We start from the raw sequence: 144,179 nt of genomic DNA, 5'->3' as shown, positions 1-144,179 counted from the left end.
TCCGGCGCTCAAACTCTCGGCTGATCCGCGCCTTGATCCCACGCAGAGACTCCTACACAGACAGTGCCGAGTTGTTGAGCCACTTGTTAGGTATCGACACAATGTGGTGTCGTACAGGTAATGATTGTCACCATATCTCGATCATGTACATGGGGGTGAGTGACATGTGCATTGGGATCTCGTGAACATATATAGCATAGGGAGAATGAGAATGGGATATAAGGGGAAAATATCCTCGGCAAGGAGATTTCAGAAAATGCGTCTGTCTGTAGCTACAGGTTGCTGAGTGTTTATCTGGTGAAAATGAAAAATATGGATATCATTCGCATCTGTCTGTCTGTCCGTCCCACTCTAGATCTACCAAACGGTGCATGGGAAGAAAATGCGAATTAAACTGAAACAATTCTCTTGCCGAGGACATTCCCAGAAAAATGTGTCAAGTTTCTGCGAATATACAGAACAAATACACGTCACATTGCTCTTGTTTTAAATTAAAATATGCTGAAAGAGTGAAACAATGTTGATTTCGAAGGAAATACTCACGTCCACTCTTCCTTACACTCAGGCTAAGTTGGTCCGATTCAGATTTGGAGGAGCCAGAAAGGAGGAATTGCAATATTCCATAGCAAGCATCGTGGTTGTGATCAATAAAGGAATCGACAGGGCAAGTCGCCAATGCATCGTCCAGCTTGGATCGTTTCTGCTCCCCTAAACCAAAACTGATGTCTTGTTGGAAGTTGCGTCATAAATGAAGTTTTTGTGTCATACCGTGGTGGCCTTCTGTTCACGTAGTAAGCTTGTTTTGCAAATCTGGCCGTCCTAAACTGGTTCTAATGTTTCCCACATTTTTTTTCCTGATGTGTAAAAATACACAAAAGCAATATATTTAATTGAAGATTCAAGTTTCAAAAAGGGTATATGCTGAAAAGATGGGCTTTAAAAAAAGTGTTGACAGACAAACACAGCTACGATCTCTCCGTTACAGTTTGATGTCGTTGATTTTGTAGAATGAAAGTATGCAGCAAGCGAGTTGTCATTGGGATACGATTCGCTTGAAATCCACACCGCTTGCAATTCACCAAAGTTGTATCTCGCGCCTATGCGTGGGGCAGTGCTCGTCAATAATAGGTTACTTCAGCAGTTTTTATTGCTGTGGTTGTCCCACCTGATGACGATTGCTTGTGTTGCGATCGAAACATCGTGATCCATTATTTGTTCTACCTACGTGACTTTACCGAAAGAACCAAAGAGTTTAATAAGAATTAGGTTTAATTAAATACGATTCTTAGGCCAACCAGAAGAGGGAATTGTGCGGCTGCCATCTCTCTCTGTACCTCCACGCGCCGGTAGTCGTCCCTGAGTGTCCGTGTAAGTGACGCCGCCGTGTTCCTCTTCTCTTCTTTCCCCTCCTTCTTGACTCTGAGCTCCTCCTGCGTGTGGTATAGCAATTAATGAATACGCGGTGCTCGCCATTGCCATTGGTGGATCACTGATTGATCATCCCGAATCTCTGATTAGCACCGTTGGCTGTGAAAGAAGTTCAACACACATAAGCACATCTGTTGTCATTATATTTCTGCATACGTTTCTATTTATATTTTTACTTTTCCCACGATTGTATCCAGAATGCACTGTCCGTGTTATGCATTGAGATGAGGAATCCAATCGTAACTTCTGCAGAGCAATGCAATATCCTGTTAGGTAACATTATTGACAAATATCACGTACATTCTAAAATATGTTTTTAACCTCTTCCAGCGATGGGTGTAGTTGGTTCTCACACGCCTTGCTATACATAGCAACGTTTCTCACTCAGTCAAACTAAGATTTTGAATTCTCTCGCAAAATATTATTTAACGTGCTGTCAAATGTTGACTCGGCTGAGACGATCAACTCACTAAACTTGAGAATCCGGTTTAAACCATGGGCAGCCGACTAGATTCCAACTCAGAATAACAGCGTTACCATCTCAGCGTTCTGACATCTGAGCCACCCTGCCACCTCGACCTGGGTCTCCCTGTAAAGGGGCGTTTGGTCTTATCAGGAGCTCACCTGGTCGAGGTGAGGGGTCACGACCTACAGATGTGAATCTCTCACCCTCTTGTAACAATGGGGATTACAACGGAACATGTCACTTCACCTGTCTTGTCTGTTGCGCTTTTTCCACTGTGATGAACCTGTGCCCAGAGTGGTCTCCTTCGACGTGGCAAACTGGGCAGACCGGGCTCTCATCTTGTTCACAGTAAAGAATGAGCTCCTGTCTGTGCTCCCGACACCTTCGCTGTTCCAGGTTCGCAATGGGAGCCACCAGGAGGTGTTTTCTCAACCTGGGATTCTCCAAATGAGGCCTCAAGTGCGTTGCACAGTACGATGTCTCACATCTCACGCAGGTCTTCACTGCAGGAGTCTGGCCATCCCTGCAGTTGTCACACACGACGGCCGTGGCCATCCTGTCTCCAACTCTGAGCTGCTCTGCCAGGTTGCCGAGGGCCACGTTCCTCCTCAGCTGGGGTCGCACAGGGAAGGTCGCTCGGCACTGCGGGCATCTGAAGCTGCTTGCCGTCTCCCAGGCGGCCTCCAGGCACCGGAAGCAGAACGAGTGTCCACAGCTCAGCGTGGAGGGGCAGACGAACGTGCCCAGGCAGATGGAGCAGCACAGCTCACTCTCCATACTCTCACTGGGAGTCGTGCTCGCCATGACCTATGGCTTCGCTCGGATGGCTCAGAGAGACGCTGGACCAGGACCTCTCCCTTATAGCGAAGGTGAAGAAGGAAGTAAAATCCTAAAATATATTTTTATTGTCCTGACTTACATCACGAGACACTTCCTGGAATGTGAACCCGTGCCCCTATGTGTGCAAACAGCAGCCTCACGGTGGCTAGGGGTTACTGTAAACACCTCGACACTTAAAGAAATGAGTGCTGTTGTAAATATAAATTAGAGAGACTCAGCTGCGATGGCTCATTTGTGAAATGAGTAAAGAGAGAGTAACTCATTATTCCACAGCTTAGGATGCGGTGTCTGTACCACTGGCACTGCCCTGCAAACCCATAAGATACCTGAGTTTGATTCCCACTCACGTCCATCGCCACCACTATTGGTAATTGTCTGAATCTGTACTGGGCCTCATCCCCTAGGTCAACTCAGCCACAAATGTTTACTTTGTGCGGTGTGTCATGAACATCGCCACTGAGAACGCAGAGGCGGCCAGGCGTGGTGCTGGCCACCCGCTCCATCGTGAGCTGATCCAACCTTCATAGGTGCTTGTTAACAACACTTGCCCCTACAGTCTGATGAGGCTATATCGAGGATCTTTGTCTTTGTAGTGATGTATATGCATTTGTGTGTCTCTAGCATGTTTGTGAGTCTGTCCGTAGTACTGTTTATTGCTTATGCGTGTGTATAATCTGTGAGTGTGTATGTGAGTAGTCCTGTACAATATATACTTCTGTGTCTCCAGTCAGTGTGTGTTTCTTTGTGTAGTACTGTACATGCTTCTGTGTGTCTATAATATTGTGCCTCCCATGAAATACATCTCGAGGTAGCAGAGTTGATATGTTTGCCGAGTAAGTAAGTGATAAGCTAAGGTATACGATGTTTAACACAATCGTGTATAAAGTGTGCAACAACACAGTAAATTAACAAACAGACAACAACTATTTGAGACGACTGTTTTTATGGCGACATCATTTGAGTTATTCATACGCAATCTGAAAATAATGTCAATTCAGTCTTCAATGTATTATTCGTAGGTGTACTATTGATATGTGGGGTCGTCCATGAATGACGTTACGCACCTGGGGGGGGGGGGGTCAGACATTTGTGACGATGTGTGATGTGGGGGGGGTTGAGAAATGTGACGTCACATCAAAATGCGCAACTTTAAATAAATATAGACAACACGTTTTACTTAATGAAATAGACTTTTTAATAAATGTGTAATAATCCTTCGGGAGACGGCTTCGGAATCAGTCCTTTTATTTCCACTCCACAATACACTTTGCTCACTCACTCTCCGTTGCTGGCAGACAACGGAGAGAGGACAGACTACGCACTAAGTCCCCACCGCGCACGTGGCACCCCGAGCCCCCGTCCGCGCGTGACCCTGCTCTTGTCAGTTTCAGTCTGCTCTCGATCGTTCTCTCTCACTCGCTCTTAATACCTTCGTCACGTGGTTCCCCCAGCCAATCGTTCATGGACAGCTTCGACCATTCTCGATGGTTCCCTGTCAATCCCGGGACCACGCCCCTCATCCGACTCCCCATTAGCTGGGGCCCCGAATGGCTAGGCCAATCACTCCTGATGACCTGTCGTGATCACGCCTGGGCCATAGTCCCTATCTCAACCCTTATTGGCTACAAGCAGGACCGGCAAGCCAATCCCCACGTGAACCCTCTATGGCTGTTATTACATCACCCCCCCCCCCCCCCCGGTGAAAAAATTTAGCCGTCTCGGCTCGGAAAAGGGTGAAGAACCAATTCTGCAACATCTTATTAGGGCACCAAGTTGCGTTTAACAATTCGAGGGTGAACCGGCGTTCCCGCGCCTAACAACATTTAAAACAGTCATCCCTAATAACAAAAAAATCACAACATACATTAGGGCGCCCCTGCAGCGCAGTAACGACAGGGAAATTAGCGAAACGATCAAACGTTAACGAAACGGAAGAGATTTCGACCGCGTACGCGACGCGGGACCCTCTCCGCTCCCAGCGCAAGGTCGCTTTGCTTCCGGATGGACAGGAGGTGGCAGGCTCGATGAAGAAGTCGGTTGTTGGTGCTTGGTCACGTCCAGGGCGGGCCCCGTTGGAGGGGGGGCAGCGGGGGCTTCCACAGCCCTCAGAACCTGTTCATCTGCAGGAGGCACAACACAGTCCCCCCTGGGATCAACGGGCGTGTCAAGCGGCGTAGTCGGCCCAGCAGAACCCGGCAGGTCAGCTATTGGGGATGAAGGACCGACAGGCGCGTCAACATAGGGTTTAAGTCGCGAGGAATGAACATACCACCGACGTTTTCCGTATTGAACGCGGATAATTTGCGAGTTCCGAACATCTACGAGCGTCACAGGCCCCCGCCATGGCCTGTGCAGTTTAGGGGATGTGCCCGCCGGTACCTGGGGGCAGTGGAGCCACGCCAGGTCTCCCACTGACCAAGGCATGCGAGTATGCGATCGACGCGCGTACCGTTCGTTCCTTGCCTGAGCACGGGCCGTCGCACACCGGGCAGCCTCTCGCGCTTCCGTTACTCGTTCAAGCGAGTCACGCACGTGGTCAGGCAGGGAGCGGGACGGTTGTTTACTCGGCGTACCCAGTTGCACATCGATGGGTGGAACATTTTCACGGCCATACATCAAAAAAAACGGTGAATATCCCGTGGACGTGTGCGGAACCATGCGGTATGCAGCCAAGACGCCTGGTATGTGCAGGTCCCGTGTGACAAAGCATAGCGGAAAGGGTACGGTTGAATCGTTCCACCATACCATCTGTTTGTGGATGGTATGGGGAGGTGCGAACTTTCTTTGTACCTAGCGCGTCACAAACTTCCCTAAGCAATTTAGAGGAGAAATTCCGGCCTTGATCTGTGAGCAGCCTTTCAGGTGCCCCCTTGTCCATGACATACCCGTTCAAGAAAGCGTCGGTGATGGACGCTGCCGTTTGGTCGGGCAGAGGCCAAGCCATCGGCCATCGAGAAAAATATTCCACCCCGACCAGAATGTATTTATTGCCCCTAGCCGACGGGGGAAACGGCCCCAGTATGTCGAAAGCCACTAATTCGTTGATACGGGACACTTCAATGGAACGCAATGGTGGTACATAGTGGTTCCCAATCATGGCACGAGCGGACAAAATCATTGATGTCTACCGTCATACCGGCCCAGAAAAAATCCTTTTGCATCGCGGCCACAGTCTTTTGGACGCCGAGGTGCATCAACTTATCAGCGTGTAGAGCACGGAGCAGGTCGTAGCGAAGCGAAGTAGGCACCACCAAGCGTGGTCGGTCAGACACCCCGTCGGTACACATTAGCAATCCCGACTTACCCCGGAACATCTGCCACTTCCAGCCCGCCAATTGCGATTTCTGTTTCCCAATCAATTTAAGTAGTGGAGACAGCGAGGCATCGGCCTCCTGCTCGCTCAACCAGACCGCGTGCGGCAGCCGTAAGGTATCATCGGTGTCCACCAACACCTGCTGGTCCTCCTCCTTCGCTTTCGCCCCTGCGTCGTCCTCATTCGCTATCGCCCCCATAACTGGACAGGGCGACGTGGGCGGTGCGGCGCAGCGGTGCGTGCCCGTCAGGCAAGTGCACGGAGGAACGGGCGGCAGCCTTGAGAGCGCATCAGCGTTCGCATGACGGGCCCCCTTTCGTTATGTTATATCGAAGGAAAATTTCTGTAACGATTCCAACCACCGGGCCAATTGGCCTGACGGCTGATCCAATTTGAGGGAATATTGCAAAGCCGCATGATCAGTGCCGACTAGGAATTTCCGTCCATACAGGTACGGTCGGTACAATCAAACAAAATGGACAATTGCCAAAAGTTCCCGCCTTGTCACGCAATATCGCGTTTCCGCAGGGGACAGAACCCTGCTGCCATACGCCACCACCCTCTCAACCCCGTCCTTACGTTGCGACAAAACGGCCCCAATGCCGATATCACTAGCATCCATATCAAGGATGAATGACTGTGAAAAATCTGGGTAATCTAACGTAGACGCCGTGGCGAGGTGGTCCCGAAGTGCCATAAAGGAACTTTCTTCCTCCGCCCCCCATTTAAACCTTTGATTTTTGCCAGTCAGAACGTGTAATGGTTTTGCCAACGTCGCAAAGTTCTTAACGAAGCGGCGATAATAGGAAGAGAATCCAATAAACCGCTGAACATCACCCACTGAGGTGGGTGTGGGCCACTCACGTACACACTTCGTTTTCAGAGGGTCAGTGGATACACCGTCCGAACTGACAATATGACCCAGGTAATCGACGGAGTGTTGCAGGAGGTGGCATTTCCTCGGTTTAAACTTAAGGTCAGCCGCACGCATTCTTTGAAAAACTGTCTCAAGGCGTTGGAGATGTTCCTCGAACGTGCGGCTAAAGACAATTATATCGTCTAGATATATGAGGCACGTTTCCCACTGCAGTCCCGCCAACACCAATTTCATGAGCCGCTGAAACGTGGCCGGAGCCGCGTTCAGGCCCATCGGCAACCGATTAAATTCAAAGAGGCCTTGCGGCGTGCGGAATGCCGTTTTGGCTTTTGACTCGTCATCGAGGGGAAGCTGCCAGAAGCCCGAGGACAGGTCAAGGGTGGAAAAGAATGTAGCACCCGATAAAGCATCCAATGAGTCATCCATCCTCGGTAAGGGGTACGCGTCCGCTACCGAGATTTTGTTCAACCGGCGGAAATCAACGCAAAACCTCGTACCACCATCTTTTTTCTTAACCAAAACGACGGGCGCGCCCCAAGGGCTGTTGGATGGCGAGATAATATCCGCCTCCAGCAATTCATCAACCGCCCCACGCACTTGTTCCCTTTCCGCCGGGCTCATGCGGTGAGGGTGCATACAGACAGGAGGCGCCGCACCGGTTTCAATATGGTGCGACAAAAGCGATGTGTGGCCGAGGTCCAAATCATTTCTGCTGAACACATCAGCGTACTGCAGCAACAGCGAACGCAAGGCGTTCCTATGTTCATTTGATAAGGAAGAATTCTCTCCGCATAAATCCGCGATCCAGCGTTCTTGTGAACGATCATGCGGATGCCCATCCGCGGGCATCCGAGCGCGCTGTGGTTTTTCACAAGAGGCGAAATCGGTAGTGGCGTGAGCCAGCACCGATCCCTCCAGAACAACAACGCGATCAGGTCCCCCATTCAAGACCTGTATGAAAGGTGCCTGACCTGGGCGCACGATCGTTTGTGCCGCCGCCAAAGAAAAAGATTTCGATACGGAATTCGATGGGGATAATAGCACGCCTTTCGCACCCCTTCCCATTTGAAGTGGTTTTCGGTAACGTAGCGGAATAAGCATTTGCGCTCCCGATGGAACCTCCACCGTAGCCGCAACTACAGCAGTAACTGCGTTACCTGTAGGCGCCTTGGCCAGCAGGGAAGGCAGGAACGCCATCCTACAACCCCCCGGCATTTCCAAACAGTCCTGGTCGACCCGTATTCGCAACAGCATCCGGCGCAGGAAATCCGTACCCAACAAGCATGGAACAGCTAGCGAGCGAGAAATTAACACAGGTCCTGCGGCGGTAATATTTCCGATAGCGATGCTCACATCCACCTGTCCGCAGATACCCATGCTCCCCCCATTGGCGGCAACACACGCATCATTAACCTTGCGTATTCTCGACGCAGGAATGGACAACAAATGAAAAATTACATCCGAAATGATGGTAGCCGATGCGCCCGTGTCCACCAAGATACGGACGTCAACGCCGTCGATGGTACCACGTACCGTCGACGAGCCCGACGCCGCAGCCACAATCCTGCGAGCCAATTTCTTCCACTGTGTAGCAGAGCGTGTCAATGGAGCAGGAGAAGTAAAATTATCCTTAGGAGTGTAAGAATGAGTGCGAGTGGATGAGTGATGTGACACGACCTGCCGGGTGTCCGATTTGTGCCGACTCGCCCGAGGTTGTTGCAGCTCCGCAGCAGGCAGAGGAGATGGAGGTCCCCTTGGCGGAGGAGGCGACAGCAGAGGTCGGCAGCGGCAGTCACGGGCGAAGTGGCCCCATCTGCCGCACTTAAAAAACGTGGCCGACGTCGGCCGGTGGTCGGACGACCCGGCCCTCGCACGCGGTCGGCCCGTGTAGTCGCCCCGCTGGTCGCGCAGTCGCCGTCCCAGAATCCTATGCGGGACAGCAGCAGCCAGCATGTCATCGTCGCCCGAGTCGTCGGAGCAGTGGACAACCAGTCGCGGAGACCACCCCAGAGGCGGCCCGTCGATCTCGGGTTTCCCCGTCCACGCCGCCATCTGGTCCCAACGCTTGATATTAAACTTAGCGTCCAGGCAGCGCGCCACCCACCGCAATGAAAGCGGTTCGTGGCCGCACACTGGTAGAGAGATGTTGAGCTCCTGAGACAACTCCAGCATGCGGGAAAGGATGAGTGGATCCAAATGCTCGGCCGTTGCGTCGGGGTAGGCGGCCATGGCCATCGCCATCAACGCCCCCCGATAGGCCAACGGCGATTCCTCCGGTGCCCGGCGACGCGACATAAATTTTCTGGTGGCCGATGTCGGCGGGTCGTAAAATTCGGCCATTTCTGTGAACGTATCCCGCAGTGTCTTCTTCTTGGACGCCGGGATGGAGCGGAAGACTCCCAGAGACACATCATCAAGCAGCGTAGGTAGCGCTCCCAGCGCTTCTTCCTCCGTCCAGTTGACAGATCTAAAAGCTGACTCGAAGCGCCACGTAAAAGCACTCCAATCGCACCCGGCAATAAATTCTTTTATTTGTGGAAGGCGATGTCCGCGGTGGCAGGCGCATGCCGCGGGCGTCTCCGGCTACCGTTCCCGCTCTCCGCTCAGTGCAGACAAAATGGCGTCCGGCGGCCGCGTGGTGGTAGGCGCGCCCAAAATGGCGGCCGACGACTCCGGCGCAGCCGCCCCACCCAAGACGACGGCGTCCTCCCGCGTGGCAAGAGCAATGGCGGGTCCCGCTTCCATAGCAGGACCCCTTCCCACGGCGTCCAGCTGATCGGCGATCTGGCGACCCACGGCTGGTGAGGACGCCACCGCGGTCACCAGGCTTAGCAGAATTGCGCGCAACGACTCAATCTGCTCCGCCATCAGCCGCCATTCGTCTCTCGGTCCTGCGGTGGTCGCATCCTCCCCCGGTCGACGCTGAGAGGCGTCGAGGCGAGCGCCATCAGCCGGCGGCACCAGGGCTGTAGCTCCCAACAGCTCATCTTCATCCGTCTCGACCTCTTCCTCCGATAGAGGCACGGGCAGGTTCTTTTTTCTGAGGTGCTTAGACATCTTGACGATCGTCCAAACAGTCGCAGAATTACTTCTGACACCAGTGTAACAATCCTTCGGGAGACGGCTTCGGAATCAGTCTTTTTATTTCCACTCCACAATACACTTTGCTCACTCACTCTCCGTTGCTGGCAGACAACGGAGAGAGGACAGACTACGCACTAAGTCCCCACCGCGCACGTGGCACCCCGAGCCCCCGTCCGCGCGTGACCCTGCTCTTGTCAGTTTCAGTCTACTCTCGATCGTTCTCTCTCACTCGCTCTTAATACCTTCGTCACGTGGTTCCCCCAGCCAATCGTTCATGGACAGCTTCGACCATTCTCGATGGTTCCCTGTCAATCCCGGGACTACGCCCCTCATCCGGCTCCCCATTAGCTGGGACCCCGAATGGCTAGGCCAATCACTCCTGATGACCTGTCGTGATCACGCCTGGGCCATAGTCCCTATCTCAACCCTTATTGGCTACAAGCAGGACCGGCAAGCCAATACCCACGTGAACCCTCTATGGCTGTTATTACAAATGTTTTCTTCTTCAACATCAGAGTGCAGCACTTTACATACGCACTACAATGATAATAGTTTAAAGCGATTTGAAGCCTGTGTTATGTTTGTTTTGGGGGAGGCAGAGCTTTTTGACGTCATATTTGAGGGGGGTCTGACTTTTCGGAACGCCGTGTGACGAAGAGGGGGGGGGGGGTCAAAAATCGTCTAAAATCGCGTGATGTCATTTATGGACGGCCACTGTGTAGGTAAGTTATTCCAGAAGTTGGTACCCCTGCAAGTTGTTAACGGTACATAAAGGATCTGGTGGACGTTATACCGGAGTTGGACTCTGAACCTGACCTGCACTGCACTAAACACTTGGCCTGGATGTATTTGGTCAGCTTATTGACCGTCATAAGTGTGGCCACGGTGCGTGAAATCGAAATAAAACCTTCCTCTAAAAGTTCACCAATGCGAGTCAAGAGGATCTCATAACGCCCACGCCTCTTCCAACATCTCCACTACCCGGCAAGATTGCCAAGTTTGCAAAAATTATATTGGCGCGTGGTCAATGAAATAATCAAACATTTGACCAATCATGTTGTTTTCAATATACTTTTTAATATTTTATATTTAATGTTTTTTTGTCTCTTTACTATGATTTAAAAAATATATCTTATTGTTGGTTTTAATGTTCGGTAAATAACATTTAGTGTTTGCTGATCTCCAGTTGCCACGGTGAAAAGTGGGCTAGGTATTGCCCAATCCTGGCCAGCTGGCTCAACGAACTTAAAAAGCTAACGAACATAATAGAGGTACATATAGAGAGAAACATAGATACTTATATAAATACATAGAGACTCTTAGAGGTATATAGAGAGTCATAGAGATACATAGAGAGTAATCGAGATACATAGAGAAAGACACATAGAGACTTATGTAGATACATAGAGACTCTTAGAGGTATATATAGGCTCATGGAGATGCATAGAGATAGAAACACAGAGACTCATAGAAATACATAGAGACTCATAGCGATAAATAGAGACTCATATAGAAGTCCAATTCTGGGCTGCTGGCCAACATATCTAATCAACTAACTCACCGGTGGTGTGATCATTTTAACGACCGAGTTTAACACCAATATATAACGTGCTTCTCTCAGATTATGTAGAGCTTCTGCAGCTACAGTCGCTTGTAAATCGTGTGGTTTGCTTCAGGTGACTGCACTTTAATTACCCCGCTGCGACATCATAAACTGCCAAAGAATGGGCATTTTGGTCTCAATGGGTCATTTCTATGGATTCGCAATTCTGGCCCTGACTAATTTTTATATATTGATTATTTATTTCATTAAAATGGACGCCCGCTGCAAATGGGTCAGTTTGTAGCTTTCTTAATGGTTTTGCTTCTACTAATTATTATACTATATTGCTATTTTATTGTTACTTAGGTTAAATATGTATATACATATCTTAGTTGGGTTGGTTCTGTTGACCTTGAAGCGAGTATGGTTCGTAGTATAGTTTGCATATTTACTTGTTATTGATAGCGTGGCACCATGCAACACTTGATTTATGACTGCCTGCTCTGTTATTGACATGGCTTTTATGTCTTTCTATCTTATCTTAACGTAATTTATATAGCGCCTTAACCAGGGTGCTTGATTGAGAACCAAAAACGGTACATATGAATGTGTATTGACCGTGATTGTCACTGTGTGATGCTGGGCTTATGAAGCCACAGCGGATAATGTGTTGGCATTATGTGTAGCCCGCTTACTGCGCATAAAACCAGCCCTAGCGGGGCTTGGTTGAGCGCTGGTCAGCGCGGAAACACCACGTATAGTGTGCGGTGCGGGCTCCCAGTGAGGGAGCGAGAGGGAGTGTCAGCCAGCCAGGGTTACCTTGGGGCATGATACACTGGTTGACCTGCCGACACGTGACTGGATGATATTGGAGGGGGGCCACCCGTGGACGGGGGCCGCTGGGCAGTCAAGTGGTATAAAATAGCTCTCGGGGAGCCTTCGGGAAAGAGCTCCAGAGATCAAGAAGCTGGGCGGGGCGAGGGGCGGAGCGTGATGGGCTCGGGGTTCTACGTGTTGCTAGTGATAAAGATCCACGTTGGGTAAGATAAGCCTCGAGCCACGCTGTCCGGGACCCAGCTTGTGGTCCGGGCCGGGATAGCGAACCGTGTCTAGTTCTGCCGTAGCGTGGATAGATGAGCATTCAACACCGAGGTGTAGGTTGTGTTATGTTATGTTGATTTATTCAATAAATAGTGTTGCTCCCAAGAAAACGTCTGCGACTGAGTTGGACTCACTACAAATGTAATAGAGGAGATGAGGGGAAGCAATGGGCAAATCTTTAATGCGTAAATTTGGTGAAAACAAAATTTATGACAGTAAATGAATTGATTGAATTAATGGGGGAATGAGTGATGGCCATTTCATGATAATTTTGTCATGAGAATTTGCAGGGACCCATCGCGGCTCTCAGGCCACGCGGTGTTCCCAGCCCACAGCGAGGAGGCGGTGGAGGTTCAGCCGCACACGATTTATCTTTCTCTAGTGTCCAGTACTGTATGTAGAGTATTGTGCAAACTATATTCTTTCTATTTATTTCATTCTATAAATTTGCCATACAATATGTTTTAAACACGAGAAAATATTAATCATAGTTTACATTTAAAATACTTAATGTTTAATGTCTGGGTTTATCCCATGAAAGGAAATGAGAGGGATGTCGTATTATGAACCATGAATCAAACCCGAGTGTTCCCATTGTCGTTGAGTTTGCCTGATTTACCCGATGGAAGATATATTTTTATTGAACGTAACCTCCGCGAAAGGTAACGTTTTGTTGTACGCGATGTGGCGACCAAGCAATAACTCTCGATACAAAGGTCAAAGTTCCTTCCTGATCAAACAAAAATGGAGGAAGTTCGTTGAGTTTATCGGTGTTTTACATCAACAATAAATGACGAACCTTTACAGTCTTGTGTAATATTTTACTGTGCGGTTTTCCCCTTCATTGCCAAATGTATTTTAATTGTTACCATCACGTGCAACTCAGCCTAGTTCAGTCCTAATTGCGAAGCCTTCCATGTATTTCAGTACACTACAAGTGGTAAACACCCATTGTGAACCAGTTAACTATATACAACATTTCAACTGGTTTGCTTGCCATCAATTTATTCATTTTTTCTTGTCCAGTCATCGTCGTGAATAATATAAACAAGCATCAGTTCTGTCGCCACGTATAAATAGAGGGAAGATTGAGGCATCATGCCACGATTGAGGCATTTCATGTCTGTAGACTCTTCATAAATTAAAGATCTGAATGTATGCACTTGTTTTAAATTCATCATTGGACATGCTTAATCTGCTGCTAGATATATACCTATTTAATCTGCGGCCAACTCTCACAACACTTGCATTGTAATAATTCGAGCAGCTCTACACGAACTGATTTCATCACTCCATCTCCTTGGTCTATTTCTCTTGAATGCGATTCATTCAGAGGCTGCACCTTTGTGATCCATCTTTACAATCAGCCGTCAACACGTGGCATCATAAATCCATAAACTTAACTATTTTTTATTACCACGTAAATTCCACCGAGCTATGTAGCTCTTTTCTGAACTGGCCCTGGACCTCCTATTGGTCAACTCAGCCTCAAATGATGACCTGTTGTGGTGTGTAAAAATTACAAATAGGGAGACAAAGGCCGACGGGCATAGTGCTGGCCACCGAATCCCTGGTGTATTGTGCCGGTCATCATAGGTGCTCGCCAATACCACTTGTCCCAACAGTCGCTTAATGCTATGAGGGGACCTTTGTCTTAGTCTTGTCTGACTGTAGTATGGGTTGGTGGGTGGGTGGGTGGCATTGTGCGCAAAGATTAGTGGTGATTATCTCTTAAACGAGGGCATAATGCCATGTGTGAAACATCCACACTGGTGAGATGAACCTGGCCTGGTATTGCGTGACCCTCACATCCCCCATAGCCTTAAAATGTGCTCGCTTACAACAATGGCATCACCTGTCAATGAAGATTACACGTGTTTTTGTATGTCTCTGTGTTTGCAAAAGCACGAATGCACACACCCATTCCATGTTGAGTTCGAAATTTGTAGCTCGCCCCGATCTAAATGGCGATGTTTGTCCAACTCCATTAATGAGTGATTGTACATGCGGGAGGGAACCCGAGTCCGCAGACACATCTCACGCGATGTAGCAGGTGGAGATTAATCCACTTGCTGTACTGCCATCTGCTGGCAAGCCAGGGTATGGTGACCTCAGTGCCCAGGGGGTCGGGAGTGATCCACCTGGATTACAGGGGATCGCTCCCTCCTCAATGGAATCCAGTGCTGGATTTCAGGCACGCATCACCACAGCCCGTGCTATGCAGGTACAGTACAGTAGGTTGTTGGAGGGCAAAAAAGAGCGTGGTTGGAAAATCTGTGAAGTTTATTAATGACAACAAAACAACAGAAGGCTTTAGCTGGTGGAGTAAAAAAGGGTAAGATGTCGAAAGAGATCGGTAAAGTTGGGTATTTCTGCTATGGACGGAGCTATTCATCTACGAGCCACCCATTTCAACTCACGCATTTATTCTGAATAAATAATGTATAGTAATTACAGGCGATGCGGGTCGTGGGGGATGTTTGGCCATACTTCACCATGCTGACCAGTACGGGTTGGTGGTAGACATGGGATCTATAGACAGAGGTACATATTGCAGTACAACAATGGATTGTTCTGCTCTACCGTCTTCAACCCACATCAATGTCCAGCCTAGCAACCGAAAAATAGCTGACTGACAGAGGCAAGGCACTCATAGGGTCACTAGAAGGTTAAACGAACCCGCTTCATGTCCAACATCTGGCTACTTTGAAGCCTCAGCTATTTTTGAGTTTCACAAATAGTCGTGATCCACTACCCCCCCCCCCAACTCCCTCAAAAGGCTTCCACTCAGGTGGGCTCCACCGAGTGATGCTGATCAAGATGGTGGTGAAGCCTCTTCAGTTTGTGCGCGTGTTCTACTGACAATGCGCTGCGCTTTACGAATTCTAATCATCTTCATCGTTTTCCAAAATAACTCAAAACATTCATAAATAACACCACTGTTAAAGAAAATGAATTCATACACATAAAACGCGACGTTTATAGCAATTGCCATTATTCTTATATCCATTTGGTTTATGCTCTCAAGAAGATCCATTGCCTGAAACGTCAGCAGTTGTGCGTTTTTTTATTATCTGGCTATTTTTGAGCAATGTTTTGAGAGTTGGTTATTTTGTGCACAACTGTCAACATAGTATCATCAAATAATAAGAATTCTAAACCTACAAGTTATATAGGTTTGTTTCACGTTGAGGACTGACAGCCAGCTTATAGCTGAATGTACCAGCGATCTTTGGAGACCAACTCGAAGTGGAAGGATTCAGCAAACACTGGCACAAGGCTTAGCAAAGTTGAGCGTCTTATCTCTTGAACATCTACTGTGAAATTAGTTTAAGCACGAGTTATCATTTAATTGAGCACTCTAAACAAAAGCAAACAAATCACTTCTGGGTAGTCCTTGTATCTCTGCAACAGTGGCCAAGCGTCACTGCATTGGTGGAAAGATGTATTTACACTTTTGGCGCCAAAAAAAGAGAAAGCGGCGAATGAGGCAACGTTGAAGATTTAAATCTCCGGAGATTGACTTCAATATTTGTACCTCATATTAGGAATCGCGGGAGCATTTAATTTTTGTTATTTTAAGTAATGAAAATAAATTAATAAAGGTGTCCAGGTTTTATTTTTTCAGGGGGAGGGGGGCGTTGCCCCCCCCCTCCCCACCCAAACTGGGCCCACGCTTAAAGTGAACATCTCGCACCGTCACCGCTGGCCAAGAGACGCCGCATCAGCCCACACGGCCACAGATCACCACCACCACTACCACCACCGTTACTACCAACAACACCACCAACACCACTTCCAACACTACCACCGCCGCTAACACCACCACTAACATCACCAACACCACCACCAACACCACTAGTACGACCACCAACACCACCACTACCACCATCACTACCAACACCACTACCACTACCAACACCACTACCAACACCACTATGAACACCACTACCACCACCAACACCACCAACACTACCACCAACACCAACAATACCACGGCTACCACCAACACCACCACCGCTAACACCACCACCGCTACCACTACCACCAACACCACTACCACCGCTACCGCTACCACTACCACCACCACTACCTCCAACACCACCACCATCCGGCTCCATGCCCACCAACGGAGTGGAGCTGCCGAGTGCTCTGCTCCACTCAGCCCCCTGCCCCAAACCGCCACAGCTGCGCATTGTCAGAGTCGTGATTTAGACTGCAGGGGGAATCCGATGAGCCGTGAAGCTATTAAATGTTTCACAGATGTCCAGTAGGGGCACGGGGTCACGGCAAGTTACAGCAGCAAAATATGTTTACACGCCGGGCCAGGTTCTCATTTGAGGCTGAGTTGACCTAGGGGAGGCTCGGGACCAGTTCAGATAATCGTCACGGTGTTGGCCGTGATCAAGAATCGAACCCGGGTCACACAGCGAGCTGATCGCTACACACAACACACACGGGGGCCTACGGTCTCTCTCTTACTCACCGCTTATGTACAGCCTTGTGTCTTGTCTGTATACCACTGTCCACGATTCTGTGAGTCTCGAGTGTGTGTCTCTGTGTGTGTAGTGCTGTATATGACTCTGTGTGTCCCTGTATCCTGTCTGTACACGGCCACTACCACCACCACCAGCAGTGTTGGCAATGACCTGAACCGGCCTTGGGCCTCCCCTAGGTCGACTAAACACCAAATGCATCCTGCCTGGTGCGGTGTGCAGTGAATATCGCTGCTGAGCAGAGGCGAAGCCAGGCGGCTGTGGTGCTGACAGCCACCAACTCGTGAGCCGTCACGGCCTCCCTAGGCACTGCTGCCACTCGCTAACGGGACTTGTCCACACCATCTACTGAGGCTATACGGGGAATTTGTGTGTAATCTGTTTACATATACGTCTCTCTGTATATGTACAGCCTCTATGTGTAGTCCTGAACATTTTTCTGTGTGTCCCCAGTCTGTGTGTCGGTGTGTGTAGTGTGGTACATGCCTCTTGTATCGTCTTTGTCTTTGTGTGTAGTCCTGTACATGCTTCTGCGTGTCCCCAGTTCTCTGTGTCTCTGTGTAGGATGTGTATCTGTGTCTGTAGTCTATGTGTATCTCGGTGTAGTGTGTGTGTCTCTCTAGTCTGTGTACAGTAATACCTATGTGTATGTATGTGTTTGTATCTGTGTGTAGGGAGTAGACTCTGTGTGTATCGTGTGTATACAGTGTAGAGAGTAGGCTGTGTGTGTGTATATAGAGTGTAGGGAATAGACTATGTGTGTATCGTGTGTATACAGAGTGTAGGGAGTAGGCTGTGTGTGTGTATACAGAGTGTAGGGAGTAGACTCTGTGTATCGCGTGTATACAGGGTAGAGAGTAGGCTGTGTGTAGATATAGACCGAGTGTTCAAGTGTAATATGCGGTGGATTGTGCATTGCACTACAACCCCAGTGAAATTAGTTCAAAGCCCCTTGATGGCTGACATTCAAAGCCACCACCCCACACTCCAATCGTGAGGAAGGAACCATCTGTAGATCCAATGAAAACCATCACCTTACCTTACATAGCAGGGATAACCAAAAATATTTCCAAAATCTTGAACACCATATCCAGATCTGATTTAACACAGTGCACAAAATTTGTGACCCGATACTATCTGTGAAGGACAAGATGCAATATCCTGACGTCTACAAACTAAGCTGTATCTGCGGCAGCAGTTGCATTGGGGAAACCAAACAACAAGTCTCGGACCGTGTTCCTGAACATAAGGCAGATCTGAAACACGGCAGGACCAATATTTCTGCCGTGGCTGACCATGACTTTAATGCGGCTGACTCACATTACATTTATTTCTCGAAGACGGTGGTACTTTGCAAGCCGACTGGTTATCAACAAAGATTCGTTAACGAAGCCATACATATATACAGACACAATTTTAACCGAGACAGCGGTTTTAAAATCAGCAATCATTGGAAAGATGTCATCAACCACTTTGGGTCTTGATTTGAATTTGTGTTTTCTTGTCAACCTCTACCGTCAGCGGTGCAATTCCCCAACCCCCATCTCCAACCGCCCCCCCTATCTCTGCCCCACCTCTCTCTCTCCCCCTGTCTCTGCCCCATTCCTCTCCCCCCATTGCTTGCGCAGCTCCCCCATCCCATATCGCAGCTCCTCCCGCCGCCCGCTCACTTTGGAACCCTTAACATATTCCTGCTGGTAGGAACATTGGGTTGCTCGGTCAATGGCCAGGGTCAACGGTGGCGTGGTGTATTCCGCAAGTATGCCCGACTGTGAGGGCGGTCACAAGCCGGTGTGAGTAGGTTAAACGTTGAGTTTTATAAGGGCACCACGGGGTGACCAGCCCCTCCCCACCCAGCTCCACCCCTCCCACCCCCCACCCAGCCCCTCCCCACCCAGCCCCTCCCGACCCTCCCCACCCAGCCCCTCCCCACCCTCCCCTTCCCACCCAGCCACACCCTCCCCACCCAGCCCTTCCCCACCCTCCCCACCCAGCCCCTCCCTCCCCACCCAGCTCCTCCCTGCACGACGGACGGACGGACGCAATAATCCCCTGTGGGCTGGTGGAACCAGTGGGTTCCTACCAGTATAAGCAGCTACATATTGAGGCTTGCCTCTTTCTCTCTCCACCTGAAGAAGACCGCTTGTGCTGCGATCGTAACGTCGTGGTTTTTTTGGTTATTATTAATATTTTGTTTATTTATTTTACATTTTTGTGATTACATTTTATCTTATTATAATTTTTTCATTAAAAAAATATATTGGATTTTTTTTGTTTTCTATTTACGTAACTTTACCGAAAGAACCAAGCATATGAATATTCAAAGCAAGTAATATTTAGTTTTAAATATTTTACAAAATCTAAACTGGTCCTGAACATCGCCGAGTTCGAATTCACCTTAAAAAGACACCTGCTGTAGTGTGTAAGCATGAGTAATGGGAGGACTCAACGTCTTGCAGTGTCCCTCACCGGCCTTCATAGCACCTCTGCTCGCTTACAGCACTTGCCCCAGCCCCTCGGTGGCTAGGAGATGTTAACTTCCTCGCCTTGTATACAGGAGGTCGTGGGTTTTATCCCGGCCCTGACTTCTATTGTATATTTAGAGTCTGTGTGTTGCATTCTCGTGGTCACGTGGATTTTTCTCCAGGTCATCTGTTTTTCCCACATTTAGAATCAACATCATACATTTTGAGTATTTGACTGCTATGAACGTCCACGTGGAAAGAAACTTCTCAACAATACTCTAATAGCTCAGTGGGCTTTACCTGGTAAGATACAAAATATAGTTTAGTTTCATTTGTATATTTTTTAATTGATTTGTTTACTTTTCCTATACTTTGTACTCCTGTCGTGTTTGTGTTTTGTGTTTATTGTGTAATGTTCTGACCTCCGTGCCGCGACTGGACCATCTGTGACAAAAGAGCTTCATAGCTCATCGGATTCCTCCTACAGTATTGTTGGGGCAAATACATATACAGTATGTAAATATATGAATAGATATTTACATGTAACTAAATATATAAATTATTGCTGCTCGTGACCCGAATTTGTGTGCGGAGTGTTTACTAAATACGGGGACGATTTTTATTTTTAGTTCCCAGTCCCTGTCACTGAGTGAAGTTGTGATGCCGCCGCCGCGAAGCCGCTCGGCGGGCGCCCCATCTACGACCTCGCCACCACCAAGCGTCGGGGCCGACCCCGCTTCCTCCTCACCGCCCCCACAAAAACACACCCTAACACATTTTCCCACATAGAGCTCCGAGGGGAGGTCTTCTGGCCGGCAGGTTTTTACCCGAAAGCCCTCATAGGGATAATCTTCACGGTTTCCTCCGGCCAGGGAATTGGGCGACCTCCCCCGATGCTGGTTCGCACCGCGGCGCTGTGACCCGGGTTGAGATTGTATGGTCACGCGGGGTTGTCCAGCCACCACGGTTGAAACGCACCCCCTACACACATGTATCGACAAGGCCGGCAGGGGTCCACAGCCACGAACGAAGGGGAAGCCAAGGAGGGGGGGGGGACGGCTGATTAGCGGAGCAGGTGTGCGCGGGGACCGCCACCGCGCAGCAGCCGCGGCGAGCCTTTGTTACGGACACCGCGGCTGATTGGCATAACAAAGGCGCCCGTGGATCACCGCCAGCGCCGCAATCGGCGGGGAACCCATTGTTAGAGAAACCGGGAATGCGGCTGAATGGGCGTGGCGACCTGATTGACCGAGAAGGCGCTTGGGTCGGCGTTCTTTGATGTAGGTTGAGGATAAAAAGAGGACGCAGAGAGGTAGAACGCTCTCTTGCTCCAAAAAGTCAGCGCTCAGGACGGCGTCCAGCTCGGCCACTCGAACGTCCGTGCGACGCATCGAGGTGAGCGGCAAGGACGAGACCAACGGAACGCCGTGCGCATCTAACCGTGAGTAAGAGGTAAAGGAGTATTGGGATTAGAGATAGAAAAACCAAATCTGCTTAGAGCCTATCGAATTAGATGAATCGGGTACAGACCCTTGGGCGATAGTGTAGGCCTGCCTTGTCGATCCTTACTGACTTGATAGCGAATCGCAGTCAGCCAGCAATAAATCATTAATAACTAATCGTAGCCACGTGTGGTTTCGACGAGAGTGTGAACGCGCGCGGTGCTGTATGTACGTACGCTCACAGCGTGTGAGTGCTGCGCGGGGCTGTGTGAGGGGAGGTATCGCGTTTGATTGACGGTGCTGTGTGTGCCTATGCTCACAGCATGTGAGTGCTGCGCGGGGCTGTGTGAGGGGAGGTATCGCGTTTTATTGAAGGGGAGGCAACGCATTGTTAACAGGCGTACGGGAGCCGGCGACGAGCCATGTCTCTCTCTCGAACCCGCGGTGGGGGGACGCAGGGAAGGGAACCGTCAGGCGACAGTCCCTGCCCCGTGAGCGATGAGCCCAGCAGCGAGGGGTCGGGAAGCAGCGGGACCCCTTCAGTCAGAACACAGCAGGGAGAGATCTCGGGGGCCAGTGACATTCACAAAGTTCACGTGTGGTGGTGGTGGTTGTGGTGGTGGTTGTGGTGGTGGTGGTACTTGTTGTTGTGCTTGTTGAGGTGTTTGTTGTGGTGGTGGATGTGGTAATGGTTGTTGTTGTTGCTGCTCTTCCGCCATCTCCTGGCGAGCACCTGGGCCACATGGCACCTCGTCAACTCCCAGCAGCGTCAGTGGTGATCCCCCCCCTCCCCCACAGTGCTGGGTCACAGCAGCGTCAGTGGTGATCCCCCCCCCCCACAGTGTTGGGGCGGGCGTGGGGGGAGAGGAGGAAGGGTGACGTGGTGACGTCATCGCGTTGGGGGAGCGTGCGTGGTGACATCACCACATCCATGACGTAGCAGGAGATGACTTGAACAGCTCGGACATTGTTGGAGCCTTTAGTGTTTGGCGCCATCTCTTTATTTGTTTATTAGTTTGTAGATTTAATTTGCTTGGCAGTGGCTGTGTAGAGGATTTGGTCCTCGTGTTTAATTAATTAACAGCGTTGCGGGATGCAGTGAGCACGATTGACGCTGTACACAACTGCATTGTTGTTTGTGTTAATTTTTTTTTTGTAGAAACAACGATACAAGCTTTACAATGCCATTGTCATACGCATACATTTAAACTTTTTTAAAATTAATATTATTATTGTTGTATCTCTCCCACAATCCATGACACCACCGGTGTATAAACACATCCTAGTTCACCATTGCTAATCACTGCACCCCTACACTACAGTCACACTCCTCTGGCAGGGTGACTACATCCACGCTGGCTTCAAACACACAGAGCGGTACTTATTTTATCACCCCCCCCCCCCCTATGAAGGTTGTGAGGATTGTTTACGCTCACCCCCCCGTTGTGATGGAGAGCCACGCAGCCCCTAGCCACCGACAGCCACCAGCCAGCCAAGGGCGTGGCAATGCACGTAACGGTGACGAGGGTGGCGAGCGCCGTGCGTCGTGGCGTCTGCCCTCTGCGCTGTTCACGTTCATCTCTCTCAGGACGCACCACTCAGATCCACAATCGTTACTGACTCATCGTCATCATCCCACCACCCCAGCCACAGCCCAGGGTGTAGGGGCTGAGTGAAGGTTTGGTGAAACGAGTGCAATGGCGCCATGGAGTCGGCGCAGTAAAACGTCAGCAGCCCCGCGTCCCAGTCAAGATGGACCCCGACTCTCCGCGGAGGCTCCGGCACCGACAGTGAGGTCTCTACCCCGCCATGCCGCACTGAGAAGCTGTCGCCTTGTTTCCGTAGACACCATGAGACGTCACTCCCTCCCAGGAGGCACTCACCACCATCCCCTCTCCGTGGGATCGTCCCGTACGCGACTCCAACCCGACACCCCCACGCGCTCCCCACATCCACCTCCCAGTAGTGCTGACCCGACGAGAACCTCTCAGAGCACAGGGCTTGGCACTGGTACTCAAAACGATGTGGGTGATGGGGGCGACGCTGCGGGACATCGCTCCACGTCACCCTCCTAAGGTCCGAGGACATCTTGAGGTGGTCGTTGGCTGAGTTTGTGTCCAAAGTTGGTGAGCGTCCATCTGTGGTGAGGACAGCGACGACGCCCACACAAATATTAGTTAGTATTAGTGGACACATACTAATATTAATTAGTGTTAGTGTACCCATACTTATATTAGTTAGTATAAGTGTACACATACTAATATTAGTTAGTATTAGTGTACACATACCAGAGGTGGGACAAAGTCATTGTTATGCAAGTCACAAGTAAGTCTCAAGTCTTTGCTCTCGAGTCCCGAGTCAAGTCGAGTCAAAGATGAGGCAAGTCCCAAGTCGAGTCGGAAGTCAAAGCCTGCAAGTCTCAAGTCGAGTCCAAAGTCCTACCATTTTAGTTTCGAGTCATTTCAAGTCCTCTTACCACAGAAATAAAATTTATACAAATCATGTATGTCTGTAAGATTTGTATTTATTTAAACCTCTTTTTATACAATGACATTAATCAAACACAGTAAAAAACATAAAATTTAATTTTCACAAAAAATGCTCTTATTTCAACAGCATATTGCACTAGAACAATGCACAGCAGCTTCAGTCCTGTATTGCATTGACCTCATATTGCAAAACAGTTTAACTTTCAAATAGACATGGGTTCTTTTAGCCTAAACTTTTTTAAACATGTCATCAATAAAATCCTCACTCCTCAAAATTATCACTTCTGAAAAACTGGACCAACCTGATAATATAATTGGAATGCCTCCATAGAGACTGGTGTGTATGAGAGAGAGAGAGAGCTGTGTGGACAGGTGATGAGCAGAGAGTGAGTGTGTGTGCGCATGCGTGCTGTGGACAAGTGGAGGGAGGCCCCTACACTGCATTGCATTTGCAAAAGATCAAATTGGCCAAAAGTCTGTCAGTCATTTGTGCACGATGGGGACGCAGAATGATGCCACCATGGCTGAAAACTCGCTCCACTGGAGCACTAGAAGCAGGCACTGCCAAGACTCGGATGGCTACTTGAAAGAGTGAAGGAGGAGTCTTACTGTTCAGTGCCCAGAACAAAAGGGCATTCTGTCCTTCTGCCATGTCAATGTAGTGACTTAGCTGTACTGCTGGTGGGGTCCCAACATCCCTTTTCTGCCTCTTATGGTATGCAGCAAACAGCCCTTCTCCTTCCATGTCCTCTAGTTCTTCTTCAGCAGGCACCGGCACAGGTGTAGTGGTGATACGCGCTGGGGTAGCGATCAGGTGCCAGCGCGTTGTGATTAGATGTGTGGGTGGTGACGCGCGCTGACGGTGAGGGATCAGGGGTCAGCGCGGGATCGTGGGTTGTGTGGTGTTGATTGGCTGGGTGCCGGTGACGTGCTGGTGTGGGAGTGATCGAGTGGCAGCACGGCGTGATTGGTTGGTGAGTGGAAACACGCGTTGGGGAAAAAGGATCGTACAGATAACGCGTTGTGATTGGTTCACTAACAAGCGATGCTCGCATCGAGGTCCGCATCCGCTCCGTCTCCCGGGAGGAACGACTATATAAGGGGATGCGCACAGGCGCACGGGGGGAGTGTAACCAGCGAAGACTGAAGACGGGAAGAAGAGCCAGGGCCCTGCGGTACCTAGTCCCGCTGTCCTGCGAGGACCGGGACTCTGTGTAACCCAGAGGCGGGGGTAGTGTGAGCATGCAGTGTCAGCATGCCGAGTGTGTAGCCGGGGCCTAGAGTCTACACGAGACGAGTGATATGGGTGTAGCCAGAGGCATAGGGTCTACACGAGACGAGTCTACACGAGAAGAGTCTACACGAGACGAGTGATGTGTGTTTAGCCAGAGGCATAGGGTCTACACGAGAAGAGTCTACACGAGACGAGTGATGTGTGTGTAGCCAGAGGCATAGGGTCTACACGAGGCGAGTCTACACGAGACGAGTGAGGTGTGTGTAGCTAGAGGCTTGGAGTCTACACGAGTTCAGTACGGTGTGTTATAAGAAGAGAAGAGGTTACGAGTTGTACCGGTGTCTGGTGACCGTACGCGGAAGAATAGAGACTACACGTTGTATCGAGATAAGGGAAGATTTAATAAAAGAAGTGTGTTACCCGTCAAGGAGTTTCCTGCCGTCATTTCCAATACTTCACAGGCACAGGTTGCTCCGTCTCTGCAGCATCTTTCAGGATCAATTCTAAAAAAACGTGTCACAACAGCAGAAACAAAAGAGCTCTTATTACCATTACTGATGTTGATGATACTGTGCAAGACTGAAAATTGTTATTATTGTTAAAGTCAGATTAATATCACATTAGATCCTAGATCAGATTAAGATCAAATTATTTTACGTTGCATTTAAGTTGCATTGCAAGTCAATAAGATTTACCTTTAACTCGTTGTGCCACCTCTGCCTTGATGTCACGGTTGACCAGCACATGGGGCTCAATCCACAGCAGACAAAAGGCTGGATCCAAGGCAGCTGCTTTCAGGTAGACTGTGTCTGAAAAGGGGGCAGTGATCCCTTCTTGAGACTGGGCCATTTTCACATTAATGAAGATCCCAAGTAATCTTTTTTCCAGGGATGCCTGCAGACCTCTGACCAGGCCACTCAGGAAACGAACTTGAGGCTTCAGCTTCTCAAGATGGTGATTGAGGGACAAGACGGATGGAACAACTGCACTGATTGTAATGACTTTCTCCCCCTGTGTCAAATCAGTTGCTTCTCCGAACGGTTTCAAGATGTCCACCAACTCCTTCAGCAGATTCCACTCTCGTAGTGTGAATGACAGTTCTTTATGCCCGGCCTTCTCAAGAACTGCGCAGAGCTTTTGCTGATCACAATGAAGGACTGCTTTCACCTGCCGCAGTGTAGAATTTCACAGATGCGCTCCGCTGTGTGAGAGCCTTTGAAGCGGTTGCAGGCCAAGAGATTTGTCTTTAGCTGTACCCTCTCTGCATCTCTCTCCATCCAGTGCACAGTGACACCAAGGAATCCCCTCATCTTTCGATCAGACCAAATGTCCACAGTGACTGAAACATGGTCAGTGTTGCTCAATTGAGTTTTTAACTTTGAACGTCTCTCCTCAGCAAGGCTCTCTGTTTTTGTGGTCAGCGTTCGGCGACAGACTGGGGTATACTTGCTGTCCAGCACAGCCAGAAAGTGACGAAAGCTCTTTTTTTCCACAATAGATAGAGGAAAATTGCAATCAATAATCAAGTCAGACAGTATCGCACTGGAGATGGCCTTCTGCTGTGGGTGGCTCATGCTGTAACGCCCTACACGAGTGTCCAGGAATTGTGAGATTGAAGGCTGTTGTGGTTCATCTACGATGCTTTTGTTCATCTGGTATTCTTCATACCTGTAACAGAAAAGAATATGAAACAGACGTCAGAAAATCCCTTATAGCCACACATGTTGTATTTGAAACTACTCTTTACTCATATCAATGTTGTTGTGTTAATATTCATTGTCTATTGTACACTACGGTATACGATAATACATTTCAGTTTCAGTGTATGCAATATTAAGAATATTTTCACTGCTTCAAAATATCCCCATTAGTTAAGAACTGCACTATAATAATCTATTGCATCTCTGAACATTACTACTATAATCGTTATTATTTTATTATATACTGTATATATCACAGACCTAGACTACGGTAGCACGCTATGTCCATGCGCTGCCTGCTGTTTGGGCATGATATGAAAAGGGAAGGCTAATGGTGGATCTTCTGTGACTGTGTCATCATTTTCCTCTTTACAGTGTATATGTCTTACTATGTTTCCTGTTGTACTTGGATGGGTTTAGGGATGCACCAACTCCATCGAGTTGTGAAAGGAGGTGCACAGAAAAAAGAGTGTGGCACGGCCCATGTCAGGGGGGCCTTGGCTGGAATCTACTGGTATATGGGGGGCCTTGTCATGGTAAAGTTTGGGAACCCCTGCTTTATAGTTCACTCTCTCCTGCACACCAGATTCCATGGTGCCTTGCTGCATCACACAGCAATTGCAGGTCTACTGCTGCCTCATTCATTGTTTATTTGTGATAGTTTATGTCTTCAGCGACAGTTCAGCTTAGTTGTGATTAACCAAAATTACATAAACGACCTCAATGAGGCAGCACACCAGCCACTCTGAAACTGAACGATTGAAAGAGTAAAACTGGAAGGCCTGTTTTTGTCTCATGTGTGTTGGAGAGACTGAGATATACATTTGTGTTTATCCGTCTAGCAGCAAGGTAGAAATGATACTTTAAAACGGACGTTGACATGATGTTGAAGAGGTTTTCCATCTGAGTGTGCTACACTCATGTACCTCATATAATCGGGGTTCAAAAATCCCTATTTTTGTAAGCATTAACCAGCAAGGGAGACGTGCGTTTACTGTCTCGTTGATACAGTAAATATGCAGCAGCTAGTAAGTTACGGTACATCCGATAAGGTGCTTAGCATTCGTTCAAAACTTACCTTTCTTTGTGCAACTTCAGGTGTCGAACAAAGTTAGACGTTGTGGCAGCACCGTCTGTAATCTTCGACCCGCATGTTTTGCAAATTGCAACTCGTTTTTTGTCGACTACATCGTAATTTTTATAGCCAAACGAAACTATCTTCGGTATCATTTTGCCAACTGGCGCGTTGTTGCTTGTTGCGCTTCATTGGTTGTCTTGCAATGTGCCTGCTTAGATGCTGTCCAATCAAAACAACGTGGGACTACAGTGATTGGATGTCGTGCAGGCAGCGCGCGTGCTCTCTGCATGCATACAGGTGGTGCACATTTTTTTCACAGATGCAGATAAACTGAGAGCGGCGCGGCCGTGTGAACATTTTTTCCCCCAGTTTTCATGGGAAGTAGCAAGTCTTCTCGAGTCAAAAGGCGCAAGTCCAAGTGAAGTCACGAGTCATTGATGTTAAAGTCCAAGTCGAGTTGCAAGTCTTTGTACATTTTGTCGAGTCGAGTCTGAAGTCATCAAATTCATGACTCGAGTCTGACTCGAGTCCAAGTCGCATGACTCGAGTCCACACCTCTGCTTATAAATGTGTTTATTTAATTGCTATCCTTGTACAAATACAAATAATTGGAAGCTTTCGAGACTGCTGGAATCAATACTCTTTGGTTATTTCGGTAAAGCAACGTAGGTAGAAATGTGCAGCGATTACATTATCAACTTAAACACACAATTCTAGATTTGAAGCTTTCGTGACTGCAAGGATTCATACTCTTAGGTTTTTTCGGTAAAGTGACGTAGGTAAAAATAAATAATAAACATAAAAATAATAGAAATAATATTAATAAAATTATAAATCACGACGTTTCGGAGGCAACACAAGTCTCGGTCATCAGGTGGGACCGTCACAGCTAAATTTACTGTATCAAGTGAGGCAAAATTACAAGAGACAAGCTCTTAAATACAAGTTAAGGGGGAGGGGCTTATCTGAATGTGGTAGCCAATGAATAGAAGGTGGGCGGGGCTAAACATACAGCTGAATAATAAATGTTGATGTATTCGTTACCCTTGTACAAGTAACCAACGAGCGAGTGGCGCGTGTGTGGATGTGAGAGTGGCCACTGAACGGCAGCGCACAGACAAAGATCCCCCGCGTAGCCTCCACAGGCGGCGGGGGCAAGTGCTGTTAGCGAGCGCCTATTAAGGCCGGAGAGGTATACACGGGAGGGCTGTGTGTGAACAGCACCACGCCCGACCGCCTTTGTCTCCCCGGTGTTGGCGATGTTTACACGCCGCGCCAGGGAATCATTTCAGGCTGAGTCGACCTAGGGGAGGCCCGGTTCAGATAATCGTCAGCGGTGTTGGCCGTGAGCAGGAATCGAACCCGGGTGGCACAGCGAGGTGATCGCTACACACAGCACACACGGGGGTCTGCGTCTCTCTCTTTCTTACTCACCGCTTGTGTGAAGCCCTCTGTGTCCTGTCTGTATACCACTGTGCACGATTCTGTGTGTCTCTGTGTAGTACTGTACACACTATATACACTTCTGTGTGTCTCTGTGTAGTACTGTACACTATACTGTATATACTTGTGTCTCTGTGTAGTACTGTACACTATATATACACTTCTGTGTGTCTGTGTAGTACTGTACACTATATATACACTTCTGTGTCTCTGTGTAGTACTGTACACTATACTGTATATACTTGTGTGTCTCTGCGTAGTACTGTACACTATATGTACTTCTGTGTGTCTGTGTAGTACTGTACTTTATATATACTTCTGTGTCTCTGTGTAGTACTGTACACTATATATATGCTTCTGTAGGTCTCTGTATAAAGCCCTCTGTGTCCTGTCTGTACACGGCCACCAGCAGCAGCAGTGTTGGCAATGACCTGAAGCGGCCCTGGGCCTCCCCTAGGTCGACTCAACACCAAATGCATCCTGCCTGGTGCATGGTGCAGTGTGCAGTGAACATCGCTGCTGGGTAGAGGCGAAGCCAGGCGGCTGTGGTGCTGACAGCCACCAACTCGTGAGCCGTCACGGCCCCCCTAGACACTGCTGCCACTCGCTAACGGGGCTTGTTCACACCATATACTCAGGCTGTACGGGGAATTTTTGCGTAATCTGTTTGCATATAAGTCTCTCTGTATATGTACAGCCTATGTGTGTAATCTTGTACATTATTCTGTGTCCCCCAGTCTGTGTCAGTGTGTCTAGTACGGTACATGTGTGGGGGGCTGATGCACTCCCGTGAGCGGGCGGGGCGCGACGTTCACCCCCTCCACCCCCTGCACCCCGGCCCCCTCCTCGGCCGCTTCTCGCTGGGCCCCCGGGCCCCCGCCGATCGGGTGATCGGGCCCCCCCCACCAGCGTCCTCTCTGAGAGACATCGCTGCTTGTGGCTGGCAGACACCGCCTGGTGATTATTACGCGTGCGCCCCACCACTCGCTCGTCTGCACTCGCGGCGTCCCCCCCTCCACGCACGGATTGCGCAATATTCCTGTGGGTGGCTCCGCGCTCTTTGCTGGCGGGGAGCTGAGCCGCTGTCTCATCACGGCGAACGGCCGCGCCCGTGGTTATTGATAAACTGTTCGGAATTAATTAATTAAGCTGCGGAATTAATTTATTAATCTGCTCTCGCGGAACAGCCAGGCACTAATGTATATCACCCACACACGGCAGTGCGCCAATTGCTGTCCCACAACTCTTTACCACTCTTCGCACACACGCACACGCACAACGCGTCAACCAACAATCTTGTACCAAGGTTTTATTCCCGGCGTGAGTAGCGAACCCTTGCTTATGGCCCACCCTGGCGTACACCCTCCGGACAACGCCTAACCTGTTATTTCCCACCCTTTGCAATGTGCGACTATCCTCAAGCTAGGGCTGACGGCGAACTGGGCTGAATCGGCCAACCGAACGTTCACTCACCTTGCATGTGTAATGTAGGAATTTGGGCGGGAGACGACTTGACGGGTAGCACACTTTTATTAACACCAACTTCATATTCTTAGGTTTTTTCGGTAAAGTCACGTAGGTAAAAACATTAAAAGTAAAATAAAAAGATCACGACGCTTCGGAGGCAACACAAGCTTCCGTCTTCAGGTGGTACCGTCACAGCCACGACAGCTGTATCAAGTAAATGAGAGATTGCATTTACTTGATACAGCTGTCGTGGCTGTGACGGTACCACCTGAAGACGGAAGCTTGTGTTGCCTCCGAAACGTCGTGATTTTTATTTTTATTTTACTTTTTAATGTTTTTACCTACGTGACTTTACCGAAAAAACCTAAGAATATGAATCATTGCAGTCACGAAAGCTTCAAATCTAGAATTAACACCAACTTCACTAACACGTGTAATCAACTGCAGCCTACGCTACGCGGTTCCCCCGGCTACACACACACGGGCTCTCCCGCCCCGTAGCTTCTAGGGAACCCACCCCAACTGGGGTATGGGTCCCGACCACTGGGTCCCACAGCCTCGCCCTTACAAGGACGTCAGGCCGCGGTCCCACGGTCTCGCCTCTGAGCCGCACAGGGTCCCGGCCCTTACAAGGACAGCGGGACTAGGGGTCTCAGTGCTCTATCTCTTCCTACTCCGTCTTCGATCTTCACTGGTTAACAACTCCCCGAACGCCCCCGCGCACCCCCCTTTATAGACCTCCGCTCCCGGGGAGATGGAGCCCATGCGGACCTCGATGTGAGCACCCACCCCAGTTGACCAATCACCACGCGCTGCCACACGATCCTTTTTCCCATCTTGTGTCAGCGCACACAACCACTCACCACGCGCTGCCACATGATCCATCACTGTCAGCGCGCATCACCACTATACCACGCGATGTAGCCACACCCGACGCGCTCTCACACGCTCCCCCCTTGTCAGCGCGTACCGTCACTACACATGCATATTCACGGCGTCACACGGACACGGTGGGAGTTGGGGTGGACACTGAGCTGCGAAGACTGCCTGGGCAATGGTTTGCAGCTACACCCAGCAGGCATCTCGCGGACGCTGAGGGCAGCTGGGATTCACCACGACTCTGGGAGAACTCTGATTCCAATTTGCTCTCTCCCTCTCCTCTTATCTTCTCAAAGCCCGTTAATCCCCGGGTGACATGATGTTATCCTGCAAGTCCAATCGAGAGCTTTTTGGCCGTTTTGAACGCTCCGGCCGTTACGGGGGGGCATCACGTCACCCCCCCCTCTGCCCTCCCCCCTTTCCATTGCCTCCGTATCTGCGTTCCTCATCTCTGATTAACCGGTCTTAAATCCTCTTCCTATGTGCCCATAGGCTTTCTTTCCCACCCCACTGTTTACACTGTCCGCAGGGTGTCTGCCTTGGGGACCATCCCCCGTGTCGTGTATGCTTCATCGCTGCCAGTCTGTAAAGTTCTATGCCCCCTTTTAGGGGGGCCGCCATGTAATCCGGCCTGGGGGAGGTTCGGCCAATCTCCTAGTCCCGGGAAACCATGGGACATCCCTGATAGGGGGCCGTCGGGTAAAAACCCATCATACCAGGTGACCCCCCACGAGACCCTATGTGGATGCATGTGTGTGTTTAGTGGGGTGTGCGTGGGGAGAGCAGCGCCGGTCGAGTTGCTCCGGTGCTGTGGCACCACATATCCCCCCGAGGTGCCCGTCCCCATCCTGGGTTGACAGGAGCACCTCGCGTGGGCCGCCCTCACGAGGTAGCGCCGCGGAGTCCGCGGGACTCGCCCGGCCCTCATTGCCGGTCTCGTGGGGGGTGGCTCCCTTATTTGGGGCTCCCGCGGCGGTCTCCTTCTCCACTCCAAAGGCTCCTCCCGTCCCTCGGCATCTGCAGGCTGGGGAACAAACTCAGGGGCAGAGGGGTTTAGCGGCCGCTGCCCCTGCCGCCTCCTGGCCGGGCCGGGGCCTCCCGGGGGTTGGGGTCCCTCGGGGCCCATATATGGTGCGAAGCCCCCGAATATGGGGGGCGCGGGGATCTCGGGGTTTCGGGGTACCCGAATGGCGTGGGTCTCTCTCGCTGGGGCTGCCCTCCATGGTTTTATTCGGCGTCTCTCAGCCCCTCTCCCCGCCCTGGATCAGCACCGTCCAGGGGGAATTCTGCCGCACCACGGTCCAGGGTCCACGCCAGTAGGTGGTCAGTTTCCCCACCTGTCCAGCCCCTAAACGCGGAGTGTGCAGCTACACCTTAGAGCCCTCCGATTAGAGGGGGGGTTCCATGCGGGGCCAGGTGCCCTGCTCTTGCCGCCAATGTGCGGCCTCCCCCTGTTGGTAGGCCCGGCAGGGTCCCCATCAGGTGCTCTATGGGCTGGCTCCCTTCCTCCGGTTGCAGTGGGGGAATGCCGAGCAACAAATCTGCTTGGAGGCGAGACGGACGACCAACCATCATTAGGAACAGGGTCTGTCCCTTAGATGTGTGTACCGTGGTGGCATAGGCGAACAGGGCATAGGGGAGGTGTTCGTCTCAATCCTGTTGATTGGTGGCCGCCATACGTTTGAGCTTCCCGGCTAGGGTCTGGTTCATATGCTCCACCATACCATACGCCGAACTCCCGGCACAGCACCTGAAATAGCTCTGCCTCGAACTCACAACCCTGGTCGGTAATGACTCGTTCGGGGATCCCATGTTTAAGTAAGTAATGTTCCACATATGTCCGGGCGACCACAAGGGCCGTTTTATCTGGGATGGCCACCGCCACTTGGTAGCACGTGATATACTCCACCGCCATGAGGATATACCGGTTGCCTCGGTGGGATCGTGGGAATGGCCCTTGTAGATCGATCCCAACTAGCTGGTTCGCCCGGCTCACGCGGAAAGGCCTCATGGGCACCTGATACTGCGCCGGTTTCTGCCCACACTGCTGACAAGCGCGGCAGCCCTGTACCCAGGCGGCTACGTTTTGCGCCAATTTGGGCCAGAGATACTGGCGAAGCAGGGTCTCCTGAGTGCGCCGTTCCCCATCATGACCCCCGAGCAGGTGGTCTTGCACCAACAGCAGCAGCTGGGGCCGCACCTGGGTGGGAACACAGATGCACCCCAGCTGCCCGGCTCCGGTCAGTTCCCACACCACCCCGTTCTTTACACAGAACCAGGCATACAAATCACTCCAGGGTCCCTGCATGGCGACCTTTTCCTCTCGAAGGGCTGCCTCCACCACCGCCAGGTCTGGATCCCGCTGCTGGGCCTGCCTCAGCTGCTCGTCATCCAGGCCTGGGAATGCACAGCCGACGTCCTCTTGAATCCACCCGGGCGGGGCGGAGCAGCCCCTCGGGCCCCAGGGTGTGGGTTCCACGCCCGCCGGGTGGTCCACGGGGCCCTTGGTTCCTTCTGCAGGGGTCTCTGTGGCACAAATGGCACTTCCTCTCACCAGAGAGGGGTTAGTCTCAGCGCACTCCTGGGGGGCCATTGCCTGTCGGCAGCGTCCCCCCGTGAAGCACGGGCAGGCCTCCTCCGCCCTCGTCTCGGCGCACACCGCGGGTCGCCTCGACAAGGCGTCCGCGTTTGCGTGCGTCCGCCCAGCCCTGTACTCGATTTGTAGGTTATACTCCTGCAGCTGCGTCAGTGACCGGGCCATCTGCCCCCGCGGTTCCTTGAATGTGAGGAGGAACTGCAGAACATAATGGTCAGTGCGCACGCGACATTTCCTGCCATACTAATACGGCCAGAACTGTTTACACCCAAAAATCAAGGCATACCGTTCCTGACGGGTCACGAAATAGTTAGGTTCGGCCCCGCTCAGGGTCCGGCTGGTGTATGCGATGACCCGCTCTGTCCCATCCTGCACCTGTGACAGCACTGTGCCCAGTCCACTGCTGCAGGCGTTGGTGTCCAAAAAAAAATCGGTGGAAAATCAGGGAAAGTCAGGGTGGTCGGGTATGGATGAGGTGATCCTTGAGGGTGGTGAAGGCCGTCTGGCAGGCCTCCGTCCACTGATAGGGGTTCTTAGGGGAAGTGAGTTTGGGTGAGGGGGCGTGCAATCTCGCGGAATCCCTTCATAAATCGACGATAATAAGTGGCTAGCCCCAAAAATTACCTGATCTCCATCAGGTTCCTTGGCCGTGGCCATTCCACTCCGGCGCATACCTTTTCCCGGTCGGTGCGCACCCCTGCCTTGCTGACGTGGTGTCCGAGGTACCCAACCTCGCGCTGCGCAATTAGACACTTACACGGCTTGAGCTTGAGATGGGCTGCTCGCAGTCATTGGAACACCGCCCATAACCTGAACACTATCACGTCATCCAGGTAAATTAGGCACTGTTCCCATTGCAAGCCCCGCATCACCAACTCCATCAACTGCTGGAATGTCGTCGGCGTGTTAGTGATTCCGAACGGGAGTACTCGGAACTCGAACAGTCCCATCGAGGTGGTAAATGCGGTCTTTGGCCAATCCTCCTCCGCCATCTCCACCTGCCAGTACCCGGACGTTAGATCGAGGGTGGAAAAATACCATCCCCCTGCGAGGCTGTCAAAGTTGTCATCGCTGCGGGGGATGGGGAAGGCGTCACCGAGGGTAACTGCGTTTAACTTTCGATAATCAACGCAAAACCGGGTAGACCCATCCTTTTTCGTTACCAATACAACCGGGGCAGACCAGGGGTTCACTGAGGCCTGGATTATGTTATCGCGGAGCATATCCACGACTGCCTCTTTAATCTGGGCCTGTTCAGGTGCACCCACTCGGTATGCGGGGAGTTTAATGGGTCGGGCGCCACCCGCGTCAATTTGGTGCTTAACGAGGTCTGTCCGGCCCACATCCGAATCGTGCTCACTGAACACGTCGGCATACTTCCGCAATAACCCACGAAGCTGATCAGCCTCCCCCTTGGGTAAATTTGCCCAGGGTACATGTAGCGCATCACGCAGGGAGAAGACCTCTGCTCTGAGAGTCAGACCGTCTCGGCAGGCCATGTCCTGGTTGTCCTCGGGGTGGCAGGGGTCGTCAGCCCAGTGGGCAAACACCAAGTTGTTAGAGTGTCGTGCATGCAGGGGGTGTACTGTGGCTACCGTGGTGCACCGTCGCAGCATTGCCGGGGTACTGTGGGGGTTAAATATCTGCATAAACAGTCGGCCCCCATCCATGTTTACTAGCGTGGCTGACCCTACAACTCCGTACCATGCCGCCAACTCTGGGTGAGGAGTTAGCATTACCTCACCCGATGGCCGGTGTGCGGGGTCAGTGGAGGGTGTTGCCACCAGCACCAGCATCTCCCCAAGAGGCACGATGGTGACGGCCGACACCAGGGTAGCGGCCACGGGTGTTAAGCGGGGGTGATCTGGTTGTTGTCCCAGGAACGGAATCCACTCCCCGCTGCCTTCCACTGTGGTGCATCGCTGGCGGGGTTGTACATTGAGCCCCAACTTTTCCAGGAGGTCGGTACCTGCAATACACTCATGGCACAACACGCTCGACATGTAGAATTCTTGGTCACACACCTGGCATCCGAGTGTGCAGCACGCGGTCCGGGGCCTGTAGGTGGCCCACGTCGATCCCGACCACGTTGCAGTGTGCCGCGCTCACGAGCGAGGCTACCACCTACGTGTACAACAGAATCCGGATACGTCGCCCGTTTACCTGTCCTTCCACCAGCCACGTGGCCCCCGTGATTCCACCAGCTCCCGCAGCCAGTCACCCGCAGTCGCCGCGTCCTTGGGTGTTGTTGTCGGCACCTGCGTAGAGGTCACTCGCTCACCATTATTATCGTCTATTTGTGTCGGGACTGTGTCGATTGCACTCCTACTTGGTCCACTCTCTAAGGGGCATTGGTGTTTACTCCTGGCACGTGTCTAGCGTGGGCGACCTGGGGACAGTCTCTCACGAGATGCCCCCGACGTCGCATAGGTAACATGCCAGGGGAAGGGTAGGGGCCACGTAGGAGACCCCCTGCCACTCCCTCTTTCCCGAACTCTGCCTCTAGTTGGGACACCCGCCCGGTTAGCTCCCCTACCGTGGAGCGTATTCCTCCCACGTAGTACTGGATTGTCTCCACTGTAGACTGCAGCTTGGTCATATGCCCGCATAGTTGGGTCACCTCCCCGCGTACTTGGGTCACCTTGTCGTCTATTTAGGTCACCTGCTCGTGGGCTTGGGTTACCTCCCCGCGTAAATGAGTCACATGGCCGGTTATATCTCCTATGCCGGTCTGTAGCCCCGCCACCCATCCTGGGGCTGTCTCACAGGGTCCCGGAGGCTCCTTCGCCCCCCCCCCTTACCATCCTAGCAAGCTCCTCCTCCTCTTCCTCCTCTGCAAGAAGGCTCGCGATGGTGCGTTCCTGTCCCAGCCCTCGGAACTGCGCGCACTCACTAGCGAGTCTCTCACAGGCATGTGCGCGCACATCAAGGGCAATAAATGGGAGTCGCTTGCAGCTTACATCGGGCTGCAACCACGATGTGCCAACCAGATATCGCTGGACCTTCTCGGCGGCGAGGTCCTCAATGATCTCCGCAGCATACCCCTGGTGTGCGCTCTGCGTTAGTGAGCGCACGTCCTCGGCGTTGTTGCGGAGGTCCTCGCCGGGCTGGCGGCGGCGCGCATCTATTGCTGCCTTCCCCTCCTCCTCATTGCACGCGCCGAAGCGTTGGTCGAGTCGGCGTATTATTCACCCCACTGTGCTTGCAGGTAGCGCTTCTACAAAGTCGGCTGCTCGCCCATCTAAATGCATATTCAGCTGTTGTAACGCTTGTGCGTCCATCCAGCTGTTAATATCTTTGGCGTATGTGAGGTTGCGGGCAAACGACTTCCATGACGGAATCCCTTGCCCGGTGAATACCCATCTTACCTTAGCTCGGGGTGAGGCGCCTCTCTCCCTTGGAGGTGTGGGGGGTCGTACCACCTCTGACACCATGATGTGGGGGCTGACACCCCCCTCCTCCTCTTCCCCCTCCTCCTCGGAGTGATCACCCCCCCCCCGCATCAGCGCCCTCTCTGAGGGACATTGCTAAGTGGCTGGCTCACCACCGCCTGGAGTTATCCCACACACTCCCCACGTACACCACCACTAATCCGGAGGTCGCTGCGTGCACGTGCGTGCCCGCGTAGGCGCACGTCGCTCACCACGGCTCGCGCTAAAAATAGCCGTATGAATATGCATGCGCCTCTCCCCCCTCCTGTGGGTCGGCCTTAATCCGCTGCTGCTGGAGCGTGAGCAGGCGTACACAATGACGGCCATAAATTTCGTAATGCACGCGCATCCCACCGTTAAATGCTATCGTCGCTACGTAAACACCCTGCGTAAAACGCGCTGTGTATACACATGCGAATGGGTTTTAACTCACCCCTCCCTCGCCCTATTAATCACCTCGCGGAAGTACTCACGGGGTCGTACGGACGCGGTGGGCGTCGAAGGGACGAGGGTACGAGCGATGTCTGCCTGGGGTCAAGTTGTAGCAGCACTCGCCAGCATCGCTCGGACGCTGCGAGCGGCTGGGAGTCAGACCTGGCAGCTGAACGGCTGGAGGAGAACCCCCAACGTTTTTACTCTCATACCTTTTATGCCCTCGGAATACAAAAATCCAGAGTCACGTGGTGTTATCCTGCGCGACCAATTGGGCGCCTATCCGATTTTAAACCGATGCCCCGCCCCCACCTGGAGCGTTGCTTCATTGTCTCCACCCCCATCGTCCCGCCCCGTCCTGCGGCTTTCGCAGCTGCAGTCAGTCCAGGAATTTCCCTCTCACCTCCTTTTATGCGCTGCTCGCTGTGGGTTTGCCATCAAGGCCCTATCCCTCTGCGGTTCGCTCGGTGAGCTTCGTCGTGCCCATGCAATTTTAAGCTAATTCACAGGGCCGCAATGCAATTCGGCCTGGGGGGGTGGTCGGCCAATCTCCTGGCACTGGGAAACAGTGAGACATCCCCGCTAGGGGCCCCTCGGGTAAAAACCCATGGTACCAGGTCACCCCCCCACGAGACCCTACGTGGGTGCATGTGCGTGTTTATTGGGAGTGTGCGTGCGTTCGTGTGGAGGGGTGCGAAGGGATAGCAGCGCCGGCGGAGTTGCTTCGTTGCTGTGGCACCACATTATCGTTGTTTTCCCCTACATTAACATTAGCTGCCCTGCCCATGCTGCTGACACACTTGAGCAACGCCCATCTCTAAACCTTTATAAACAGTTTGCCTTTTGAGGCTAACCCTCCTTTCCTGATGTTGACCGCTTGTGTTGCCATCGAAACGTCGTGGTTTTTGTTTTTATTTGTATTAAAAAATGTATTTTATTACTGAAAGAACATAGAATAAGTCTACATTATAGACTGCCAGTAAGCTCACTCAGGTTAAAAACCAGGCTAAAGTCTACACTATAAACTGCCAGTACACTCACCCATCTTAATAACCATTGCTACAGTCTATAGTATAGATCGCGAGTACCCTCACCAAACTTAATTGACAGGCTGTAGTCTACATTATAGACTGCCAGTACTCTCACTCCTATTATGAACGAGGCTACAGTCTACAGTAGTGTTTTTATAGTTTATTATTTTATTTGTATAATTTTTATTCACTTTATTTTTAATGATAATTTTCTTCTATCTAGCCGAAAGAAACAAAGAATATAGTGTATCATAATGTCAATAACGACAAAGAAAATATTATAAGCATTTTACTTCCTTCTTCACTGTCGCTATAAGAGAAAAGTCCTGGTCCAGCGTCTCTCAGCCACACAGCGAGCGATCCTAGCGAAGCCCATAGGTCATGGTGAGCGCGACTCCGAGTGAGTGTGGATAGTGAGCTGTGCTGCTCCATCAGCCTGGCCACGTTCGTCTGACCATCCACGCTTAGCTGTGGACACTCGTTCTGCTCCCAGTTTGTGCATTCATGTGCCCATGTCGTAGTTTTATTTAGATAAATGTATCCCCCCTCGATATCCCGTCAGCTGGAGCTGGGCATGCGAGTTGGGAGTGGAAAGCTCCAAATAAAAGGAAACCAACATGACAGAAATTTAAATCCAACAGAAACTGCCCTTCGTAACCCGTTGTTTTCTTTTGATATTGAATGTTTCTTTTTATTGGTAGCTTTAACTTTTTAACAACCCTTCCCCTGTAATCTGCATTTGAAAGTAATAAGTACCTAGTGTGTAAACGTAACGTGCTTTGTAGTGGTCGTTATTTCTCATTTTACAATTGCAGTCTCTGACTGTAGTGTTTGTTTTGAAAAAGATTTCAAGAAAATAAAAAAATTGCCTGACCGTAGAGAAATACACTTAAAATTGGGATGTCATCACGACCAGAGTTAATGGTACGCCAATCAAAATTATCCCAATTATGTTTTACTTTAAAGTATACCCGTGGCGTCTCATATATTTAGAAAAGACATTTTGCTAATCAGACATTTCATAAAATGTTTCGACTATTGTTCTGAAACTGCAAACTTTTTTCTTCATAAAACAATTATCAAGATGCCTGAAAGATTATTTTGATACCAGGGACTCTGGAACCTCCGGTGAGGAATCGCTTTGGCCAACTGCTGCGAAGGGGCCCCAGCACCTCGAACCGGTTACCAGGGGTAGATGTTTCGGATCCATCCTTGAGTCTTAGCCCGTATTGCAACCGACTTCAAATGCGGTGGTTATTCTGTAGTGGGTTCTAATCAGGCGCACACCAAGACTTGGAGGCAACACGTTTATTCTCTAACACAACCAAACACTACTCAACGTTCCACGGTTAACTATGTACATTCCGAGCGACTCTGTACATTACAGGTTAACTACATAAGGTGGTGGCCACCGTTCCTAAGCATCTAACCACTTGAACGGAATCCCTATATGGTTGAATCAGAACAGCCATCGTGTTGTCGCGTACAGAGACTGAAGAGCGAGGATCGAAGAAGACGACTTATTTCTCGTGTTGAACAGTCACGTTCCCTCTCGGGGCTCGGCTTCTATCTCCTGTGGCGTGACCAGGCTCCGCCCCTGGTCACGCCCCCTTCTCAATCCTTCGCGAAGGGTCTGGGTCCACATATCGTGGCCCGCTCACCCCCTTTTGGGGGCTCCCGTGCCTCCTCGTCCGGTTACATGCTCTCGCGGGTTCACATAGACTGTCATGTCCTGACCCGACCTCCGTGACATCCGGAATCTGCCCTCTAATGAGCCCTTGTATATGTAATGTAGTAACTCCACGGGAGACGACTTCACGGGTAACACACTCTTTATTTTATCAAACTTGGTTACAGGTGACTAACACCTACTTTGTATCTCGGGTGACAAACACCCGCTTCGCTACTTGGCGACTAACGCCCACTGAGTTACTCGGATGACCAACATCCACTTAGTACTCGGGTGACAAACACCCACTTAGCTACTTGGCGACTAACGCCCACTGAGTTACTCGGATGACCAACATCCTCTTAGCTACTTGGCGACTAACGCCACTGAGCTACTCGGATGACCAACATCCACTTAGTACTCGGGTGACAAACACCCACTTAGCTACTTGGCGACTAACGCCCACTGAGCTACTCGGATGACCAACATCCACTTAGTACTCGGGTGACAAACACCCACTTAGCTACTTGGCGACTAACGCCCACTGAGCTACTCGGCTTCACTAGGTCTTCAGCTCCGTCTTCGGGTCTTCAACTGGGTAACTCTCCCCGAGTGCTCTCGCGCGTCCCCCTTTATACCCCACCTGCGGACGTCGCTGCGAGCACCCACTTATTCGACCAATCGCCGGGTGCTGGCTACGATCCTCTTTTCCCACATCTCATCGTGCCTCACCACTCACTCCGCGCCGCTTCGTCATCTGTCACTCCCGGCGCGCGCGTCCACACCACGCCCACAACGCGTGCCCAACCCCGCACCCCGCGCCGCCCCGTGATCCATCACTGTCACAGTCGGCGCACGTCAATACCACCACTACATATATAGTACACCCACTGTCGCCATAGAACAGCCCATTTATGTCGTTACAATTCTAAAGCGCTTACGCCTGTGTGTGTCATCAGTGTACATTCGTGATGTATAGGACTCGTATAAGACTGTGATTATTGGTTCAGACTTACAACTGCCTTGGGAACGCACGACTATAGGATTATTACCTGGCTTGTACCCAGGGCTTGAATGACAAAATAGGGTTGCTAGTAGACGAGGTTCTTGTCCTTGCATTCAAATCCATCCACTGCCTGAACAAACAGATAGCAAAACAGGCGTCATCGTTTTCCCAAGCTCTATTGTCCTATACCTGGATGTTTGGACAACTCCATTCGTTTCTATAAAAACTAAACTAAAACTATTTTTTTTATTTTTCCAGGTAAGTAAGTCCCACTGAGCTATGTAGCACGTTTTCAGATGCGACCTGGCTATCACAAATGATAGCTCAACGAAGTGGCTTATCAAGTGGAAATTTATATCAGCAGCCAAACACTCCAAACCCATGTTTCTGAATGTGGAGGAAAAAACCGGAGGATCCGAATAAAAATCCACGCGACCACGAGGAGATTATGCAACTCCAAATATACAGACGTCAGGGTCGGGATTGAACTCACGACCTTGTATATATCAGACGAGGTGGTTAACATCTCGCCACAGTGTGAGGGAAACCAATGTGTGTGTGTAGTCTGGTTTGGGCAATAACAATCCCTGTACAGATGACATTTGTTCACTTGCTGTACTGCCATCATGCCATGGCAAGGAGGAGGTCGCCATCTCGATGCGCACAGGTAATGAGATATTGATCCACCAACCCTTGCCGCCAGCCTGTTCATTACAATCCAATATCTCCATGCTCCCAGATTCCAAGAACACAGGATGAGATGTTACTATCCTTTGTGCAAGCACTTCCAAGAGTTCATGAACAGTGAGCCTGGTGAAATTTGGGGAGCGCATCGTCAGTAGTGTACCTTTGGTTCCTAGGGTGTTTCGGCCTTTCACACTATACACCCTCCCCAAAGGCGGCCAGCGACAGGGTGATCAATCCTACGCTTGCGTCCCATGCCCAATTAGTCATAGGAGTTGCCTTGTTGTTGATAGCCAACATCCCATGGGACTATGCATGGCAGGGGCGTCCTCCTCCCTGAGTCAAGCATTGTTGACCGCATACCTCCTGGCCCTCTCACTTCTGGGCCCAGCTGGGGTCTTTCCTCTTCATCCAGAGCCACTGACTGCTGCTTTCTGCCACCTCCGATACAGCTCTGATTGCCGAACGCTGGCTCTGGCCCTTAATTCCCAGGTCTCTAAGCAGTCTGGTTGTAGATGTTGCCACAAAACCTCTGCAGCCCACCTCCACTGGTCGGACTTTTGTGTTCCAGCCATGATGCCGTGCTTCGGCAGCTAGATCGGCATAGCGCAGATGTTTTCGCTCATAAGCCTCATCTACTGAGTCCTCCCAGGGTACTGTGAGCTCAATGATGAAGACCTTCTTGAGCGAACGGGACCAGAGCACCATGTCAGGTCTTAGGGTGGTGGTTGCGATCTCCGGAGGAAACACAAGATGCTGGCCAATGTCAATTAGCATTTCCAGTCGCGGGCCAAGCGCAGCTGGTCTCACTCTGATGGTGTAGAGCCGCTCTTCGGTGGTTTAGCCCCTTCGCAGACAAAGGTCGTCCGTAAGGGGTGTAATGCTGCTGGGGGTGGTAGGGAGTTGGTGGCAGCTCGCTTGTCCTCCAGGGCAGACGCAAGGTTTTTAAGGACTTGGTTGTGACGCCCCACTGCAGTGTTCATCAATGGGTCTCTATAAGTCTACGGGTTCCTCTGAGTGGGTCTTATATACTCGATCTGATATATGGGACTGTGCACGTGTGGGTCTCTACGTTAGTCTAAAGTGGTGGCCATTCTCGTAGCCTCTATACCCACAATATATGTAACTATCCAGGCAACTTTACCTGTCCCCTGCCTAAAATATTGTTAGAACCCCCCTCATCAACTCTGGCTCGGTAACCCCCTTGATTTTTTTCTGATTGTCACCAGGTGGGGACGTGAATAAGTATTCAAAGTTTAACATGCCAAGAACTGGAGAAACCAGAATGAGCCTCATCTGCAAGCTTAAACTGGTGCAGGAGTCTGCCAGTAGCAGGCGATGATTGCAGCTGCTGTGTGCAATCACAATTGTATGCACAATGTCGTGGGTTCGACCCTGACGCCTGTATATTTGGTGTTTGCATGTTCTCTCTCTCTTTGATCCTGTGGATTTTCCTCTGGATTCCTCCGGGTTTTCACTCCATATTTAGAATCAACAAATGCTAAGAGAATTTGGCTGCTGTAAATTTCCACATTATAAGCCTTCGTTTTTCGATCATATGTGATTGGCAGGTTGCTTCATAAAAAGAGCTATACAGCTCAGTGGCTCTTACCTGGTAAAATAAAAATAGTAAATCATTTGCGGTGTGATTTTTGGAATTAGGAAAATTACACTTTGCGCACAATGGGGCCTACCCTTGTGAATGATGTCCGAGGATGGTGAACGTCGACTGTGTAGTAGACAGAGCAGTGGTGGTGACAGCACCCGCAGTCGTGGAACCACTGAAAAGAAGTGGCAAGCACTGCTGCAAGGCCACCTCGCTGCTCCAAAACGTGGGTCAATCGATCTTTATTCTACGTGCCAATATCGCCCTCACTAAAGTAGGCATCAATGCACGTTACAGCATGACGGAGACGGTACTGAGGGCATAGAATAACACCGAATAGGTAAATTAGAGTGCAACCATACGCAAATAATATATACCGTGGAATATTTTTACTTAATAAATAACATAAAAACTAGAGAAACCGTTTAAAATATATGAAATTGGATGCGATTGGTGAACAAGTTTGTTGTAGCGACATTGAGCCAACTTGTTATTTGGCCCTTATGCAAGTTTACCGCGCATTGTACGACCACTGTTTGCAAAGCAACGAGGGTGGCCTGTGGTAAAATATTAAAACATTTTACCAGGGAAATATCCCTCGAGATGGACAGATGGAGGATGTGTGTACAATAGGTAGAGTTGGTGATATATTCACACTGGAAGCAAAAGGCTCAAGATTCCAGGTTGAGTAGACAAATTCCATATCGCATGCCACAATTACAGCCAAGCAAATCGTTGCATTGGGGTGATTACACAGAGATGGAATTACAGGACATGATGAGATATCTACAACTATACCAACTATTTTTTTGTTACCAGGTAAGGCTCACTGAGCTAGCTATGTGGCTCTTTTTCAGAAGCAACCTGAATATCACAAATTATAGCTAAATGAAGTGGCTTATGTGGGAATTGATTGCAGCCAAATAATCTAAGCGCGTGATATTATTGATTCTAAATGTGGAGGGGGAAACCGGAGGACCCAGATACAAATCCACGCGACTGAGGGGAGAGAGAGAGATGCAAACTGTAAATATAAGGCAGGCATCAGCTAAGGGAGATAACATCTCGTAGCCACCGTGGCACCCAATCCATTGCTCTGTCTTACCATAGACATCAACTTGTGTGCTGAGCTGTGGAAGGATGAGTTTATCTCCCGATACTCATCTCATGAATGAGCCACCGCAGATGAGCCTCACTGATTTATATTAACACTCATTTCTTTAAATGTATTTATATTTTAAAGAGATGATTCCTTTGATACATTTTGTTCATGTCAAGGTGTGTACAGTAGCCGTGTTCACCTTGAGGCTGCTGTTTGTGCACCTAGGGGTGCGGGTTCACATTCCAGGCAGTGTATCATGATGTCAGTGACGACAAAGAAAATATTTTAAGTATTTTACTTCCTTCTTCACTGTCACTATATGAGAGAGGTTCTGGTTCAGAGTCTCTCTGAGCCACACAGCGAGCGATCCCAGCGAAGTCATGGGTCATGGCGAGCGCGACTCCCAGTGAGAGTGTGGATAGTGAGCTGCGCTGCTCCATCTGCCTGGGCACGTTCCTCTGCCCCTCCACGCTGAGCTGTGGACACTCGTTCTGCCTCCGGTGCCTGGAGACCGCCTGGGAGACGGCGAGCAGCTTCAGCTGCCCGCAGTGCCGAGCGGCCTTCCCTGTGCGACCCCAGCTGAGGAGGAACGTGGCCCTCGCCAACCTGGTGGAGCAGCTCAGAGTTGGAGACAGGATGACCACAACCGTCGTTTGTGACATCTGCAGTGATGGCCACACTCCTGCAGTGAAGACCTGTCTGAGATGTGAGATGTCCTTCTGTTTTCCCCACTACAGGCCTCACAGGGAAAATCCCAGGTTGAAAGACCACGTTGTGGTGGCTCCCATCGCAAACCTGGATGAGCGAAGATGCCCTAAGCACAAAAAGGAGCTAGAATTCTACTGCACAGTAGACAGCAGCCTGGTCTGCTCGTCTTGTACCATCGCAGGTAAACACAAAGGGCATGATGTCACCACGCTGAAGGATGAGCACGAAACACGGAAGGTGAGGTCCTCAGATTGAGACACCACAACACAATCTGACTAACTCTGTCACTGGGCTGCTCAACATCTGATGAATAAAACGAAATTTTGTGTTCATGCTCTCTCTTATAAATCTCGTTAGCTCTGTCTGTGTAGCTAATGTTGTGGTTGGCGTTTCAGGAAACAGTTTTTGGATGTATTGCATGCCAGGCTCTCACTAAACCTTAAAGCCGTATAAAGGAATTAAGTGGGTAGATATTTGAGACCGATATCACAGCCACCTGATAGACAATTATATTAGAGGTATCTTCTAAACTAGACAGCTGTGGGCACATGGGCCCTTGGGTCCGAGTCGGTACGGACATCAAACCAGCACGGCTCCCACCGGCTGCTGCTACAATCAGGCATCAGCGTACCCACTCCCAATTCCCCCCGTCTCAGTCGCCATACAAAGGCGGCGTAGAGATGGTGGCCTTTGCTGTGGATAGGTCGGTGTGGAGGGAAGGGCGGTGCGAGAGTCTACCCCAGGTGACGTCTCGTCTCTCACTACAGACGCGCGTTGGGGAGGAGACGCGAGCGGTGGACGAGAAGAGGAAGGAGGCAGAGGAGTCCGTGAAGCGGATGGAGGCCGCTCGCAAGGAGGCGCAGGTACAGTGTCCGGGTCTGGCTCTTTGACCCCTGTGACCTCCACCCAGTGTGAAAGTCGTGGAGGTCAAAATGCATTCAAGCGAACATCGTGCAACTTCATAACTTTGATGCCTGTTACTCTAACTATTTAATTCACTTTCAAACTCAACATTAAGGGGGTTGTACGTTTACTGCATTCGATAACCATATCGGTGAACCCGCTGTGAGGTCAGGTAACTCGGCATCGCGTCTTCCACTCCTGTGGCAAAAAAACTTAAATGTAGACAGTGCCATGGATTCTTGGGGTGGAGCTGTGGTGCAGTTGTTGCACTGCACTGGAGGTCGTGCACCGGAAGGGACGCAGAGGCATGAACACCGCACAGCTGCACCGCATGCCGTCCCTAATTGCGTCCCCGGAGTCTATTTTAACTAAAACTATTTTTTATTTTACTAAGTCAGTCCTCACTGAGCTGCTTAGATTTTTTTCCAGAAGCGGCCTGGCTATCACAAATGATATATCAACCAAATGGCTGAAATCATCAACACGTGGACATGCATAGCAGCAGCCAAATAATCTAAACGCCTCTAGATACATAGGGACCCATGGAGACCCACAGATAGCATAGGGACACAGAGATACAAAGAGAGCCATAAAGATACGTTGAGACCTATAGAGACCTACTGACACCCATAGATATGTATAGAGATACAGCGACCCATAGACTACTATTTTTTTTTATTTTACCAGGTAAGGCCCACTGAGCTGTATAGCTCTTTATTGGAAGCGACCTGGCTAGCACAAATGAAAGCTCAGCATAGTGGCTGATCGTAATGTGGAAATGTATAGCAGCCAAATACTCTAAACGCGTGATGTTGATTCGAAATGTGGAGTCAAAAACCATAGGATCCAGAGTAAAATCCACACAACCACAGAGCAAACACCTGAACTCAAAATATACAGCAGGCATCAGGGTCGGGATCGAAACCACGACCTGCTGTATACCAGGCGAGGGAGTCAACATCTCCTAGCCACCGCGGCACCCACATGCACACACGGAGTGGTTCATGGCTCAGGGGGCTAACCGTGGTCCCCGCGTCTCTGCAGGAATCGGTGGCCGGGATCAGGGGTCGCATCACGGGCAAGTTCGCCCACCTAAAGAAGGCTTTGGACGAGGACGAGAAGGAGGCTCTACGTCGCGTGGCCGTGAAGGAGCGCGAGCTGCTGTCCCGGATCGACGAGGACATCGCTCGTCACAAGCGGGAGATTGGCGTGTTCCAGGCGGCGGCCGCTCGCCTGCAAGCTCTGCAGCACGAGAAGGACTCGCTCGCCTTCCTGCAGGTGGGGGGCGCCTGTGTGGAGACGCCGTTTGGGTGTCCAGAACAGAGTGGGTAGTGGCAGAGGGGCTCCTGGTCCAAGGGTAAAGACTTAACTCATGATCACTCTCTTTCTCTTCCACAGAGACACTTGGAGAAGCACAGGTATAGATCCTTAATGTCTCACCGTTAAACACTCAACACGGGGCTGTGTGTGTTAAACACATGGGCTGTGTGTGAGACACTGGCTGTGTGTGAGACACTGGCTGTGTGTGAGACTGGCTGTGTATGAGACACTGGCTATATGTGAGACACTGGCTGTGTGAGACTTGGTCTGTGCGTGAGACATGCGGTGTGTGTAAGTCACGCGCTGTGTGTGAGACACGCACTGTGTGTGAGAAGCTGTCTGTGTGTGAGACACGGGCTGTGTGTCAGACACGGGCTGTGTGTGAGAAGCTGGCTGTGTGTGAGACTCTGGCTGTGTGAGACACGGGCTGTGTGTGTAACACTGGCTGTGTGAGACATGGGCTGTGATGACACACTGGCTGTGTGTTAGACATGGGCCAGAGGTCGCCAACGGGTTTTGATTCCTTACCCGTACCTGTACCCGGCCGCACCAGGGTCGCAAACGGGTACCCGTACCCGGCCGGGTACGGGTAGCCGGGTATCGGGTAGGGTACGGGTATCGGGTACCCGATTGCGATCTTTGACACGGGCTGTGTGAGACACGGGCTGTGTGTGAGACACGGGCTGTGTGTGCTATGGATGCTGAGTGTTCCAAAGCTGTGGTTAAACGAGGCTGTGTGTGATGCTGGTGGTGGTTGCCCCAGGAGAGAGATCCCAAAGGAATCTGCACCCCCATCTCCCACTTCACTGGACGCCACCACGATTCGCTCCCTTGAAAGAGTCGTGAACAGATTCCTGCCTCTTGTCTGTGAGTTCCTCAGTTTTGCACCCGCGTGTTCCGCTGTGTTGCACTGTACTTCTTTGCTCCCCACCATAAACAATTTCAACATGTAATGTCCCACTGATCTATGACATTTTTCATAATTGACCTGGACACAAATAATAACTCACAGATGTGTCTTTTTACGTGGAAATGTATAGAAGCAACCAAATACTCCAATCGCGTGAAATTTATTTTAATTTTTAAGGAAACACCGGAGGACCCGGAGAGAAATCCATACCATCACGGAGGGGGATAGAGAGACGCAATCTGCAAATATACAGCAGGCGTCAGAGCGCAGTAAAGTATAAACCATTGATGTACTGTACCTCTACGCTTCTACGTTCACGATGCACCTCGTTTACCAATGCGCATTGATGGCGTGGGGAGGCCCTAATCCAGCAGCGGAATGACAAAATGTATGTGCGTGGATGTGAGTGTGCGAGGCTGTAGTGGCTACTGTACAGGCGTCGTGTTTGTAGAGAGACGCTGCAAGAGTGGCATTAACATCGTGGTGCTGGCATCATCACCACTGTTCACTACGACTGCACACAGACCCATGGTCATATTAGTGTAGTACTATTATAATTCACAACTAATAGTGTAATGACTCGGACGGCTGGATACTTGGAGCCTCTTTATTAAAGACACAGTGACTATACTAGACCCGGACTTGGCTCTTCAAGCCATAGCTCGTTCCTTCCCTCGACCGTCACCACTCCTCGTGCTCTCCCCTTTTATCCCCCTCGAGACCTCCCCCCCCCTCTCTCTCGAACTTTGCTGTCCTTGTTTTTCCCTCAGCCAATCCGCATCCTTATTTTCTAACAGACCCCCTATATTCCTTCAAATACGTTTTCCTCCAATCTCTTTAAAGCCTCCGGAACAATCTCTGTGGAGGCCTCTTTCGGACAATCGGAGACCTTGGTTTATTTTCTCACTAGCAGTTAGGCTGCATATTAGATTGGGGTCATTTTAAGTCATTATACTAGTATGTGTACACGAGCACTAACGAATATTAATGTGTTCACAAATACGAATGAATACCAGTACAGTATATGTACTCAAATGCAAATGAATACTAGTATGTGTATGTAGTATTGTAAATTACAGCGGGAGACCACTTGACGGGTAGCACACTTTATTAACTCTTCTCTTGGGCACAATGACACGTGTGGACAACTACAGCTCTTCCTTAGCCACAATAACACGTGTGGACACTACAGCTCTTCCTCAGCCACAATAACACGTGTGGACACTACAGCTCACGCTACACGTTCCACCCGGCTACACACACATGGGCTTTCCAGCCCCGTAGCTTCCAGGGGAACCTACAGACCCACCCCAGCTTGGGTATGGGTCACGACCACTGGGTCCCGTGGCCCGGCCCTCACACGGACGTCCGGCCCCGGGTCCCAAGGTCCCGCCTCTGAGCCACACAGGGTCCCGGCCCTTACAAGGACAGCGGGACTAGGGGTCTCAGGGCCCTACCTCTTCCTCCTCCGTCTTCTGTCTTCACTGGTCACCAACTCCCCGAGCGCCCGCGCGCACCGCCTTATATAGCCCTCCGCTCCCGAGGAGACGGAGTCTATGCGGACCGCGATGTGAGCACCCACCCTAGTCGACCAATCACGACGCGCTGCCCTACGATCCGTTTTCCCAGCGCGTGTTACCACCACACAACCAATCGCCCCGCGCTGCCACACGATCACTCCCTGTCAGCGCGCGTCACCAACACACAGCCAATCACCACCACATAACCCATGACCCCGCGCTGCCCTATGATCCCTCACCGTCAGCGCGCGTCACCGACACACAGCCAATCACCACGCGCTGCCACATGATCCCTGCTGCCAGCGCGTATCACCACTACATCACCCCCTCCCACATAGCTCGCAGCCGACCCGGCTGCCAAAAACCCCAAAAAAAAAACCCACTCTCCAAGTGTGCCCCGTAACATTAACCACAATGCAACACAGCAACACAACACAACAACACAACACAACAACACAACACCTGAACGTTAACTAGCAACAAGAACGAACTATGTACAACCCGACGAGTAACCGAATAAACGTTATTTCGAAAAGACCGACGAGTCCAGTGCCTCCTCGACTCCCGATCCCCCTCCCGCTTGCTCCTTGAACGGAACGATAGAGCGGTCGAATGGACGGGGAACACCGTGACGAGACGGTCCGGCCGACTCGTCCCGCCCCTCCACCTCATTTATTGGGTCAGGAAAAGTTGCGCGATCTAGCGCGAGTCCGCCTGGCCGGTCCGTCGTACGGGACAGGACGCTGTCGACCGTCCGGTGGCTCCGGCAGCCCAGGAAGGCACGAATCGGGCCTGGAAGAACCGTCCGTGCCGCGGGGATCCAGTCGCCGGTCGTCGGCAGCCGTCAGTTCCGAGACACCTGGGAGCGGATCAGGCGAAAACATGTGAGGATCAGGCGGAGACATTTCCCTCCCCAGGTCGTCGGTCACATCACATGCTCGGTCCTCCCGACACAAAGGAAGGCCATATGGTGGCGAGAACAGTTTCAGCCGGGAGGGGTGAACGTACCAACGCCGCTTTCCCCATTTTATCTGCACACACTGGGGGCGTGCAACCCGCACGACCTCCACGGGTCCCCGCCATGGCTTCAATAATTTAGGCGACGTAGCCAAAGGTGCATGAGGGCAATGCAGCCAGGCCCTATTGCCCGGTTTCCAATCGTGCACGGACACCCTCCATGCACGCAAGCGCTCGTTGGCGATTTGGCGAGACCTCGAATTAAGCCGTGCGGCCTCCCGTGCCTCGGCCAGTTTTGCAATGTTAAATTTAATATGGTCGGCCAACTTGGAATTAGGCCATGGCACGGAAAGTCCCAGCTGAGTCTCCATGGGCGGATCGGCCTCCCGACCGTACATCAGATAAAATGGGGAAAATCCCGTTGCTGCATGGGGGGCCATTCTGTACGCGGCGAGGACCCCCGGGACCTGCAAGTCCCAGTCAACCTGTGCCTCGCACACCTGCTGGCACAACATGGAAGTTAAAGTTCTGTGGAGTCGCTCCACCATCCCGTCAGTCTGTGGGTGGTACGGGGAGGTACGCACCTTTTTTGTACCCAACAGGTCGCACACCTCCTGCAGCAATTTGCTCGAAAAATTATTTCCCTGGTCGGTCAGCAAGCATTCGGGAGCCCCCTTGTCCAAGACGTAGCCTTGGACAAAGGCGTCTGCTACAGCCGCCGCCGACTGGTTGGCGAGTGGCCACGCCATAGGCCATCGGGTAAAGTATTCCACACCAACCAACAGGTACTTGTTACCCCTAGGCGTGACAGGAAAAGGCCCCAAAATATCCAGCGCAACGAGCTCGTTAGTGCGCGAGACCTGAATGGACTGCAGCGGTGGATTCGGCGCAACGGGCGGTGGTTTCCGTTTGGCGCAATCCACACACCCCTTCAGTATATTGACCACATCGCTCCCCATCCTCGGCCAATAATAGTCACGCTGGAGCAGAGTGAGCGTTTTGTTTACACCCAAATGCAAGAGGCGCTCATGTGCGGCCAGAACGACTTTGCCCCGCATAGCGGAAGGCACGACGAGTGCGTGCCGCTGGGACATATTGTCCCATCTCATTAGCAGGCCCTGCTTGAGCAGCCAGGAGCCAGCTTGCTTTCGACCCTCCTCGGGACCCCCCGCCCTGCGACGCAACGCGAGCAGGGAGCTGTCAGCCATCTGGAGTCGGCCCCACTCAACGAGAGACAGTGAGAGCAGTGAGTCCCCGCCCGCAGGGGTAGCGGGAACGTCAACCATTGGCGCATTCGCGGCCGCGACCAACTCACTCTCAGCCAGCAACTCGCGACGGGTGATGCAGTAGCGCTGTTCCGCAGGCGACAAAACCCTGCTACCATAAGCGACCACCCGTTCAACTCCCCCAACGACCTGTGAAAGCACCCCCCCAATGCCCGTGTTACTAGCATCAGTATCCAGCAAGAAGGGACTCGTAAAGTCAGGGTAACGTAAGGGTGGGGCACCCACCAAGGCGTCCCGGAGGGAGCAGAACGCGGCCTCCTCCTCTGGCCCCCATCGAAACCTGACTCCTTTGGTTGTTAGAGCGTGCAAGGGTTTGGCAATGGTGGCGAAATGCTCAACGAATCGGCAGTAGTAGGAAGCAAAACCAATGAAGCTGCGGACCTCAGAAACCGACGTGGGCGTTGGCCATGAACTGACACAGTTCGTCTTCGCGGGATCGGTGGAGATCCCTGAAGAATCGACAATGTGGCCCAAGTACCTTACAGATTTCTGCAAAAGGTGGCATTTCGCCGGTTTAAACTTCAACTTAGCCGATCGCATCCGCAAGAACACCCCTCTCAATCGCTGGAGGTGTTCCTCAAAAGTTTTACTGAAAAAAATTACATCGTCGAGGTAAATTAAGCAAGTATCCCATTGCAGACCCGACAAAACCAATTCTATGAGGCGCTGAAACGTCGCGGGAGCGGAATGGAGCCCCATGGGCAAGCGGTTGAACTGGAACAGGCCCCCTGGGGTCCGGAATGCGGTCTTAGGTTTAGACTCATCGTTGAGTCGCAGCTGCCATAATCCCGACAGTAAGTCAAGCGTAGAAAAATACCGCGCCCCGGACAATGCGTCCAGGGACTCATCCATCCTAGGGAGCGGATATGCGTCAGCCACAGAGATTTTATTAAGGCGACGGAAATCTACACAAAAACGCAAGGAGCCATCTTGCTTCTTAACCAGCACGATAGGTGCTCCCCACGGACTGGATGAGGGCAAAATGATGTCGGCCGTCAGCATGTCATTGACGGCCGATTGAACGTGTTCCTTCTCGGCAGGACTCAGCCGGAAGGGATTCTGCCAGACTGGTGCCGCGTCACCTGTTTCAATGTGGTGGCGTAACAGGTCCGTGCACCCAATATCATATTTGTGCTTGCTGAACACATCGGAGAATTCGATGAGCAGAGCACGCAGCGCACCCAATTGCACCCTTGACAAATCAGTGGAGTTCGCACACAGCGAATCGACCCATCCAAGGTCATCACCTGGTAGAATTTTCTGCGCCAGGACGGGATCAACATGTGCAATAAGGCGCTCTTCCGCAGGGACCCGTGACGCATGAGCAAGCACGGTGCCCTGTGGAATAACGGCCGGCCGCGAACCAGCGTTTAAAACCATAACGAACGGGTCCTCGTCAGCCCGAACCAACGTTTGAGCCACCGCCAAATCCAGACCGCCGACAGCTCTATTCGATGGACCCAAAAGCACGCCTTGTCCCGCAGTCTCTGCACCCAATGGCTTCCGCAACCAGAGGGGTATCAACATCTGCGAACCCGGGGGCACGTGCACCGTCTGTGTCGCTAGCGCTTGGATCGTCGCGCACGCCGTCCGTATTTTAGTAGGATTAGACAAAAATTAAATACGGCGACCCGATGGCAGCTCAATACAACGTTGATCCACGAGAATTTTCATGGGCATCTTAGCCAAAAAATCTGTGCCCAACAGACAAGGAACCGCTAGGGAAGAGGAGACGAAAACAGGTCCCGCCAATTTAATATCCCCTATGAAAATGGTCGCCCGAATCTGACCGATAATACCCAATGAGCCCCCATTTGCAGCGTAAAATGGCACGTCCACCGGAAGCAGAGGTCGACATTGGACGGGGAGAATGTTATAAATGAGGTCGGAAATTATAGTCACCGACGCTCCCGTGTCCACCAACACCCTGACCTCGACCCCGTCTATGAATCCCGTAACGACCGAGGAACCCGCCGACGCAGCCACTATTCTGTGGCCCAACTCAGACCATTTAATGTCCCCCCGGCCCCGTATGAACCCCCCTCTCCGAACCGAATCCCCGACCCCCAATCGCCCATCCTCCACCGCAAAGCGACGGCCCATGTGTGTCGTGTATGTAGGCCGAGCATGTGAAGTGCCGCGACTTGCCGGGGGTAGTTAGGACGACTTGGGGCCTTGGTCGTCGTCCAGCCAAGATCCCGTGGCACGCTGACGTGTAGCGCGGCACCCGGATGCCACGTGGCCCCGAAGGCCGCAGTTGTAGCACGTGATGAGGGACGTCGGAGGTCTCGGTTGCTCCAGCTTGCGGGCCGATCGCAGAGGCGAACGACCCCCCGACCTCCAATCCCCCGGTCGTGCTGCAGCGAACGCCTCCTCCCGTGGGTGAACGACCTGGGGCTTGGTGACCACCGTGGCTGGAGCTGAGACCCCGGCAGCAGTGCAGACGACCACCTGTTTCCGTTTCAGGACCTCGTGTGCCTGGATACTCGTTGCAACATGCAACGAACATATGTCGACTTCGTCGGCTGTGTTAATGGGGACCCTCAGGTCGTGCGCCAACTTCAGCAGTTGTTCCAAAACCATAGCGTCCTGCCCCTCCTCGTCCATACGAGGGAACGCGGCGTCCGCAAGGGCCAACAACGCCGCGTGGTAGGCGAGCGCGGTCTCCGTGTCCGCCTTCCGTCGTTCGTAAAATTGGTGGCGGCAGGCCGATGGTGGGCTGTACACCTTGGCCATAAGGCCCAGCGCAGCCTTGAGCGTGGAGCGGGCCGATCTCGGTGCAGACCCGAAGGCCGCGAGCGCATCGTTGTCCAACATGGCAGGCAGAGCCCGCAGCGCCGTAGCGTCGGACCAGGCCGACATCTCTTGATGGGCGAGAAATCTTCGCTGGAATGCGCCCCAGTCACCCCCTTCCGCTTTGAAGGCTGTCAACGCGGGAAGACGCTGCTGGAAAATAATGTCGTCCTCCGCCTCGTGACTCTCCCGCGCCGCCCCGTCGACATGCAAAATGGCGGCCCTTGTGGCGGGTGGCTGATGGCGGCCCGTAGCGGCCGCTGATGACGTGAGCGGCAGAGATTGGAGGATCCCCGCCACGTGTTGCTCGCGATTCCCGCCAACAGATGGTCGATCGGCAGAAATGGCGGGAATTTCAAAGTTATTTTGGCGGGAATCTGCAACGCGACCCCTTTCAAGGTCCGTCGGCGTTCTTGCTCCTCCAGCCGTTGTGATCTCCGCTAGGATGGATGCCGCGGCGAGTAGCAGCTCTGCCAGGCGGGAGTGCGCGTCGCGGAGTCCGGCATCAGGCCCCAGCGGCTCGTTGGGCGCCCATGAGGGGTCCTGTGGCGCCGGCATGTCCTCCTCTTCTCCCCCCGATGCCTGCTGGCCCGAGTCGTCGTGGTTTTCCTCCCGGTCACGCTCGTGAGTCCGATGAGTCTTCCTGGTATCCATGGCAGGAAGACTGTTTCACTCCTGACGCCAGTTGTAGTATTGTAAATTACAGCGGGAGACCACTTGACGGGTAGCACACTTTATTAACTCTTCTCTTGTGCACAATGACACGTGTGGACAACTACAGCTCTTCCTTAGCCACAATAACACGTGTGGACACTACAGCTCTTCCTTAGCCACAATAACACGTGTGGACACTACAGCTCACACTACACGTTCCACCCGGCTACACACACACGGGCTCTCCAGCCCTGTAGCTTCCAGGGGAACCTACAAACCCACCCCAGCTTGGGTATGGGTTACGACCACTGGGTCCCGTGGCCCGGCCCTTACACGGATGTCCGGCCCCGGGTCCCAAGGTCCCACCTCTGAGCCACACAGGGCCCCGGCCCTTACAAGGACAGCGGGACTAGGGGTCTCAGGGCCCTACCTCTTCCTACTTCGTCTTCTGTCTTCACTGGTCACCAACTCCCCGAGCGCCTGCGCGCACCGCCTTATATAGCCCTCCGCTCCCGAGCAGACGGAGTCTATGCGGACCGCGATGTGAGCACCCACCCTAGTCGACCAATCACGACGCGCTGCCCTACGATCCGTTTTCCCAGCGCGTGTTACCACCACACAACCAATCGCCCCGCGCTGCCACACGATCACTTCCTGTCAGCGCGCATCACCAACACACAGCCAATCACCACCACATAACCCATGACCTTGCGCTGCCCTATGATCCCTCACCGGCAGCGCGCGTCACCGACACACAGCCAATCACCACGCGCTGCCACACGATCCCTGCTGCCAGCGCGTATCACCACTACATGTACACAAACACTAATGCATACTAGTAAGTGTACATAAATACTTTCAAATACTGGTATGTGTACACAAATACTTAAGAATAATAGTATGTGTACACAAATTCTTACGAATACGAGTGTGTACACAATTGCTTATGAATACTAGTACGTGTGTAATAATCCTTCGGAGACGGCTTCGGAATCGGTCCTCTTTATTTTCACCTCCACGATACACTTTACTCACACACGCTCCGTTGCTGGCAGACAACAGAGAGCGGGCAGACTTCACACCAGTTCCCACCACGCACGTGGCACCCAGAGCCCCCGTACGCGCGTGGCTCTCCCTCTGTTCGTTCCCCAGTCTGCTCTCGATCGTTCTCTCTCACTCCCTCATAATCCCTTCGTCACGTGGTCCCCCCAGCCAATCATCCATGGACAGCCTTGACCATTCTCAATGGTTCCCTGTCAATCCCGGGACCACGCCCCTCATCCGGTTCCCCATTAGCTGGGGCCCCGAATGGCTAGGCCAATCACTCCTGATGACATGCCGTGATCACGCCGGGGTCATGCTCCCTATCTCAGCCCTTATTGGCTACAAAACAGGACCGGCAAGCCAATCCCCACGTGAACCCGCTATGGCTGTTATTACATCACCCCCCCCCCGGTGAAAAAAATTTAGCCGTCTCGGCTGGGAAAAGGGTGATGAACCAATTCCGAACATCTTATTAGGGCACCAAGGTGCGTTTAACAATACGAGGGTGAACCGGCGTCCCCGCGCCTAACAACATTTAATACAGTCACCCATGAAAAATCACGACATACATTAGGGCGCCCCTGCAGTGCAGTAACGACAGGGGATTTAGCGAAACGATCAACGTTAACGAAACGGAAGAGATTTCGACCGCGTACGCGACGCGGGACCCTCTCCGCCCCTAGCGCATGGTCGCTTTGCTTCCGGATGGACAGGAGGTGGTAGGCTCGAAGAAGAAGTAGGTTGTTGGTGCTTGGTCACGTCCAGGGCAGGCCCCTTTGGAGGGGGGGCGGCTGGGGCTTCCTCAGCCCTCAGAACCTGTTCATCTGTAGGAGGCACAACACGGTCCCCCTTGGGATCAACGGGTGTGGCAATCGGCGTAATCGGCTCGGCAGAACCCGGCAGGTCAACTAGTGGGGATGAAGGGCCGACACGCGCGTCAACATAAGGTTTAAGTCGCGAGGAGTGAACATACCACCGCCGTTTTCCATACTGAACGCGGATACTTTGCGAGTTCCGAACATCTACCAGCGTCACAGGCCCCCGCCATGGCCTGTACAGTTTGGGGGATGTGCCCGCCGGTACCTGGGGGCAGTGGAGCCACGCCAGGTCCCCCACTGACCAAGGCATGCGAGTATGCGATCGACGCGCATACCGTTCGTTCCTTGCCTGGGCACGGGCCGTCGCACACCGGGCAGCCTCTCGCGCCTCCGTTACTCGTTCAAGCGAATCACGCACCTGGTCAGGCAAGGAGCGGGACGGTCGTTTACTCGGCTTACCCAGCTGCACATCGATGGGTGGAACATTTTCACGGCCATACATCAAAAAAAATGCGGAGTATACCGTGGACGTGTGTGGAACCATGCGGTAAGCCGCTAAGACGCCTGGTATGTGCAGGTCCCAATTGGTTTGCTTTTCACTGACCGTGTGACAAAGCATAGCCGAGAGGGTATGGTTGAATCGTTCCACCATACCATCTGTTTGTGGATGGTATGGAGAAGTGTGAATCTTCTTCGTACCCAGCGCGTCACAAACTTCCTTAAGCAATTTAGAAGAAAAATTCCGACCTTGATCTGTGAGCAGCCTCTCAGGTGCCCCCTTGTCCATGACATACCCGTTCAAGAAAGCGTCGGTAATGGACGCTGCCGTTTGGTCGGGCAGAGGCCAGGCCATCGGCCATCGAGAAAAATATTCCACCCCGACCAGAAGGTATTTATTGCCCCTAGCCGACGGGGGAAACGGGCCCAGAATATCGAGAGCAACCAATTCGTTGATACGGGACACCTCAATGGAACGTAACGGTGGTACATAGGGGTTCCGAGGCGGCTTCCTCTTCGCACAATCCTGGCATGAGCGGACAAAGTCATTGACGTCTGCCGTCATACCGGCCCAAAGAAAATCCTTCTGCATCGCGGCCAAAGTCTTTTGGACGCCGAGGTGCATCAACTTATCAGCGTGCAGAGCACGGAGCAGGTCGTAGCGAAGCGAAGTAGGCACCACCAAGCGTGGTCGGTCAGACAACCCGTCGGTACACATTAACAATCCCGACTTGCCTCGGAACATCTGCCACTTCCAGCCCGCCAATTGAGATTTCTGTTTCCCTATCAATTTCCGTAGCGGAGACAGCGAGGCATCAGCCTCCTGCTCACGTAACCAGACCGCGTGCGGCAGCCGTAAGGTAATATCGGTGTCCACCGACACCTGCTGGTCGTCCTCCTCCGCTTTCGCCCCTGCGTCGTCCTCATTCGCTATCGCCCCCATAACCAGACAGGGCGAGGTGGGCGGTGCCGCACAGCGGTGCGTGCCCGTCAGGCAAGTGCACGGAGGAAGGGGCGGCAGCCTTGAGAGCACGTCAGCGTTCGCGTGACGGGCCCCCTTTCGGTATTTAATATCGAAGGAAAATTCCTGTAACGATTCCAACCACCGAGCCAATTTGCCTGATGGTTGATCCAATTTCAAGGAGTATTGCAAAGCCGCATGATCAGTGCAAACTAGGAACTTCCGTCCATACAGGTACGGCCGGTACAATCGAACAAAGTGGACAATTGCCAAAAGTTCTCGTCTTGTCACACAATAGCGTGTTTCCGCAGGGGATAGAACCCTGCTGCCGTACGCCACCACTCGCTCAACCCCGTCCTTACGTTGCGACAAAACGGCCCCAATGCCGATATCACTAGCATCCGTATCAAGGATGAACGGCTGTGAGAAGTCTGGGTAATCTAGCGTGGGCGCCGTGGCGAGGTTGTCCCGAAGTGCCACAAAAGAACTTTCCTCCTCCGCTCCCCATTTAAACCTTAGATTTTTGCCAGTCAGAACGAGTAATGGTTTTGCCAACCTCGCAAAGGTCTTAACGAAGCGGCGATAATAGGAAGCGAACCCAATAAACCGCCGAACATCACCCACTGAAGTGGGTGTGGGCCACTCTCGTACACATTTGGTTTTCAGAGGGTCAGTGGATACGCCGTCTGAACTGACAATATGACCCAAGTAACGGACGGAGTGTTGCAGAAGGTGGCATTTTTTAGGTTTAAACTTAAGGTCAGCCGCGCGCATTCTTTGAAAAACCGTCTCTAGGCGTTGGAGGTGTTCCTCGAACGTGCGGCTGAAGACAATTATATCGTCTAGATATATGAGGCACGTTACCCACTGTAGTCCAGCCAATACCAATTCCATGAGCCGCTGAAACGTCGCCGGCGCCGCATTCAAGCCCATAGGCAACCGATTAAATTCAAAGAGACCTTGCGGCGTGCGGAATGCCGTTTTGGTCTTCGACTCATCATCGAGGGGAAGCTGCCAGAAGCCCGAGGACAGGTCAAGGGTGGAAAAGAATTTAGCACCCGATAAAGCATCCAATGAATCATCCATCCTCGGTAAGGGGTACGCATCCGCCACCAAAATTTTGTTCAACCGGCGGAAATCAACGCAAAATCTCGTACCACCATCCTTTTTCTTAACCAGAACGACGGGCGCGCCCCAAGGGCTGTTGTACGGCGAAATAATATCCACCGCCAGCAATTCATCTACCGCTCCGCGCATGTGTTCCCTTTCCGCCGGGCTCATGCGATGAGGGTGCATACAGATGGGAGGTGCCGCACCGGTGTCAATATGGTGCGACAAAAGCGACGTGCGGCCGAGGTCCAAATCATTTTTGCTGAAAACATCAGCGTACCGTAGCAATAGTGAACGCAGGGCGTTCCTTTGTTCATTCGACAAGGAAGAATTCTCTCCGAATAAATCTGCGATCCAGCGTTCTTGTGAACGATCGTGCGGAGGCCCACCCGCGGGCATCCGAGCGCGCGGCGTTTTGTCACAAGAGGCGAAATCGGTAGTGGCGTGAGCCAGCACCGACCCCTCCGGAACAATAACGCGGTCAGGTCCCCCATTTAACACCTGTATGAAAGGTGCTTGACCTGGTCGCACGATCGTTTGTGCCGCCGCCAAAGAAAAAGATTTAGATACCGAATTCGATGGGGAGAGCGGTACGCCCTTCGCATCCCTTCCCATTCGAAGGGGTTTTCGATAACGCAGCGGAATTAGCATTTGCGCTCCCGACGGAACCTCCACCATAGCAGCAACAACGGCAGTAACTGCATTACCTGTAGGCGCGTTGGCCAACAGGGAAGGCAGGAACGCCATTCTACGACCCCCCGGCATTTCCAAACAGTCCTGGTCGACCCGTATTCTCAGCGGCATCCGGCGCAGGAAATCAGTACTGAGTAAGCATGGAACAGCTAGCGAGCGAGAGATTAACACAGGTCCTGCGGCGGTAATATTTCCGATAGCGATGCTCACATCTACCTGGCCACAGATACCCATGCTTCCCCCATTTACGGCGACACACGCATCATTAACCCTGCGTATCCACGATGTAGGAATGGACAACAGATGGAAAATAACATCAGAAATGATGGTAGCAGACGCGCCCGTGTCCACCAAGATACGGACGTCAACGCCGTCGATGGTACCCCGTACCGTCGACGAGCCCGACGCCGCAGCCACAACCCTGTGAGTCAATTTTTTCCACTGTGTAGCAAAGCGCGTAAATGAAGCAGGAGAAGTCAAATCATCCTCAGGAGTGTAAGAATGAGTGCGAGTGGATGAGTGATGTGACAAGACCTGCCGGGTGTCCGATTTGTGCCGACTCGCCCGAGGTTGTTGCAGCTCCGCAGCAGGTGGAGGAGATGGAGGTCCCCTTGGCGGAAGAGGCGACAGCAGAGTTCGGCAGCGGCAGTCACGGGCGAAATGGCCCCGTCTGCCACACTTGAAGCACGCGGCCAATGTCGGCCGGCGGTCGGACGACCCGGCCCTTGCGCGTGGACGGCCCGTGTAGTCGCCACGCTGGTCGCGCAGCCGTCGTCCCGGAATCCTATGCGGAACAGCAGCAGCCAGCATGTCGTCGTCGTCGCCCGAGTCGTCGGAGCAGTGGACCACCAGTCGTGGAGACCACCCCAAAGGCGGCCCGTCGATTTCTGGTTTCCCCGTCCACGCCGCCATCTGGTCCCAACGCTTAATATTAAATTTAGCGTCCAGGCAGCGCGCCACCCATTGCGATGTAAGCGGTTCGTGGCCGCACACTGGTAGCGAAATGTTGAGCTCCTGAGCCAACTCTAGCATACGGGAAAGGATGAGAGGATCCAAATGGTCGGCCGTCGCGTCGGGGTAGGCAGCCATGGCCAGCGCCATCAACGCCCCCCGATAAGCCAACGGCGATTCCTCCGATGCTCGGCGACGCGACATAAATTTTCTGGTGGCTGACGTCGGTGGGTCATAAAATTCCGCCATCTCTGCGAACGCGTCCCGCAGTGTCTTCTTCTTGGACGCCAGGATGGAGCGGAAGACCCCCAGAGAAACATCGTCAAGCAGTGTAGGTAGTGCTCCCAGCGCTTCATCCTCCGTCCAGTTGATGGATCTAAAAGCTGACTCGAAGCGCCACGTAAAAGCACTCCAATCGCCCCCGGCGATGAATTCTTTAATTTGTGGAAGGCGATGTCCGCGGTGGCAAGCGTGCGCCGCGGGCGTCTCCGACTGCCGTTCCCGCTCTCCACCCGTTGCAGGCAAAATGGCGTCCGGCGGCCACGTGGCGGTAGGCGCGCCCAAAATGGCGCCCGACGGCTCCGGCGCAGCCGCCCCACCCAAAATGACGGCGTCCTCCCACGTGGCAGGAGTAATGGCGGACGCAGATTCCTTTGCAGGACCCCTTCCCGCGGCGTCCAGCTGATCGGCGATCTGGTGACCCGCGGCTGGTGAGGACGCCACCGCGGTCACCAGGCTAAGCAGAATGGCGCGTAATGACTCAATCTGCTCCGCCATCAGCCGCCACTCGTCTTTTGTTCCTGCGGTGGTCGCATCTTCCCCGGTCGACGCTGAGAGGCGTCGAGGAGAATATTATCAGCAGGCGGCATAGGGGCTGTAGCTCCCAACAGCTCATCTTCATCCGTCTCGACCTCTTCCTCCGATGGAGGCACGGGCAGGTTCTTTTTTCTGGGGTGCTTGGACATCTTGACGATCGTCCAAACAGTCGCAGAAGCACTTCTGACACCAATGTAATAATCCTTCGGAGACGGCTTCGGAATCGGTCCTCTTTATTTTCACCTCCACGATACACTTTACTCACACACGCTCCGTTGCTGGCAGACAACAGAGAGCGGGCAGACTTCACACCAGTTCCCACCACGCACGTGGCACCCAGAGCCCCCGTACACGCGTGGCTCTCCCTCTGTTCGTTCCCCAGTCTGCTCTCGATCGTTCTCTCTCACTCCCTCATAATCCCTTCGTCACGTGGTCCCCCCAGCCAATCATCCATGGACAGCCTTGACCATTCTCGATGGTTCCCTGTCAATCCAGGGACCATGCCCCTCATCCGGCTCCCCATTAGCTGGGGCCCCGAATGGCTAGGCCAATCACTCCTGATGACATGCCGTGATCACGCCGGGGTCATGCTCCCTATCTCAGCCCTTATTGGCTACAAAGCAGGACCGGCAAGCCAATCCCCACGTGAACCTTCTATGGCTGTTATTACACGTGTAGTAGGTTCAAATTAGGTGCACACACACGCAACTTGGAGGCAACACTATTTATTAAACGGTAAATAATATAACACTCTACATGAGGTGGTGACCACCTTCCTCAACTCACTAACACTCTGGAACACGACACAGACTGGACCAGGCAGGCAACGGCCTGCCTGGCCCAGGACGACGACTCGGGACTTGACGACCGAAGATGTCTTCACCTTGGAGTACAGTACAACAGCAGCCTCGCTCTGCGTTCACACCACGCTTATATTTGGTTTGGCGTGGCTGGCTCCGCCCCGGCGTGGCTGGCTCTCTTCAGGCCACGCCTCCCTTCCCAGGACACGCCTCACTTCCCCCACCTCTGGGAGGGTCCGGATCCCTCCACCACGCGACCCCCCAGGCACCCCCTTGGGGCCCCCAGCCTTCGTACGGGCCGACACAGTAGTGACCTTTCTCTGTCACTACATCACCCCCTCCTGTATAAACACACAGCCGTCCCCGGCTGTAACACAACTGTGAAACATCGAAAAGGTGTGCCTCCGAACCAACAACATCAATAAATGACCGGCGACCGATAAGAAATACAATCACGTAATATATACAGAATCGACGAGGGTAAAAGGGAACCGCATAGAAAACGGGGAATTAACAACAATTATACATGAAAACTGGCTAACCCACTTACGCTCCAGCACAGCCCCCCCACCCGTTAGAATCACGCATGCAATGACAGTCACCCATTAGCACCCCCCCGCCTTTCCGACGTGGCGTCACAACCAGTAGCACGCGTCGGCCATATCGGGGGGGAATTTCCATGTTACCACCCCACCGCCTTTCCGACGCGGCGTCACAACCAGTAGCACACGTCGGCCATATCGGGGGGGGAATTTCCATGTTACCACCCCACCGCCTTTCCGACGCGGCCTCACAACCAGTAGCACACGTCGGCCATATCGGGGGGGGAATTTCCATGTTACCACCCCACCGCCTTTCCGACGCGGCGTCACAACCAGTAGCACGCGTCGGCCATATCGGGGGGGGAATTTCCATGTTACCACCCCACCGCCTTTCCGACGCGGCGTCACAACCAGTAGCACGCGTCGGCCATATCGGGGGGGGAATTTCCATGTTACCACCCCACCGCCTTTCCGACGTGGCGTCACAACTAGTAGCACGCGTCGGCCATATCGGGGGGGGATTTTAACCCAGTCTCTCTCCAAGACTCGCATCGCAGCATATAGCTGTACCGACCAAGCCGAGACGACCCATCGTTCACTCACTGCACAACATGCACCCTAACAACTGAGGGATACAGTCTCAACGTAACAGGACAACTCCACCTGAACCTTACGAATCTCCAGCCCACTGTTTCAACGCACCTCGGAGTGTCTCACTCTCCGGGCCGTCAGGTCAAGCCATCAGACACAGCATGATGGGACCACACTCTCTGAGCCATGTGAGCGCACAGCCCACTTGGCTAGACAAGCCACGGAGTGTCTCGATCTCCGGGCTGTCAGGTCAAGCTGTCAGACAGCATGACGGGACCACACTCTCTGAGCCATGTGAGCGCACAGCCCACTAGGCTAGACAAGCCACGGAGTGTCTCGATCTCCGGGCTGTCAGGTCAAGCTGTCAGACAGCATGACGGGACCACACTCTCTGAGCCATGTGAGCGCACAGCCCACTAGGCTAGACAAGCCACGGAGTGTCTCAAACTCCGGGCTGTCAGGTCAAGCCGTCAGCCATTGCATGACGGGACCACACTCTCCGAGCCCTGTGAGCGCACAGCCCACTAGGCTAGACATGCCACGGAGTGTTTCAATCTCCGGGCTGTCAGGTCAAGCCGTCAGCCATTGCATGACGGGACCACAACGTTCATGTTAGACACGCAACACTCACTGGGCCATCCTGGTCAGGACCTGCGCCCCAAGATAGGTGACAGCCAGCAGCACAATTCCAAATCCCTGGCCGCATGTCACCATCACAATTTAACACCATCACAACACATACAATTTGAATTATGATCCCCCACAGAACTGATCCAATGCCGAACAGGTACGCACAATTTGTGACGATCCCGAATATTCAATGGGTCACAACAATACACCTCACATCCCGTATCCGTACACATCATCTCCGAGACTCGCATTGCAGCATGCAGCTGTACCAACCGAGTGGAGAGCAACGCAATTTGACGGCAATTAACGGAAACGGACCCCCGATCCATGTAGAACACAAGGAGCATTCTCGCACAAAAGACATCATCTGTGCAACAACGGACAGGAACCAACCAGTGAGTTTGAAACGAATCGAACCTGTCATTTCAAAATCTCCTTCAACATTAACCATGGGACTCAGGGCATTCGAATTTTGAGAGCAAACAAACTATACACAAACCCCAAGAATCGCCAAATTGATTAATACAGTATATGCAGTATATGAAATTCGTACAGTGAATCATTTGGCGCAATGCTCCATCCAGTCCCCACATGGCAACACACACAATCAATACTCCAGACAATCCGTATATAGTAAATAATCACAAGCAAGTACCCAACATTCCATACACTGTTAACAATTCCAAGCAAAGCTCCATACGGTCTGTACCTTGGCAACAATGACGATCAAAGTTTCTTACAGTTACACGTGGCAATCACGAGCGAAACTCCATACAGTATACACAATAACAACGGCGATTTCGCAACAAAACGATGTAACAACACGAGTCATTAACACGGCAACATACAGGATATCAACGGAGCTCGGGACACCAACACGAATTAATCATTAACTACACCCCGAAGATACCGATCTCGACGCCGTAATTAACAGCAACACTTGTTACAAGCAGAAACCCGCATGGTCGCCGCGTCACTTTATCACGCACACAACCGGACGAACACGCTCCGCAAACCAGCGAGTTAAAAAAAACACACGCGATCGCAACCCGGCGCACGTAAGATGGGTGAAGATTATTATTATTTTTCTTGGGGCCGGGTGCTTGTCATGTCACGACTCGCCTGGCAAACTGTGAATAGCGGAGGGCGGCAAGGTGGAGCACTGGAACGGCCCGAAGAATCTTTCATGGTGAACACAGCCTGCTCTTGCGAACCCATCCACCTCTCGCGCTCGAGCAGAAGGCTGGAACTCCCCCTCTGCAGGCGTTGATGTCGGCGGGAGCGGCATTTCGGCAGCAGGAGCGGCGTTTTGGCGGGAACCGCGCCCCGACCAGCCCTCGAGTTGGCGGGAACCGCGCCCCGACCAGCCCTCGAGTTGGCGGGAACCGCGCCCCGACCAGCCCTCGAGTTGGCGGGAACCGCGCCCCGACCAGCCCTCGAGTTGGCGGGAACCGCGCCCCGACCAGCCCTCGAGTTGGCGGGAGCGGCGTTTTGGCGGGAACCGCGCCCCGACCAGCCCTCGAGTTGGCGGGAGCGGCGTTTTGGCGGGAACCGCGCCACGATCAGCCACCGAGTTGGCGGCCCCACCGCGGGGCCCGCATGCCTGGGCCTCCCCCCGCCAGCCCCCGCAGAGACGACGGTGTCCTCTCCCCGCGGCTCCATCGCTCCGTTCCCGATGGCGGCGAAGCAGCGGTGCGATGACAGTCCCGCCGCTCCGCGTGCAGCGCCATCTCTCTCCCTCTGTCACCGGGGCTGCCATCCCCGGGGCTGTCCGAAGGATGGTCGTCACACCATCCCCGTCGTACGAAGGCGTCCAGATGAGTTTTGTCTTTGTTTTTCGTGTGCCCATTTTACTTCCCTAGGATAACACCTAGCAATATTTATATTTCCACAACTTCTGACGCCAAATGTAGTAGGTTCAAATTAGGTGCACACACACGCAACTTGGAGGCAACACTATTTATTAAACGGTAAATAATATAACACTCTACATGAGGTGGTGACCACCTTCCTCAACTCAATAACACTCTGGAACACGACACAGACTGGACCAGGCAGGCAACGGCCTGCCTGGCCCAGGACGACGACTCGGGACTTGACGACCGAAGATGTCTTCACCTTGGAGTACAGTACAACAGCAGCCTCGCTCTGCGTTCACACCACGCTTATATTTGGTTTGGCGTGGCTGGCTCCGCCCCGGCGTGGCTGGCTCTCTTCAGGCCACGCCTCCCTTCCCAGGACACGCCTCACTTCCCCCACCTCTGGGAGGGTCCGGATCCCTCCACCACGCGACCCCCCAGGCACCCCCTTGGGGCCCCCAGCCTTCGTACGGGCCGACACAGTAGTGACCTTTCTCTGTCACTACACACGTGTACTAATCGGACCTGCGGGCAATGCACCACGCTTTGTCGTCAACTGCCTAGGGAAGTGTATGAACCCGTCACATTGTATTTTGCTCGTTTGCGGCATGAACTTTCAAGGTTTTCACCATTGCCGCTGTCCATACTTCGTGCATGAAGTGTGAGGGCTCTGGCCAATTGGACATGCCTGCAGGAGCCATACCCAGCTGTGTTTCTTTGGGAGGTTCAGGTACCCTGCAATATATGAGGTAGAAGGGAGAAAATGCCGTGGAGGCAATTGAGGCCTGCCTATATACTGCCAAGACCCAAGGAATATGGAGATCCCAGTCGGTTTGCATTGTATCTACGAATTGACAGAGCATTGCTAAGGTTCTATTTAGCCTTTTCATCATACCATCCATTTGAGGGTGGTATTGGGAAATTTGCCCCATCTTTGTGCCCAGCGCCTCGCACATCTCCCGAATGAGTTTTGATTTAAAATGTCAGCCCTGGTCGGTGAGGATCTACTTTGGAGGGCATTTTCCCATCACATACCATTAAATTTCGATTTGAAGCTTTCGTGACTGCAGGAATTCATCTTCTTGGTTCTTTCGGTAAAGTCACGTAGAAAGGAAGAAATAAAATAATAAAAATAAAACATAATAAAATAATTCTCACGACGTTTCGGCCACAACGCAAGCCGCCGTCCTCAGGTGAAACCAGGTCTGTCGAGGCGACAGCGTCTGAATGAAACAGCACACGTGCTTGGAGCATATCTATAAGCTGGGTTGGAAGGGGGGTGGGGAAAGGGGGCGCCTTGACAAAATAATTTGCATATCAAGAGGAATCCAGCATACCCATGGGAAATGCAGGTATGTGATTAGTACTACTTGTGTCCGTGCATTATGCAGGATTAGCAGCATCCAAGGGAGGGGATAGGGGTAGCATTAATAAAGGGAAGAAGTGTTAATAGTATGTAGCTGCAGTAACTAAAACCACCACGTAAACAACTAAAGTATAAACTACATAGTATCATCATAATACTAAATATACTCTACAATAAGCTGAGTTACTAACAGTAAGTAATACGTTATAATTCTACGTCATGAAAAATATAATATGCTTCCATCTAAACTTTATTCTCTTACATCACACGAGTCTACACCGTACTATATATTGCCATAAACAAACCCAAACATTAAATTATATACTGTATTGCTATTAACCTTATCCATTGTAATATTACACTATGTATTATTCTACCCACCCTAATGTATATCACACTGCTGTATATTCACTATACAATTACGATACTATATAATACTTTGTACATTGTATTAAGCATATACATTTTTTTATCTATTTGTTATTATACACTGTACCGTTGACCGTCGTGTGAAAGATACGGAGAGGAAGCAACAAAATATGTCAATGCAGCGGAGCAAAGAATCCATTCCCTGCGGAGAATACAATGCCAGTGAGTGGAACACGGTCTGAAAGTCACCGTAAACTTGAACACAATCAGTTAAGATCCGAAATGGTTTATTACGTCGTTCCAATTATTGCTAAGCCAGAATCCATCTTCTCGGTTGAAATTGTCTCTGTGTTTGTATATGTGAAAAGCCTCATGAACGAATCTCTCATGGTAGCCAGATGGCTTGCAGAGAACCTCTGTCTTGGAGAAGTCAATATCATGTGAGCCCACTGAGTTGTAACAGTGATCTGCCACGGCTGAGGTGTTTGTCTTACCGTGTTTCAAGTCTGCTTTATGTTCACGGATGCGGTCCGAGACATGTCGTTTGGTTTCTCCAATGTAACTGCTACTACAGAGGCAACTGAGTTTGTAGACGCCAGGGTACTGTATGTCTGGAACCACATCTTTAACAGACGGGACCAGATCACGGATTTTATGTACTGTGTTGAATCGGACCTGGATCTTGTGTTTTATCAGGATTTTGGAGATATTTTTGTGACCCCAGCAATGTAGGGTAAGGTGATGGTCTTGAAAGGCTTCTCAACGGGATCCTTCTTGATGGTTGGAGTGATGGCTTTGCGGATTGTGTAGTCGGAGTAACCATTAGACTTAAGAGCTTGGCGTACGTGTTTGAGTTCACTGGCAATGTGTTCCTGGTCGGATATGCATTGGGCTCTATGGTATAGAGTTTTGATGAGGGAATTCTTCTGGGATGGATGGTGGTGGGAATCCGGTTTTAAGTAAGAATCCGTATGGGTGGCTTTCCTTTAGACAGAGTAGCTCATTGATCCATCAGGTCTCCTTTTAATTAGGACATCCAGAAAGGGTAGCTTGCCATCTTTTTCGACTTCCATGGTGAATCTGATGGCTGGTTGTATGGAATTGATGTGGTCGAGAAATTGGTCTAGAGCAGGACGGCCATGTGGCCAGATGACAAAAGTGTCATCTACGTACCTCTTCCATAGGGTCGGGCGTAGAGTGGCAGTCTGGATGGCGTCAGTCTCAAATTTCTCCATGAAAATGTTGGCTACAACCGGAGATAGGGGGGAGCCCATTGGGGTGCCCTAAATTTGCTTGTAGAAAGTTCCATTCCAAATGAAGTATGTATTGGTTAAGCAGTGTCTTACCAGGGGGGGTACCCCAGTATTCAGTCCTTGATGAATCAAGTCTTCAATGATTGCGATGGTGTCAGGTACAGGAACTTTGGTGAATAAGGAAACCACATCAAAACTGACAAGCAGGTCGTCTGAGGACAGGGAAATCCCCTTGATTGTCCATACCAGGTCGGTAGAGTTTAGTACCGCAGAGGTGGTTTTTCCAGTGAAAGGCCGTAGGATTTCAGACAAAAAACGAGCCAGTTTGTATGTGGGGGAGTTGATAGTAGAGACAATGGGATTGTAATAAACCTTCTTGAGACGGCTTCCGGAATCAGTCCTTTTTATTGTCAACTTCCACAGTTACACTTTACACACACACTCTCCGTTGCTGGCTGACAACGGAGAGAGGGCAGACTTCTCGCCAAGTTCCCACCGCGAACGTGGCACCCGGAGCCCCGTACGCGCGTGACTCCCGCTCTGCTCGTTTCCCAGTCTGCTCTCGATCGTTCTCTCTCTCTCTCTCTCTCTTAATCCGTTCGTCACGTGGTACCCTCCAGCCAATCCTCCATGGATAGCCTTGACCGTTCTCGATGGTTTCCTGTCAATCCCGGGACCACGCCTCTGATCCGGCTCCCCATTAGCTGGGGCCCCGAATGGCCAGGCCAATCACCCCTGCTGACATGCCGTGATCACGCCGAGGCCATGCTCCCTATCTCAACCCTTATTGGCTACAAAGCAGGACCGGCAAGCCAATCCCCACGTGAACCCTCTATGGCTGTTATTACAGGATGAAGAGGTGTATCTTCTTTATGTATCTTTGGTAAGCCGTATAATCTTGGTGGCCTGGCTGCAGAAGGTTTCAACGAGAACTGTTTGGTGTGATCAATTAATGCGGTTGAAGCAGAAATGATGTTTTTGGTTTTAGTGACGAGGCTGTTGGTGGGGTCTCTTTTTATTTTTGTATAGCTGCCATCGTTGAGTAGTTCTTGGATTTTGTTGCCTTTGTCGGCTGAGAGGATAACAATTCATCCCTCTTTTTCAATTGAGCTAATTCAAAACGCTCATCTTTGCTGATGTTGCTCGCAGGCATCTTAGCGTTTTTGAGGGTTGCAGAGATTTCAGATCTTGCTACGTCTACAGCGATGTGACTCAGGCCCTTGAGAGTTACATCTACTCGGGCAATTATATCATTAACTGGTATGTGTCTAGGTGTGACTGCAAAGTTTAGTCCTTTAGCTAAAACGAATTTCAGACCTTCAGAAATAGAACTGTTACTGCGATTAATTACGACTTTGTTAACGTCTAGTTTTTCAATGTGTGGGTCTGGTCTCTTGTTTGAGAGGCGGTTGAATTTTGAAATCAAGTTGTCCTTACATTTGGTCGACATAGCGGCAGCTGAAGAGGCAGTCATTTTGTCTACATGTTCCCAATCCGATGTGGACATTGTTGCACTCAAAGATAAGTGTGATTTGTAGAGTGTCTTGTCTAACTGATCTAGATCGGTGCGCGTAAGTCTGATTTTCTCTGAGATAAGAGCTAAGCTAGTTCTAGAAAGAATTCGTTTAGCATTAGAAGAAGTTACAGCAGCAGATGTTAGTGTAAATGCGTTTGATATTACCTTAGAGTCGCGGCATCTCTTCAGAAAGGTGAGAGACTCGATTAGCTATGCCTTCTTATCACGGAGCTTGTTGAAGGATCTCAAAGTTGTGTGGAATCCCTCCCCGTAGAGGCGGTTAAATTTCAATTTAAAGCTTTCGTGACTGCAGGGATTCATCTTCTTGGTTCTTTCGGTAAAGTCACGTAGAAGGGAAGTAATAAAATAATAAAAATAAAACATAATAAAATAATTCTAGATTTGAAGCTTTCGTGAAAGCAAGGAATCATCTTCTTAGGTTTTTTCGGTAAAGTCACGTAGAAAGTAAAATAAAATAAAAACAAAAATCACGACGTTTCGGAGGCAACACAAGTCTCCGTCATCAGGTGGGACCGTCACAGCCAGATTAGCTGTATCAAGTGAGGCAATGATTCAAGATGTAATCCCTTAAAAGCGAGTTGAGGGGGGAGGGAGAGGGAGGGGGGAGCTCATCAGACTATGGTAGCCAATGAAAGGAACGTATCGGGAGGGAGGGGGGGGGGGCGAGGCCAAAAGGGTGGGCGATGGACGTGGAAGCGCTTGTGCGCAAGCGGCCAATTACTGCACACGCCAACACAATGGAGCGATTGTGCGCAAGCGGCCAGCCACTGCACCCGCCAACACAATGGGCAGAGAGGAGGAGGGGAGGTCTAATACACATGATAGACAAAAGAACGAAAATGATGATGGGTACAAACTTAGGGGGAGCTCATCAGACTATGGTAGCCAATGAATGGAACGTATCGGGAGGGAGGGGGGGGGCGGGGGGGGGGGCGGGGGGGGGGCGAGGCCAAAAGGGTGGGCGACGGACGTGGAAGCGCTTGTGCGCAAGCGGCCAATTACTGCACACGCCAACACAATGGAGAGAGAGGGGGAGGGGGGGGTCTGATACACATGATAGACAAAAGAACGAAAATGCCCATGTTTATACCAATGCTGGCTGAACAATGAAGAGAGTACTGTTAAAATAACTGGGGATGTTAACACTCGGTAAAGTACAGTAAAATAGTGCCTGTCAGATAAGATGGTTCAAAAAATTTGTGATTAAGTCTTTTTTGCGTGGTTGATAACATCTTTCCAATGGTTACTAAGTTTGTACCCATCATCACGGTTGAAATTATGTCTGTGTTTGTATATTTGTATGGCTTCGTGTACAAACCTTTGATGGTAGCCGGGAGGTTTGCATAGAACCTTGGTTTCGGAAAAGACAATTTCATGAGAGCCCACCGAGTTGTAGCAATGATCGGCCACGGCAAACCTCCCGGCTACCATCAAAGGTTTGTACACGAAGCCATACAAATATACAAACACAGACATAATTTCAACCGTGATGATGGGTACAAACTTAGTAACCATTGGAAAGATGTTATCAACCACGCAAAAAAGACTTAATCACAAATTTTTTGAACCATCTTATCTGACAGGCACTATTTTACTGTACTTTACCGAGTGTTAACATCCCCAGTTATTTTAACAGTACTCTCTTCATTGTTCAGCCAGCATTGGTATAAACATGGGCATTTTCGTTCTTTTGTCTATCATGTGTATCAGACCCCCCCCCTCCCCCTCTCTCTCCATTGTGTTGGCATGTGCAGTAATTGGCCGCTTGCGCACAAGCGCTTCCACGTCCGTCGCCCACCCTTTTGGCCTCGCCCCCCCCCCGCCCCCCCCCGCCCCCCCTCCCTCCCGATACGTTCCATTCATTGGCTACCATAGTCTGATGAGCTCCCCCTAAGTTTGTACCCATCATCATTTTCGTTCTTTTGTCTATCATGTGTATTAGACCTCCCCTCCTCCTCTCTGCCCATTGTGTTGGCGGGTGCAGTGGCTGGCCGCTTGCGCACAATCGCTCCATTGTGTTGGCGTGTGCAGTAATTGGCCGCTTGCGCACAAGCGCTTCCACGTCCATCACCCACCCTTTTGGCCTCGCCCCCCCCCCTCCCTCCCGATACGTTCCTTTCATTGGCTACCATAGTCTGATGAGCTCCCCCCTCCCTCTCCCTCCCCCCTCAACTCGCTTTTAAGGGATTACATCTTGAATCATTGCCTCACTTGATACAGCTAATCTGGCTGTGACGGTCCCACCTGATGATGGAGACTTGTGTTGCCTCCGAAACGTCGTGATTTTTGTTTTTATTTTATTTTACTTTCTACGTGACTTTACCGAAAAAACCTAAGAAGATAATAAAATAATTCTCACGACGTTTCGGCCACAACGCAAGCTGCCGTCCTCAAGTGAAACCAGGTCTGTCGAGGCGACAGCGTCTGAATGAAACAGCACACGTGCTTGGAGCATATATATAAGCTGGGTTGGAAGGGGGGGGAAAGGGGGCGCCTTGACAAAAGAATTTGCATATCAAGAGGAATCCAGCATACCCATGGGAAATGCAGGTATGTGATTAGTACTACTTGTGTCCGTGCATTATGCAGGATTAGCAGCATCCAAGGGAGGGGATAGGGGTAGCATTAATAAAGGGAAGAAGTGTTAATAGTATGTAGCTGCAGTAACTAAAACCACCACGTAAACAACTAAAGTATAAACTACATAGTATCATCATTATACTAAATATACTCTACAATAAGCTGAGTTACTAACAGTAAGTAATACATTATAATTCTACGTCATGAAAAATATAATATGCTTCCATCTAAACTTTATTCTCTTACATCACACGAGTCTACACCGTACTATATATTGCCATAAACAAACCCAAACATTAAATTATATACTGTATTGCTATAAACCTTATCCATTGTAATATTACACTATGTATTATTCTACCCACCCTAATGTATATCACACTGCTGTATATTCACTATACAATTACGATACTATATAATACTTTGTACATTGTATTAAGCATATAAAATTTTTTTATCTCTTTGTTATTATACACTGTACCGTTGACCGTCGTGTGAAAGATACTGAGAGGAAGCAACAAAATATGTCAATGCAGCGGAGCAAAGAATCCATTCCCTGCGGAGAATACAATGCCAGTGAGTGGAACACGGTCTGAAAGTCACCGTAAACTTGAACACAATCAGTTAAGATCCGAAATGGTTTATTACGTCGTTCCAATTATTGCTAAGCCAGAATCCATCTTCTCGGTTGAAATTGTCTCTGTGTTTGTATATGTGAAAAGCCTCATGAACGAATCTCTCATGGTAGCCAGATGGCTTGCAGAGAACCTCTGTCTTGGAGAAGTCAATATCATGTGAGCCCACTGAATTGTAACAGTGATCTGCCACGGCTGAGGTGTTTGTCCTACCGTGTTTCAAGTCTGCTTTATGTTCACGGATGCGGTCCGAGACATGTCGTTTGGTTTCTCCAATGTAACTGCTACCACAGAGGCAACTGAGTTTGTAGACGCCAGGGTACTGTATGTCTGGAACCACATCTTTAACAGACGGGACCAGATCACGGATTTTATGTACTGTGTTGAATCGGACCTGGATCTTGTGTTTTATCAGGATTTTGGAGATATTTTTGTGACCCCAGCAATGTAGGGTAAGGTGATGGTCTTGAAAGGCTTCTCAACGGGATCCTTCTTGATGGTTGGAGTGATGGCTTTGCGGATTGTGTAGTCGGAGTAACCATTAGACTTCAGAGCTTGGCGTACGTGTTTGAGTTCACTGGCAATGTGTTCCTGGTCGGATATGCATTGGGCTCTATGGTATAGAGTTTTGATGAGGGAATTCTTCTGGGATGGATGGTGGTGGGAATCCGGTTTTAAGTAAGAATCCGTATGGGTGGCTTTCCTTTAGACAGAGTAGCTCATTGATCCATCAGGTCTCCTTTTAATTAGGACATCCAGAAAGGGTAGCTTGCCATCTTTTTCGACTTCCATGGTGAATCTGATGGCTGGTTGTATGGAATTGATGTGGTCGAGAAATTGGTCTAGAGCAGGACGGCCATGTGGCCAGATGACAAAAGTGTCATCTACGTACCTCTTCCATAGAGTCGGGCGTAGAGTGGCAGTCTGGATGGCGTCAGTCTCAAATTTCTCCATGAAAATGTTGGCTACAACCGGAGATAGGGGGGAGCCCATTGGGGTGCCCTAAATTTGCTTGTAGAAAGTTCCATTCCAGATGAAGTATGTATTTGTTAAGCAGTGTCTTACCAGGGGGGGGTACCCCAGTATTCAGTCATTGATGAATCAAGTCTTCAATGATTGCGATGGTGTCAGGTACAGGAACTTTGGTGAATAAGGAAACCACATCAAAACTGACAAGCAGGTCGTCTGAGGACAGGGAAATCCCCTTGATTGTCCATACCAGGTCGGTAGAGTTTAGTACCGCAGAGGTGGTTTTTCCAGTGAAAGGCCGTAGGATTTCAGACAAAAAACGAGTCAGTTTGTATGTGGGGGAGTTGATAGTAGAGACAATGGGATTGTAATAAACCTTCTTGAGACGGCTTCCGGAATCAGTCCTTTTTATTGTCAACTTCCACAGTTACACTTTACACACACACTCTCCATTGCTGGCTGACAACGGAGAGAGGGCAGACTTCTCGCCAAGTTCCCACCGCGCACGTGGCACCCGGAGCCCCGTACGCGCGTGACTCCTGCTCTGCTCGTTTCCCAGTCTGCTCTCGATCGTTCTCTCTCTCTCTCTCTTAATCCCTTCGTCACGTGGTACCCCCTAGCCAATCCTCCATGGATAGCCTTGACCGTTCTCGATGGTTCCCTGTCAATCCCGGGACCACGCCTCTGATCCGGCTCCCCATTAGCTGGGGCCCCGAATGGCCAGGCCAATCACCCCTGCTGACATGCCGTGATCACGCCGAGGCCATGCTCCCTATCTCAACCCTTATTGGCTACAAAGCAGGACCGGCAAGCCAATCCCCACGTGAACCCTCTATGGCTGTTATTACAGGATGAAGAGGTGTATCTTCTTCATGTATCTTTGGTAAGCCGTATAATCTTGGTGGCCTGGCTGCAGAAGGTTTCAACGAGAACTGTTTGGTGTGATCAATTAATGCGGTTGAAGCAGAAATGATGTTTTTGGTTTTAGTGACGAGGCTGTTGGTGGGGTCTCTTTTTATTTTTGTATAGCTGCCATCGTTGAGTAGTTCTTGGATTTTGTTGCCTTTGTCGGCTGAGAGGATAACAATTCATCTCTCTTTTTCAATTGAGCTAATTCAAAACGCTCATCTTTGCTGATGTTGCTCGCAGGCATCTTAGCGTTTTTGAGGGTTGCAGAGATTTCAGATCTTGCTACGTCTACAGCGATGTGACTCAGGCCCTTGAGAGCTACATCTACTCGGGCAATTATATCATTAACTGGTATGTGTCTAGGTGTGACTGCAAAGTTTAGTCCTTTAGCTAAAACGAATTTCAGACCTTCAGAAATAGAACTGTTACTGCGATTAATTACGACTTTGTTAACGTCTAGCTTTTCAATGTGTGGGTCTGGTCTCTTGTTTGAGAGGCGGTTGAATTTTGAAATCAAGTTGTCCTTACATTTGGTCGACATAGCGGCAGCTGAAGAGGCAGTCATTTTGTCTACATGTTCCCAATCCGATGTGGACATTGTTGCACTCAAAGATAAGTGTGATTTGTAGAGTGTCTTGTCTAACTGATCTAGATCGGTGCGCGTAAGTCTGATTTTCTCTGAGATAAGAGCTAAGCTAGTTCTAGAAAGAATTCGTTTAGCATTAGAAGAAGTTACAGCAGCAGATGTTAGTGTAAATGCGTTTGGTATTACCTTAGAGTCGCGGCATCTCTTCAGAAAGGTGAGAGACTCGATTAGCTATGTTTTCTTATCACGGAGCTTGTTGAAGGATCTCAAAGTTGTGTGGAATCCCTCCCCGTAGAGGCGGTTAAATTTCAATTTAAAGCTTTCGTGACTGCAGGGATTCATCTTCTTGGTTCTTTCGGTAAAGTCACGTAGAAGGGAAGTAATAAAATAATAAAAATAAAACATAATAAAATAAGTCTCACGACGTTTCGGCCACAACGCAAGCAGCCTTCCTCAAGTGAAACCAGGTCTGTCGAGGCGACAGCGTCTGAATGAAACAGCACACGTGCTTGGAACATATATATAAGCTGGGTTGGAAGGGGGGGGGGGGAAAGGGGGCGCCTTGACAAAAGAATTTGCATATCAAGAGGAATCCAGCATACCCATGGGAAATGCAGGTATGTGATTAGTACTACTTGTGTCCGTGCTCTTTCATTCAGACGCTGACGCCTCGACAGACCTGGTTTCACCTGAGGACGGCTGCTTGCGTTGTGGCCGAAACGTCGTGAGAATTATTTTATTATGTTTTATTTTTATTATTTTATTACTTCCCTTCTACTTGACTTTACCGAAAGAACCAAGAACATCACATACCAGTGAAGTAATTGCCATCTGATCAGGCAGCGGCCAGGCCATTGGCCACCTTGTGAAATAGTCAACCCCCACCAGGAGAAATGTATTTCTCCTTGGTGAGCATGGAAAAGGTCCGAGAGTATCGAGAGTGACCAATTTGTTGACTCTAGAGACAACAATGTGCTGCAAGAGGGCCTGTGGTATGTTTGCAGGTGGTTTCTGACGCGCACACCATGTGCAACCCGCGACCAAGTTAATGACATCAGCGGATATACGCCGTCAGTAATAATAATTTTGCAGGGTCAAAAAAATATTTCAGTATGCTAGATGCAATAGTTTGTTCACGTGAACCTCCCGCATTAACCTGCCTCGCTCAGGTGTGGGCACCATCAGACATTACCAGCGAGTGGTCCAGTCCCACCACATCAACAACCCCTCGTGCAGCACAAACTGAGACCCCACAGGGGAGCTCGACACGGATAGGTCTGCTTTTACCCGGCGGCACAAGGGTAGCAGGCTGGTATTGTCGACTTGCAGCTGTCCCCACGGTTCCCTTGCCATTGGTTCCGCGGGCAGAACCGCTGTTATCATCGCCGGCGTCTCCAGGACGGTAGGCTTGCATCGGCCAGCACCCGATGTAGGCCCTTCCGATATACAATTGTGTACAAGTACTCCTGTAATTTCTCCAGCCAGCACACCTGCTGACCTGACGGCTGGTCTATGCGCAAGGTGTACTGCAGTGTGGCATGATCAGTGCAAACTGTAAATTGTCTGCTGTATAGGTAAGGTCTGTATATCTGTACGAAGTACACAATTGGCAACAATTCTCGGCGAGTTACACAGTAACAGTGCTCCGCCGGTGATAGAATGTGACTACCGTAGGCAATGACCACTTCAACCCCGCCCTTCACCTGAGAGATGACAGCCCCTATCCCCAGACCACTGGCATCCGTGTCTAGGATGAAGGGCCGGGAGAAGTCCGGATATGGCAGGGACGGAGCCTCTGTTAGCTGATCGCGCAGCGTGACAAAGGCAATTTCTTCCTCTACCCCCCAGTGAAACTTATGGTACTTGGCTGTCAATGCGTTCAAAGGATTCGCAATTGTGGCAAGATTTGGGACAACCCAGCGATAATACGATGTGAAGCTGATAATACTGCACACATCACCCATGGATTTGGAGGTTGGCCAATGTCGCACGCACGCAGTTTTCTCGGGACCTGTGGCAACACTCGACTCGCTCACCACGTGACCCAAATACCGAACTAATGTTTTCATCAATACTCTTGGTTCTTTCGGTAAAGTCACGTAGATAAAGAAAATAAAAAATAAAATACAAATAAAATCAAAGATACAAAATAAATAAATTAAATCACGACGTTTCGGGTGCAACACAAGCGTACGTCATCAGGCGGGGACAACCACAGCAAGAAACAATTGCTGAAGTAGGCAAAGAGAGCTGATTGTGACAAGGTATTATATAGCTGAAGAAGGGGGTAGGAGCCAAGGGAAGTGTGGGGGCGGGGCGTGGGTCAGAGGAGAGTGGCAAACATGATCCAAAAGATGAGAGAGGGTGGGGGGGAAAGTGGGTCAGAGTGGAAAGCTGCAGGCTCGTGATGGGAGTGAGCAGGGCTGGGAGTAAGAAACTGGAGATGCTGATATGAAAGTAAACTATAAACAGCTAAGGTTTAACTTGGTTAATAACATCCTTCCAATGATTGCTCAATTTGTATCCATCTTCTAGGTTGAAGTTATGTCTATGTTTGTATATCTGGATGGCTTCATGAACAAATCTTTGATGGTAGCCAGACGGCTTGCAGAGCACTTTGGTCTCGGAGAAGACAATATCATGAGAGCCCACAGCGTTGTAGCAGTGATCAGCCACGGCGGAAGAGTTAGTCCTGCCATGTTTCAAATCTGCCTTGGGCTCGCGAATAAGGTCTGATACATGTCGTTTCGTTTCCCCAATGTAACAATCACCACACATGCAACTCAGTTTGTAGACTCCAGGGTATTGCATGTCAGGAATGGCATCCTTTACGGATGGGATTAGATCACGGATTTTGTGTACTGTACTGAATCGGACCTGGATCTTGTGTTTGTTTAAGAATTTGGAAATATTTTTTGGTAACGCCTGCTATGTATGGTAACGTGATGGTTTTGATCGGAGTCTCAGGGGGTTGTTTCTCCATGGTTGGAGAAACAGCTTTGCGGATAATACGGTCCGAATATCCATTCATCTTAAGGGCCCGGTGTACATGTTCTAATTCACTGGCCAGGCAGTGTTGGTCAGAAATGCAGTGGGCCCTATGGTGTAGTGTTTTGATGAGGGAATTCTTCTGTGCCGGATGGTGGTGGGAATCAGGTTTCAGATAGGAATCTGTGTGGGTGGCTTTCCTGTAGATAGAGTGTCCCAAAGAGCCATCATGCCTCCTCTCAAACAAAACATCCAGGAATGGTAGCTTACCATCCTTCTCCACCTCCATGGTGAAATTGATGGATGGGTGTATGAAGTTATTTGGTCAAAAAACTGGTTCAATGCTGGAAAGCCATGTGGCCAAATGACGAAAGTGTCATCTACATATCGGTTTAATTTTAAGTTGCTGAGCATACCCTGGACAACACCGCTTAGAATTGCTGCAACTGTTCGTTAAATGAGTGATCAAAAACGATGATTAATCCAGGTATGTAAGGCATGACTTCCATTCCAATCCCGATAAAACCTGTTCCATCACCCTTTGGAATGTGGCAGGAGCAGTTTTAATACCGATCGGGAGACGATTAAATTGATATAGCCCTTAATGTTTTAGGCTTCGAGGCTTCGTCCAAGGGCAGTTGCCAAAATTCCAAGAGAAAATCCAGTGTGGGATTTTTTTTTTTGCCCCCGACAACGAGTCGAATGAGTCAGCAATGCACAGGAGCGGATATGCATCAGCCAATGTGACCTTATTTAGACGGCGAAAATCATCGCAAAGACTCAGACTGCAGTTTGGCTTTTTGACCAGCACAACAAGAGCCCCCCCAAAGGATAGTGGATGGAGAAATGATCTCCCCTGCTAGCATGTCATCCACAGCCTATTGCAAATGTAGTTTCTCCACAGGGCTCATGCAATATGAATTTAGCCGAATAGGGGGTGAATTTACCTTGTCAATGTGATGTGCCGCCAAGAACGTGTGGCATATGTCATATTGCCCCCTGCTGAATACATCGGAGAATTGCAGGAGCAATTCTCTTGGTTCTTTTGTGTTTCTGACAATTCCAAATTTTCATCACGTATCTTTTCAAACCAATTTTCCTCGGATAATGGAATCTGGTTAGCTACATCGGCTACCACTGTTTCCGTCAGGTCCCCCATTTCGAGAGATATAGGTATCACATGAGCTAGCTCAGTCCCCACCTGAACAGCGATCGGATGCTCCCCGACATTCAGCCCATGTAAGAATGTTTTTTGGTCCGCTGTCACAACTGTTTGCGCCTCTGCTAATGATTACCTGTGGGTCGTCACATTTGACAGAACAATCACAATTTGTGAGTTGGCCCACATCGTGACTATTTGTTTTCAGAACCATAGCGGTGTCAACATCTGCATGCCTGGAGGTACACTCACGGACTTACTGACCAGCACCTGCTCTGTTACCCCAGTGTCAGTACATTTTTCCACCGGTCGCAGAAAAAAAAGTGCGAGCTCCCGATGTCATTTCTATACAACCCTGATCAGTGAGTATCCTAAAAGGCAAAATTTTCAAGAAATCGGTTCCCAGCAGGCATGGAACTGCTTGGGTATTTGAAACCAATATGGGTTCCGTAAAGGTGAGCTCCCAAATTGTACTTGTATTTCGATTTGGTCGCTACATATGTACTGATTACCGGTGCCAAGCGGCGGCTACTGGGCGGTAACATGTTGCATATAACGTTGGAATTAATAATGGCCGACGCCCCCTTATCAATCAAAATGTGGGCCTCTATCCCTTCGATCAAGCCAACTACCACCAAGGTACCCGTCTCTGCCGCTATAACTCGCCGAGCCAGCGTATACTGATTATTTGACTCGGGCCACTGGTGGAGAAGCAGGTCCCAACCTTTCCCCGAGGATTTGTCGACCACATCATCACCGACGCACACAGATACTGATGTACATCAAACGTGGCGGACCCCGTCCACCCGCAGACTGCCGCCACCACCTCCTCTCGTAGACCATGCTGCTCTCCACTGCCGCCAGAATGAGTGGGCCCCCGCTGACAACACCGCTCGTCCTGCAACCTGGGCAGGGGGCGCAGGCAGCCGTTTCCAGGATCCCCTCCTCTCGGGTGCCACCCAGGTCCATTGATTCATCTGTTCCTGGGTCTGCAGACACTGGGCCACCCACAAGGAGGTCTGTGCCTCCTCCTCCACTTTGAGCAGCACCACAGTCATTTCATGCACCAGTGACAACATATTTTCCATCGCCAAAGAGTCCAGCACCGGTTCATCCAGCCGAGAGTAGGCCGCCTGGCTGAGCGCTATCAGAGCACTGCGGTTGAAGAGGGGCAACTCGGCTTCCTCTCGCTTGCGCTGCTGACATTTTATCTTTGCGTTTGATGGTGGGTCGAAGATCTCTGCCATCTCGTGGCAGGCAGCTTGCAGCGTAGTTCTCCACTCTAGCAATATAGCCTTGAAGATAGCAAGGGCTTCATCATCCAAGGCTGTAGGTAATGCCTTCAGCACTTCAGCTTTGGACCAGTCCGATGCCTGATAAGCGGCCTCGAACCATCTGATAAAGGCCCCCCAGTCTCCACCCGCTGCCACAAACTCTTTCACTGGCCCCAGCCGGCGAGGTCGGTCGTCTGCTCTCTCCCTCGCCACCGGAGCTATCTCTGGTGATGGGGCGCTGGCCATCACTACTGCTCCGGATGTCTCTGGCTCCCCGACCTCTGCAGCAGTCGGTCGGACGACTCTGGCCGCCGGTTCTCCCGCCACCATCACTGCCGCTCCCAGTCTCTCCTCCCTCCTGGCAAGCTGCATCACCAGCTGGGGGACCGCGTATGTTAGGCGGTCGATCTGTCCTTCTAACCACTCCCATCCCTGGGTCATGAGCAGCGCTTGGTTCAGTAGATGCTCCGGTTGCTGCAGCTGCCCCTCTACTGTCACCACCAGCACTGCTGCAGCCTCTCTCACATTTCCAAAGTTGATCTCCAGGTGCTCCTCAGCTGGGATGTTCTGGAGGAAAACCTTCTCGTCTTCGGACATCGTCGGTAGGTTTCTTCATCGGCTTGGGCGCGATATTCTTCTGAGCCCACTTCTGACACGAGTTGTAAAGACGCCGACACACATTGTTACTCAGAGCCCTTTTATTTAGACTCAACACTACACTTGCCTGGGCTTCGTCCTTGATGCTGTCCCCATTTAGACTGCCCGAGCCCCCTTTCTGAAAGCTTCGCTCACCCCACTCCCTTCATCCAATCCTGGTCATTCTCCTTCAACGTTTGTCAACCATCACCCCTACCATCAACCCCGCTTCCCTTAACGTTCAAATCTCCGCTTCAATCCCTTTGAAACACGCTTCCTGACCAATCACTCTGGAGACCTCTCTGCACCAATCGCAGGCCCTGGTTGACTTCCGGATTGTCAGTTTGCATGTACACTTGTGTGAGGTAACTCATCTGTTGCCTCAGTCATTACACTAGTACGTGTACACAAATACGAATGATTACTAGTACTGTATGCATTTGTCATACATGTTATAATCATTGTTCGTTTGTTACAAATCAATGTATTACGTATTGCAGTATCACTACAAGAACATAAATGATAACACAACACGCAATGTGTGTACACGCTACGTGCAATGCTCGTGCTGCTACTGCGCACGTGTTACTGTGACTGCTGTGTGGGTGTCGTTGCTGTCCTCACCACAGATGGATGCTCACCGACTCTGGACACAAACTCAGCCTACGACCTCCTCCAGATTTCCTCAGATCTCAGAAGGATGACACAGAGCGGTGTCGCCCAGGGTCGCCCCTTTCACCTACATCGCTTTGATTGGTGGGACCAAGCCCTGTGCTCCGAAAGCTTCTCGTCGGGTCAGCACTACTGGGAGGTGGACGTGCGGAGTGCGGGTGCTTCGTATCGGATTGGAGTCGCGTACGAGACGATACCACGGAAAGGGCGTGGTGTTGAGTGTAGCCTGGGAGGGAGTGACGTCTCCTGGAGCCTACAGAAAGCTGAGGGCAGATTCTCGGCTCTGCATGGCGGGGAAGAGACTTCACTATCGGTGCCGGAGCCTCCGCGGAGAGTAGGGGTTCATCTGGACTGGGACGCGGGGTTGCTGTCGTTTTACAGCGCCGACTCTATGGTGCTGCTACACTCGTTTCACCAAACCTTCGCTCAGCCCCTACATCCTGGGCTGTGGGAGTGCGGTGATGTTGGTGACTCAATGACGATTGTGGATCTGAGTGGTGCATCCCAAGACGACCAAGAGTGAACAACACAGCAAGCCATACAGCACACACTGGACACACTGGTTAGTTACTATATAGCTCTTGCCTTTTCTGATTAAGTGATTAAACATATGCTCATGTTACCTTTGATAACACTGGTCGACAGCCAAAATGCTACCGAAATAAATGTAGTCCAACTTTACTAATTCTGGGTCACTGAGAATGAAAATTATGCTTTAAATTGTTGATTGGCTCTCGTTTTCAAGATATGCTACTGGGTCAGTATACATGACCCTTGACTTGGGAATGGCGGAGGATAAGTGAGTTATAAAGGGAAGGGATCTCAATTTTAACCAGAAATGACTAAAATACATATTTGACTGGATCTATGACATAAATCAATGACTGGTTTTGGGCAGTACTTGCTTTTTGAGCAAGACAATGATTGAAGCAATCTGAAGCTGGTATTGCATCATACATGATATGAATTGCATCATGTTATTCTGAGAAGTCATGGATGGTGCAATCATAACTAGGCTACATCCCTCTGTTGAACAAATTGCCCTATATCAGCACTAAAAGTCATACAGTGTCGTGCTCTCTTATTTTTCAGTGTTTGATTTTGCAAAGGGACACATTTCTGTTTATCCAAATTGAGCAGAGATGCCTCGTACGTGTGTGAACAAAGCAGATAACTTCTGCTATGTTTGTGGTGAAGTTACTTTTGCATCACAAAGTGCAGTATATCAAGTAGGGTTAAGAAAGCCTGTCACCTTTATTTTGGCTGAAAAATTGGAGATCAGGACAAAATGTGGGCCCCACACATGTGCTTCAACCCTTGAGCAACAAATATTCGCCAGTGGTTGAACAGGAAAAGGAAATCTATGCCTTTTTCAGTGGCAATGAATTGTTACTTCTGCATGACGCCTCCAGTTAGGAAAGGTGTAATAAAATTGACTGTGAATTATCCAAACATTCCATCAGCTATACGCCCAGTACACCACGGAGAAGGACTGTTGGTTCCTGCTGCACCAGAATCATTCTCACTTGAATCAGACGAGGAAGAGGATGAAACTTCTGGTCCTGAACCATCAAGGTCACATGACCCAGATTTTATCCCATTATCCTCCTCTGAACCACACCTCATAACACAAGGCGAACTGAATGACCTTGTCAGAGAGTAAGGCAGAGCTGGGCTCCAGACTGCAGCAGTGGAATCTCCTAGGAGGTGATGATAGGGTTTCCATGTTCCGTGACCATCAAAAGGATCTTGTCCCATTCTTCTTCATGGAAGGTGATCTTGTAGCCTCCAACAACATCAATAGTGTGATGTCAGCCCTCATCGTTCATGATCCAGATGAGTGAAGACTGTTCATTGATTCATCGAAAATGAGTCCTAAAGCTGTTTTGCTGCATAATGGAAATGGTTTGCCATCAATTCCAGTTGGTCATCAGTCCATATGAAGGAAATCTATTATAACATGAAACAACTTTTGAGGTGCATAAACTATGCCTAACATCAGTAGCAGCTTTGTGGAGATTTGAAGGTTGTTGCTCTCTTGCTTGGTCTGCTGACTGGATACACAAAGTAATGATGTTTTCCCTGCGAATGGGATAGTTGCGCGAGACATTCCCACTACATCAAGATAGATTGGCCACTCCGATAGTAATTGGAGCCTGGGAGGAAAAGTGTTCAGCATCCACCACTTTTTGAATAAAGGAACATTTTGTTACCACCCTTACAATTAAAAGCCATGGATAAAACACAAGCTGCTTTCAAGTACCTCTGTGGAAAATGTCAAGGTTAAGTGAAGCTAAGATAAAGGAAGGTGTCTTTGTTGGTGCTCAGATTCGTGAAAATCTTCAGAATGATGCATTTGACAGTGCACTGCGTGACAAGGAACAGATGGCATGGAAAGCCTTCCAGTTAGTGGCAACATATTTTCTTGGAAACAAGGCAGACAACTATAGGGAATTGGTGGAAAACATCAACGTCATACAAAAGACTTAGTTGCACTAAAGATACATTTTTTGCACTCTCATTTAGATTTTTTTCCCACTGAACTGCAGAGCAGTGAGCAACGAACATGGCGAGTGATTTCACCAGGACATTGCAACATTGTAGAAATGCTATCAGGGCAAATTGAGCCCATCGATGCTGGCAGACTATTGCTGCAGAGTGACAATGACAAGAGATGCTCCATTTAATGAAGCCAAGATTCGCCAAGTAGACACTGAATAAGGACTAAACTATGCAGTTATATATACATAATGGTGTTTTGGCTTCGAAACATTTTATTTATATAACCCTTTTGCTGATTTTTAAAGTGTTACATAAACAGGACAGGTGACATGTTATCATGTGTAATAACAGCCATAGAGGATTCACGTGGGGATTGGCTTGCCTGTCCTGCTTTGTAGCCAATAAGGGATGAGCCAGGGAGCATGGCCTCGGCGTGATCACGGCATGTTAGCAGGGGTGATTGGCTTGGCCAAGTGGGGCCTCAGCTAATGGGGAGCCTGATTAGAGGCGTGGTCCCGGGATTGACAGGGAACCATCTGGAACGGTAAACGCTGTCTATGGAGGATTGGCTGGGGGGTACCACGTGACGAAGGGATTAAGAGGGAAAGAGAGGGAGCGGTCGGGAGCAGATTTGGGAACGAGAAGAGCGGGAGTCACGCGCGTACGGGGGCTCTGGGTGCCACGTGTGCGGTGGGGACTTAGCGAGAAGTCTGCCCTCTCTCCGTTGTCTGCCAGCAACGGAGAGTGTGTGAGTAAAGTGTAACTGTGGAAGTTGACAATAAAAAGGACTGATTCCGGAAGCCGTCTCAAGAAGGATTATTACACATGTAAAGCTACCATGCGCCCGAAACGTCGTGATTTATTTTATTTTATACCTATGTGACTTTACCGAAAGAACCAAAGAGTACGTGAAAATACCAATGTTTACAATTTATGAGTAAATATTTACTATCTATACAATATACATAGACATAAAATGTAAAAACTGAAATATCTTGGGAACAGTAGCCAATCAGTTTTTTAATTGCCATATTTGAATTCAGCACGTCAAAATACATAATAAACAGCAGATTTTATCTCTGAAGCAGATGACGTCCAAAAGTTGTAGGCCAGTCTTATTATACTGTGCTGCCATTTGTTGTGAGTTATTTGTAGAGATAACAGATCTTTGAATACTTTGAATGTTTTCTACTTACAATAAGTAGGCCAATTGAGTCAATTCTAGATTTGAAGCTTTCGTGACTGCAAGGAATCATATTCTTAGGTTTTTTCGGTAAAGTCACGTAGGTAGAACATCAAAATTAATGAAAATAAAATAAAATAAAAAACAAAAATCACGACGTTTCGGAGGCAACACAAGTCTCCGTCATCAGGTGGGACCGTCACAGCTAGATTAGCTGCATCAAGTGAGGCAATGATTCAAGATGTAATACCTTAAAAGCGAGTTGAGGGGGGGAGGAGAGGGAGGGGGGAGCTCATCAGAATATGGTAGCCAATGAATGGAACGTATCGGGAGGGAGGGGGGGCGGGGCCAAAAGGGGTGGGCGACGGCGTGGAAGCGATTGTGCGCAAGCGACAAACTACTGCACACGCCAACACAATGGACAAAGAGGGGGAGGGGAGGTCTGAATACGCATGATAGACAAAAGAACGAAAATGCCCATGTTTATACCAATGCTGGCTTTTTTACTTTACTCTCTTCATTGGTCAGCCAGCATTGGTATAAACATGGGCATTTTCGTTCTTTTGTCTATCATGTGTATTCAGACCTCCCCTCCCCCTCTTTGTCCATTGTGTTGGCGTGTGCAGTAGTTTGTCGCTTGCGCACAATCGCTTCCACGCCGTCGCCCACCCCTTTTGGGCCCGCCCCCCCCCCTCCCTCCCGATACGTTCCATTCATTGGCTACCATATTCTGATGAGCTCCCCCCTCCCTCTCCCCCCCTCAACTCGCTTTTAAGGTATTACATCTTGAATCATTGCCTCACTTGATGCAGCTAATCTAGCTGTGACGGTCCCACCTGATGACGGAGACTTGTGTTGCCTCCGAAACGTCGTGATTTTAGTTTTTTATTTTATTTTATTTTGATGTTCTACCTACGTGACTTTACCGAAAAAACCTAAGAATACAATTGAGTCAAGGAAACAGACATATATGCTCTAAATGTTATTTGACTTTATGAAGGTCATTCTTTGTTTGGTATTTGTCTGTAAAACCTGTTTTGTATGTATATTCTTTGGGTCTTTCGGTAAAGTCACGTAGATAGGTTCAAAGAAAATAACAAAAAATAAGGTTATTTGAATCTATTTACGTGACTTTACGGAAATACCCAAAGAATATTAATTCCTACAGTCACGAAAACTTTAAGTCAAGATTTAAGTTTTGTATTGTAAAAAGTACATTTGTGTAACTTCGTATAACCGATTATGTTAACATTCGCGATGCCCGATTATGTTCTGCGTACTCCACGATCGCAGTGTCAGTGGGCAGCGTGAGTGTGGAAGGCGTCACTTAGAAAGCTGGTGAGACATCTCTCATGGAGAGAACAAAATACTCCCATGCGATGAGACTGGCAAGTCGCCTTCTGTGCAGGAGACACCGAGATGCTGAGATCAGATAAAGCGCTGTGGAGTCTGAGCTGCTATGTATCAACATTTAGAGCCTTATTATTGCCCGCTCCTAAAGGGCTCAGCTCTCCAAGCCTCACCATACTCGTGATGAGACAGACGTATGGCGAGCATCTGTTTGTATAGATGTTGAACTTCAGTTGAACCGCACATTGCCAACCACGCTAATCAGAGATGCTGTCAGAGATTTCCACTCTGCCCATGATATCTCCATGATCAATAAATCAAGAACCACTTTGTGGGAAAGCAGCAATTGAACAACACAGGTAGTAGGTGTGCTATGATGTGGAAAATCAGGCAAGTGATCTCGCCGAAAATTAATCAGATTCATTACAACTGTATCAGTACTCCACTGCCTCTCGGTGTAATCTCACATCACCCTACTCGCCTCTTCCTGTTTAACGAATGACCTCAACACATTCGTCAATGACACCGCCTTAGAACAAACTTCCAACAGGCAACTGTTGGGCAATGGCCCTTCTTATTCTTCTTAGCACTCAGAGAGGAAAGAGAGATAGAGAGCTGATAAGGGTTGGAGACTGCAATTTGCACCATGGGGCCTTACAATGAGAACATTTTCTAATTGTTTTTCATGATCATATTTTTTACCAAGTGGCAGACGAATGGTGAGCTCACAGTAGCCAAGTCTGTCTCGGGTTTTTTAATTATTCCGAATCCACACACGGCATCGGACTTCCGATCTCTGAGCGGTTCAGTTGCTCGTCTTGAGGAGTGCGACGCATGGAGCTAAATGGGGAGAGCGGTGTGGGGCTCTCAATGCAGGAAGCCTCCATCGTGTCTCTCTCCTCTCTGTATCAGGGAGAGAGCGCCGCCTGGCGTCAGTTTTGTTTTTAACTTCAGAGCCAAACAGCGGTGGGCGAGGCGACGGGGTGGGGGGAGAGATTCATCCTGAGGCGATTTTAAAAAATCGTGGCGATTCAGATTCACGATTATATTCACAAATCGATTATTTTATTTTCTCTCGCGTGTTTTTTTGCCGTCTAGTTTTTGTATCGTTTGTCCCATTTGTTCTGCCTCAATTGTACAGCGAGGTTAGCTCACTGTGGTACAAGTATCAATTTGTATAAGGGGACATCCATTTAGTACATACGCATGGAGGGGGGAGGGGGGTTAACCCATATGCGTACGCTTGCGTAGGGGGGGTCTATTTACAATGTACATACGCATAGGTGAACGGGGGGTGGGGGGTGAAGCCTCGATAACAATTTGTCTACATTGTCCTTGCTGTGCTTCAGCCTGACATTGTGCGTGTTGACGAAATTCCTATAATACGTAACTTGATGGACTGGGTTCAGTCGGCGTTTGAACCCAGCAGACACTAGACACACTTTGTAAAGGTACGCAGCTCAATCCTTTAATGCAGCTGGCGGTGGACTATCTGTTTTCTTAAACACGTTAATATTATTAATCCTTGATCGTTTCTGCGTGGATTAAATATTGGCCGTTCTATAGGATTCGTGGGGGGTGCGTCAAGCGAACGTACGCAGGTGGGGGTGTAAAAAGTACGTGTGCGTACAGCGAGGGGGGAGGGGTCAAGTTTAGACAGAGTTTTGCGAGCGTACTAAATGGATGGGCCCTAACATATTGGATACATCGTGAATTATCGATTATCCTGTGCACGTCAATGCAATTGATCTGAATAGATCACTTGCTAAGAAGAGATGCAGCAGTTTATCATAACCACCATAACCGTCATCATCGTCATCAGCAGCAACAGAATCATCAACAGCATAATGATGAACAGCTTCACTCTATTGGTCTTGATCACTACATCTATACAAGACCCTCATGAAGCACTATTATCGCATCATTACTGCTTGGATGGGAGACAACCTGGGAGCACCGCGCGTTGTCGGTACTGTCTGGGAAACATCAACGTTACGGTTCTCAAATTGTAAATAGTGGTGGGTTTACTATCCGTTACAACAAACGGTTAGTGCTGCACTAGTAACGAATTTGGCACTTTTTATAACGTGACGAACCCCTTACGAGTTAGCTGTGTCAGATGGTGCGATCCAACAAAAAAACCTCTTATGGATAATATTGGTCAAACAGTAAAATGCAGTACTATTGCATCTGTCTGTGCGGAGATTTGAGTGATACCCTCTCGGATGCGTAGTGGGTTGTCTACGGTTAAACATGTTTACTAAATGGCCCCATAAACAGACTTGGAAGCTAACTAAGCGGGTGTGAGCCTCGTTAGATCTTGGATGCGTGACCACACCAGTGCATAGCGAGTGTTGTAATCGTGGGGTTATTTTACCAGGTAATGCCCCACTGAGCTCTGTCACTTTTTTTTAGAAGCGATCTCGCCATCACAAATGATAGCAGCTCAACAATGTGGCTTATCACGTGTAAAATTATACTCGCAGCCAAACACTCCAAACGCGTGTTTCTAAATGTGGAATGAAACAATGGAGGACCCGGAGTAAAAATCCCCAGGGAGAACATGCAGACTACAAATATATAGCAGCAAGCATCAGGGTCGGGATCCAACCCACGACCTCCTGTATAGGCAACGTAGTTAACATCTTGCAACCGCGGCTGGGAATGGCAGTACACCAACAGGTTAAGTCTAGCGATGATGAATTGAATTTGATCTGCCTCTTGAATCTCTGTGTGCGGAGCGTTGAGCATCACCCCCATTACAGTGCCACCTCGAGGCCCCCCTCCCTCACACGGCGAATCGCCCAGCACAGCGCAGCTGGTAAACAAACAGCTGCAGGCCGCGGTGAGCCCCCCCCCCACCCTGTGCCGCCATGGAACTCATTCGATCGATGGGTCTCAGCCCGTTAAGCAAAAATTTGGTCGTTTTGCGAACAAATTTATGGGCGGGGCAGGGGTAGGGGGCGGGGAAGGGGGATGGGTATGGGGAGGAGTAGGGGGAGGGGTTGGGGGCGGGGGAGGGGTAGTGGTAGGGATAGGGGGCGGGGTAGGGAGTGGGGTAGGGGGAGGGGTAGGAGCAGGGGGAGGGGGCGGGGTAGGGGTAGGGGAGGGGTAAGGGGCAGGGTAGGGGTAGTGGGAGGGGTAGGAGGAGGGGTAGGGGGCGGGGTAGGGGGAAGGTAGGGGTAGGAGCAGGGGGTTGTGTAGGGGTAGGGGGCAGGGCAGGGGCAGTGGGAGGGGTAGGGGGCTGTGTAGGGAGAGGAGTTGGGGGGGATGTAGGGGGAGGGGTAGAAGGAGGGATAGGGGGAGGGGTTGGGAGGGGTAGTGGGAGGGGTAGGGGGAAGGGTACTGGGAGTGGGAGGAGTAGGGGGTGCGGGGTGCTCGGGAAGGGTGCATGAAGTGGGGGGGGGGGCTGTCTGTGTGGGGGGGGGCTTGGGGGTTGTCACGCGATAGGAGGGACCCCTGGGGGGTGGGGTGATGGGGATGTTGGGGGTCATTTAGGGTTCAGTTGTTTTACTGCCGGCACCAGTCCAGAGTTACGGACCGAGTCACGAATTGAGACCGATTCCCAGACATCGTTTGGGTCCCTGCGGGGCCTGGACCGGTGTTGGAGCGCGCCACGCAAGGGCGCTGCCACTTCACCGCAGGGATTCGCGGGGCGCGCTGAATAAGGGGCCATCCATTTAGTATGTACGGAAAAATATTTCAAAACTTTACTTCATCATGCATACTTTTAACACCTCCCTCCCCACCTGCGTACGTACTTGACGCACTTGACGCACCCCCCCCCCCCCTGAATCGTATAGAACGGCCGATATTTAATCCACGTAGATACAATCAAGGAGAAATAATATTCACGTGTTTAAGCAAACAGATAGTCCACCACCGGCTGCATTATTATCAAAGCTTCATCCACCCCCCACCCCCTCCCATTTCCTATGCTTACAAATGTAGTGCCTGAAATATACGCCATGCGCGGGAGTCGGGGGCACGTGCGTGCAGAGTACAGTGGGAGCATACGAGGTCGAGGTTGTTATTGTCTAAATGTGACGCCACGCTGTCTGAGGACAGTAACAGGCGGTAGAGGGCGATTAAGGACACAGGGTGCTGATTGGCCGGGAGGTTGTTGTTGTCGCTAAGTGGTGCCGCGTTGTCTGGAACACGTGGCGGGTCTCAGCGGGGGCTGGGGGCGAGGGGCATCGCGGGGGACGCCACCTGATTAATTAGGGATTAATTGGCTTGGGGATGAAGAGAGGGGTTTTTGAAGGAGACGGGAGTTCACGCCTGGGAGGAAAAGAAGAATGTTGGAGCTGAAGCAGCAGAGCCAGAAGCATTGGAGAAGTATAGGGTAGCAGTGGAGAAGTATAGGGTAGCAGTGGAGAAGTATAGGGTAGCAGTGGAGAAGTATAGGGTAGCAGTGGAGAAGTATAAGGTAGCAGCGGAGAAGTATAAGGCAGCAGTGGAGAAGCCAGCAGAAGCGGCTGGAGTGTGACGGCGAAGCCAGCAGAAAGCGGCTGGAGTGTGACGGAGAAGCCGATAGAGACATGGCTGAGTGTGACGGAGAAGCCGATAAAGAGCGGCTGAACTGTGACACAGAGAGTGGAGAGGAGAGTCGACAGAGTGAGAGACGCGGAGCGAGCGAGGCCGGCAGAACGCGGGGAGCGAGCGGAGAGTGCACTGGAGGAATGTTGATTGGTGTTAGCGAAATAAAGTGAGAGAGAAAAGCAAGAAGCTGTCGTGTCAAGTTTAGCACTACAACTGGCGTCAGAAGTGATCGAAGAACCGCACCGACATGTCGAAAAAAGTTGTTAGAAGAAAAAACATACCGGCGTGCTCGTCGGTCGACAGCAGCGATGCAGACGTGGTGCCCCCGTCGGGGCTGGAGGCTGTCGCTCCCTTGGCGGACCTGGATGATTGTGCACCTCCAGGGCAGGAGGATGACCAGGATGACACAGACGAACCGAGCCTGGCTCACGAGTGCAGGGCTGCGATGGCCCAGTGGGAGGCCAAGATGACGGTGCTCACGGAGGAGTTCAAACGCTTCATGTTGATAATACGAGAGGCGCCGACGGGATCGGACCAGCCGCCATACGAGCTTGCGACACCGGCGATGGCCGACGGCGCAGTTGTGACTCCCGCTCCGCCAGGAACGGAGCCGGATGCCGATGGGGCACCGGGGTCGCCGACTCCAGGCTCACGACGCCGGCTGCACGTGGATCGTTTTGAGGTGAAAGTCGGCGACTGGGCAGAATTTACGCGACGTTTCCGAGCAGCGTACGAGTCGCTCGGTTGGACAGAGAGTGACGTGCTATGGGCCCTGCCGACGGCCCTGGATGACGATGCGCTGGCGGTATTCTATGGCTTCCCTGCGGAAGTTTGCTCATCGTTGACGGAGGCATTCACGGCAATGCAAGACATCTACGAGCTGTGATCGGTCGCCAAGTGCAGGTTTCAGTTGAGAATGCGGGCAGAGGCGGAATCTCCCCCTGCATACCGCAGTGCACTGTTGACCCTCGGCCAAGCGGCTTACCTGGCGATGGACCATGCCGCCCTTGACTCCTTGGCCCAGGAAAAGCTGTTGCTGTTGGTGAAGGAGTTACGGGTCGTCCTTTCGCTTCCCAGCAACAGCGACGACGACATGTCGTCTTTGCAGATCGCCAGGAACATTCAGACCAACCTGGATCTTCGCGATGAACCAGCGGCGGTGACGGCACAGCCTCTGGTGGTGTGCGCCGGCGCGGCCGGGTGCCCGTCGGAGTTGGAGGAACCGGGGTCACTGGCAGCAGCGGCCGCACGGCCGCTCGCGAGCCTACCGCGCCACCCCGAGACGTACAGGGGTGGTGCCCTGCGGACGTGCTATGAGTGCGGGCGTCGACACTTCGCACGGGACTGCTGGAGATGGAGAGGCGTCTTCCCAAGGACGATGGGAGACTACAACCACAGATTCTCCCCATTCCAGGACCAACAGGCGAGTCGCGACACATTTAATACACGGCCATATCCTTCACATCACCCATCCACGACACCACACACTGTAAATCCTTCCTTCATACGAATCGCACGGTAATGCTGTATGGGGCGCGTTGGTTCATCGCGCTTTGGGTGCCGCGCCGGGTTCGTCGGATGTAATGGCGCTTGTTCTAGGGGAGCATATTAGAGTAATTGTTGATATGGGGGCTTCGGCGATCCTCATTTCTTTGCAAACTTTTCATTCGTTGCCAACCTCGCCCCAGGCTTTGGAACCAGTTGATGGCCCGTGTATAGTGGCTAATGGGGGCAGTTTGGGAATTTTGGGTCGCGTGCTCGCAACAATTCAAATTGGGGAGGTGTGTGTAACGGGATATATTTTGGTTTGGACTGCTCTGGCCGTGCCATGTTTGTTGGGCACAGATTTTTTTTTATGAAGGATGCCACCTAAGATCTCTATAGAGAGGGGATGGTTGGAATTGCCATCGGGGAAATGCCTTACATTTTTGGGAACTCCATCTAAATTCGCTCATGTGAACGCCGTGGTACAAGCGGTGGTTAGTCGCACAGTGCGTGTTCTCCCTGCGACGCAGATGCTCGTGCCATTGTGCTTGAAATAGGGCCTGCCACTCAATAACCTGGGGGAAGGTATATTGTTGACGCCGTCAAACGTCGTGGCACGGTTGGAGCTTTTACAATTGTGACGGCAAATTGCCAACCATTTATACAGATTGTTATTACGGGGCACGAGTTAGTTGTTATTCAAGAAGGGACTACGCTAGCGCATGCATCGGCTGCACATAACTCGGAGGGGGATACGTGCTTGGCAGCGGGCGAAGGGAATGCGCTGCCACAGTGTGATGAAGAACCGTGCTGGTTCCGGGATTTGTATGAATGTAATGATGATTTGACACCCGAGCAGCGGTTGCGTCTCGGTAAGCTGCTTTTGGAATTTAAGGACGTCTCTAGCTCGGGGAAATATGATGTCGGTCGCACGTCCCTATTGCAACATCACATTGATACTAGAGGTGCACCTCCGATTTGCTTAAATTCTCATCGTGTAAGCCCGCTGGAGAAGGATTGTATTCGGAAAACGGTAGACGAAATGTTGGAACAAAATATCGTCTCTCCTTCTTCTAGCACGTGGGGGGCTCCAATTGTACTGGTTAAAAAACGTGATGGTTCCTTGTGATTTTGTGTCGATTATCGTAAACTCAATAAGATTTTGGTGGCAGATGCGTACCCGCTCCCGCGCATTGATGACTCATTGGACGCCTTGTCCGGCGCGAAATGTTTCTCGACTCTTGACCTATTGTTGGGCTTTTGGCAATAGCCCCTAGATGAAGAATCTAAGCCGAAGACAGCCTTTCAAACACCGCAGGGATTGTTCCATTTTAACCTGCTTCTGATGGGGCTGCACTCCGTGCCAGCCACCTTCCAATGGTTGATGGAACTTGTATTGTCCGGATTGCAGTGGGAGTCATGTTTGATATACCTTGACGACGTCATTGTGTTCAGTAAGGATTTTGAAGGGCATTTGCAGCGGTTGTGAGCTGTGTTTGGCTGGGTACGGGACGCCAATTTGAAATTTAAACCCCAAAAATGCCCTTTGTTGAGAACGTCTGTCAAGTATTTGGGTCATGTCAGCACGTCGGGAGTCGCCACTGACCTGGAGAAGACGAGTTGTGTACGCACGTGGCCAGTGCCGAAAATGGTGTCGAAGGTGCGTAGCTTCGTGGGATTTGCGTCGTACTACCATCGATTTGTCAAGGATTTTGCTACAATTGAGAGGCCACTGCATACACTGACCGCTAAGGGTCAAAAGTTCCTATGGGGTGACGAGGAACAGCGTTCATTTGAAGCGCTTTGGGACGCTTTAGCAGATGCACCGCCACTCGAATACCCGAATTTCGGGGAGATGTTCGTTCTCGACACTGATGCCAGTGATACAGGCATAGGCGCTGTTTTGTCGCAGATAATCGATTGAGTGGAAAAAGTCGTTGCATACGGCAGTCGCGTGCTGTGTCCGGCAGAGCAAAAATATTGTGTAACGCGCAGATAATTGTTGGCGATTGTACACTTCGTGCAGTTGTATCGACCATATTTGTACGGAAGGGATTTCTTTGTCTGCACTGACCACGCGGCGCTGCAGTACTTCTTGCGGATTGACCAACCCTCATGTCAAATGGCCCGTTGGCTTGAGGTTCTGCAGGGATACTCATTTACAGTCCGACACAGAAAGGGGACACGTCATGTCAATGCGGACGTTCTGTCGCGATTGTCTCAGCCATCAGGCTCGTGTAGAAGTACCGAGGGATTGCTGTGCTGTGGTCCACCGCTGCAGGGCATTCTGGCCATGGCCACTGCAGCCGATTCGGGCCCAATTGACGGGGCCACTGCTAAAGAACCCGGGTTACTGGGATTATCACGGGATTGTTGGGCGCGCTTACAGGTGAACGATTCTTCACTAACCAGAATGAGGCTTCGGGCCTCCCGTTCTAAAGAGTCAGAGGATTGGCCCTTCCTTCGGCTCATAGACGATCTCCTAGTGAGGTGGGATGTCGTGTTGCAAAAATGTTGTATTGTGGTACCGTTGAGCTTGAGGGAAAAACGTATTCACGATGCACACGAGCGTTTGCTGCATTTGGGTGAAAAGAAAACCGCATTGACTTTGAGTAACGAGTTTTACTGGCCCGGGATGCAGAACGATGTTCATTTGTACGTTAAGGCCTGTCACGAGTGCGCACGGCGGAAGGCGCCGGTGCAACCATATCGAGTACCGTTGCAATCGATACGAGTTTCACGGGTAAACAAAATTGTTGCCCTGGATATTTTGGGGCTGTTCCCCGTTACCCTGCGGGGCCACAAATATTTGCCGGTGGGTGTTGAGTACCTCACTCGGTGGCCTATGGCATGGCCACTGGTAGACCAATCAGCAGGATCGATCACGGAGGCCTTCCTGCAGGGATACGTTTTTGATAAGGGTGCCCCGGAGCACCTGCTTACTGATCAGGGCAAAAAAATGTCTTCCCGCTTGTTGAAAGAGGTGTGTGACGCATTGGGTACGAAAAAAATTCAGACGTCCCCGTACCACCCGCAAACCGACGGGATGGTTGAGCGTCTTCATAGGACGCTGACGTCTATGTTGTGCCAGCAGGTTAATTTGGCACAAACTGATTGGGATCTATATGTTCCAGCGACCCTGGCCGCTTACAGATTGGCCCCGCACGCCCTAACGGGGTATTTGTGATGCCACCGCCACGAAGCCGTTCGGCAGGCGCCCCACCCCCGACCTCGCTACCACCAAGCAACGGAGCCAACCCCTCGTCCCCCTCACCTCACCTCACATGAACACACCCGCACGCATTTCGCCCCCCCCCCATAGAGCTGGAAGGGAAGGTCACCTGATCGACCGGTTTTTATCCGAGAAACATTATCGGGATTAACTCTCACGGTTTCCGGCGATCAGGGAATTGGACGACCTCCCCTGACACTACTTTGCACCGCGGCGCTGCGACCGGCCTTAAGATGGTATGGCCGCGGCAAGGGGCATTCGGCCACCGCGGTTGAAGCGCATCCCCCACACACACCACCCACGTGTCGACGGGGCAAGCAGGGGAGGGACGGGACAGCATGAATAGCGGGACCTTAGGGGCTCTTGCGCATAGTCATGGAGGGTTGGGATAATTATGCTTGAGCACGCAGGCCCCATTGTTAGGGAGGGTAAGGGATTAATTCGGATTTACGCCGCGCACGCCGCACACTGATTAGCATGTCAAAAGCGCCGGGAACCGCCGTGCGTGTGCTAGGGGGGCGCGAGCCCATTGTTCAGAGCCGCATCCCTTTGAGGTAGGGAGGATAAATAGGGGGCGCAAAGGGGAAATCGTGCTCTTTCTCCAGCGCCAGAGGACCAGACGCGGCTCCAGCCAGTGACCCGGACGTCCGTGCGACGCATCGAGGTACGCTGTTAGCACAGGGACCAGCAAACCGCCGTGGGCACCCAGCAGTGAGTAAGGGGGTGAAGTAGGGTCATAACCGATAAATAGGGAATAGGTACAGGTTTAGTGGAATTGGCCAGCCTTGTCGACTCAAACTGATTTAACATTAATTACCAGGTAGCAGATAATAAATCATTAATAGCGAAGCGTGGCCTCGCGTGATCTTGTCGAGCAGTGTGAGCGTGTGGGTGCGCGTGTGTACACAGTGGTTCGCCACGTGAGTGAGCGCTGCGCGGAGCTGAGCGTGTGGGTGCGCGTGTGTACACAGTGGTTCGCCACGTGAGTGAGCGCTGCGCGGAGCTGCGCGTGTGGGTGCGCGTGTGTTCAATACGTGTATGATACAGGTGCACGATCCCAACGTGAGTGCTCAGTGGTGAGTGAGTGCCGCGGGGAGCTGTGTACGTGAGGGCAGCGTCATTCGCCCTCCGACCCCTGACCACCGTTTAATAGCGCGTGATCCGTGGAGAGACAACGCAGCGTTTGCAGGTGAACGAGAGCGGGCGGCGAGCTATGCCTCTCACACGAGCTCACGGAGGGATGGACCAGGGAGGGGAGCCGTTGGGTGATGAGCCCAGCGATGGCAGCAGCTGCTCGCAGAGCAGCGAGGGGTCGGCGCACGGCGGAGCCCCTGCCATACGCCCGGAGCACGGAGGGACTTCGGGGGCCAGCGACCCCGACATATTCACCCCTCTATTTAATGTATGGTCGAGAATCGGAGGCCCCGGCCCTGGTCAATGGTGCCTGCCCCCATGCAAGAGGCATTGGACCGTCTGAAGGAGGCTAGAGAGGCCTCACTGGGTAATTCGGAGCGGAGGCAGGTGGCTAATGAGCGCCTGCATGGTACACAGCCTCCTCGGGAGCCATGGCAAGTGGGGGGACAGGGCTTGGCTGCATTGTCCTATGGTGCCGGTGGGCACGTCGCGGAAATTCCATCGGCCCTGGCAGGGTCCCATTTAAATTGTGGAGGTTGGAAGGGACCAGAGTGTACGGATTCGGTGTGGTCGTCGATTGTGGCTTGTTCACCTGTCGCGGTTGAAGAAATATGTATCGCGTTATAATGCGTCATCTCCCATCCCGGAGTGGCCTGTATTGGATGTGTCCGACGAGCGTGTTGTGCGGCGGCGTGAGAACGCAAACCCAGCAGTTTACGCCCCCACCCCCCCCCCCCCCCCCCCCCCCCGTGTGCCTGCAGGATCGCCGTTTTTGAGTCAGGTGCTGCCCCGGGACGCATGGGAACGGGATGCGGCCACGCCAGCGGGAGGCCAATGTTACGAGGAAAGGCGCACATCACGGGTGGGATGCTGCTCCGCGCCCACGAAGGGGTTCTCCCCGCCCTTGTCCCCTGTTCACCCGGGCCGGGGTGATGGACCGGTTTCGGGAACCCGCTCCCGACGAGTGACTTTTTCTTGAAATTCTGTGGCGTAGTGGTCGTGTAGCGTTGTTCGGGGGGCGGGGTGGGGGTGGTGGGAATCGTGTAACTATGTATATAAGGGTTGTTGTGTGTTGCCGCATAGCGTGTTATGTTTAGCCGGGACGGCTAATTCTTTAACATGGGGGGGGGGGGTGATGTAGTGCCTGAATTATACGCCACGCGCGGGAGTTGGGGGCATGTGCGCGCAAAGTACAGTGGGAGCATACGAGGTCGTTATTGTCTAAATGCGACGCCACGCTGTCTGAGGACAGTAGCAGGTGGTAGGGGGCGATTAAGGACGCAGGGCGCTGAATTGCCGGGAGGTTTTATGTCGCTAAGTGGCGCCGCGTTGTCTGGAACGGGTGACAGCGGGGGCTGGGGGCGAGGGGCGTCGCGGGGAACACCACCTGATTAATTAGGGATTAATTGGCTTGGGGATAAAGAGCGGGGTTTTTTAAGAAGACGGGAGTTCGCGCCTGGGAGGAGAAGACGAATGTTGGAGCTGAAGCAGCGGAGCCAGAAGCATTGGAGAAGTATGGGGTAGCAGTGGAGAAGTATAGGGTAGCAGTGGAGAAGTATAGGGTAGTAGTGGAGAAGTATAGGGTAGCAGTGGAGAAGTATAAGGTAGCAGCAGAGAAGTATAAGGCAGCAGTGGAGAAGCCAGTAGAAGCGGCTGGAGTGTGACGGCGAAGCCAACAGAAAGCGGCTGGAGTGTGACGGAGAAGCCGATAGAGACACGGCTGAGTGTGACGGAGAAGCCGATAAAGAATGGCTGAACTGTGACTGAGAGAGTGGAGAGGAGAATCGACAGAGTGAGAGACGCGGAGCGAGCGAGGCCGGCGGAACGCGGCGAGCGAGCGGAGAGCGCGCTGGAGGAATGTTGATCGGTGTTAGCGAAATAAAGTGAGAGAGAAAAGCAAGAAGCTGTCGTGTCAAGTTCAGTACTACACATACATTGTCAGTAGACTCCCCATATGCAAGCGTATTCATTTGGCTTAACCCCCCTCTATGCATACGTACTCAATAGATGGCCCCTAATGAAAATGCACCAGAGATTTCAAAAGAGGCTGTGGCCAAATCAACCCGAAATGTTGCCGATTTTTTTTACCAGATCTCGGAAGCTACGGAAGGTTGAGCCTGGACTGTGGCGTTTGGATTGGTGAACGGCATGCACATCAGGTTCTGCGCCTTGTTGATCAGCGCGATGTCTGTGACGTTCCCTCCACGTGCTGGGAGCATCGTCAAGATTTGAAGCTTCTTCAGTTGAAAGCGGATGTGAGGAGCATTGACGGCTTTCATTCTTCGTCACGGTGGAGCTGAGATTCCAATCATAATTGTTAAGTTATTTAATGAGCTTCAGGATACTCCTCGAGCCATGGATAAGGTTTTACATATTTGTTCAAGTGACGAGACATTGACTGGACATAAAGGGACTCGCATTTGTCCTCTTCAATCGATCTTCAGTCTGCGTGCCAACATCGCCCCCACTAATTGGGCATGGGTGCACATCACAGCAGCACGGGAACGTTACCGGGGCCACAGAGCAACAGGAATGGAACAAAAGAACCCAGTTACGACCTCAGCGGGTAAATTTGCAACTGCGCACAACGAACAGCAAAAGAACATTAAGTAGCAAATAAAGTGAATAATAAGTAATAAAAAAATATATTAATTAATACAATTTTATAATAAAATCATGAATATGCATGAATCATGAAATTAATTGTAAAGTGTATAAGTTACATGAATTGATGCATTTAAATAAAATAATATAAAAAAAATTATATATTTTTTCTCATTAAAAAAAAAGTGAATTATTTATCAGAAAATTATAATTATAAAAATAATAATTATTTACGTAATAATTGAAATAAAATAATATTAGAAAGTAATATTTATAAAATATGTAATAATTTAAATAATATTTATAATGCATGATAAATAAATGAACCAAAAAACAAATTTAAAGAAAAATAAATGTACGGGTTCCCACCCCCCTTGTTAAATGGTGGATGTTAGAGGGGGGGGGGGCGAGTGTGAGTAGCTGCGTCTTGTACAGAGCACGGCGCGTTGTGGACGTCCTGTGGGCAGGGCGTGCTCGAGACGGCTCGTCCCCCCAGAGTCGGGTGGACAAGCGGTTTGGATTAACTTATTCACTCGCACGAACGCCACCCACCCATTGTACATCAAATAAAGTACGGGGGAAATCAAGGGGGGCGAGTGGGGCGCTGATCACGCGGCGGGGATTCCTCTCGGCGTGTCCCTGACGCCTGTGGACGACTCCGTGTGGGGGGATCGGTTGCCACAGCGGTGAGCGCTGCGCTGGGCTACTAACCCAGCGACCCGAGTTCGATTCCTGCTCGCGGTCAAACACCGGCGACGGTCATCTGAATCGGTAATGGGCCTTCCCTGGGTCGACTCAACCTCAAATGAGTATCTGGTGCGTTGCGTAAACACAGCCACTGGGGAAACAAAGGCGGTCGGGCGTGGAGCTATCGTCTGTACCACCATCTCGTACAACTCCATGCGTTAATAGTTGCATGCTTACAGTACTGACCCCTCAAGTCAATGCAGGCTCTACGTGGATCTCTGTGTTTGTATTTATATATAAATGTTTAGATGCCTTTGAATTGTCAAATTACTTTATTCGGTGTACTGGATTGTGCTCATTGCTGTGTTTTTACTTTCTACGCTGTCTGATTGCGTCCGAGAGAGGGATATACAATTATATATTTATAGCCCCATCAAATGGGAATACTTCAAGTGCGGCTTTGTGGGTCGGGCTGCGCGCTGAGCAATGTTCCCCTCTCAAGCGTCCACAAGACGCTGCCGCAGGCATCTTCAGGGGCGCGCCACTCGCAGTTCGAGCGGTGAAACCGCGCTTCGACGACTCGCGGCTGAGAGGAAATGAACAATGGGCGCGTTAACACGCACACACAGTCGTCTGTGATAAGTCTGTCAAACAACAAAACAATTAACAAGAAGCACGAATGAACAATGCGGGCGGTAAAGTTGTGCGAGCGATGGACGATGTTAGACTAGGCCAGACGTTGATCTCAGGTGGGGCGATTGGTAGTGCATTGCGCGAACCGCTGCACTACCGTTCCACCCCGCAGGTTGCAAATTTACATCCAATAAACGGGATTAGGAATAGTGTCTAATGTTACGATTGTAAATACGTCGAGACGAAGGTGTTCAACTAATGCTACAATGTCGTTTGAGTTCTACATAATACAACATCGTGTTGTTCCCTTCGCTCGAGATATTTGCACTCGATCATAGTGAATAATGCTGTTGTGTTCAACTAAAGGTGTTGAACATGTACACGTGCCTAAGCTGGACAGCACATTCACAACATCTAATAATTCGTGCCGTAATCAAAAGCAACGCGCTTTTTGAGTATCACACCACAGTCCAGTAACTTCACAAGGAGAACTTTCTTCACTCAAAGTTGTTGTGTCTCGCACCGCCAAATGAGAACCACTCCGACCGGTTCGGCTTCACATTACTACTGCAGCCTGCACCCCTTTGGTTGTCAATCGTTAACATAATAATAATGTTAATAAACACAAAGCGTTTGATGAAACAAAGAAGTTGTCCTTACGTGCCCGTTAATTGTGTGTTGACCGACTCTCTGTGTCGTTTTACATAACATTTCGATACTTTGCTAGGTTATTTAATTTAGTGTGCTCTTTCTCCCTCTAAGCCTGCGTACTTTACTACGCGTCTCTTCGTACTCATTGACATGTACATTTTTTCTCTAACCCCTCCCTCTCTCTGCCTCCGCCCCCCTCTGTCTATTTAAGGCCACGCCACAGAGACGATCACCCCTCTCTGTACCTGTGTTGCCCTCTCTGTGTATCTTGGTGATATCTGTCTGCTTATATGTCTGTCTGTGGTTTTCTGGTTAGATTTTGTGTCGCTATTTCATTATACCTGATGATTGCTTGTGTTGCAATCGAAACGTCGTATGCTATTATTTAATTTATTATTTTATCTTTATACGTGACTTTACCGAAAGAACTAAAGAATAATTCCTGCAGTCACGAAAGCTCCAAAATTAAGTTTAAATCGATTTGAAGCATGTTTTATTTTCAAAATGGTTTGGGGGGGGGCAGAGCTTTGAGACGTCATATTTGAGGGGGGTCTGACTTTTTGTGACGCCGTGTGACGAAGGGGGAAGGGGGTCAAAAATCGTCCTAAATCGCGCGACGTCATTTATGGACGGCCCCAAAGGAGGTCCCATGAAGTGTGCTGTATAGTAGTGTATAGTGTAGTGTATACTGTGCAGTGTATAGTGCAGTGTATAGTGTAGTGTATAGTATGTGGTGTATAGTGTATTGTGGAGTTTACAGTAGTGTATAGTGTGTGGTGTATAGTGGTATTAAATACATTGGTTAGTTGTACTTACGTGCCTCTGCTTAATTTAGTTTTTCAATGATTTACTTTCTTAATAAATCCACCCATGTCTCGCACCCCCCAGAACGGGCATTTTGCACCCACAAGGGCTGTGTGATGTACCCCAGTTTAAGAGCCAATGACCTATTTCCGCCTATGGGATTTTATCTTTATTTTGGGGCTAAAATGTTCAGATTTCGACGTAGAGAAAATTCGGGTTACATTTTCTGGAACCTAACCCTTTCATAACATGGGGACTGCCTGTACTATGGATATAATTGTAGTGGGTTGAATGACTAGAGGAGAGTCTCTCTGAGGCAACACGTATTTTATTTAACAATTGTTCCTTAACACAGAGGGGTAACGGCCTCTCACACTCGATACACCAAGGAGGTAGCCCCTCCGGACTAATATGCCTCTCATTGGCTAATCTACACCCTTCTTGAGTGAAGCTTGGTCTTCACAAATTTAAAGAAAAATAAATGTACGGGTTCCCACCCCCCTTGTTAAATGGTGGATGTTAGAGGGGGGGGGGGGCGAGTGTGAGTAGCTGCGTCTTGTACAGAGCACGGCGCGTTGTGGACGTCCTGTGGGCAGGGCGTGCTCGAGACGGCTCGTCCCCCCAGAGTCGGGTGGACAAGCGGTTTGGATTAACTTATTCACTCGCACGAACGCCACCCACCCATTGTACATCAAATAAAGTACGGGGGAAATCAAGGGGGGCGAGTGGGGCGCTGATCACGCGGCGGGGATTCCTCTCGGCGTGTCCCTGACGCCTGTGGACGACTCCGTGTGGGGGGATCGGTTGCCACAGCGGTGAGCGCTGCGCTGGGCTACTAACCCAGCGACCCGAGTTCGATTCCTGCTCGCGGTCAAACACCGGCGACGGTCATCTGAATCGGTAATGGGCCTTCCCTGGGTCGACTCAACCTCAAATGAGTATCTGGTGCGTTGCGTAAACACAGCCACTGGGGAAACAAAGGCGGTCGGGCGTGGAGCTATCGTCTGTACCACCATCTCGTACAACTCCATGCGTTAATAGTTGCATGCTTACAGTACTGACCCCTCAAGTCAATGCAGGCTCTACGTGGATCTCTGTGTTTGTATTTATATATAAATGTTTAGATGCCTTTGAATTGTCAAATTACTTTATTCGGTGTACTGGATTGTGCTCATTGCTGTGTTTTTACTTTCTACGCTGTCTGATTGCGTCCGAGAGAGGGATATACAACTATATATTTATAGCCCCATCAAATGGGAATACTTCAAGTGCGGCTTTGTGGGTCGGGCTGCGCGCTGAGCAATGTTCCCCTCTCAAGCGTCCACAAGACGCTGCCGCAGGCATCTTCAGGGGCGCGCCACTCGCAGTTCGAGCGGTGAAACCGCGCTTCGACGACTCGCGGCTGAGAGGAAATGAACAATGGGCGCGTTAACACGCACACACAGTCGTCTGTGATAAGTCTGTCAAACAACAAAACAATTAACAAGAAGCACGAATGAACAATGCGGGCGGTAAAGTTGTGCGAGCGATGGACGATGTTAGACTAGGCCAGACGTTGATCTCAGGTGGGGCGATTGGTAGTGCATTGCGCGAACCGCTGCACTACCGTTCCACCCCGCAGGTTGCAAATTTACATCCAATAAACGGGATTAGGAATAGTGTCTAATGTTACGATTGTAAATACGTCGAGACGAAGGTGTTCAACTAATGCTACAATGTCGTTTGAGTTCTACATAATACAACATCGTGTTGTTCCCTTCGCTCGAGATATTTGCACTCGATCATAGTGAATAATGCTGTTGTGTTCAACTAAAGGTGTTGAACATGTACACGTGCCTAAGCTGGACAGCACATTCACAACATCTAATAATTCGTGCCGTAATCAAAAGCAACGCGCTTTTTGAGTATCACACCACAGTCCAGTAACTTCACAAGGAGAACTTTCTTCACTCAAAGTTGTTGTGTCTCGCACCGCCAAATGAGAACCACTCCGACCGGTTCGGCTTCACATTACTACTGCAGCCTGCACCCCTTTGGTTGTCAATCGTTAACATAATAATAATGTTAATAAACACAAAGCGTTTGATGAAACAAAGAAGTTGTCCTTACGTGCCCGTTAATTGTGTGTTGACCGACTCTCTGTGTCGTTTTACATAACATTTCGATACTTTGCTAGGTTATTTAATTTAGTGTGCTCTTTCTCCCTCTAAGCCTGCGTACTTTACTACGCGTCTCTTCGTACTCATTGACATGTACATTTTTTCTCTAACCCCTCCCTCTCTCTGCCTCCGCCCCCCTCTGTCTATTTAAGGCCACGCCACAGAGACGATCACCCCTCTCTGTACCTGTGTTGCCCTCTCTGTGTATCTTGGTGATATCTGTCTGCTTATATGTCTGTCTGTGGTTTTCTGGTTAGATTTTGTGTCGCTATTTCATTATACCTGATGATGATTGCTTGTGTTGCAATCGAAACGTCGTATGCTATTATTTAATTTATTATTTTATCTTTATACGTGACTTTACCGAAAGAACTAAAGAATAATTCCTGCAGTCACGAAAGCTCCAAAATTAAGTTTAAATCGATTTGAAGCATGTTTTATTTTCAAAATGGTTTGGGGGGGGGCAGAGCTTTGAGACGTCATATTTGAGGGGGGTCTGACTTTTTGTGACGCCGTGTGACGAAGGGGGAAGGGGGTCAAAAATCGTCCTAAATCGCGCGACGTCATTTATGGACGGCCCCAAAGGAGGTCCCATGAAGTGTGCTGTATAGTAGTGTATAGTGTAGTGTATACTGTGCAGTGTATAGTGCAGTGTATAGTGTAGTGTATAGTATGTGGTGTATAGTGTATTGTGGAGTTTACAGTAGTGTATAGTGTGTGGTGTATAGTGGTATTAAATACATTGGTTAGTTGTACTTACGTGCCTCTGCTTAATTTAGTTTTTCAATGATTTACTTTCTTAATAAATCCACCCATGTCTCGCACCCCCCAGAACGGGCATTTTGCACCCACAAGGGCTGTGTGATGTACCCCAGTTTAAGAGCCAATGACCTATTTCCGCCTATGGGATTTTATCTTTATTTTGGGGCTAAAATGTTCAGATTTCGACGTAGAGAAAATTCGGGTTACATTTTCTGGAACCTAACCCTTTCATAACATGGGGACTGCCTGTACTATGGATATAATTGTAGTGGGTTGAATGACTAGAGGAGAGTCTCTCTGAGGCAACACGTATTTTATTTAACAATTGTTCCTTAACACAGAGGGGTAACGGCCTCTCACACTCGATACACCAAGGAGGTAGCCCCTCCTGACTAATATGCCTCTCATTGGCTAATCTACACCCTTCTTGAGTGAAGCTTGGTCTTCACTGGTTTAAGCTTGAGCCGACCCTTTCCAGGGGTACGTCTCTGCCCTTGGGCTCTTCTCTTCAGGAGGCTCTTCGATCTTCGGGTGGACGACGACTGCAAGGACATTTCAGAGGGCCGTGGTTCGCTCCACCCCGGCTACACCTTCCTTCCAGCACCTTCCAGCAGGGCCTGTGGGTGACGTCACCCCCCAGCCCCCTCCTGGGGTCTGGGGTCTGCATCTCTGGTTATGCTGTCCCATAGGGGTTTCCGTTGGCCCCGTGGGACACAGTCCCTTAACACTGTGGCTCAGCCCCTTTCCTGTCCCTTATTGGCACGTGTTAGATACTACCGGCTAACAGTATACAAAGTGCACAATAATACCTCTACATCATAAACGTAATGTTGGAAATGATAGCTAGGATAAGCATAGCATTGTAAATTGTAGTCTGGATAGGCATTTTAATAAATATCATAGATAGGATGACGGAGGCTTGTGTTGCCTCCGAAACGTCGTGATTTATTTTATGTTATTTCAACCGAAGAGTATAAATAGGATAAGTACGGTATTATATATTTTTTGGGTATTTCGGTAAAGTCACGAACGCCATTTCGATCACAACACAAACGATCGTCTTGAGGAAGAATTCATATTAAATTTTTACTTAAAATTTCGTGACTGCAGGAATTCATATTTTTGAGATAATCCCCGCAAAATTGACAGCAGTGGTTCTTAACCTTTGTTGGCCACTGCTGTGCCCCCCTTGTTGAAATATAGTTTAAACCGAGTACCGCCCTTGCCTGACCCAACATGGTTTTATAGAAATAAATGCATAAAGAAATTACGTCAAAATTGGAACAAATTGTCCATTTTGAGAGGTATCCTAACTCGCAAGTAACTGCAAGCGAATACAGTAAACCCTTCTGATTCGCGACTTTCCCCATCACGGTTTCGATATATCGCGGGGTCGGCATGAGAAATTAAATGGGGGAGTTTTGGGGGAGTTTGCGAAATCAGCAGACGACACGCAAAGGCCAGCAGACGACACACAAAAAGTCTAGTAACTCATAAATGTGTTGAGGAGTGGAGTGCTGACGTCGGGTCACACTCGCCTCGGGGGGAATGCCGTCAAGGAAAAGTGACGTCATGCCACCCGGGGTATTTGAGGGAAGACGCATGACGTAGACGGGGTCTTCGTGGTGGGCCAAGAGAGTGAGTGGTAGGGGAGTAGGTCGTTCCGGGATAAAGGGTTGAGAGCCAGGCTAAAGGGCTCCTTTACCCGGCTGGCCGAGTTGGATGAACCATCGGTCAGTGCTGTGGGAAGAGCCTGATAGCCTGGTAGGGGGTAGAGAACTCTCAGTACCCTTCCCCTGGGGAGATTAGTTAAGAACTCTGTGTTAACCCCTTCCCCCGAGTTAGGCGCGAGCCCTTAATAAACAGTTCGGCGTCAGCCCCTACACGACTGGCTTCAGCGTCGTTCTTACCACACAACAACTGGTGTTAGAAGTGGCTTCCGTACGCGCGGAAATGTCAAAATCCGGCGCAAAATGGAAGACCATGTCTGGCTTACCTCCGGTGGGGGAGGACGAAGCTGTGGCTGGCCTGGCGGAGACCCCGGAGTTCGGGGCCCCGGAGATGCGCCCCGGAGAGGTGGCCCGGCTAGAGCCGGAGGAGGCGGCGACTGGGAGAGCCGCGGCGCCGCCAGCTGATGTCTAGCGCGACATGGCGGCCCAGTTGGAGCTGCTCCAGCTGTCGGTGGCGCAGCTTACCGTCGCGCTGGCGGAGATGGGAGCGCGCGCACACATGTCGCGGGCAGGGGGACGCGCAATCGTCGTGATTTGGCCGACGTCGCGCCTCCCGCCACAACTCAGGCTCCCGCCATTTTCGCACCTGCTGCGCCGGAGCAGGGCGCCGCCATTTTTCCCGAGCCGCCGCCGGTGGGCGCCATTTTTTACGCGACACCGCCGGCGGGCGCTATTTTTTACACGACACCGCTGGCGGGCGCCATTTTTCATGCGTCGCCGGAGTCGGGCGCCATGTTTTATGCGACGCCGCAAGTTGCCGCCATGACGTGGCGCCCATGAGTGCTGCCCCTCCGTACGTCGCCGTGGGCCAGGGCGGTAGGGGCGGTTGCGGCCGCCGACGCTGATCGCGGGGGCGACGCTGCGCCGCCTGCCGGGGCTGCCGGGGCTCCACGTTCGGGCGCGGGGGCTGCGGCCGCGCTGACGCCGGCGACCGCCGCTATGGGTGGGTGTGCGCCGGGGGATGGGGCGGCTCACCTGCGCCGTTTGTGGCTAAGGGTGAGGATTGGGCAGAATTCCAGGCCCGCTTCGTGTTGGCCTACCAGTCTGTGCGCTGGCCGGAGGAGGAGGCCCTACTAGCTCTGCCCATATGCTTGGACGCTAGGGCCTAACAGACCTTCTTGGGCATTCCTCCAGTGCTGAAGTCCACGCTGCAGTCCGCCTTTGATCAGATGGCTGAGGTTTGTGAGCCACCATCCACGGCACGACTCAAGTTTACGGCGTGCCGGCGGGAGGAAGGGGAGTCGCCTCTCGCGTTTCGCTGCTCCCTCCTTGCGCTAGCTCGGGCCGCATACCCCGACGTGGAGGGGGCCGCGATGGACTCCCTGGTGTTGGACAGGCTGCTGGATCTCGCGGGGGAGTTATGAGTCGCTCTGTCCATTGCGGCAGAGTCCAAAATTACATTGTTGTCCGTCGCCCAGAACATACAAACTCAACTGGCGCTGCGGCGTCCTCCAGCGATGGCGGTGTGCGCGGGTGCTCTGGCACCTGCGGATGTGGTGGTGGACCGGGAGGAAGAGGCCTTTGCGGCAGCGGCGACCTACTATCGCCGCGGGGTCGGCAGATCTGCTCGCCGGACAAAGGCGGGGCGAGCAGCTCCTTCACGTTCGCAAGTCTGGGGGCGGGTCACTTGCTTCCGTTGTGGCCAGCTGGGCCACTTCGAGAGAAGGTGCAACAACGCCCCCGGGGCCTACACCAAGGCCTCCCCTCCCACAGACGTCCCTCCAGCGGCGGGACCTCCCGGGCACCAGGAAAGTCGCGACGTTTCCATTGCACGGCCGCTCCCTTCACCTCAGGCATCTCGCGGGGTTAGGGTCCATCTTCACGGGCCCATCTCTGGGGGGTCCGACTCGGGGTCCGCGGGAGTGTGGTCGACGACTGGTTGGCCCAGACGGACTCGCCAGTGGCGTGGTGGAAGCTGCTGCCAGGTCCTCAGCCGTGCTGGGGTGCGTGCAGGGGGTCGAGGTACGGATCCTAGTGGATACGGGGGCGTCCGCCACCATGGTGTCCGAGGCCGTTTTATGATCGCTGCCTTGCAGTGTGGGGCCATTGCGGCTGGTTCGGGGACATGCGTGGCTGCGAATGGGAGCAGCCTGGGCATTTTGGGCCATGTTATCGCATCGTTGGCGATCGGGGAGATCGCGTTGCGGGGACCCGTGTTGGTCTCCAAGGCTTTCACAGTGCCATGTCTATTGGGCACGGATTTTTTGGCCAGAATGCTCGTTCGGATCCTGGTCGACCAGGGGTGCGTTGAAATGCCATCGGGGAACCGACTGCATTTCCTGCAGTCCCCCTCTGTGGTGGCTCCCTTGGCCGCTAGTGTTCGTGCGCTGACCACGAAATCGGTGACAGTCCCACCCGGGTCACAGATCCTACTTCCCCTGAGGCTGTGCGGCCCGCTGATGTTGGAGTCCCCGGAGACAAGGTTCGACGGGCTGGTGGGTGCTTTCACTGCAGTGGCGGCGGGCCAGGATCTTTTTTTGCAGGTCCTAATTTCGGTGCCCACGCCGATCGCTGTCCCTGTTGGTGCGGTGTTGGCTCATGCCACCCCAGGCCCTCCTCCCGACGTCCGGAGGCCGCCGGGAGGGGTGGTAGTGGGTTTGCTGCCCGTGGGCAGGGCTGACCGCATTGTGGATTGATGTGATGTGCACCGAAAACACCTCGTTGTCTTCCGAGGAGCGCCAGCGGCTCCGCGATCTCATCGTCAGGTTCGCGGATGTGTTCAGCCAGGGTAAATTCGATTTGGGACGTACCACTCTTCTTGAACACCATATTAACACAGGAAACTCCGCCCCTATTCGGCTGAATTCACACCGCTTTAGCCCAGCGGAAAAAAGATCATGTCCGCTCTGCAGTTGATGACATGTTGGCGGCGGACATTACCTCCCCTTCCACTAGCCCCTGGGGAGCCCCCATCGTGCTAGTCAAGAAACGGGATGGGAGTCTCCGATTCTGCGTCAACTTCCGTGAGTTAAACAAGGTTTCGGTGGCCGATGCGTACCCTTTGCCTCACATGGACGATTTTCTCGACGCCTTTTTCGGGTGCGCGGTTCTTTTCGACCCTCGATTTGCTTTCGGGCTTTTGGCAGTTGCCACTGGATGAGGCCTCCAAACCCAACACCGCATTCCGCACACCCCAGGGGCTGTTTCAATTCAATCGGCTTCCTATGGGTCTTCATTCGGCCCCGGCCACAGCGCCTCATGGAATTGGTCCTGGCAGGGCTGCAGTGGGAGTCTCGCTTAATTTACTTGGACGACGTCATCGTTTTTGGTCGTACATTTGAGGAACACTTGCAGCCGTTGGAGGCAGTGTTCGTCAAAGTGCCCGCTGCGGGCTTGAAATTCAAACCCCAGAAATGCCATCTGCTGCAACCATCGGTGAAGTATTTGGGCCACATTGTGAGTGCGCCAAGTGTGGCCACAGATCCGGAAAAGACTGCTTGTGTCCGGACGTGGCCAACTCCTACATCTGTCACTGAGGTGCGTAGCTTTGTGGGCTTCGCATCGTACTATCGCCGGTTCGTCCAGAATTTTGCTACCATTGCGAAGCCACTGCACGCGCTCTCTGCTGTCCTGGCTCAGGTTGTCGACGGGGTGGAATGGGTGGTGGCGTATGGTAGCCGCGTTTTGTCCCCCACTGAGCAGCAGTACTGTGTGACCAGGAGAAAGCTGCTGGCCATTGTCTTATTCGTCCAATTGTACAGGCCATATCTGTATGGTCGCCGGTTTACCGTCCGGACCGACCATGCAGCCCTGCAATATTCCCTCAGAATTGACCAGCCCTCGGGTCAGCTGTCCCGCTGGCTCGAGGTGCTTCGATGTCATCCATAGGAAGGGGACTCTGCATGGGAATGCGGATGGCCTTTCCAGGCGGCCCCCGGAGGGTGAGCGCGCCTGCACCCTGGGTTCCAGACTCTGTAAGGCCCCAGTGGATACCGCGGCCCAGTTGTTAACATCGGCCGAAGCGGCGCCTGTGCCGGGTGTGGCATTGCCTGTGGATTGTGGCCCGGGGCTCCCCCGGGAGGTAGGGTCCCAGATGCAGATGGAGGATTCCTCTCCGCTGAGGCTGCGACGCCGTGTGGGGACTAAGGGCCGGAGCTCGGCTCCATCGGTTGCCCCAGAGATCGCCATTCATGACGGCCTCCTCATGCGTTGGGATGCCCCGTTTGAACAATATTGTGTGGTGGTGCCCATTGGCTTGCGAGGTAAGTTGACCCGGGCCATTCACGAAAAACTTATGCACCTCGGCTACCACAAGACCTTGTTGACCCTTAAGCGGGACTACTATTGGCTGGGCGTGGAGGATGATGTGGCGCTCATTTTGAAGGGTTGCCACGACTGTGCGCGGAGGAAGGCGCCAGTTGGTCAAGATCAGGCCCCGCTGCAGTCCATCCAGGTTTCTCGTGTAAATGAGCTCATGGCGCTCGATATCTTAGCGCCCTTCCCTGCATCCCAACAGGGACACAAATACCTCTTGGTGGGGTTGGAATACCTCACACGTTGGCCCATGGCATGGCCCCTGGTTGACCAATCGGCCTCGTCCATCATGGAGGCATTTGTACAAGGGTATGTTCTTTATAAGGGGGCGCCAAAACGACACTTAACTGATCAAGGGCGGAATTTTTCTTCACGATTATTTAAGGAGGTCTGTGGTCTGTGACCTCCTTGGGACGAAGAAAGTACGCACCTCGCCCTACCATCCCCAGTCCGACGGGATGGTAGAACGCTTGAACCACACGCTCAAGTCTATGTTGTGCCATCACGTGAGCACGTCCCAATCGGACTGGGACCTGTTCATTCCAGGGGTACTGGCCGCGTACAGGATGGCTCCACATGCCTCAACGGGGTTCTCCCCCTTTTACCTGATGTATGGGAGAAAACCCGAGCCCCCGGTGCTTGTCCAACTGGACCCCGGTGCAGGCAAGAGGGGTTTTCCATTCCCCTTCCAATGAAGGTAGTGCTTGATCGCCTGTGCGAAGCACGTCAAGCGGCCTTGGAGAACTCGGCCTGCCAACACGCGGCCGCGGAGCGCTTGCCAAAACATCAGGCGAGGGGTCGGTCATGGAAAGAGGGCCAGTTGGCATGGCTGCACTGCCCTCAGGTGCCAGTGGGCACCTCCCCTAAAATGCATCGGCCGTGGCAGGGCCCCGTTGAGGTGGTTGGTGTCCGCTGGCCTCAGTGTGTCCTGGTCTGGTTGGGCCAGCGCCACTGGACCGTGCACCCGTCGCGGCTCAAGCGGGTTGTTCCGCCCATCTTCCTTGATTCATCCCCAATTCCGGGACGGCCGGCGGTGGATGCGTCCGATGGGCCGGGTCCTGGGGGTCGGGGGGATGTCACCGTTACCTTGCCCTTCTGTGTGCCGCCGTCGGCGGACCTGCCGGGGGAGGTCCTTGGGGAGGCCCAGTCTCCGTCCGGACCACCGCCGGTTACAGGGATGGACGCCGCAGAAAGCAGTGGGCCGCGGTTGGAGACACCTGTTGCGCCGCCGCTGAAGGGATCACTTACGGCGCCTTGCCCTGGCCTCGGACCATCTGGGCCGCCAGCTCCATGGGCCGACGCCAAGCGTGGGGACGGCTCAGCGGCAGGCACGCACCCGCGGGGCAGGCGCATACGCTGACGGACGGCAGAACCGTCCTCGGCCGTCCCGCTCGTCGCCACTCGCTGTGCCGGGTGGCGGCTACGCCCCTCCTTGTGTTGCACCGGCTTGCCCTAATGTTTAGTTCTTCTAGCAGCCGGTCTGGCTTCACGTTCTGGGGTCACGAGCGTCGGTCATCATCAGGGCCGCTGGCGGGGTGGTTGCAGCCGGATTGGCTGAGTTTTTTTTACGGGGGGGGTTGATGTTAAAGAGTGGAGTGCTGACGTCGAGTCACACTCGCCTCGGGGGGAATGCTGTCAAGGAAAAGTGACGTCATGCCACCCAGGGTATTTTAGGGAAAACCCGTGACGTAGACGGGTCTTCGCGGTGGGCCAAGAGAGTGAGTGGTAGGGGAGTAGGGGGTTCCGGGATAAAGGGTTGAGAGCCAGGCTAAAGGGCTGCTTTACCCGGCTGGCCAAGTTGGATGAACCCTCGGTCAGTGCTGTGGGAAGAGCCTGATAGCCTGGTAGGGGGTAGAGAACTCCCAGTACCCTTCCCCTGGGGAGATTAGTTAAGAACTCTGTGTTAACCCCTTCCCCCGAGTTAGGCGCAAGCCCTTAAATAAACAGTTCGGTGTCAGCCTCTACACGACTGGCTTCAGCGTCGTTCTTACCACACAACAAATGTATAAAATATATGTACAGTACTGTATAACATTCATATCTTTTATCTTTAAATACCATACATATACGCGAGTTTTTTTTTAAGTTACATGTTGTAAAAAGTTAAAGTTTGCAAAAAGAACGCGAAAGCCAGCAGACAACACGCAAAGGCTCACAGAGCCTCCACCACCCCGAACCCCCCGGCTGGAGGTGCTCGCCAAGGGAACCAAGGGGACCAAAAATGTTACGCGGTTTTTCCAGATCTCGGGGGGCCTGCGCCCCTAACCCCCACGATGTGGAAGAGTCGACTGTACAAACAATCCTACGGACGCTCTGCATGCGTGACGACTTACGAACAGACCTCTGGAAACCTCACTCGTTGATTCGAAGAGGTGTCCTTGTATTAGTTTTGTTATTGGCAACTTGTCTGGAATAGCCATTGCTAAATGGTTCACCTCGGAGGAAGGAGTTGGTGAGTCCTTTTGGAACGACGTTAGAAAGAGAAAAAAATATGTATAAAGGATTTGTTTTTAAAAATGCAGAAGTTTCGTCATGCGAGTGTCAAAATGAAACTCAGAACAAGAAGGTGAAATATTTTCTTCTACTATTTATTTACAAAGCCACCCTTACGGATGCTTACCTAAAACCGGATTCCCACCACCATCTATACCAGAAGAATTCCCTCATCAAGACTCTATACCATAGAGCCCAATGCATTTCCGACCAGGAACACATTGCCAGTGAACTCAAACACGTACGCCAAGCTCTTAAGGCTAATGGTTACTCCGACTACACAATCCGCAAAACCTTACCCTACATTGCTGGGGTCACTAAAACGATCTCCAAAATCCTGATTAAACACAAGATCCAGGTCCGATTCAACACAGTACATAAAATCCGTGATCTGGTCCCGTCTGTAAAAGATGTGGTTCCAGACATAAAGTACCCTGGCGTCTACAAACGAAGTTACCTCTGTGGTAGCAGTTACATTGGAGAAACCAAACGACATGTCTCGGACCGCATCCGTGAACATAAAAGCAGACTTGAAACACGGTAGGACAAACACCTCAGCCGTGGCAGATCACTGTTACAATTCAGTGGGTTCACATGATAATGACTTCTCCAAGACAGAGCTTCTCTGCAAGCCATCTGGCTACCATGAGAGATTCGTTCATGAGGCGATCCACATATACAAACACAGAGACAATTTCAACCGAGAAGATGGATTCCGGCTTAGCAATCATTGGAAGGACGTAATAAACCATTTCGCATCTTAACTGATTGTGTCCACGTTTACGGTGACTTTCAGACCGTGTTCCACCCACTGACATTGACTATATATCCTGTATTCTCCGCAGGGAATGGATTCTTTGCTCCGCTGCAATCTTCCTACCACCACTCTCTCATTGACATATTTCGTTGCTTCCTCTTAGTACCTTTCACGCGACGGTCAATGGTATAGTGTATAGCATATTGTATAATAATAAATAGTATTAAAGTAGAATGTTTAATACAATGTATAAGGTAATATATAGTATCGTAATTGTATCGTGAATATGTAATGCGAGCAAGGATTGAGGGGGGCGGAGTCTGGGTCATGTGAGGAGAGGGAGGAGTTAGGGTCACGTGGGGGAGAGGATTTAGGGAGAGAACCGGAAGGGATCAGGGAGTTGAGACGGAGTAAAAACGGGAGGAGGCCACGCTGGGCAGTACTGGGAGAGTGGCGCAATCGCCACGTGTTGGGAGACCATGGCCCCGTCGACCATCGGTGTCCGGGGGCAGAGAGGGGCTAGCGGAGAGTTGCGAGGCTAGCCAGGAGCAGTGGTGTGGCTGCAGAGCGGGGCAGTGGTGCGGCTGCAGAGCGGAGCAGCGGTGGGGCTGCAGAGCGGAGCAGCAGTGTGGCTGTGGAGTTCTCGACGGCGGAGACGCGGTCCTGAGCGAGGACGCCGTGGGAGCAAGATTTACACGAACCCACATAAAGGACAATGGAGATCGACACTGTGAAAGAGTCCTTTATTGCACTGGTGTCAGAAGTGAAACGGCATGTCAAAACAGCTCAGAAGAAAGAACGTCCCTGCACCATTTTCTGCAACATCTTCTGAAGACGACCTCCCTCCAGCGGTGGCGCTACCGACGATGGAGGGGGGAAGCGACGCAGGGACGAGCGACGGTCCGGGGGTGCAGGACGTTGCCGCTTCGGTGGGTCCATCCGCGCAAGTGGACGCCGACGAAGGATGGCAACAGGTGGCGGCCCAACTGGAGGCACTGAAGGCGGTGTTGACGCAGTTGTGCGACCTCGTGACGCCGGCGACGACTTCGGGGAGGCCCAGCGGGGAACAGCGGGCCGGGGCGTTGCCGACGCCGTCAGCCCTCTCCAGCACGCGGCACAAAGCCGCCATCTTGGGCGTGGCCGAGGAGGAACGGCGGGAAGCCGCCATCTTACTCCCTCCACCGCGGGGAGCCGCCATCTTGGACACGTTGCGGAGTGACGCCATCTTGTCGCTGCCGCACGAGTCACCATCGACGGAGGACGGCGGAGCAAGGACCCGCAGCCGTCATCTAACAACTGTTAAAGAGTTCTCCATCGGCGGAGATTGGAGTGCGTTCGCCTGCCGTTTTTAAGCGGCTGTACGATCCGCCAAATGAACGGACGCGGAGGCCCTGGAAGTCCTGCCAACACTTATCGATGACGAGTCCGTCAGGTTCTTTCACTCCATCAAGGCCGAAAATAAGAGGACGCTACAGGGGGCCTTTGAGGAAATGGCAGACGCGTATGAGCCTCCGGACGATGCTCATCGCAGATTCGTACAGCGGCAACGGGCGCCGGAAAAATCGCCGGTGGCATTCCGAGGCGCCGTTCTGGAACTAGCTATGGCTGCGTATCCTGACACGGAGCCTGATTTGTTGGAACCCCTCATATTGGGCAAGATGCTGGAGTTATCTAGGGACTTGGGGATTCCCATGCCGGTGTGCGGCCATGATAAGTTGACGGTGGAAACAGGTGTCGGCTTGGACGGGGGGCCCCATCATCGAAGGTGGTGCTACGGGGTGGGACCCCAAGAAGTCTGTCTACGTTCCTGACGAAAGGGGTCCGCAGGAGTTGACGGCCGCGTCCGCCCAGTGGCCTGCTCGAGGGGAGCGGGGGTGCGCTCCGGGCCGCCGACACGGGAGCGTCGGGACAGAGGGGGTGCTGTGCGCCGAAACGACTTGGAGTGTTTCCGCTGCGGCCGTATAGGCCACTTCGCCAGGGATTGTTGGGCTCGCATCCCGGGGCCGCCCCAGCAGGAGGCCTCTGCCACGGACGTGACGCGAAAGGACCATCCAGGACAGGCAAGTCGGTGCGCATCAGACACCCGGCAAGGCCTGTCACCTCATGCATCACCATCGCCGCGCGGTCCGTGTGTCATTAACAATGGGGGGCCGCCGATCGACCCGTGTCCATCGCTGACGCAGTGGCGGCAATTGGCATGGAGGGTGGTTGCGGCCGCTACTGGGTCGTCCACTGTGTCTGGTTCTATTCAGGGGGTCGAGGTGCGCATTTTGGTGGACTCAGGTGCGTCCGCGACCATTATCTCAGATGTCATTTTTCATCTCTTTGGCATTCCGCCGGGAAGGGTGCGACCGGTTTATGACTCTTGCATAGCGGCGAACGGGAGAAGTATGGGCATTGTGGGCCAGGTGGACGCCATCATATCGATCGGGGGGGTGTCGGCTTCAGGGACCGTGTTGATTTCCAGGTCCCTCGTGGTGCCCTGTTTGTTGGGGACCGATTTCCTGGCAAAAATGCCCATACAAATAAGGGCGAATCAAAATTGCATTGAATTGCCGGGGGTTCGGAAAATGTAGTTCTTGCCGTCGCCCTGGGGCCAGTCTGCCCCTGTCTGCCAGGTGCAGGCGCTGTCCGAGGTATCTGTTGATTTCCCACCTGGTTCGCAGATGCTTATTCCGTTGAGGTATCTGAAACCAGTGCCTGGTGTTGAAGGAGTGGCGGGTGTTTTGTTATCGCCGTCCACGGATATAACGGGGGGCTCGGCTCTGGTTGGGGCACAGACGATTGTCCGGCCGGGTCAGCCTCCGTTTTTACAAGGGCTGAATGGGAGTGCGGATAATGTTAACGTACCGGCCGGAACGGTTTTGGTTCACGCCACGACTGCTTTCACGGCCCATGACGACCGGGGCCGCCGGGACCTGGTAGGGGGGGTTTCGGCCCCCACGGGGCAGGATGTTCGCTGGTTTGCCGAGTTGTGCGGGGAAAACTCATCCCTGACTGGGGAACAATGGTCTGCGCTTCGCGCGCTGTTGCTAAGTTATTCCAACGTTTTCAGCTGGGATGATTTTGACTTGGGACGCACCTCCTTGCTTTCCCACCACATTGATACGGGGGATGCTGCTCCGATTCGGATGAACCCGCATCGGTTGAGCCCGACGGAGCGGGATCATGTTTGCCGCGCAGTGGAGGACATGCTGGCTGCTGACATAATTTCCCCGTCTAACAGTCCGAGGTGCGCGCCGGTGGTCCTTGTGAAGAAAAAGGATGGGAAATTGCGGTTTTGTGTCGATTTTCGCAAATTAAACAAAATGTCCGTGGCAGACGCGTACCCCCTGCCGCGTATGGATGATTCCCTCGATGCCTTGTCCGGGGCGAAACTTTTTTCTACGCTTGATCTCTCCTCGGGATTCTGGCAGCTTCCCCTGGATGAGTCCTCGAGGGAAAAGATGGCTTTCCGTACACCGCAGGGCTTATTTCAGTTTAATTGTCTTCCTATGGGCTTGAATGCAGCCCCCGCCGCTTTTCAGCGGTTGATGGAGCTGGTGTTAACGGGTCTGCAGTGGGAGACATGTTTGATATATTTAGACGATGTTATCGTCTTTAGCTGCACGTTTGATGAACATCTACAGAGATTGGAAGTGGTGTTTGCTAGGATGTGCTCCGCCAATTTGAAATTTAAACCCAAAAAGTGTCACCTACTGCAACGATCTGTGCGCTATTTGGGACACATAGTCAGTGCGGATGGGGTGGCCACGGACCCAGAGAAGACGGTGTGCGTTCGCAACTGGCCAACCCCGGCCTCAGTAGGGGACGTACGTCGCTTCCTTGGGTTTGCTTCATATTATCGCAGGTTCGTTCCGAACTTTGCTACGATCGCTAGGCCCATGCACCTCCTTACGGGGAAGGGCCGGAGGTTCAGTTGGGGACCGCCGGAGGAAGCGGCGTTTGAAGGCCTACGCGATCGTTTGGCGACGGCGCCGACATTGGACTATCTGGATTTTGATCGCCCTTTTATTCTGGATACGGACGCTAGTGACACTGGGATTGGGGCCGTTCTGTCACAGTCCAAGGGTGGCGTGGACTGCTTGGTAGCCTACGGTAGCCGCGTGCTGTCTCCCGCAGAGACCCGCTACTGCGTTACTCACCGCGAACTGCTGGCTATTGTCTACTTTCTCCACCAATATCGGCCGTATCTATACGGCCGTTCATTTATTGTGTGCACGGACTAATGCGGCTTTGCAATATGCCCTGAGAGTTGACCAACCATCAGGCCAACTGGCACGATGGTTGGAAACCCTGCAGGAATTTTCCTTCGAAATTCAGTATCAGAAGGGGTCACGTCACGCGAACGTCGACGCGCTTTCCAGATTTGCCGCAGGGGTCCCCTTGCACTTGCGCTTCGGGTACGAATAGGTGTACGCCGGTTCTGCAACCCCCTCGGCCTGTCGTGTCAGCTGTCGAGGGGCCCGAGGCTCCCATATGCCCAGGACCGGCCAATGGGGTTCTGAACCTGCCGTGCTCGGTATGGATTCGCGAGCAATTGCTTGATGACTCGCTGGGGGCCTTGCGGAGTCGGGCTGCGAGGGGTACGGGGGGACCGCTTTCCAGTGAGTCGCCGGAGGCTGCTCTCTGGGATGGGTTGCTGATGTGGAGGGAGGGGTTGCACGATCACTGGCGTCTGGTTGTACCGTCGTCGTTACGGTATGAATTGGTTCAGACTCTGCACTTCGACACTCTATTACATCTCGGGGTGCAGAAGCCCTTGTTGACGTTGCAGCGAGACTACTTCTGGGACGGCATGACGACGGATGTCGTCGGACACATTCGGCCATGTCCTGAGTGTGCCCAGCGGAAGCCGCCTAAACACCCATATGTGCCGCCAGTGCAGTCCATACAGGTGTCTCGGATTAACGACTTGGTGGCGTTGGATGTTTTGGGACCCTTCCCGCCATCCGCTAGGGGCAATACATTTTTCCTGGTCGGGGTGGAATATCTTTCCCGCTGGCCGATCGCTTGGCCCTTACCCGACCAGTCGGCGGCGTCTATCACGGACGCCTTCCTGTTTGGATATGTAATGGACAAAGGGGCGCCGGAAAGGTTGCTCACGGATTAAGGGCGAAATTTTTCTTCTAAATTGTTGGCTGAGGTGTGTGCTGCTCTGGGAACCAAGAAGGTTCGTACGTCTCCCTACCACCCACAGACGGATGGCATGGTGGAACGGCTTAATCGGACGCTGTCGGCCATGCTATGTCACACGGTTAACGAGAAACAAGCTGATTGGAATTTGCATATCCCTGGGGTAATCTCCGCGTACCGGATGATGCCTCATGCGTCGACAGGGTATTCTCCATTTTTTCAAATGTACGGCTGCCAGAATGTGCCGCCGGTGGACGTACAGCTGGGCACCGGGGCGAAGGGTCCTGTTAAGCCTCTCCCCGACTACATTCAGGACACTGTTCGACGCGTCACCGAGGCACGGGAGGGGGCCCGATTGGCTACTGCCAAGACCCAGGCCCGGAAAAAACGTTGCGCTCGGCGCTCGAATGGGAAATGTCCCTGGCGGGTGGGGACATGGCCTGGCTGCACTGCCCGCAGGTGCGGCCGGGGACCTCCCCTAAGCTGCACAAACCATGGCAGGGGCCGGTTACGCTTATTGAGGTTCCTAACCCACAGTCTGCGCGTGTTCGGTTCGGTTCGCGGCGCTGATACGTCCATACGTCTCGTTTGAAACCCTACGTGGACCCGCGGACAGATGCGTCATCTCCTCATGTTGCCTTGCCGGTGTCTGTTGCATCCGACGCACCTCTGCCTTTGCCTGTTGACCCTGCGAGCGCGCCTGTCGTGCCTTCTACAGACGAACCGGCCGTGACACAGGCGGATACAGCAGAAAACGGTAGACGAAATGTTGGAACAAAATATCGTCTCTCCTTCTTCTAGCACGTGGGGGGCTCCAATTGTACTGGTTAAAAAACGTGATGGTTCCTTGTGATTTTGTGTCGATTATCGTAAACTCAATAAGATTTTGGTGGCAGATGCGTACCCGCTCCCGCGCATTGATGACTCATTGGACGCCTTGTCCGGCGCGAAATGTTTCTCGACTCTTGACCTATTGTTGGGCTTTTGGCAATAGCCCCTAGATGAAGAATCTAAGCCGAAGACAGCCTTTCAAACACCGCAGGGATTGTTCCATTTTAACCTGCTTCTGATGGGGCTGCACTCCGTGCCAGCCACCTTCCAATGGTTGATGGAACTTGTATTGTCCGGATTGCAGTGGGAGTCATGTTTGATATACCTTGACGACGTCATTGTGTTCAGTAAGGATTTTGAAGGGCATTTGCAGCGGTTGTGAGCTGTGTTTGGCTGGGTACGGGACGCCAATTTGAAATTTAAACCCCAAAAATGCCCTTTGTTGAGAACGTCTGTCAAGTATTTGGGTCATGTCAGCACGTCGGGAGTCGCCACTGACCTGGAGAAGACGAGTTGTGTACGCACGTGGCCAGTGCCGAAAATGGTGTCGAAGGTGCGTAGCTTCGTGGGATTTGCGTCGTACTACCATCGATTTGTCAAGGATTTTGCTACAATTGAGAGGCCACTGCATACACTGACCGCTAAGGGTCAAAAGTTCCTATGGGGTGACGAGGAACAGCGTTCATTTGAAGCGCTTTGGGACGCTTTAGCAGATGCACCGCCACTCGAATACCCGAATTTCGGGGAGATGTTCGTTCTCGACACTGATGCCAGTGATACAGGCATAGGCGCTGTTTTGTCGCAGATAATCGATTGAGTGGAAAAAGTCGTTGCATACGGCAGTCGCGTGCTGTGTCCGGCAGAGCAAAAATATTGTGTAACGCGCAGATAATTGTTGGCGATTGTACACTTCGTGCAGTTGTATCGACCATATTTGTACGGAAGGGATTTCTTTGTCTGCACTGACCACGCGGCGCTGCAGTACTTCTTGCGGATTGACCAACCCTCATGTCAAATGGCCCGTTGGCTTGAGGTTCTGCAGGGATACTCATTTACAGTCCGACACAGAAAGGGGACACGTCATGTCAATGCGGACGTTCTGTCGCGATTGTCTCAGCCATCAGGCTCGTGTAGAAGTACCGAGGGATTGCTGTGCTGTGGTCCACCGCTGCAGGGCATTCTGGCCATGGCCACTGCAGCCGATTCGGGCCCAATTGACGGGGCCACTGCTAAAGAACCCGGGTTACTGGGATTATCACGGGATTGTTGGGCGCGCTTACAGGTGAACGATTCTTCACTAACCAGAATGAGGCTTCGGGCCTCCCGTTCTAAAGAGTCAGAGGATTGGCCCTTCCTTCGGCTCATAGACGATCTCCTAGTGAGGTGGGATGTCGTGTTGCAAAAATGTTGTATTGTGGTACCGTTGAGCTTGAGGGAAAAACGTATTCACGATGCACACGAGCGTTTGCTGCATTTGGGTGAAAAGAAAACCGCATTGACTTTGAGTAACGAGTTTTACTGGCCCGGGATGCAGAACGATGTTCATTTGTACGTTAAGGCCTGTCACGAGTGCGCACGGCGGAAGGCGCCGGTGCAACCATATCGAGTACCGTTGCAATCGATACGAGTTTCACGGGTAAACAAAATTGTTGCCCTGGATATTTTGGGGCTGTTCCCCGTTACCCTGCGGGGCCACAAATATTTGCCGGTGGGTGTTGAGTACCTCACTCGGTGGCCTATGGCATGGCCACTGGTAGACCAATCAGCAGGATCGATCACGGAGGCCTTCCTGCAGGGATACGTTTTTGATAAGGGTGCCCCGGAGCACCTGCTTACTGATCAGGGCAAAAAAATGTCTTCCCGCTTGTTGAAAGAGGTGTGTGACGCATTGGGTACGAAAAAAATTCAGACGTCCCCGTACCACCCGCAAACCGACGGGATGGTTGAGCGTCTTCATAGGACGCTGACGTCTATGTTGTGCCAGCAGGTTAATTTGGCACAAACTGATTGGGATCTATATGTTCCAGCGACCCTGGCCGCTTACAGATTGGCCCCGCACGCCCTAACGGGGTATTTGTGATGCCACCGCCACGAAGCCGTTCGGCAGGCGCCCCACCCCCGACCTCGCTACCACCAAGCAACGGAGCCAACCCCTCGTCCCCCTCACCTCACCTCACATGAACACACCCGCACGCATTTCGCCCCCCCCCCCATAGAGCTGGAAGGGAAGGTCACCTGATCGACCGGTTTTTATCCGAGAAACATTATCGGGATTAACTCTCACGGTTTCCGGCGATCAGGGAATTGGACGACCTCCCCTGACACTACTTTGCACCGCGGCGCTGCGACCGGCCTTAAGATGGTATGGCCGCGGCAAGGGGCATTCGGCCACCGCGGTTGAAGCGCATCCCCCACACACACCACCCACGTGTCGACGGGGCAAGCAGGGGAGGGACGGGACAGCATGAATAGCGGGACCTTAGGGGCTCTTGCGCATAGTCATGGAGGGTTGGGATAATTATGCTTGAGCACGCAGGCCCCATTGTTAGGGAGGGTAAGGGATTAATTCGGATTTACGCCGCGCACGCCGCACACTGATTAGCATGTCAAAAGCGCCGGGAACCGCCGTGCGTGTGCTAGGGGGGCGCGAGCCCATTGTTCAGAGCCGCATCCCTTTGAGGTAGGGAGGATAAATAGGGGGCGCAAAGGGGAAATCGTGCTCTTTCTCCAGCGCCAGAGGACCAGACGCGGCTCCAGCCAGTGACCCGGACGTCCGTGCGACGCATCGAGGTACGCTGTTAGCACAGGGACCAGCAAACCGCCGTGGGCACCCAGCAGTGAGTAAGGGGGTGAAGTAGGGTCATAACCGATAAATAGGGAATAGGTACAGGTTTAGTGGAATTGGCCAGCCTTGTCGACTCAAACTGATTTAACATTAATTACCAGGTAGCAGATAATAAATCATTAATAGCGAAGCGTGGCCTCGCGTGATCTTGTCGAGCAGTGTGAGCGTGTGGGTGCGCGTGTGTACACAGTGGTTCGCCACGTGAGTGAGCGCTGCGCGGAGCTGAGCGTGTGGGTGCGCGTGTGTACACAGTGGTTCGCCACGTGAGTGAGCGCTGCGCGGAGCTGCGCGTGTGGGTGCGCGTGTGTTCAATACGTGTATGATACAGGTGCACGATCCCAACGTGAGTGCTCAGTGGTGAGTGAGTGCCGCGGGGAGCTGTGTACGTGAGGGCAGCGTCATTCGCCCTCCGACCCCTGACCACCGTTTAATAGCGCGTGATCCGTGGAGAGACAACGCAGCGTTTGCAGGTGAACGAGAGCGGGCGGCGAGCTATGCCTCTCACACGAGCTCACGGAGGGATGGACCAGGGAGGGGAGCCGTTGGGTGATGAGCCCAGCGATGGCAGCAGCTGCTCGCAGAGCAGCGAGGGGTCGGCGCACGGCGGAGCCCCTGCCATACGCCCGGAGCACGGAGGGACTTCGGGGGCCAGCGACCCCGACATATTCACCCCTCTATTTAATGTATGGTCGAGAATCGGAGGCCCCGGCCCTGGTCAATGGTGCCTGCCCCCATGCAAGAGGCATTGGACCGTCTGAAGGAGGCTAGAGAGGCCTCACTGGGTAATTCGGAGCGGAGGCAGGTGGCTAATGAGCGCCTGCATGGTACACAGCCTCCTCGGGAGCCATGGCAAGTGGGGGGACAGGGCTTGGCTGCATTGTCCTATGGTGCCGGTGGGCACGTCGCGGAAATTCCATCGGCCCTGGCAGGGTCCCATTTAAATTGTGGAGGTTGGAAGGGACCAGAGTGTACGGATTCGGTGTGGTCGTCGATTGTGGCTTGTTCACCTGTCGCGGTTGAAGAAATATGTATCGCGTTATAATGCGTCATCTCCCATCCCGGAGTGGCCTGTATTGGATGTGTCCGACGAGCGTGTTGTGCGGCGGCGTGAGAACGCAAACCCAGCAGTTTACGCCCCCACCCCCCCCCCCCCCCCCCCCCCCCGTGTGCCTGCAGGATCGCCGTTTTTGAGTCAGGTGCTGCCCCGGGACGCATGGGAACGGGATGCGGCCACGCCAGCGGGAGGCCAATGTTACGAGGAAAGGCGCACATCACGGGTGGGATGCTGCTCCGCGCCCACGAAGGGGTTCTCCCCGCCCTTGTCCCCTGTTCACCCGGGCCGGGGTGATGGACCGGTTTCGGGAACCCGCTCCCGACGAGTGACTTTTTCTTGAAATTCTGTGGCGTAGTGGTCGTGTAGCGTTGTTCGGGGGGCGGGGTGGGGGTGGTGGGAATCGTGTAACTATGTATATAAGGGTTGTTGTGTGTTGCCGCATAGCGTGTTATGTTTAGCCGGGACGGCTAATTCTTTAACATGGGGGGGGGGGGTGATGTAGTGCCTGAATTATACGCCACGCGCGGGAGTTGGGGGCATGTGCGCGCAAAGTACAGTGGGAGCATACGAGGTCGTTATTGTCTAAATGCGACGCCACGCTGTCTGAGGACAGTAGCAGGTGGTAGGGGGCGATTAAGGACGCAGGGCGCTGAATTGCCGGGAGGTTTTATGTCGCTAAGTGGCGCCGCGTTGTCTGGAACGGGTGACAGCGGGGGCTGGGGGCGAGGGGCGTCGCGGGGAACACCACCTGATTAATTAGGGATTAATTGGCTTGGGGATAAAGAGCGGGGTTTTTTAAGAAGACGGGAGTTCGCGCCTGGGAGGAGAAGACGAATGTTGGAGCTGAAGCAGCGGAGCCAGAAGCATTGGAGAAGTATGGGGTAGCAGTGGAGAAGTATAGGGTAGCAGTGGAGAAGTATAGGGTAGTAGTGGAGAAGTATAGGGTAGCAGTGGAGAAGTATAAGGTAGCAGCAGAGAAGTATAAGGCAGCAGTGGAGAAGCCAGTAGAAGCGGCTGGAGTGTGACGGCGAAGCCAACAGAAAGCGGCTGGAGTGTGACGGAGAAGCCGATAGAGACACGGCTGAGTGTGACGGAGAAGCCGATAAAGAATGGCTGAACTGTGACTGAGAGAGTGGAGAGGAGAATCGACAGAGTGAGAGACGCGGAGCGAGCGAGGCCGGCGGAACGCGGCGAGCGAGCGGAGAGCGCGCTGGAGGAATGTTGATCGGTGTTAGCGAAATAAAGTGAGAGAGAAAAGCAAGAAGCTGTCGTGTCAAGTTCAGTACTACACATACATTGTCAGTAGACTCCCCATATGCAAGCGTATTCATTTGGCTTAACCCCCCTCTATGCATACGTACTCAATAGATGGCCCCTAATGAAAATGCACCAGAGATTTCAAAAGAGGCTGTGGCCAAATCAACCCGAAATGTTGCCGATTTTTTTTACCAGATCTCGGAAGCTACGGAAGGTTGAGCCTGGACTGTGGCGTTTGGATTGGTGAACGGCATGCACATCAGGTTCTGCGCCTTGTTGATCAGCGCGATGTCTGTGACGTTCCCTCCACGTGCTGGGAGCATCGTCAAGATTTGAAGCTTCTTCAGTTGAAAGCGGATGTGAGGAGCATTGACGGCTTTCATTCTTCGTCACGGTGGAGCTGAGATTCCAATCATAATTGTTAAGTTATTTAATGAGCTTCAGGATACTCCTCGAGCCATGGATAAGGTTTTACATATTTGTTCAAGTGACGAGACATTGACTGGACATAAAGGGACTCGCATTTGTCCTCTTCAATCGATCTTCAGTCTGCGTGCCAACATCGCCCCCACTAATTGGGCATGGGTGCACATCACAGCAGCACGGGAACGTTACCGGGGCCACAGAGCAACAGGAATGGAACAAAAGAACCCAGTTACGACCTCAGCGGGTAAATTTGCAACTGCGCACAACGAACAGCAAAAGAACATTAAGTAGCAAATAAAGTGAATAATAAGTAATAAAAAAATATATTAATTAATACAATTTTATAATAAAATCATGAATATGCATGAATCATGAAATTAATTGTAAAGTGTATAAGTTACATGAATTGATGCATTTAAATAAAATAATATAAAAAAAATTATATATTTTTTCTCATTAAAAAAAAAGTGAATTATTTATCAGAAAATTATAATTATAAAAATAATAATTATTTACGTAATAATTGAAATAAAATAATATTAGAAAGTAATATTTATAAAATATGTAATAATTTAAATAATATTTATAATGCATGATAAATAAATGAACCAAAAAACAAATTTAAAGAAAAATAAATGTACGGGTTCCCACCCCCCTTGTTAAATGGTGGATGTTAGAGGGGGGGGGGGCGAGTGTGAGTAGCTGCGTCTTGTACAGAGCACGGCGCGTTGTGGACGTCCTGTGGGCAGGGCGTGCTCGAGACGGCTCGTCCCCCCAGAGTCGGGTGGACAAGCGGTTTGGATTAACTTATTCACTCGCACGAACGCCACCCACCCATTGTACATCAAATAAAGTACGGGGGAAATCAAGGGGGGCGAGTGGGGCGCTGATCACGCGGCGGGGATTCCTCTCGGCGTGTCCCTGACGCCTGTGGACGACTCCGTGTGGGGGGATCGGTTGCCACAGCGGTGAGCGCTGCGCTGGGCTACTAACCCAGCGACCCGAGTTCGATTCCTGCTCGCGGTCAAACACCGGCGACGGTCATCTGAATCGGTAATGGGCCTTCCCTGGGTCGACTCAACCTCAAATGAGTATCTGGTGCGTTGCGTAAACACAGCCACTGGGGAAACAAAGGCGGTCGGGCGTGGAGCTATCGTCTGTACCACCATCTCGTACAACTCCATGCGTTAATAGTTGCATGCTTACAGTACTGACCCCTCAAGTCAATGCAGGCTCTACGTGGATCTCTGTGTTTGTATTTATATATAAATGTTTAGATGCCTTTGAATTGTCAAATTACTTTATTCGGTGTACTGGATTGTGCTCATTGCTGTGTTTTTACTTTCTACGCTGTCTGATTGCGTCCGAGAGAGGGATATACAATTATATATTTATAGCCCCATCAAATGGGAATACTTCAAGTGCGGCTTTGTGGGTCGGGCTGCGCGCTGAGCAATGTTCCCCTCTCAAGCGTCCACAAGACGCTGCCGCAGGCATCTTCAGGGGCGCGCCACTCGCAGTTCGAGCGGTGAAACCGCGCTTCGACGACTCGCGGCTGAGAGGAAATGAACAATGGGCGCGTTAACACGCACACACAGTCGTCTGTGATAAGTCTGTCAAACAACAAAACAATTAACAAGAAGCACGAATGAACAATGCGGGCGGTAAAGTTGTGCGAGCGATGGACGATGTTAGACTAGGCCAGACGTTGATCTCAGGTGGGGCGATTGGTAGTGCATTGCGCGAACCGCTGCACTACCGTTCCACCCCGCAGGTTGCAAATTTACATCCAATAAACGGGATTAGGAATAGTGTCTAATGTTACGATTGTAAATACGTCGAGACGAAGGTGTTCAACTAATGCTACAATGTCGTTTGAGTTCTACATAATACAACATCGTGTTGTTCCCTTCGCTCGAGATATTTGCACTCGATCATAGTGAATAATGCTGTTGTGTTCAACTAAAGGTGTTGAACATGTACACGTGCCTAAGCTGGACAGCACATTCACAACATCTAATAATTCGTGCCGTAATCAAAAGCAACGCGCTTTTTGAGTATCACACCACAGTCCAGTAACTTCACAAGGAGAACTTTCTTCACTCAAAGTTGTTGTGTCTCGCACCGCCAAATGAGAACCACTCCGACCGGTTCGGCTTCACATTACTACTGCAGCCTGCACCCCTTTGGTTGTCAATCGTTAACATAATAATAATGTTAATAAACACAAAGCGTTTGATGAAACAAAGAAGTTGTCCTTACGTGCCCGTTAATTGTGTGTTGACCGACTCTCTGTGTCGTTTTACATAACATTTCGATACTTTGCTAGGTTATTTAATTTAGTGTGCTCTTTCTCCCTCTAAGCCTGCGTACTTTACTACGCGTCTCTTCGTACTCATTGACATGTACATTTTTTCTCTAACCCCTCCCTCTCTCTGCCTCCGCCCCCCTCTGTCTATTTAAGGCCACGCCACAGAGACGATCACCCCTCTCTGTACCTGTGTTGCCCTCTCTGTGTATCTTGGTGATATCTGTCTGCTTATATGTCTGTCTGTGGTTTTCTGGTTAGATTTTGTGTCGCTATTTCATTATACCTGATGATTGCTTGTGTTGCAATCGAAACGTCGTATGCTATTATTTAATTTATTATTTTATCTTTATACGTGACTTTACCGAAAGAACTAAAGAATAATTCCTGCAGTCACGAAAGCTCCAAAATTAAGTTTAAATCGATTTGAAGCATGTTTTATTTTCAAAATGGTTTGGGGGGGGGCAGAGCTTTGAGACGTCATATTTGAGGGGGGTCTGACTTTTTGTGACGCCGTGTGACGAAGGGGGAAGGGGGTCAAAAATCGTCCTAAATCGCGCGACGTCATTTATGGACGGCCCCAAAGGAGGTCCCATGAAGTGTGCTGTATAGTAGTGTATAGTGTAGTGTATACTGTGCAGTGTATAGTGCAGTGTATAGTGTAGTGTATAGTATGTGGTGTATAGTGTATTGTGGAGTTTACAGTAGTGTATAGTGTGTGGTGTATAGTGGTATTAAATACATTGGTTAGTTGTACTTACGTGCCTCTGCTTAATTTAGTTTTTCAATGATTTACTTTCTTAATAAATCCACCCATGTCTCGCACCCCCCAGAACGGGCATTTTGCACCCACAAGGGCTGTGTGATGTACCCCAGTTTAAGAGCCAATGACCTATTTCCGCCTATGGGATTTTATCTTTATTTTGGGGCTAAAATGTTCAGATTTCGACGTAGAGAAAATTCGGGTTACATTTTCTGGAACCTAACCCTTTCATAACATGGGGACTGCCTGTACTATGGATATAATTGTAGTGGGTTGAATGACTAGAGGAGAGTCTCTCTGAGGCAACACGTATTTTATTTAACAATTGTTCCTTAACACAGAGGGGTAACGGCCTCTCACACTCGATACACCAAGGAGGTAGCCCCTCCGGACTAATATGCCTCTCATTGGCTAATCTACACCCTTCTTGAGTGAAGCTTGGTCTTCACAAATTTAAAGAAAAATAAATGTACGGGTTCCCACCCCCCTTGTTAAATGGTGGATGTTAGAGGGGGGGGGGGGCGAGTGTGAGTAGCTGCGTCTTGTACAGAGCACGGCGCGTTGTGGACGTCCTGTGGGCAGGGCGTGCTCGAGACGGCTCGTCCCCCCAGAGTCGGGTGGACAAGCGGTTTGGATTAACTTATTCACTCGCACGAACGCCACCCACCCATTGTACATCAAATAAAGTACGGGGGAAATCAAGGGGGGCGAGTGGGGCGCTGATCACGCGGCGGGGATTCCTCTCGGCGTGTCCCTGACGCCTGTGGACGACTCCGTGTGGGGGGATCGGTTGCCACAGCGGTGAGCGCTGCGCTGGGCTACTAACCCAGCGACCCGAGTTCGATTCCTGCTCGCGGTCAAACACCGGCGACGGTCATCTGAATCGGTAATGGGCCTTCCCTGGGTCGACTCAACCTCAAATGAGTATCTGGTGCGTTGCGTAAACACAGCCACTGGGGAAACAAAGGCGGTCGGGCGTGGAGCTATCGTCTGTACCACCATCTCGTACAACTCCATGCGTTAATAGTTGCATGCTTACAGTACTGACCCCTCAAGTCAATGCAGGCTCTACGTGGATCTCTGTGTTTGTATTTATATATAAATGTTTAGATGCCTTTGAATTGTCAAATTACTTTATTCGGTGTACTGGATTGTGCTCATTGCTGTGTTTTTACTTTCTACGCTGTCTGATTGCGTCCGAGAGAGGGATATACAACTATATATTTATAGCCCCATCAAATGGGAATACTTCAAGTGCGGCTTTGTGGGTCGGGCTGCGCGCTGAGCAATGTTCCCCTCTCAAGCGTCCACAAGACGCTGCCGCAGGCATCTTCAGGGGCGCGCCACTCGCAGTTCGAGCGGTGAAACCGCGCTTCGACGACTCGCGGCTGAGAGGAAATGAACAATGGGCGCGTTAACACGCACACACAGTCGTCTGTGATAAGTCTGTCAAACAACAAAACAATTAACAAGAAGCACGAATGAACAATGCGGGCGGTAAAGTTGTGCGAGCGATGGACGATGTTAGACTAGGCCAGACGTTGATCTCAGGTGGGGCGATTGGTAGTGCATTGCGCGAACCGCTGCACTACCGTTCCACCCCGCAGGTTGCAAATTTACATCCAATAAACGGGATTAGGAATAGTGTCTAATGTTACGATTGTAAATACGTCGAGACGAAGGTGTTCAACTAATGCTACAATGTCGTTTGAGTTCTACATAATACAACATCGTGTTGTTCCCTTCGCTCGAGATATTTGCACTCGATCATAGTGAATAATGCTGTTGTGTTCAACTAAAGGTGTTGAACATGTACACGTGCCTAAGCTGGACAGCACATTCACAACATCTAATAATTCGTGCCGTAATCAAAAGCAACGCGCTTTTTGAGTATCACACCACAGTCCAGTAACTTCACAAGGAGAACTTTCTTCACTCAAAGTTGTTGTGTCTCGCACCGCCAAATGAGAACCACTCCGACCGGTTCGGCTTCACATTACTACTGCAGCCTGCACCCCTTTGGTTGTCAATCGTTAACATAATAATAATGTTAATAAACACAAAGCGTTTGATGAAACAAAGAAGTTGTCCTTACGTGCCCGTTAATTGTGTGTTGACCGACTCTCTGTGTCGTTTTACATAACATTTCGATACTTTGCTAGGTTATTTAATTTAGTGTGCTCTTTCTCCCTCTAAGCCTGCGTACTTTACTACGCGTCTCTTCGTACTCATTGACATGTACATTTTTTCTCTAACCCCTCCCTCTCTCTGCCTCCGCCCCCCTCTGTCTATTTAAGGCCACGCCACAGAGACGATCACCCCTCTCTGTACCTGTGTTGCCCTCTCTGTGTATCTTGGTGATATCTGTCTGCTTATATGTCTGTCTGTGGTTTTCTGGTTAGATTTTGTGTCGCTATTTCATTATACCTGATGATGATTGCTTGTGTTGCAATCGAAACGTCGTATGCTATTATTTAATTTATTATTTTATCTTTATACGTGACTTTACCGAAAGAACTAAAGAATAATTCCTGCAGTCACGAAAGCTCCAAAATTAAGTTTAAATCGATTTGAAGCATGTTTTATTTTCAAAATGGTTTGGGGGGGGGCAGAGCTTTGAGACGTCATATTTGAGGGGGGTCTGACTTTTTGTGACGCCGTGTGACGAAGGGGGAAGGGGGTCAAAAATCGTCCTAAATCGCGCGACGTCATTTATGGACGGCCCCAAAGGAGGTCCCATGAAGTGTGCTGTATAGTAGTGTATAGTGTAGTGTATACTGTGCAGTGTATAGTGCAGTGTATAGTGTAGTGTATAGTATGTGGTGTATAGTGTATTGTGGAGTTTACAGTAGTGTATAGTGTGTGGTGTATAGTGGTATTAAATACATTGGTTAGTTGTACTTACGTGCCTCTGCTTAATTTAGTTTTTCAATGATTTACTTTCTTAATAAATCCACCCATGTCTCGCACCCCCCAGAACGGGCATTTTGCACCCACAAGGGCTGTGTGATGTACCCCAGTTTAAGAGCCAATGACCTATTTCCGCCTATGGGATTTTATCTTTATTTTGGGGCTAAAATGTTCAGATTTCGACGTAGAGAAAATTCGGGTTACATTTTCTGGAACCTAACCCTTTCATAACATGGGGACTGCCTGTACTATGGATATAATTGTAGTGGGTTGAATGACTAGAGGAGAGTCTCTCTGAGGCAACACGTATTTTATTTAACAATTGTTCCTTAACACAGAGGGGTAACGGCCTCTCACACTCGATACACCAAGGAGGTAGCCCCTCCTGACTAATATGCCTCTCATTGGCTAATCTACACCCTTCTTGAGTGAAGCTTGGTCTTCACTGGTTTAAGCTTGAGCCGACCCTTTCCAGGGGTACGTCTCTGCCCTTGGGCTCTTCTCTTCAGGAGGCTCTTCGATCTTCGGGTGGACGACGACTGCAAGGACATTTCAGAGGGCCGTGGTTCGCTCCACCCCGGCTACACCTTCCTTCCAGCACCTTCCAGCAGGGCCTGTGGGTGACGTCACCCCCCAGCCCCCTCCTGGGGTCTGGGGTCTGCATCTCTGGTTATGCTGTCCCATAGGGGTTTCCGTTGGCCCCGTGGGACACAGTCCCTTAACACTGTGGCTCAGCCCCTTTCCTGTCCCTTATTGGCACGTGTTAGATACTACCGGCTAACAGTATACAAAGTGCACAATAATACCTCTACATCATAAACGTAATGTTGGAAATGATAGCTAGGATAAGCATAGCATTGTAAATTGTAGTCTGGATAGGCATTTTAATAAATATCATAGATAGGATGACGGAGGCTTGTGTTGCCTCCGAAACGTCGTGATTTATTTTATGTTATTTCAACCGAAGAGTATAAATAGGATAAGTACGGTATTATATATTTTTTGGGTATTTCGGTAAAGTCACGAACGCCATTTCGATCACAACACAAACGATCGTCTTGAGGAAGAATTCATATTAAATTTTTACTTAAAATTTCGTGACTGCAGGAATTCATATTTTTGAGATAATCCCCGCAAAATTGACAGCAGTGGTTCTTAACCTTTGTTGGCCACTGCTGTGCCCCCCTTGTTGAAATATAGTTTAAACCGAGTACCGCCCTTGCCTGACCCAACATGGTTTTATAGAAATAAATGCATAAAGAAATTACGTCAAAATTGGAACAAATTGTCCATTTTGAGAGGTATCCTAACTCGCAAGTAACTGCAAGCGAATACAGTAAACCCTTCTGATTCGCGACTTTCCCCATCACGGTTTCGATATATCGCGGGGTCGGCATGAGAAATTAAATGGGGGAGTTTTGGGGGAGTTTGCGAAATCAGCAGACGACACGCAAAGGCCAGCAGACGACACACAAAAAGTCTAGTAACTCATAAATGTGTTGAGGAGTGGAGTGCTGACGTCGGGTCACACTCGCCTCGGGGGGAATGCCGTCAAGGAAAAGTGACGTCATGCCACCCGGGGTATTTGAGGGAAGACGCATGACGTAGACGGGGTCTTCGTGGTGGGCCAAGAGAGTGAGTGGTAGGGGAGTAGGTCGTTCCGGGATAAAGGGTTGAGAGCCAGGCTAAAGGGCTCCTTTACCCGGCTGGCCGAGTTGGATGAACCATCGGTCAGTGCTGTGGGAAGAGCCTGATAGCCTGGTAGGGGGTAGAGAACTCTCAGTACCCTTCCCCTGGGGAGATTAGTTAAGAACTCTGTGTTAACCCCTTCCCCCGAGTTAGGCGCGAGCCCTTAATAAACAGTTCGGCGTCAGCCCCTACACGACTGGCTTCAGCGTCGTTCTTACCACACAACAACTGGTGTTAGAAGTGGCTTCCGTACGCGCGGAAATGTCAAAATCCGGCGCAAAATGGAAGACCATGTCTGGCTTACCTCCGGTGGGGGAGGACGAAGCTGTGGCTGGCCTGGCGGAGACCCCGGAGTTCGGGGCCCCGGAGATGCGCCCCGGAGAGGTGGCCCGGCTAGAGCCGGAGGAGGCGGCGACTGGGAGAGCCGCGGCGCCGCCAGCTGATGTCTAGCGCGACATGGCGGCCCAGTTGGAGCTGCTCCAGCTGTCGGTGGCGCAGCTTACCGTCGCGCTGGCGGAGATGGGAGCGCGCGCACACATGTCGCGGGCAGGGGGACGCGCAATCGTCGTGATTTGGCCGACGTCGCGCCTCCCGCCACAACTCAGGCTCCCGCCATTTTCGCACCTGCTGCGCCGGAGCAGGGCGCCGCCATTTTTCCCGAGCCGCCGCCGGTGGGCGCCATTTTTTACGCGACACCGCCGGCGGGCGCTATTTTTTACACGACACCGCTGGCGGGCGCCATTTTTCATGCGTCGCCGGAGTCGGGCGCCATGTTTTATGCGACGCCGCAAGTTGCCGCCATGACGTGGCGCCCATGAGTGCTGCCCCTCCGTACGTCGCCGTGGGCCAGGGCGGTAGGGGCGGTTGCGGCCGCCGACGCTGATCGCGGGGGCGACGCTGCGCCGCCTGCCGGGGCTGCCGGGGCTCCACGTTCGGGCGCGGGGGCTGCGGCCGCGCTGACGCCGGCGACCGCCGCTATGGGTGGGTGTGCGCCGGGGGATGGGGCGGCTCACCTGCGCCGTTTGTGGCTAAGGGTGAGGATTGGGCAGAATTCCAGGCCCGCTTCGTGTTGGCCTACCAGTCTGTGCGCTGGCCGGAGGAGGAGGCCCTACTAGCTCTGCCCATATGCTTGGACGCTAGGGCCTAACAGACCTTCTTGGGCATTCCTCCAGTGCTGAAGTCCACGCTGCAGTCCGCCTTTGATCAGATGGCTGAGGTTTGTGAGCCACCATCCACGGCACGACTCAAGTTTACGGCGTGCCGGCGGGAGGAAGGGGAGTCGCCTCTCGCGTTTCGCTGCTCCCTCCTTGCGCTAGCTCGGGCCGCATACCCCGACGTGGAGGGGGCCGCGATGGACTCCCTGGTGTTGGACAGGCTGCTGGATCTCGCGGGGGAGTTATGAGTCGCTCTGTCCATTGCGGCAGAGTCCAAAATTACATTGTTGTCCGTCGCCCAGAACATACAAACTCAACTGGCGCTGCGGCGTCCTCCAGCGATGGCGGTGTGCGCGGGTGCTCTGGCACCTGCGGATGTGGTGGTGGACCGGGAGGAAGAGGCCTTTGCGGCAGCGGCGACCTACTATCGCCGCGGGGTCGGCAGATCTGCTCGCCGGACAAAGGCGGGGCGAGCAGCTCCTTCACGTTCGCAAGTCTGGGGGCGGGTCACTTGCTTCCGTTGTGGCCAGCTGGGCCACTTCGAGAGAAGGTGCAACAACGCCCCCGGGGCCTACACCAAGGCCTCCCCTCCCACAGACGTCCCTCCAGCGGCGGGACCTCCCGGGCACCAGGAAAGTCGCGACGTTTCCATTGCACGGCCGCTCCCTTCACCTCAGGCATCTCGCGGGGTTAGGGTCCATCTTCACGGGCCCATCTCTGGGGGGTCCGACTCGGGGTCCGCGGGAGTGTGGTCGACGACTGGTTGGCCCAGACGGACTCGCCAGTGGCGTGGTGGAAGCTGCTGCCAGGTCCTCAGCCGTGCTGGGGTGCGTGCAGGGGGTCGAGGTACGGATCCTAGTGGATACGGGGGCGTCCGCCACCATGGTGTCCGAGGCCGTTTTATGATCGCTGCCTTGCAGTGTGGGGCCATTGCGGCTGGTTCGGGGACATGCGTGGCTGCGAATGGGAGCAGCCTGGGCATTTTGGGCCATGTTATCGCATCGTTGGCGATCGGGGAGATCGCGTTGCGGGGACCCGTGTTGGTCTCCAAGGCTTTCACAGTGCCATGTCTATTGGGCACGGATTTTTTGGCCAGAATGCTCGTTCGGATCCTGGTCGACCAGGGGTGCGTTGAAATGCCATCGGGGAACCGACTGCATTTCCTGCAGTCCCCCTCTGTGGTGGCTCCCTTGGCCGCTAGTGTTCGTGCGCTGACCACGAAATCGGTGACAGTCCCACCCGGGTCACAGATCCTACTTCCCCTGAGGCTGTGCGGCCCGCTGATGTTGGAGTCCCCGGAGACAAGGTTCGACGGGCTGGTGGGTGCTTTCACTGCAGTGGCGGCGGGCCAGGATCTTTTTTTGCAGGTCCTAATTTCGGTGCCCACGCCGATCGCTGTCCCTGTTGGTGCGGTGTTGGCTCATGCCACCCCAGGCCCTCCTCCCGACGTCCGGAGGCCGCCGGGAGGGGTGGTAGTGGGTTTGCTGCCCGTGGGCAGGGCTGACCGCATTGTGGATTGATGTGATGTGCACCGAAAACACCTCGTTGTCTTCCGAGGAGCGCCAGCGGCTCCGCGATCTCATCGTCAGGTTCGCGGATGTGTTCAGCCAGGGTAAATTCGATTTGGGACGTACCACTCTTCTTGAACACCATATTAACACAGGAAACTCCGCCCCTATTCGGCTGAATTCACACCGCTTTAGCCCAGCGGAAAAAAGATCATGTCCGCTCTGCAGTTGATGACATGTTGGCGGCGGACATTACCTCCCCTTCCACTAGCCCCTGGGGAGCCCCCATCGTGCTAGTCAAGAAACGGGATGGGAGTCTCCGATTCTGCGTCAACTTCCGTGAGTTAAACAAGGTTTCGGTGGCCGATGCGTACCCTTTGCCTCACATGGACGATTTTCTCGACGCCTTTTTCGGGTGCGCGGTTCTTTTCGACCCTCGATTTGCTTTCGGGCTTTTGGCAGTTGCCACTGGATGAGGCCTCCAAACCCAACACCGCATTCCGCACACCCCAGGGGCTGTTTCAATTCAATCGGCTTCCTATGGGTCTTCATTCGGCCCCGGCCACAGCGCCTCATGGAATTGGTCCTGGCAGGGCTGCAGTGGGAGTCTCGCTTAATTTACTTGGACGACGTCATCGTTTTTGGTCGTACATTTGAGGAACACTTGCAGCCGTTGGAGGCAGTGTTCGTCAAAGTGCCCGCTGCGGGCTTGAAATTCAAACCCCAGAAATGCCATCTGCTGCAACCATCGGTGAAGTATTTGGGCCACATTGTGAGTGCGCCAAGTGTGGCCACAGATCCGGAAAAGACTGCTTGTGTCCGGACGTGGCCAACTCCTACATCTGTCACTGAGGTGCGTAGCTTTGTGGGCTTCGCATCGTACTATCGCCGGTTCGTCCAGAATTTTGCTACCATTGCGAAGCCACTGCACGCGCTCTCTGCTGTCCTGGCTCAGGTTGTCGACGGGGTGGAATGGGTGGTGGCGTATGGTAGCCGCGTTTTGTCCCCCACTGAGCAGCAGTACTGTGTGACCAGGAGAAAGCTGCTGGCCATTGTCTTATTCGTCCAATTGTACAGGCCATATCTGTATGGTCGCCGGTTTACCGTCCGGACCGACCATGCAGCCCTGCAATATTCCCTCAGAATTGACCAGCCCTCGGGTCAGCTGTCCCGCTGGCTCGAGGTGCTTCGATGTCATCCATAGGAAGGGGACTCTGCATGGGAATGCGGATGGCCTTTCCAGGCGGCCCCCGGAGGGTGAGCGCGCCTGCACCCTGGGTTCCAGACTCTGTAAGGCCCCAGTGGATACCGCGGCCCAGTTGTTAACATCGGCCGAAGCGGCGCCTGTGCCGGGTGTGGCATTGCCTGTGGATTGTGGCCCGGGGCTCCCCCGGGAGGTAGGGTCCCAGATGCAGATGGAGGATTCCTCTCCGCTGAGGCTGCGACGCCGTGTGGGGACTAAGGGCCGGAGCTCGGCTCCATCGGTTGCCCCAGAGATCGCCATTCATGACGGCCTCCTCATGCGTTGGGATGCCCCGTTTGAACAATATTGTGTGGTGGTGCCCATTGGCTTGCGAGGTAAGTTGACCCGGGCCATTCACGAAAAACTTATGCACCTCGGCTACCACAAGACCTTGTTGACCCTTAAGCGGGACTACTATTGGCTGGGCGTGGAGGATGATGTGGCGCTCATTTTGAAGGGTTGCCACGACTGTGCGCGGAGGAAGGCGCCAGTTGGTCAAGATCAGGCCCCGCTGCAGTCCATCCAGGTTTCTCGTGTAAATGAGCTCATGGCGCTCGATATCTTAGCGCCCTTCCCTGCATCCCAACAGGGACACAAATACCTCTTGGTGGGGTTGGAATACCTCACACGTTGGCCCATGGCATGGCCCCTGGTGGACCAATCGGCCTCGTCCATCATGGAGGCATTTGTACAAGGGTATGTTCTTTATAAGGGGGCGCCAAAACGACACTTAACTGATCAAGGGCGGAATTTTTCTTCACGATTATTTAAGGAGGTCTGTGGTCTGTGACCTCCTTGGGACGAAGAAAGTACGCACCTCGCCCTACCATCCCCAGTCCGACGGGATGGTAGAACGCTTGAACCACACGCTCAAGTCTATGTTGTGCCATCACGTGAGCACGTCCCAATCGGACTGGGACCTGTTCATTCCAGGGGTACTGGCCGCGTACAGGATGGCTCCACATGCCTCAACGGGGTTCTCCCCCTTTTACCTGATGTATGGGAGAAAACCCGAGCCCCCGGTGCTTGTCCAACTGGACCCCGGTGCAGGCAAGAGGGGTTTTCCATTCCCCTTCCAATGAAGGTAGTGCTTGATCGCCTGTGCGAAGCACGTCAAGCGGCCTTGGAGAACTCGGCCTGCCAACACGCGGCCGCGGAGCGCTTGCCAAAACATCAGGCGAGGGGTCGGTCATGGAAAGAGGGCCAGTTGGCATGGCTGCACTGCCCTCAGGTGCCAGTGGGCACCTCCCCTAAAATGCATCGGCCGTGGCAGGGCCCCGTTGAGGTGGTTGGTGTCCGCTGGCCTCAGTGTGTCCTGGTCTGGTTGGGCCAGCGCCACTGGACCGTGCACCCGTCGCGGCTCAAGCGGGTTGTTCCGCCCATCTTCCTTGATTCATCCCCAATTCCGGGACGGCCGGCGGTGGATGCGTCCGATGGGCCGGGTCCTGGGGGTCGGGGGGATGTCACCGTTACCTTGCCCTTCTGTGTGCCGCCGTCGGCGGACCTGCCGGGGGAGGTCCTTGGGGAGGCCCAGTCTCCGTCCGGACCACCGCCGGTTACAGGGATGGACGCCGCAGAAAGCAGTGGGCCGCGGTTGGAGACACCTGTTGCGCCGCCGCTGAAGGGATCACTTACGGCGCCTTGCCCTGGCCTCGGACCATCTGGGCCGCCAGCTCCATGGGCCGACGCCAAGCGTGGGGACGGCTCAGCGGCAGGCACGCACCCGCGGGGCAGGCGCATACGCTGACGGACGGCAGAACCGTCCTCGGCCGTCCCGCTCGTCGCCACTCGCTGTGCCGGGTGGCGGCTACGCCCCTCCTTGTGTTGCACCGGCTTGCCCTAATGTTTAGTTCTTCTAGCAGCCGGTCTGGCTTCACGTTCTGGGGTCACGAGCGTCGGTCATCATCAGGGCCGCTGGCGGGGTGGTTGCAGCCGGATTGGCTGAGTTTTTTTTACGGGGGGGGTTGATGTTAAAGAGTGGAGTGCTGACGTCGAGTCACACTCGCCTCGGGGGGAATGCTGTCAAGGAAAAGTGACGTCATGCCACCCAGGGTATTTTAGGGAAAACCCGTGACGTAGACGGGTCTTCGCGGTGGGCCAAGAGAGTGAGTGGTAGGGGAGTAGGGGGTTCCGGGATAAAGGGTTGAGAGCCAGGCTAAAGGGCTGCTTTACCCGGCTGGCCAAGTTGGATGAACCCTCGGTCAGTGCTGTGGGAAGAGCCTGATAGCCTGGTAGGGGGTAGAGAACTCCCAGTACCCTTCCCCTGGGGAGATTAGTTAAGAACTCTGTGTTAACCCCTTCCCCCGAGTTAGGCGCAAGCCCTTAAATAAACAGTTCGGTGTCAGCCTCTACACGACTGGCTTCAGCGTCGTTCTTACCACACAACAAATGTATAAAATATATGTACAGTACTGTATAACATTCATATCTTTTATCTTTAAATACCATACATATACGCGAGTTTTTTTTTAAGTTACATGTTGTAAAAAGTTAAAGTTTGCAAAAAGAACGCGAAAGCCAGCAGACAACACGCAAAGGCTCACAGAGCCTCCACCACCCCGAACCCCCCGGCTGGAGGTGCTCGCCAAGGGAACCAAGGGGACCAAAAATGTTACGCGGTTTTTCCAGATCTCGGGGGGCCTGCGCCCCTAACCCCCACGATGTGGAAGAGTCGACTGTACAAACAATCCTACGGACGCTCTGCATGCGTGACGACTTACGAACAGACCTCTGGAAACCTCACTCGTTGATTCGAAGAGGTGTCCTTGTATTAGTTTTGTTATTGGCAACTTGTCTGGAATAGCCATTGCTAAATGGTTCACCTCGGAGGAAGGAGTTGGTGAGTCCTTTTGGAACGACGTTAGAAAGAGAAAAAAATATGTATAAAGGATTTGTTTTTAAAAATGCAGAAGTTTCGTCATGCGAGTGTCAAAATGAAACTCAGAACAAGAAGGTGAAATATTTTCTTCTACTATTTATTTACAAAGCCACCCTTACGGATGCTTACCTAAAACCGGATTCCCACCACCATCTATACCAGAAGAATTCCCTCATCAAGACTCTATACCATAGAGCCCAATGCATTTCCGACCAGGAACACATTGCCAGTGAACTCAAACACGTACGCCAAGCTCTTAAGGCTAATGGTTACTCCGACTACACAATCCGCAAAACCTTACCCTACATTGCTGGGGTCACTAAAACGATCTCCAAAATCCTGATTAAACACAAGATCCAGGTCCGATTCAACACAGTACATAAAATCCGTGATCTGGTCCCGTCTGTAAAAGATGTGGTTCCAGACATAAAGTACCCTGGCGTCTACAAACGAAGTTACCTCTGTGGTAGCAGTTACATTGGAGAAACCAAACGACATGTCTCGGACCGCATCCGTGAACATAAAAGCAGACTTGAAACACGGTAGGACAAACACCTCAGCCGTGGCAGATCACTGTTACAATTCAGTGGGTTCACATGATAATGACTTCTCCAAGACAGAGCTTCTCTGCAAGCCATCTGGCTACCATGAGAGATTCGTTCATGAGGCGATCCACATATACAAACACAGAGACAATTTCAACCGAGAAGATGGATTCCGGCTTAGCAATCATTGGAAGGACGTAATAAACCATTTCGCATCTTAACTGATTGTGTCCACGTTTACGGTGACTTTCAGACCGTGTTCCACCCACTGACATTGACTATATATCCTGTATTCTCCGCAGGGAATGGATTCTTTGCTCCGCTGCAATCTTCCTACCACCACTCTCTCATTGACATATTTCGTTGCTTCCTCTTAGTACCTTTCACGCGACGGTCAATGGTATAGTGTATAGCATATTGTATAATAATAAATAGTATTAAAGTAGAATGTTTAATACAATGTATAAGGTA

At 51.6% G+C, this 144,179-nt stretch overlaps 2 protein-coding genes across 2 annotated transcripts in view; one reads left to right on the top strand and one right to left on the bottom strand.

The window, feature by feature from the left end:
• Positions 1-2,698, bottom strand: part of LOC144732978 (zinc-binding protein A33-like) — an 11,152-nt gene extending 8,454 nt beyond the window's left edge. Inside the window, exons 1-4 of the mRNA XM_078614647.1 lie at positions 2,426-2,698; positions 2,141-2,287; positions 1,335-1,430; positions 1-52 (exon numbers count right to left, since the gene is read on the bottom strand). The exon at positions 1-52 is cut by the window's left edge and continues 182 nt beyond it. Coding sequence (XP_078470773.1) covers positions 1-52; positions 1,335-1,430; positions 2,141-2,287; positions 2,426-2,698 — 568 coding nt within the window. The remainder of the gene's footprint in view (positions 53-1,334; positions 1,431-2,140; positions 2,288-2,425) is intronic.
• Positions 2,699-45,236: 42,538 nt separating this feature from the next.
• On the top strand, positions 45,237-84,722 carry LOC144733185 (E3 ubiquitin-protein ligase TRIM11-like). The gene is made up of 6 exons (XM_078614977.1): positions 45,237-45,847; positions 46,378-46,473; positions 47,558-47,791; positions 47,912-47,931; positions 48,597-48,700; positions 84,157-84,722. Exons 1-6 carry the CDS (start codon positions 45,290-45,292, stop codon positions 84,720-84,722), a joined length of 1,578 nt encoding a protein of 525 aa, XP_078471103.1. The 5' UTR covers positions 45,237-45,289.
• Positions 84,723-144,179: the final 59,457 nt, after the last annotated feature.

This window comes from Lampetra planeri, chromosome 45 (genome assembly GCF_965212315.1).
Source record: "Lampetra planeri chromosome 45, kcLamPlan1.2.h2, whole genome shotgun sequence".
NCBI classification, from domain to species: domain Eukaryota; kingdom Metazoa; phylum Chordata; class Hyperoartia; order Petromyzontiformes; family Petromyzontidae; genus Lampetra; species Lampetra planeri.
The sequence above is the reverse complement of the archived record's forward strand: the minus strand, read 5'-3'. Positions and strand labels throughout refer to the sequence as shown.

What these genes read in the sequence shown, in the direction of transcription:
- LOC144733185 (XM_078614977.1), top strand. Translation starts at nt 45,290, where the DNA reads ATGGCGAGCGCGACTCCCAGTGAGAGTGTGGATAGTGAGCTGCGCTGC. An exon ending in ATGAGCACGAAACACGGAAG is followed by an intron (nt 45,848 to 46,377) that starts GTGAGGTCCTCA and finishes CTCTCACTACAG; the next exon opens with ACGCGCGTTGGGGAGGAGAC. An exon ending in CAGATTCCTGCCTCTTGTCT is followed by an intron (nt 48,701 to 84,156) that starts GTGAGTTCCTCA and finishes TCCTCACCACAG; the next exon opens with ATGGATGCTCACCGACTCTG.